At 37.2% G+C, this 144179-nt stretch overlaps 2 long non-coding RNA genes across 8 annotated transcripts; both read left to right on the forward strand.

Annotated features, from left to right (window-relative positions):
• The first annotated feature begins 40769 nt into the window (after window positions 1–40769).
• Window positions 40770–70354, forward strand: LOC131394997 (uncharacterized). Of its 6 annotated transcripts, XR_009216261.1 has the most exons (5): window positions 40770–40891; window positions 43144–43248; window positions 43419–43565; window positions 68082–68358; window positions 68629–70354. It is a non-coding gene; the product is annotated as an uncharacterized LOC131394997 (long non-coding RNA). The 6 variants fall into 6 exon arrangements; XR_009216267.1 differs by having other exon boundaries at window positions 68082–70354; XR_009216263.1 differs by lacking the exon at window positions 68082–68358.
• Window positions 70355–78968: 8614 nt separating this feature from the next.
• Window positions 78969–102633, forward strand: LOC131395171 (uncharacterized). Of its 2 annotated transcripts, XR_009216283.1 has the most exons (6): window positions 78969–79065; window positions 93553–93605; window positions 94732–94895; window positions 96084–96309; window positions 100948–101030; window positions 101645–102633. It is a non-coding gene; the product is annotated as an uncharacterized LOC131395171 (long non-coding RNA). The 2 variants fall into 2 exon arrangements; XR_009216286.1 differs by lacking the exon at window positions 96084–96309.
• Window positions 102634–144179: the final 41546 nt, after the last annotated feature.

Here is a 144179-nt window from a genome sequence, read left to right on the forward strand (position 1 = left end):
TTAAGATTGAATATTGCTACATGAGACTTATGTGTCTTAAAAAGTGGTCCTTATTCACTATAAATTCACAGTGAATTTAGTGTTTCATTTGAAACTTGGAGTTCATATTGCCAATGTTGTTCTCCTCCAAAGGATACAGGAATTGGACTGAAATCATAATTTCTGGAGAGAGACAGGATGGTTTATAGAACTAAAAGACCATGCTCAAGTTAGCATAGGTTTATTTCCAGATGTCTGTCCTCTGACAAATTGCTTAATATTCCCGGAAAAGGGTGATCATAATGATGACCCACAGATGTGTGGAGATTGCAGTGGGTGTGGTAATGGCTACAGGGTGTATGGCCAAATTTCAGCTGAATTAGTTTTAGTTAACTATGTACCACTAGTCCTCACATTCTGAGAAGTGGTTGAAAATACAGTGGTCATTCTTACAGATTTGGTAGATTTTTACCCCCAGGCTTATCATCCTATGAGTATGGTTTAGAGCATTTTCCCCCAAGAATGTTTTCTGGCATGTCAGGATTCAAGTGTCTCTGTTTCTTTTCTGCCCACTTGTGTGGACAAGTAAGAACTTATTTCAATGACTATTCCACCATCTTTCCATTTCCTTGCCTGGAAATTGATGACTTCTCTGAAATTTTGAAAGTTGTATTCCAAACTTAACTCTTTCAGATTACTTATGGATATAAGAAAGTTAGGAAATTCTTATGGCCTATTCTTGATGACATGGCTATTTGCTCCCGTGTCTGTCCAGATATGTGTATAACATTGGAGCAGGTCTTGACAAATTTATACAGTAGCCACTACTCTAACATTTCATTTTTAAACATGCATCACAAAGAAGGAAGAAGAACATCTTCATTTGTTTGGATTATTCTTCTGCCCCAAACCCATCCATGGTGTCTTATCTCGGAGTAAAAGCCAAAGTAGATATATCTGTAAGGCACTCTGTAGTGCTTGCTCCACTCTCTCTCTCTCTGACTTCAGCTTCCATGGCTCGCATTCTTCCTAGCTTGACTCTAGCTTGACTTCCTATCTTGCTATTTCTTGTATATGCCACGACTTTGTACTTGCCATTCCCATCTCTCTGCAATACTTTCCCAAGATCTCTACATGGCTTACTCCCTCAATTCCTTTAAGTTTCTGGTCAAATGTTAACTGACTAGTGAGATCTTCCCTGCCCATCCTACCTAAAATCGTACCTACTCCCACCAATACTTCCCAGTGTCTGCCTCTCATTCTCACGCTCTCCTTTTCAGAAAGGAAATTTCTTTACAGGACTTATAACCATCTCTTTATTTTCTGTTTTCATCAGCTAGAATGTAAACTCCATTAGAATGAGGATTTGTGTGAGTTTTGCTTACTGCTGTCTATCCAGCATCTAGAACTGTATCTTCACATAGCATGTGCTCAACAAATATTTACAGCATAGATTAATCAGATAAAGTTAGGGAAGCTATTGCAAAGAGAATTTAATTGGAAAAAATAAGAACTGGATCTATTTACAGTAAAATTGAATTGTAACATCTCAAAGTACATAGGATATTTCTCTCAGTAAGAATAATTCATCAGGAGGAAGAAACATAGGTGGCATTGGAAGCCAATAGAAAATACCTCCTTGTGACAAAGCTAGCACAGGAAGCACCAAATCAGACATGGGGAGCCGAAGTTGTTGTCAGCAAAATCTGGTCTCAGAATTTCATTATTCAAGGCTCCAGAGAGCAGAGGCAGGTGGTATTTTCCTTTCCAGTTAAAAGACTATGGACTGGTAACAATAAACACCACTATTCTGCTACCAAGTTGGGGCACATAAGCATAAATAGGATGTATTTGACCTGGTCTGGTAAAAATCTGCAGTCTTTTTGAAGCAAATCAAGGAAAAGCATAAGATTGTAGAAATGAATGCCACCTGAGACTAAGGAATTCTAATCATTGTCTAATAATTCACTGGGGTGGCCACCACCTTCATAGAAGCACTGCAAAGCTCAGGGTGGTGGGTATCTCCAAAGATGAGACTTAAGACTCCATAAAATGGAAATGTCACCCTCTTGCTATGATTGTGAGAAGAATGGGCACTTAGCAAGCACTAAGCACACCAAGAAGCCAACTTTGAAAATGTGAAAGCTAAGGCCTATCTAGGAAGTTTCTGGTAACAAATGAAATGGTAGGAAAGGGAGGGAGAGAATTTCCAGAGGAATGGAACTTTCTAGATCCTGTGAGCACATAGGCTTAGTTTTCTACAGGAGTCTCTCCCTTTTATGTACGGCTTGGGAAAGAGGAAGATCCCCAGGAGGAAGAACTTCATGCCAAGCACAGGCAGAATATGACCCTAAAAGGAAGTTGGTAGAGGGTTCAACTTACTATTCTCTGGATTCCACAGTGGGGGGCAGAAAAAGGAAAAGGAGATTATTTTAATAACAGGAGTCCAACACTTTCAAAGAGACAAAAATGGGAATGGGCACTGACTTTCAAGGCTACAAATCAGAAGCTGAAGCCTCAGGATAGAGAAACAACTTGACATTCTAGTCACATTCATTCCCTCACGCTCGAGAGAAGCTACTCGTTCTCATACCCCAATTGCACAAAAGTCTTAAGAGATTTCTTCAGGTTTCGGAGAGGTCTGCCTATGATAGTTTCTCATGTAAAGGCTGCAAGTCATAGAGATTGAGTAGCCTGTGAAGTTTCCATAGGACATTAGACAATATGTTTTTATCTTTTCCAGAACATTACCTATAGAAAGAGTTCATGGGCAACCTTTCTTTCCAGATACTGCAAAGATTTTGCTGAAGAAAAGGTGTGACCAAAAGAAAACATTAATTTTTAAAACAAAATATTATTTTTAACTGCCTAAGTCTTCCTAGGTGTAGGCATTTACCAAAGTAAAGGGTTCTTTGGTCCTAGGAAAACATTTTGATAGGCCACATCAGACATTTTTTATTATACATGATAGGGCTCCCAGGATAATTTAGATGGGCAAGACTTAGAATCTCTCTCTGTGAAATAAAGTAACAAGGATTTTGTAGTTATCTACTAATGCTTGGTAAATGGGAGTGAAAACCTTAGAAAAAGAAATGAAATCAAGTTTCTAGACCTGCACTGTGCAACATGGTAGCCACTAGCCACATATGACTATTTAAAATTAAATGTAATAAAATTAAAAATTCAGTTCCTCAGTCACACTAGTCACATTTCAAGTGCTCACCAGACACAGGTGGCTAGTGGCTACTGGATTGAACAGTGCAAAAAGTTTTGTTGGTCTAGACAGATAGTATTCTTGGGCAAATGGTTTGGGGGAGGGCATTCAATAGTAGAATTGTTTCCTGACTGTGTGGGATTTTGTCTTTTTTCCTCAAGTCTTCAGTAGAAATCTGTTTTATGTAGACTCCCAGTTGGTTCGTGTTAGTAGTTCTTTGGGAAATGGATGAAGAGATGCAAAGTTCCAAAGTTGTAGATGGGAACCAGCCACAAAGTAATGGAAGCCTGAGGTTGGGCAATGAGCCGTGATTAGGAGTCCTGAAGCTGACAGCAGAGAAGGAACCTTGAAACAACCCTCATTTTCTCCAAATATTTTAGAGGAAGTTGGTCCCTGAAAGGAGGGGGAAGTGGATAGAAGCTAGGAGGTATTATTTTATAGAAAGGGATTTGAGCCATTTTATTTAAATGTTAGAATGAAAGATGGCCCCGGGAAGCTGGAGGCCTTGGTGAATTCCAGGAAGCAGACATTTGCTTACTCCAATCTAAATGACGAAATACTTTGTGAAGTAAGATCTTAGAGTGTTGACTTCCTGGGTGTATCCCCAGAGACTTAAGTGCTTTACTTAGGGGAAATAAACCAAGGGCAATATTTAGCAACATCAGTTAGTCATAGATGAGAAGCATTTTTTTCAAGAGTAATCTAACATTTAATCTTTTCCAAGATAGTTTCACGGTAACGATATGAACAGCCCCTCTCAGGCTTATCAAGCCTCCTTCTCTGTAAAAGATGGAAGGTGACAGTTGTAAGACTTTTCCCTGAATGTATTTTTCCAAATAAAAAAAAAATCCCTGTATTGCCTCTCTGTTTAGAGAAAAAAGAAAATAGAAGGGGATTTAATTATCTCCAACAAGAATGACTTGAATTTGTGTTTTCTAGAACTTTACTATTTGAGAAACAATATCATAATTACAGTATATATCCCTTATTTCATTCACTAGATACCAAGTTTCTTGAGGAGAGACAATTGATATCCCTCACAATGCCTAGAAAAGTGCATTTATTTGGTAAATGATGACTAATATGTCCTACTCATATCCCCAGTTACTGTGAAATTCTATTGCTGCACTCTGGCTGTTGAGCACTCGAAATATGGCTAATCTAAATCTACATGTGTTTTAAGTATAAAGTACACACCAAATTTTGAGGATCTGGTATAAAAAAAATCTCAATTTTCATGTTGGTTACATGCTGAAATAATTATTTTCTTTTTCCTGAGGAAGATTAGCTCTGAGCTAACATCTGCTGCCAGTCTTCCTCTACTTTGTATGTGGGTTGCTGCCACAGCATGGCTGATAACTGGTGTAGGTCTGTCCCTGGATCTGAACCCGTGAACACCGGCCACCAAAGTAGAATGCGCCAAACTTAACCACTACGCCATGGGACCAGCCCCTAAAATGATTTTTATATTAATTTAAATAAAATATATTTTTAAAATTCAGTTCACCTATTTTTACATTTTCTAGTAAGGGTACTAGAACATTTATTAACTACATATGTGGCTTGCATTATATATCTATCGGCCAACACTGATTTAGAAAAACCATATAAGTGGAAGAATCTTGAAAGCAAAAGAGATGTTGAACAATAAGAACACAGCCATAGAACAGAAATGCAACACAAATAGAGATCAACCACTTTGAAGCATTTATGGAAAGAGAGGTCGTATGGAAAAGAGGGAAGATGCCCCAGCGGGCAGCCAGCACCAAGACTCCAAACACGTGAGTGAAGCATGTTGGGTCCTCCAGCCCCAGCCTACACCTTGTGGAACTGTCCTCACAGGAACGGTAAAATGATTGGGTTTTTTTGTTTGTTTGTTTGTTTGTTTTGTGAGGAAAATCAGCCCTGTGCTAACATCTGCCAATCCTCCTACTTTTTTGCTGACGAAGACTGGCCCTGGGCTCACATACGTGCCCATCTTACTCCACTTTATATGGGACACGGCCCCAGCATGGCTTGCCAAGCAGTGCGTCGTGCGCACCCGGGATCCGAACTGGTGAACCCCGGGCTGATGCAGTGGAGCGCGCGCACACTTTAACCGCTTGCGTCACCGGGCCAGCCTCGATTGTTGTTTTAAACCACAAAGTTTTGGAATAGTTTGTTACAAAGCCATAGATAATTGATACCATCTTCCTAGTTTGGCAAATATACCTACATGATTTGCTGAAAGGCTAGATTCAATTTTAGATTTTTCTAAGTCCTCTGAGTTCTGCACTGGAATTATCCAGCACTGGGCAAGCTGGCTCATACTCTCTCCCCCTCCCTTCCCACCTCCAGTTTTGTCTGTCAAGGAGTGTCATACACATGTGAGATTCCTGGCCTGCTCACCCAAGCTGCTTTCATACTCCTGAAGACCGCATAGTTCACCCTCCAAAGGACCCACCTGAGGCACTGGAAGCAGGCCCAGGGCTGTTCAGACAGGGAATTCCGAAGTCCTGGGTAGCCAGGTTTAGATGGAGGGCGTGATTCTGGTTGGGCAAATAGTCTTGGCCCTCTGAATATTTCAGAGACTGCTTTACATCTCTCAGTATCTGCTCTCCCCTTCTCTGGTTTTTATACAACGACAGAATTTTTAGTGAATACATGGTCACCCAGCTAAAGGCTACATTTCCTAGACTCTTTTGCAGCTAGGTATGACAATGTGACTAAGTATACTAAGGTGATGTGTGCAAATTATGGATTATGCCGTTAAGGTGAAGGAGCATATACTTCCCTTTCTCCTTCCCCTTTTGCTACTGGCTGGAATGTGAATGTAATGGCGGAATGGGAGCAGTCATCTTGTACCACTAGTTGGACCACTAGAGCCAACAAGTCAGAAGGAGGTGCTATCCCTAATAATTGTTGAGCCACTCTACCAGCCTTAAAACACCTAACTAGATTTTTCTGTTGGAGAGAGAGGAAACTGCTTTCTTTTTTAGTCCAATGTTATTTTAGCTTAAATCTGTAACCCACTGTGGAATCATCTTTGTAATTATATAATTTAATTAAATTCTGCATTAATTGAGAAATATGAGTGTGAAAAGAAAGTCATTGTTATATGCAAATTAAGTTAAATGCTTTGGAAAGGCTCCTTAAAGTCTAGGATGAAAAAAAAGAAAAAAGCCATTGAATTAGGTGAGAGTGAAACCACTATAAAAAATGATGGGAGATGAGGGAATCATAAAAATAGAATGATTCTGCACTCAGCTTCACAAGACTCTGTAAATTTTTTCTAATTATTAGGGATACTGAGACACTGAAACCGGAAATTTTCAAAAGGTGCATATGGTTTACTCAAGAAAGATGAGACAGAACTCTAAATAGTGGACATACACTCGCAGAAAAAGGCTTCATTCTACATCTAAAGGTTGGCTAATGAATGCACTTTTATATGTTTTAAGTTAAACAAATGTTTAAGGTCCTCCTGGCTTTAAATAACTTTTGATTAGCCAACTGTCTACAGGGCCCAAACACATGAGAGAGCTTTTATTGTATACAATTGCACTTATGGAAATTGCATAATAGATAATACACACATTCTTATTTCAGACTGTGGATTTGGTCACTCTAAACTGTTTTAGGATCTTCATACAATCTCAACAAATACCCCTAATTATAGATTAACGTTTGGGGGAGGCAGACTACACTTTCCATCAACTTGGTCAAGATGTGGGTGCTCAGGCCCCTTTTGTAAAAGGCTTTCTTAATAAGGTTGATTTCTGTTTGTTAAATGCCCAAGTGATAAGTCCTCATATTTTATTCACATTTTTTATCAAATAGCTCGAGTCTGATGTATTTATTGCCACTTAATATAACTTGAACTTCCTCTCTGTTTAAAAATGTGGAAGAGGAGGGCCGGCCCGATGACTTACCAGTTAAGTGCACGGGCTCTGCTGCTGGCAGCCCGGGTTCGGATCCCAGGCGCCCACGGACGCACCGCTTCTCCAGCCATGCTGAGGCCGCGTCCCACATACAGCAACTAGAAGGATGTGCAACTATGACATATAACTATCTACTGGGGCTTTGGGGAAAATAAAAAAAAGGAGGAAGATCGGCAATAGCTGTTAGCTCAGAGCTGGACTTCCTCAGCAAAAAGAGGAGGATTGGCATGGATGTTAGCTCAGGGTGGATCTTCCTTACAAAAAAAAAAAAAAATTTGGAAGAGGAAATCTCTCATTTTCCACAATTAGGAACAAAGCTAATGTCATCCCTCCACTATTTCCTTTTTCCCTCTGAACATATATTTTTCTCATTTTATCTTTAAATGTTCCCATCCAATTCTATAACCCTTCCTGAATTTGATATACATGTAAATAATCTCTAACTGTTGTCTTTAGAATTTTAGGATGTAGACCCTAAATTCCTTTTTGGTTCTCCTAATTTCTAGGTGGCATTTACCCAATAACATTTTGCAGACACTATTCTCCGTAATATATCAGGGCACTAAAACTTTTAAAATCATGTTTCTTCCTCAAGACATACAGATACACTCAAGGATGTGACACAGGAATTCCTGAGCACATACCAGAAACATGAATATTCTAAGGCGGCGTTTTCTAGAGAGAAAAACATTTTGAGTTGGAAAATAATTCCTTTCAAAAACAAAAGCTGTGTTTTCCTTAAGGCCAATGAGGTCTTTCAAAAACGTGTTTTGAAATACTTTTCAGATTTTTTTGACAGGCAATTTTTGCTATTTTTAAAGAAAATCTCTTCCTATATTCATACCTAACACCCACAGTTGTCGCTAGTTTCTTTTGTGAATTTGACTAACCATGTGGTAGATTTATTTAGCTTGATGAACTTAAACATGTTTTGATCCCTGTTATGAAGATTTACCCACAAATATTCCCTGCTTCTGTCCCTGATCCCTAGTCTCACGCAGAGTTAAGTCTGGTTCACTCCCTTTCTGGGGTGTTCCGAAACCCAGGAACAAGAATATTCCTTCTAAAAACTCTGAAATGCTAAGTTACATCCCCAAAGCTATTTTTTTTTTAATTTTATTTTTTTTGAGGAATCTTTTTTTTTTTTTGAGGAAGATTGCCCTGTACTAACATCTGTTGCCAATCTTCCTTTTTCTTTTTTCTCCAATACGTAGTTGTGTATCATAGTTGTAGAGTTGTAGCTCTTCTATGTGCGACGCCGCCTCAGCATGGCTTGATGAGCAGTGAGTAGGTCCGAGCCCAGGATCAGAACCGGTGAACCTCAGGCCACCAAAATGGAGTGCGAAAACTTAACCACTACACCACTGGCCCAGCCCCACCAAAGCTATTTCTTATTTTGTGGTGGAGAGGAAGGAGAACCACAGAAAGTAACCAAGTAAAAGAATTAAGAATTTATTGATTTAAGTCCGGAATATAACCTTCATTAACTGCATTTCTTCAACCATTCACATTATCCAATTCTTACTTCTTTTAAATACATTTTTAGTTATGAGAAGCAGTTTAGCATATTTTTATTTTTATTTTTTTGTGTGTGTGAGGGAGATCAGCCCTGAGCTAACATCCGTGCTAATCCTCCTCTTTTTTGCTGAGGAAGACTGGCTCTGAGCTAACATCTATTGCCAATCCTCCTCCTTTTCTTTTCCCCCCAAAGCCCCAGTAGATAGTTGTATGTCATAGTTGCACATCCTTCTAGTTGCTGTATGTGGGACGTAGCCTCAGCATGGCCGGAGAAGCGGTGCATTGGTGCACGCCCAGGATCCGAACCCAGGCCGCCAGTAGCGGAGTGCACGCACTTAACCGCTAAGCCACCGGGCTGGCCCCGGTTTAGCATATTGATTAAGGGCATAAGTTCTAAGGTCAGACCAACTGGTTATAAATCCTTGATCCATCACTTGTTACCTGTGTGATATTGAGTGCATTACTTAATTGTTCCAATCCTCAGTAAATGACATAATAATAACCACTTCTCACCTATTTTGTACAAATAAGAAAATATGTGTAATAAGGTTAGCTTGGCACATAAAATGCAGTAAGTGCTCAGTGAATGCCAGCTTTTTTATATTATGAAAAAAAAGATAATTCAGAAACTCTTAATTAATTCTAAATGCTATTCAGAAAAAAATGATTGTAACAAAATGGCTTATAAAGGACAATTATAATAATGCCAATTCAGAGGCATATATGAATGTCTGGATAGATGGAGAAAAAATAATAGTTACTATGGTGAGGCTATGAGTAAATTTATTTTTTCAAGGATAATGTTTTAAAGTTAGTTTTATCATACCAAACAAGTGTTTGGAATCCAATTCTGCCCTGTATGACTCAATAACATGTTTACTTATTAAATTATCTGGCTCATTTTTCCTGGTACAACGCCACAAATATGTGAAAGAAGAGCTAAGCGGGAAAACATAATAAAAAATCTCATTCCAAGGGTTTATCTAGATCCTACCATTGGTCTATAATTGGTGTCCATTTACAGAAAATACCATATTATTCAGAAAAATATGACATTAGGCAATAGATGAGTGTACAGAAAGAAGAAAACGCAGATAAAGACGTGGTGACAAAGAACAGAGTAGAGGAAAGGAAAGAGAGCTCTTCGTCATGATGTGTTGAACATTCCTCCCAGCGGATGGCACTGATTCATCCTCAGAAGCATTGATCTAAGCATTTCAGATGCAGGGCTGTCAAACTCGCTTTCCGTCTCCCTCCCCATCTCACAGAAATCTGTTTGGACGTTCCTTAGGGGAATCAGGCTTCTAGGAGAAGACTGAGGAATCTCTCCCTTCATTTGAGGAGTAGTAAGGCTGTATTTTTAAAGACAACATGTTAACTTTTCTTCTATAAGCAGTCAAAAAGAGGTGGAATAGTATGTAAATGATCCCCTGTAAAGAAATAGATTAATAAGAAGAGTAGACTAGGAAAGCCTTATATACTAAGAATACCAAACTTCAGGAGCTAATAATTTCAACAGAACTAAGTTGAAATTTACCATGACTGGGCTAATGAGTAGGTTTTCCAAGATACATTATTTTAAAGTTTTAAAGTTGGTTTCACATTTTTAAACAAATCCACTTGATAAATTAATAGTTTAAGTAGAATTACAGAACATTTACAGTATTTAAAGAAATACACGCTTTCAAGCACCTCCTGTATTTCAAAAAGCACTATTATAAATGTGAAATAATGAATAGCATCCTTGTAAATCACATTTATTTATAAGTGAAAGTCTCTGTAAGACTTAAGATTTTAATTACAATTATAGTGAACCTATAATTTTGAGAAAAGACAAGCAACGCCTAACAAAATAAGCTCATACTTTAGGATTGTGAATAAATAGAAATGAATGGAATACATCTAGATATTAGTATATATTTAGTCTAAATATCCACATCTAACATAAAGTGCTTACTAAAAATGGGTTAAATGCATTTTACTTTTAATGAGGGTAGGAACATTGGAAAGAAGATTGCAGTTAAATAGGAAAATGTAATCAGAATGCCTAAATTGCCAGTCTTCTTCTAATGGTTCAATTTGTCTAATGGTATACGATTACCATAGAAATCAATGGAATTCATTTCTGTATTTTCCCCTTTTAATTTGGAAGTATCTGAAAACATTTAAGCTGTTTACAGAGAGATGAGCTTCTCATAGTTGATGAAAACTGAAATGCTGCTTTAAGGGAAATAAAGCCCAAAACTTTTGAGGATTTACTAGCTAACGGAACCTAAAACAACATCAGAGAAACAAATAATTAGCTGTAGAGCTAAGAAGTAATTATTGAATCATTATTGGGTTAATATTAATATTATTGTTAATGTTATTGAAGCAATGATTTAAAACATGTAAAGCAATGAAAGAAAGGGCTAGTAAATAAAACAGCAAGAGTGAGTTCAGGGACTTTGCTTTTGTTTTTGAAAGTCATCCATTTGATTCCTCAGGTTCAGTTTACACCAAATTGTTATTATTCCATTCGCTGTAGTTACTGGTCAAGGAACAAAGTTTAGCAAACAATTCCTGAACAAGCATTTAAAATGCAGGGGTTTTCTCCTGCTTCCTTCAATAGAAACATGATTTATGACACATCCTTCTTTCTTTGAATATCTTCAATTAAATTTAAAGTGCTTGCCCCTTCCTCTGTTCATCAAAACTTTTTGACAAATATTCTGTCTTTGTCACACAATTAATTCAGTCACTATTCCTAGAAAAGTAGATTACTAAGCAACCTAATCTCACAAAACAAAAACTCAATTACATACTTTTCTCCAACACATTAATAAGGTCACTCTTCTAAAAAATTTATTTCCTTGTTTTCTACTTCATGATATCCACGTAGGCATGTCTTTGATTATAGAGTTGCTTTTGTATTTGAGCATTGAAAATATAAAGAAAAGGTGCTAAGAAAAAAACAATTCTCCATTCAAAACTCTAAAATAGCCTTGACAGAACTCGTCATTAAAATGAAACTTTAATTGATGATTTAAATATTAAAATGATTTGCTGCACATCATTAAAAGTGAAACTTTAATATTTTACAGAAGTTGTAGATATCCTAAAGAATAGACTAAAAGCATAGACATTTCGTGTCTGGAATATAAATTGGCAAAAGGAAGAATGATGTCTACTTGAGCGATTTGTAGCCCAACTACATAAATGCTAGTTGTGGCTTAGATTTAACTGTTTAGTATCTCTGTTGATAAATTGAAATTAATACTACTTAGCTTAAATTCAAGGGAAGGGTGAATTACCGTAAAATGAAATCGCTGTGGGTGTACTTCACCTTAAATATCTATAGATGGTGCCAATATGACATTTAAAATCTCCTAGAAGTAACCTAAAAGTCTAATGAACATACTTAAATTTCTTTATCTTCACTGGTCTGAAAAACTCAGGCCATAATCAACTAAATATGATTTTAGTTCTTTATCACTGAGTCACACTTAATTATTCTGCTAGATTTCATGGTCTTCAGTCACCTTCCGTACTAAGGACATTGAAATGTATTCTTAGAAGGCTTGGCAAAAGAATTCCAAAAACTAGCAACCCCCACAAAATTAATTAATCACAACTTTACTAATTTATTATGTCCTTCCCCACACATAGACCAAAGTAAAAAAAAAAAATCTTACATCCTATTTATATACAGCCCAATAAAAATAGACTCTTTAAAGAGTTAAACTTTGAAGATTAACTGTTTTTCTTGATAAGGACACTGAATGCCAAGGTAGTTATAATGTTCCCATCATCTCTCAGCTGGTTTACAGTGGAAACAGAGTTAGAACTCACATTCCTTAGTCTCAACCCACTGTCCATGCAGCGCCCTAAGTAGTCTTAAGTCTCTTTCTTTCTCTCTCTGTTGTTTTTTTCTTTTACAAAGACTCTTAGAAATCTTCCTTAACTCTTCCTTCTTTAAAAACATCAAAGTTGTAACTTCCTGACTTGGACAATGTTAACCAATATCTCAAGTGTTCCTCAAGTTGGTTTATTAAAAAGTAGAAAGCTAATCTGTTCCCAAATGGCTTATATAATTATTTTCTTAAAAGAAGAAATATTTCTTAATCTCATGGTGCTAGTGTAGAAAGCCTACTCTGTTCTTTGTTAACCTAGATAAAACTAATATAATGAGGGAAAGAAAGTGACCACACAGCAGCAAAATGTATATTAGAGTCTTTCTTTAAGTGTGTTAATGTTTCCAACAAGCATACAGAATGATTCCAACGTTATTAAATTGTCTGTATTAAATACTCTGTCAGCTGACACCTCAGTCTCCGTAATTAAAGCACATGATAAAAAAAGAAAAAAGCATCACGTATTCTGCACGCAAATTTCCAACATTTCATCTGCTGTGACAGTCTCACAAAGGGCAAAGACCTGAGTATTGATTCTTGTAGCAATATAACCTCATACTGTTATTTCTTGGTCTCTGCTGAATGTAACATAGACTTAGTTTCCCCTTCACAAATTCGATGATTTTTAGCAATGGCCTGCTTCTTTGAAGACTTTATACTACATTATTTCATTCATGAATTTTTTCATCCACTTATCCCCAAAAACCGTATAAACAATTCCTTCACACGTGGAGAGAGAGATAGTGGAAGAGAGAGCTAGAGCAAGAGAGAGAACCTCCTTCCATTAGAGGGATGAAATAAAATAGATTGTCATCTATTATTAATAGTATATTAAAGGAAGATTATGGTTATGGTTTTCAAAATATTTCCTAAAAGATAGAGAGTTCTGTTCCAAATTGATCAATATGACTGATTCTTAGATATTTTCAGAGATATGTACTTGTGATCCAAACACCCCTTATACAACCATTATTTGTTGTCACTTACCTAAGTGAAGATTATTATGATAAAAACAAAATATACGGTTATCTTTGGACAGTGTACCTTATAAATCTTGTCAAAAAATGTGTTTATAAGCTTGAAACTTGAATTGCTTTGAAGGTGTTTTACAGATTTAATAACAAGCATTAGATCAAAGTCATTAAAACAATTTTCAGCATAAATAGTTTTTATCCAGGAAACTGGACAGTTTCACTTGAAAAAAAATATTTGTCCCCGTAACTAGTAGACTTCATTTTCACTCATCTTCTCATTAGAGGAGATGGTTACAGCAGCTTTCTTTTTAAGCCTCCATCAGCTTTCTTTTTACTATGTAAGCAGACAGAAAAAAGAAAACTTCAATAGTAAAAATAATGGCTTGCCATAAACCCTAGAAATCAGGAAATAGAGCAAAGCTTGCCATCTATGTTGCAAGCCCCCTTGAAGTAATATAGCCCCTTATTAGCTGTAATGTTTGGGTCCAACAGAATGAAACTAAAATTCTATCCCGCTTTCTTGAGAAGTGATTACTGGACGTTTTATTAATATGTGCTATACATAGACCGTTGTGGAAACATTTACCAGATACTTCAAGGAGTCCTTTAATAAAATATAGATTCTTTACCTCTATGGAAGTTAAACTACTTGATTCTACTTTGACTACGAATAACTAGCAAGTATTTTTAATGAAAATATCATTGATAAGAGGGCAGGGATAAAAGCCTTCTTTTTTTGCTTCTATCATCTATTATGAATTGTTGGTTCACAAAAAAAGTTGAAGAAAGTGAATTGCTGTTCAGACAGCAATAGAGAATAATTTGCCTTTACTGCCTACAGAACAGCAATGGATACGTGCTGCAGCCTTTTCTCTGTTTTAAAACCTTGTTACATTTTCTAGTAAGCAATACAAATGCCTTTTTTGTCTTCCTGAAAAGAGCTGGTCAAAAGTACATTGTGTGAATTATAAGCCGCTAAGGGACTACTAGGTAACTATTTTATTTAAATCTCCAATAGTCTCAGTTGTACACTTGCTAAATTTTAGCAACTCTATATAAGCTTAGAAAAATTAGATGCTGGAAAGTTGGGAGAAAGTATTTTGGAACAGTAGCATGGCACTACTATGAGCTATAATGATTTATTTTTCCTCTTCAGAAAGTAAGAAATGTATAGATATTAGAACAATGTTTCTCAAATATAAATTCTTATATTAATGAATATAAGAATCATCTGGGATGCTTGTTAAAAAAAATTTATACTCAGATACAATGAATCAGTCTTTGGGGCCAGGAAATAATTCTGGTGCAGATGGCCCAATACGACTTTTTAAATTCTAATCCCTAACCTTTCTGCTGCCAAGACAGCTACAGAGATATGCTAAGGCTATCTTTAGCAGCCTGGTCCAGTGGTTCTATGACCCTGGTCCCCATTAGATGTACCAGGGACACTTAGAGCCTGCAATCCAGACCGACTGAATCAAACTGTCGAGAGATGAATCTGATGCACACACAGGTCTAAGTATCCCTGGTTTAGAACAGACTGCTGAGGACCGAGAAGAGTAACCAAGTTTTGATGCCGTGTTCTCCTGAAATACTGACTGTGAAATCCCAGAAATATCTACCAGTAACTTAGGGTAAGAAATGATCTATAGTGTGGGGATAAGACTAAAGATAGGCAAAAGATAACTGATATCACCTAAAAAGTTAAAGTGGTACTGAAATATGCCTATGGGTTTCTTTCTTCAAAAGATGAAAGATGTCATTTCTTATTTGTCTTGACATAAACACACACAGACGAGTGGACCTCAGCATATCACTCAGAGTATTGGCCTCAAGTGTGCTAATTGGTATAACCAACTTGCAGACCAAAAAAATAGACAATCAATAATGACCCTCATCATTCTCCCTTTATCCTGACTTTTAAAAAAATAATTTTTCTGGCTTTCATACTTCACATAAATGGAATCATACAACATGCACTCTTTTACAAACCTCTTTCCCTCAACATTATGTTTGTGAAATTCATCTGTATTATTGCAAAAGATGTAGATCACTCATTCACATTTCTATTTAGTTATCACTCGAGTGTCTATTCACTTATTCTGCTATTGATTAACATTTTGATAATACACAGTTTTTCATCATTATGAATGATGCACTATGAACATTCTAGTATATGCATTTTGAAAAATATAATACGTACAATTTTTATTAAATAAACTTAGGAGTTGAGCTACCTGTTGCTAAAGTATTCGTATGTTCCAAAGTTGTATCAATTCATGGTTCCACCAGGAGTGTGTGAGAGTTCCAGTTTCTCCAGGCCTTTCCCAATATTTCTTTTTTATTTTAGTCGTGCTGGTAGCTGTGAAGTAATATCACATCATATCCTGGATTAATTTACGTTTATCTTATAACCAATGAATTTAAATATCTACTTACAAGTTTACCAGCCTTTGGGATCTCCTCATTCACAAAGTCTCTTTAAGTCTTGCCCATCTTTTATTGGATCATTTGTCTTTTCCTTGTAGATTCATAGGAGTTCTTTATATATTCCTGACAGAAGACTTTTGTCAGCTGTATGAAGCGTGACTATTTTCTCCCAGTCCACAGCTTGCCTCTTCACCTCATTTATGGCGTCTTTCGATGAGCAGAAATTCTTGTATTTAATATAATACAGTTTTTCAATTTTTTTCTTTCATGCTTAATACTTTTTATGTCCTATTTAAGATTTCTTCACCTACTGTAAGGTCATAAGAATGCACTTTTATGTTTTGCTCTAAAATTCTTCTTGTTTTACTTTACATTTATTTTATTTATTTATTTGCATTTTATTTCATTTCAGTAATGCACTTAAAATTGTATTTGACTTTTGTACATGGGATGAGGTAGGATCCAAGGTACTTTCTTCTCTGTATAGCTAGCTATTAAACCCAGCACCGTTTATTTAAAAGATAAAGCATTATTTCCCATACATGCAGTGTTTTTTTTCCCCATAAACCAGGTAAACCTACATATAATGTTTTGTTTCTGAACTCTTTATTCTGTTCCATTTGTAATTTATCTATCCCAGAACCAATCACACTGTCATAGTTATGTATTATTGTATAAGCATACTCTTAAGCATTTTTTTCATAGTTATAATGCTAGTGTATTTAAATAAGAAATTCTACGATGGATGTGAGTGTGTGGAGTGCGTGTGTTTGTGCACATGTGTGTGTGTTTGTTTCACAGATGTACATGGCTTTTTTCTTTAATCATGGACTACTAATTTAATTATGGACTGATCAAGGTGCCAGATCACATAGTTTTAAATTATTTTTAAAGTGTATTTAAGAAGGAGAAAGTAACTTTTTTTTTTGGTGAGGAAGATTGGCCCTGAGCTAACATCTGTTGCCAACCTCCCCCTTTTTGCTTGAGGAAGACTGGCCTTGAGCTAACACCTGTGGCAGTCTTCCTCTATTTTGTATGTGGGTCACCGCCACAGCATGGCTTGATGAGTGGTGTAGGTGCATGTCCAGATCTGAACACACACACCCAGGGCCGCCAAGGCAGAGAGCGCAAACTTAACCACTATGCCATCGAGCCAGCCCTGAAAGGAACTTTTGAGTACTGGACGTCCACATGCAAACACATGATGTAATAGATAAATAATAGTTAGGCTGGCTATGGTAAGTTTTCCCCAACACAATTCAAATATTCCCTGCAAGGCAGACTGCTTCTTAGTCACTTAATTGATGAGGGGTCAGTAATTTGTCCCTTACAACAAATACAGCCATAACTCTACCAAACAAAAACAAGTGGTCACATAATTGATTATACAGCAAATGCTGATGGAAAAGATTTTAACTTGCAACAACATATAAAATATTGCAATTCATTAATGATTCCGTGTTCCACCAAGTGGTCTGTCAATTCTCTAAATAAAATAAGGTAAAATTTACGAGATTATTAGGTAAAAAGACATCCAGTCTGAAAAAGCATTCTTTTGTAGGTTAGAATTTAGAAAATTGAATCAATTTTTTGAATAAATCAAGAAAGGAATCTTGCTTAGGCAAAAAACGTGGGGGGAGTAGAGAAGCTGAATTAACTGTTTTGATTGCTTACTATAATTACCTTTAGTAAATAAATTATCAATTGCTCACTTTTGTTTTTTGGGTAGACCTAGTTATAACATACCTTGGCGTTTAAATGTTTGACCTGGTCAGGTTCTGTAGAGAACAGACTCTGAACAAGAGTACAAGGGCTTTTTGGGGAGTGCCCTTCGGAGCAATACCTCCAGTGCAGTGTGGGAAGCAGGTTTAGGCAAAGGGAGCACTTAGCCTTGATTTGAGGTCTCGGTCACTCTCAAAGGGAGCTCTGAAGCTGAGACAGCACTTCAGAGATGTCCTCAATTAATAGAAGGGCCTGGGCCTTTGTACCTGAGAATGGACCGGTGATTGGATATGCCCCTAGAAAGGGGATGTGACCATGGCCAAGGCAGTTCCTTTGATTGACGGCAATTTCAGGGGAGGGATTCAGCTCAGCTATCAGCAGGCAATGCTCCCAGAAGTAGGGGGATGAATGCCTCATCCCAGCTGGACTCTGGGGGTGAACTACAGCACGCACTACAGTTCAGCATGCACCTTCAGATCCATTTGCTTTGTAGAATAAGTGCACTCCAGATATAGCTCCTCCAGGATTCTGATTGGTCTCGTTTCCTGGATAAACTTATAAGAAAAAGGATAGTGGGACAAACTACAGTCCCCATGGCTGCAACTGGTTTCAGGGCTGACTAATAATATTTTCCCTGCTGTACTATCAACTCCAGGTTAATCACACCTTCAAGCAAGTACCTCTGCTGGTCTAGCTGGCTTATCTGGTAGGATGATTGAGACTTGCAGCCCTGAGGGGTCAGAATTCCTAAGAAACAGGTCCTTTTCAGGTCATGGCTGCTGACATGTCCACTTACTGTCAAAATTTGACAGAGGACTACCAAGAGGCACCCCAGTGGATCACCTGGGTCCAAATCATGTTCTTCCCTAACTCCAATGTGTAACAACAGCCATAGGTCTTCCTGACTATCAAGTCAGCTTCCCCTACCAAGCTAGTTAAAAAGATGCCTAAAGTGATTGGCTAACAGCCATAGCTAATAGTTTAATGAGACTCTTCCTGTGTTCCCTGTGAAAGCATTCCCACTTTGGGAACCAAAATCTCTAGAACCACATAATCTAGGGTTGCAGTGACAGAAAGCAGAAATTTCCCAAGTGGATCACCAAGATGATGGTAAGAGGGCCCACTCCTACTTCCACCAATTGGTTCCAAGATCCATGTATTCTACCCATTGGGGACATGTGGCCATTAATTTAGAATATATCCTGCATCTAAGAGGATGGCACTTTATCTTTGCAAGGTATCATCTCTAGGCTGATGCAACAGCTGTGCCTTCAAAAGGAATTTCTAGGGGTGGGAATGGACATTGACTGTAAGTGGGCATGAGATTTCTTTTTGGGGTGATAAGAATATTCTAAATTAGATTGTGGTCATGGTTGTGCAATCTGTAAATATGCTAAAATTCATTGAATTGTATGCTTTGAGTGAATTTAGTGGTATGTAAATTATATCTCAATACAACTTTTTTTAAGGCAGTTTTATTACTTTATCAGACCATAAGCTTCTCTATGGCATGGTGTTAGAGTTGTTGAATTCCATGTTCATATTCCCACTGCCACACTTCCTTAGCTGTATAGTGCATCCCTTGGATATTATGCTAGATCCTGTGTTTTGAATCAAACACTGTCCATTCTCAGATAGTGATCCTGGCTGAAGCTCTGTATACAGGAAAGACAAACCAGGATATGTATCTAATTCTATCAAGATGATTCTCTCCCTTTCTGGGATAAACAGGGTCCAATGTATTTTGTTGCCACCAAGTAGCTAGTAGGTCTTCTAGAAAGATTGTGCCATAACAGGGACTCACTATTGGTCTCTGTTTATGGCAGGTTGTACATTCAACAATAGCAGGGGCTAGATTAGTCTTGGTAAGTGGGAGGCCGTGCTGTTGAGCTCATGCACAGCCTCCATTCCTGCTGCCATGGTTATGCTATTAACGCATTACATTGTGCTGGCGCTTGGTTGGTGGATGACAGAAGCTGACTGATTCATCTACTTGATTGTTTAGTGCTTCTTCCACAGTGGACAATGGGTGTCAACATTTGATACAAAGATCTTCACAATTAATGCTTATAGACTTGTTAGGTCCTTTAGGTCCATCCACATACTTCCAGCTCAAATCTCACCCAATCTTTCTTCTTCGATGCTCCTAACCAACCAGCCAAGGCATTTCCATTGTCCATGAATCCATACATATTTTTATCTGAGGCCTATGGCTTTCATTGGATTTCCCACTCCCCCACTGTTTCTCAAGGTCACCCTAAGTGAGTTTGTAGTGTAATGGTAATACATTACTGGCTCGCATAACATGAGTCAATCCGTCCACAAACCAAGCTTCACCTTTTTCCTCCTCTGTCAGTAGTCATAAACCCTTTACCCTCCACAGCAGCTATAGGAGTTAATTGAGGAGAGGCACTCATGGGACAGCAGTGGATTTCGTGGAAGATTGGACCCCTGTTCATGAGCTTACTTGTGTTCTCTTGCCCTGCTCGTGACTGATCCCAGATGTACCATCTCCATCTTATGATGAACTGATCTGATTTAGTGGGTCTGACAGAAGCCAGCTCATGATGAGAAGTTCTGGCCACAGGGCCACTTAGTCTCCCATTGTCAGAAGCTCTGTCTCTACTAGGGTCCAGTAACACAACAGGATCTATTTCTTGAATGCTCAGATAGCACGGCATTGCTCCATAAAACCTGGGGGTCTACAGTGCAGTTATAATACTGTGGCTAGCCATCAACCTCACACAGCATCTTTCCTACCACAGATGCCTCTAATATCACACGATCTGGGAGGTCATATGGCCCAGGTATCAAGGCTACTTGTACCTCTACCTGGACCCGCTACCAAATCCTTCTGTATTCTAAGCCCCGCTCAAACCTGAAAGTGTTTATGTCACTCAGTAAAGCCATCAAACAGTATTCCCAAGTGTGAAATATGCTGCCTCTATATAAACACATAACCTTTTTTAAAGTTCCATTGTTGTATAGTTATACGTACCTAGAGTATATTGACCTGAAAGGGCACCTCCCTTCCATCATTTCCCATCCAGATTCTAAGCCATCCACAACAGGCAGGCTGAGTTGCAGAAGAGAGATGTGTGTGAACACACATCCCAGCCTGTGTGTGTGTGTGTGTGAGTGTATGACCTATCAAGAATCGTCAATGAGTTTGGATTTAGCCAGGATCTTCAGGGCTAATCTGGTCAAACACCTCATTTTGAAGATGATGAATTAAACCCAAAAAACTTCAGATATCTACTCTAAGTCACCCACCTAGCTTGTGGCTGAGCTGAACAGAATTTAGGTTCTTAGATGCCAGGTAACTATCAGAGTTTTTGCAGATTTTATTCCACTAGGTAGTGGAGCTCCCCAAATAACGTGATGGAAAACATTTTCCTGATTTTCTTGAATTGATATTTGGCTTTAGGACTATATTTTTCTTTGTTTCTTGCTTTAACGTACCCCCCAAATCCCCAACCTATCTGTTAAACCCTGTATTAGTGCCTCATTTGTCCCTTTTCTAGGGGAACCCTGTTCAACAACTACCTGTTGAGTTGCCTCCACCAGCTCTCTAACCCCGTCTGCAACATCACTGTCTGCCAACTCTCCCTTTTGTGTTCATACAAGCCCTATCCTGACCTCTGATGCAGGCACTTTGTATTCGCATTGGACTACACTGCCAGAGCAGTGAGATCTAGGAGGTGTTCATTGATGTCTGCTTTTCTCTACCATCTGTTTTTCTGGTGGCCGCCACCAATTTGGATGGCTAGACGAGAGAACACCTATTGTTTGAGAATTGTCAATGAGTAAACCAGAAAACAAAATATCCAAAATCTTGGTTTTGAATATCAACACCTGAGTTCTCAAAGAGATTCTGGAAAGATGACGACCTGACCAAGGCTCTTTTTATTTCTAGCACTAGCTCCAAATTATCTGCCTCTGCCCAATCGTAAAACTGGTTGGGTTCCTGGGAATCTGGGAGGAAATGAAGCTGTAGGTTCTGAGGAACGTCCTAGGGAGAAAATTGGAGTAGTGGTCCCCTCTGCCCCAACTGCTGATGACTCAGTGAATGCCTGAAGAAGAGTTTTGAAACTTCAGGGTGAGGATCACAAAGAAACAGAGCCTTGAACTAGTTTACCTCACAGAGATCTACGGGTGGGTTCATGCAGGGGTGGGTGGGCTGAGTCTTTCCTTCTTCTAAGGCTAAGAGGGTTTCAGGAGATCGGGGAACAGAGGAGACTCCTCAGCAGATTCCGTTCCACTGGTTGATCGCAGGTCATTTCCCCTGTCGCCACCTGTAGAACCCTCACCACTTATAGTCTGACAACCAAAGAGCCAACAAATTAAAAATAACGGTCCAGCAAATGAGCTAGCAGCCAGAGTGTGCTGGAGAGTCAGAATAAACAGAACATGTGGCCAGCCCACAGAACTGCCAAAGGAGACAGGTGGCAACTTTAACAGAAAAATTATAGGAGCACTTAAGGAGTTCAAGTACAGCAGCCCTAGAGAGGCCATCAGTCACTAGCTGGGGCTGCCAGAACACGGCCCAGGGCTTCACTGAAAGGATAGGACGCTCAACAATGGTTTTGCCGTGTTTTGAGGTCTTGGACAATTTTTTCTAAAAACAGAAAAAAAAATAAGAAAAATGATAGAAAGAAATCTAAATTCTGATGGAAGGAAAAAATAAAGTATATCAGTCATTATACTAAATGTTAATAGATTGACTCAGTCATTAAAATCAGGCTATTAGAATATCAAAAACCTAATGCCAGGTATAAGTTGTACACTAAAAAAAGGCACTTAATAGAAATTCTTTTAAACATGGTTGAAAAAAAAATTGAGCAAATAATTACCAGGCAAATGAAAAGAAACAAAAAGCCGGTGTGGTTATATGGATACCAGATATGGTATCATTTAAACTGTTAAAAATCTTTTCAGAAAATTTAGATAGGAGTGAGAGTCAGTTTTATTTCAAGCTTGCTACAAGGAAGGAGACGTAAAACAGGCCAATTAAAACATTTCTTACTTGGTACAGACATTTACTTTAAAAGGCGGGGAGGGGCAGTTAGATAAAATACAAAAGAAACAGTGTGAAAAGAAATAATATCTGAGGATTATTAGACTCCTGACGGACAGTCAGCTGTGTCAATGAGTAATTAGTTTCCAAGAAGGACTCTTAATCCTATTAAAAATATGTCAGAAAATTGTGCAAAGCATTTTGTTAGGAATGCAAATTTCTTTCCAGAAAGATATTTTGAATTATCTTACACGAACCACATTTGGTACAATTTTCCTTTTACAAAGATTAAAAGCAGTAATCAGGAAAAAGAGAAACATGAGGTAATAATAATAAACAACATTTGTCTTAAATTTGTAGAGACCATAAAACAGAGAATCTAAATATATTGTTTTAAATAAGAAAATAAATGTATAGTGATCAACTTCAATACACCCTTTTCAGAACTGAACAAATCTAGTAGAAAATAAAAACAAGTAATGTCATGTGGAATGTAGTAATTCAATCAATAAACTTGCTTTAATATAGAGAACTTTTCATTCTTTGAACAAAGAATATACACTTTCCATATATCCGTGGAATATTTATAAAACAATCATGTACATCCATAAAGATGAAAGGCTTTAATAGAAGTGTAATACAGAAAGATTGAAAAGGATATTTATCAGACAGAACTATTTTATTCTGCCTTCCACAACAATCCCCACTCTAACAGATTGAGATCCCAAGCACTGGAGAGAAGGAAGAACTTTAGAGAAAAAATAAAGACTTAAGAATTTTATTTGTTTCTGTACTCTGCAAACTGTCACCAGCTAAAGTGGAGGTGAGACCGGGAGGGGGTGCCGACCAGTAAAGGATGCGGCGTGTCCCAGAGAGGAGCTGACCTGTGCCTCACCCGTTCATCTGGAAACTCGGAGTTGACGGCCTCGCAGTGTCATTAGTTCTGGGAAAGTCAGAGAACTGAGACAGGTGCAAGGGGTGTCAGTAAGAGAAGGAATGGCCCCTAAAGCTTGGACCTGCCTCCCTGTAATCCGAGATATTTGCAGGAGAGGGCCGTGTAACTATGGGAAAGAATTTGAAGATTGGCTGAGAAAGAAAAAACTCAGACATGTCTGCAGCGATCTCTCTGATGGGAGACAAAGGTTTGCATCCTTCTGAGGCAAACGATGAGGAGTGGACTACCTAGATAGGAATTATTTGATTTCATGGCATGGAGGAGAACACTACTGAGGAAGAGTGAAATGAGTTACTTCTCAAAAGATGCCGGCACAGCATCAAGACAGATCAAGGCTGATAAATGGCTATCTCCTCCTAGCTAATGCCTCACCAATTTTTGTGTGCGACTGCCTCTCAGCACAAACACCTCCAACAGAGGTATTATCAACCCTAGGGAGAGGATTGATAAAACAGAAACAGTCCTGGGGCTGGCCCAGTGGCAAAGTGGTTAAGTTCAGTGTGCTCTGTGGTGGCCCAGCTTCACAGGCTCGGATCCCAGACGCAGACCTACACACCACTCATCAGCCATGCTGTGGAGGTGTCCCATATACAAAGTAGAGGAAGATTGTCAACATATGTTAGCTCTGGGCCAGTCTTCCTCACCAAAAAAAAAAAAAAAGACAAACAGTCCTAAATTTTACCTTTTCAACACGATGTAGTGAAGAAATGGACTGAATTTTACTGAATTTACAAATATGTATTTAGCTTAATTTTTCCACATCAGGTAGAATGGGGTTTCAGAACCAGAAATAAAACAGAACAAAATTTTATTAAGTTATGTTTTACATGCTTGTACTTATGACTTGTGAAATTCCACCTGTTACACTATATTTTTGTATTTTCCACGCTGTACCCAGATGTTCATGGGATTTATTATGGCCTAAAATTTTGCCTGTATTCTAAAGAGAGATATATTTAAATTCAGTTGTATTCAAATGGGAAGTTTCAAAAAAGAAGAAATGTTCTTTAGTGTGAAAAAATTTCAAAAATCAAATAAGTACTGAAAATCCACTAGATTTAGAAATTAGGAAGTCATTTGTGACTTTGTTAAAAATAGCATTTATTGAGCACTTACTACAGACAAGAAAGTGTTAAGCCGTTTACATGGATTATAGCATTTGTCTGATCCAACAATTCTATGGGAATGGTTGTTATTAACCCCATTTTGCAGTTGAGGAAACTGAGATACAGAGAATTAAGTAAGCTCTCTGGGTCCCACAGAGAATGACTGAGCCAGATGTCCAGCCCAGCAACCTGACCCAAGAACCCACACACTTCACCAGCACATCAACTTCAAGAGATGACCATCAGGTAGGAACCATTTTATGCTGCTAAAAATAGAAACAGAAAGCAGAAACTTGAACTACGAATTTGGGTTTGTTTGTTTGTTTGTTTCCTGTCAAATGTAAAGGATGTCTGGAGCCAGGCAGGCTAAGGATGTATGCTGACCTCATTTGTCATCAGAGATTGTACTCCTTTTAAATTTCTGCTCCAGCACTCTTAAGGAAGGACCCTCATCCTCATGCTCTCAAGAGGGCTGCCGCAGCTCCAAGCATCAGCCTGGCATTTCATGCAGGCTAAAAGGGAAGAACAAAGGGTGGAAAGAGCCATGTGTCGTGGAAGTCAAGCTCTTTTAATGACCTCAGTGGATTCCTCTTACATCTCATTGGCCAAAATTCTTTCACGTGACCACCTCTAATTGCAAGAGACATTGGGAATTGTAGAGGGTACATTGCTACCACAGATAAAATTAAAATTCTGTTAGTAAGAACAGAAACAGTGCATACTGGATGGGCAACCAGCAGTCTCTACTATAAGCGGCTCAGTGGGATAGAACTTAAAAGTGCACTGGACCAAGAGGTGATTTTAAATACGGTAAATGGTGTATTTAGATTTTCTTTCACTTTTATTCAATAGCTGCTAAAATTTTAACTTTAACTAAAACATGAAAATGTACATTCTTTTGCCAATCTTTTGGTCTAGGGCCATGCCTTTCCTTAGAGTATGTGCACACTGGTTGTAATTCTACAACATCTGTCTTGTATTTTTTCACACCCGTAAAACATCTCTCTTTTCCCATTTCTTTAAAATGGAAAAAAAAACAAAAAAAAAACACTTATAAGTGAAGTGTTAAATTCTAGATTTTCAGATTTTTCCCATATTCTACAATTGTCTTTCCCATACTTAAATCAATAGCAATTTTTCAGCCAATTTTTACTGCTTGTTTTCCAAAGTGTTCAAATTATTTTCATGGAAACAATAGCTTTGTGTGTGTGCATGTTTCTTATTCATAAATTAACTAAATTACATAATTATAATAGTAAACGCAACAAGCATATGATTTGGCACACGACTCCACTGGGGCTAGCAGAAGATGTGGACATCCGAAGGAGTAGCCTGCTACCTACTCTCATTTTCTTGCCTTAAGCATTAACATGTTTTATAGGGGAGATTGTGTTAGTTAATCCATAGAGTTTGTTAATTGGCAATTAGGAAAGAGAACTTTTATGTAGCTGCATTAGTCACTTCTGTGCTAGGTTTTGTCTTTGTGGGTTTTTTAATTTTTTCAAGTGATATATAACGCATACAGAAAAGCTGTACATGTTTAATGTACACGTCTTGATGAGTTTGAAATTAAGTATACACCATGAAACTGTCACCATAAGCAATATCACAAAGTTAACTATAACCTCTAAAGGTTTCCTCCCTCCATCTTTTTTTGTGTGTGATAAGAACATTTAACATAGCTAACCTCTTAACAAATTTTTAAGTATACACTATAGTATTAACTATATGCACCATGCTATACAGTAGATCTCTAGGACTTATTCATCTTGCATAACTGAAACTTCGTACCCTTTGATCAACATCTCCCTGATTCACCCCACCCCCTAGTCCCTGATAACCACCATTCTACTCTCTGCTTCTATGAGTTTGACTGTTTTAGATTCCTGATATAAGTGGGATCATGTAGTAGTTGTTCTTCTGTATCTGGCTTATTTCGCTTAACAGAATATCCTCCAATGACAGGATTCATGTTCATCCATGAATGTTCATCCATGTTATCCCAAATGACAGGATTTCCTTCTTTTTTAAGGCTGTATATATCTATGTTACATTTTCTTTATCCATTCATCTGTCTATGGATATTTATGTTGTTTCTGTATCTTGGCTGTTGTAAATGTTGCAGTGAACATGGGAGTACAGATATCTCTTTTGAGATCTTGATTTCAATTCTTTTGGATATACACTCGGAACTGGGATTGCTGGATTATATTGTAGTTCTATTTTTAATTTTTTTATGGAACCTCCATACTGTTTTCCTAGTGGCTGCACCAATTTACATTCCCACCAACAGTGTACAAAGTTTCCCTTTTCTCCACGTCCTCGCCAATTTATCGTTTTTTTTAATAATAGCCATCCTAATAGGTGTGAGGTGATAGCTCATTGTGACTTTGATTTGCTTTTCCCTGAAGATCAATGATGTTGAGCACCTTTTCATATATCTATTAGCCATTTGTATGTCTTCTTTGGAGAAATGTCTATTCAGGTCTTTGCCCATTTTTTAATCAAGTTATTTATTTTTTTGCTGTTGAGTTATATGAGTTTCTTATGTATTAACCTTTTATTCTTTTCCTGTAAATAAATGTCAGTTACTCTCTGAAAAGTGTTAAATACCCAAAGGTATGAATTATTAGCTTCTAGAAAAAAAAATTAGAAAGGGTGAAATAAATCATCTAAAGTGTTTACTTCTGGTGAAAAATAATAAGTATCTAGAAAAAAATGTTACTCAAAGATTTTACTAACATTCAAATGCTTGCTTTTCATGTTTCATGTTTACTTTTTACAAGTTTAGAAATTCACTATATTGTAATCATTTAAGAAAATGATGTGAACAGTCAGTAATATGTTCTGATTACAGTCACAAAAACCTGTCTACCACCCTGAGCTCCTAAAGGGCTTGACTTCTCAGTCGCTTTGTCAATTAATTATAAGAATAGGAACTCAATTATATTTCAACCCCATAATGGGTATAGTAAAAATTCATATGCATAATTATTGAATTTAGAGTCTGATGGATTTAAAGCAGAAAAGGAGACATTAATGTAGGTGTGGGAATATAAAGCTTTTGGGAAGAGTCATGGTTTGCTTATTACTCTTTAAATGTGAACCAAAACATCAGAAATTCCCATGATTCCTATCAGAGTTAACACATATTTATTGTGATCACCGTGAACCAGACACAGTGTGGTGTGGTACTTTCAGATTTCCACTCTATTTTCCTTTCTTACTTTGAAGTGAACATTAACCAGTTTCTCAAACTAGTATTTATTATAAACTGTTTTGCTACATATTAACCTAATAACAATACTATCAGTTTAATTTGTGTTATACTTACCTCACTTTCCCCGCTCCTATTAAACACAAACCCAAATATACTTCACGTGTGATCCCATTTAAAAATGCTGATCTTAATTTAATTTTCCAATTTCTAATTATGACACAGATGTTCATGGATAATTTAATTAATAGAATCTGTTGTGTAGGTTACTAGTTATAAAGTTTCTTTTGGTTCTGCATTAGATCATAAAGCAAAAGTATTCTAACCCATTCAGAATGGAAAGAGTAATTTGGATAGTCTATATATATATATTTATTATTTATTTCATGACCATTCTCTAAACTGGCTAAAAAGAAAAAATTATATTCAGCTTCCTAGTGATTTATATTTACTGGACTATAATTTTCCAACTTTCATCCCGTTCCTATATGATTTAGTGACTCACATCAACCATGGACTAAGTTATTATGCTTGCTATCTGGATGCCTTAATGCATATCCATAGGAGCCCACCTGGACGTGGTTCGAGTATTGGCACAGACCTAACCCATCCAGTGTATCCAAAACACATGCTATCTAAGTGGGGCATCTAAACTTTGTCTGAGATCGTTATTTATAAACCAGACTTGTAATGTGTGGATTTAAATTCACAACCTCCAATTCATAGAGAGCTTACTGTTAAGCAACAAGTATAACTTTTGTACAATACAAAAAAGACATCCTCACACTTCGCACGAGGAGTTAGCTGAGCAAGATGAGAAAAAACAGAAATGAGAAACTATAGAACCAAAGCTTTCATTTATGCCAATAATTCTGAAAATGCAACATTGCTGCCTTTAACATACGTCAGTTCCAACAATATTCAGCCAGCATTAATGAACTGATTCCAAAGTTCATGAGCTCAATATGTTACTACATGAAGAGGGGACTACCTGGTCAGAAAAACTGGATGTAGCTACTATCTATTTGCAAAGAAGGAAGAAAGTGTGTTTCCTATGGGGGGAAAAAGTGGTACTGAGAGAATTCCAAAATAGTCTGCACTCCAAGTTTTATGTATGCTTCTCCATGTGTGACTAACAGCCTGGTGTAGAGCATGGAGAACACACACCAAACTGATATGAATAGTCAAAGCTGTTATGGATCAGAAAAGGCCACCTTAGTGACCTAGAGTGTTAGCCACAGTGCTTATGTTTTGCATGAAAGAAGAAGTAGTCTACAAGACTGTACTGATTAAAAGAGATGAGTGATTTAGTTAAGGAAATAATAACTTCCAGTTTTCCAAAGTTCTTTTGAATGGTAGACACTTAATATTTGGGGGTATTGTCATAGTCTGCCAAAATACAAATAAATACCATCCATTTGGTATTAAGAACATTGTTTAAAACGACAAAGGAAGTGACCACAGAATAGGCTTTCAGTATCTACCAAGAACTTGGCAATTGGACATCATATAATAGATATTCAGTTCACAAAGATTCTCGATTATTTTTGAAGATTATTTTTTCTCCTTTGAAAGAAAGAGGCAAGAAAGAACAAGTCAAAGCCTACCACACTCCCCGGGCACAATACAAGGACAAAGGCCAGCTTCATGGACATATGACCTGTGCTTGGCGTAATGCTCTGATGTTGCCATCTTGAAATTCTTAAAAATTTTTTAACAAGAGACCCCACATTTTTATTTTGCACAAATTTTGTAACTGGTCTTGACAAGGACATTCATTGTGGATAAGGGCACAGACTCTGTGCTGTAGTTCGTCACCAGGATATAGATGAGCATAAGCCCTTATTCTCCATTGTTCTCTTACTGCACATTCTCCATTAATGTTCTTACTGTAATTTCAACCCCATCCTGCTTCCTGGTCCTCTTCCTATTGAAAAAGTCATCAAATAGTCACAGATTTAGCAACTCTAAATGGTAAGCAAATTGATATAAAATTACCTTAATATTTCTATAAAATTAACATTAATTAATGTGGATTAATTAATATTAATGCCCATGTAAATTGCTTTAACAACACATTTTGTAGGAAAGCCACATTAATGTCAATGGAGAATAGTTTCACTTTCCATAACCTAGAAAAGATGCAAATAAGAATAATACAATAGAGCATCAGTTTTTCCCATAAACCAAAAATTCACATTTTATCACTAATATTTATACCAGAGGAGTTGTAGCATTATGCTTAAACATCAGAACCACATATGAATATATGCTTATGAGTAGCAAACTTTGTGACCACTTATTAAAAAACAAATATTTTGAGCAGTAATATGTGATTAATTTCTTCATATTGGAAAATGCTTTGGTATAATAAAGTTGCAAACACTTTAAGAGCACCTGCTTCTGTGATTTGAGGGAAATTTTTTGCTCAAAATTCGTTGCCTTTTAAACTCCTGCAAATCCAGAAAAAGCAGATGATAATTAACCCAACCCAGGTCAGGGTTGCAGGACGCCTTATTCTCAGATAGAGCAGGTAACTTCTTAGTAGCATAATGTCATGGATGCTAGGACCACACGAGGTCCTCACCTTCCTCTCCTGCACACCGATGCCTAAACTCCTGCCCCTAATGCAGCTGGCTGCTGAGTAGCGCTTGCCACGTGCCAGGCGCTCCGCTAAAAGCTTCCGCCCATATACTTCATTCAACCCTCTCATCAGGTAGACGCTATCTCACACATGAGGAAACTGAAGCACAAAGAGGTTACGTAATTTGCCTAAAATCACACCGCTAGCTGTGGCAGAGTTGGATTTTCATTCCAGAAAGTTGGAGTCTGTGCTCTTCAGCAGGCTGTCTCACTGCCTTACACGAGACTTTTATTCCTTTTGTTTTGGGAACTCCTACCCATTAAGATGTCAATAGTTTTGAAGGAGGCTGCCTGGGCCCGGTCATTTATAACTAAGGAGAAGACTGTGAGCGCCAGTTTGAGGTGGTGGAAGACAGCAGGAGGTCGACAGAGTCCTAAGTGAGGAGGAAGGAGACCTGGACTGGAAGGGAGAGCAGGCTGAAGTGTGTGCCTTCTTGCTGCCTCCCACCCTCAGGCCGGAGACTGGAGAACTGCCGTTTGTTGTCTCCACTCATTGGCAAAAAGCTTCCATGTGTCCAACCCAATCAGATGGGGTTCATTATTGAGTGAATTTTTATCAATCAAAGAAAAAAAATAGTACAAGCAAGCAGCAAACAGGAAGCTACCTAAACAGACAGCAACCAAAACAGAATAAGTGATTGAAGGCAAATGATCAAAGTTAAGTCAATCAATACATTTCCATTAGTTAACTCCAAGTATCATTCAGCATTTCTCATTGGCATCATTGCAACGATACCCAGCTCAGGGTGTCAAAATCCTCAAGTTCCAGCCAGAGGGCACGATTCAGGCCATATGAATATTAATGTTCAAGATTCACTGGCTCTTCATCCCTACCCATGACCTTGCATTGTTCTTTATTTCTTAGTGGGAAAATATATCTTCCAAATAATTGTTTTCTCCTTGTCAAGTACCTTGATGAAGGATATGGTCAATATGTCTCTACTTTATGTATAATGGTCATTGAATTACAATTCCAGCTATCTTCTCTACATGATTTTAAAATTTTATAATAAACTTTCATTTTCTGTTTGTTGAAGACCCAGAAATTGTAATTATAAGTGTTGAAATGAATTATTTTTCAATTCTTCCAGATCTTATTTCAATGTCATGCCATCTTTCACTATATTCCTTAACAAAAAAGCCTTTTGATTTGGTTACTTTGCTAGAAGTTCAAAGATATATTTGTTCAGTTCATTCACAAATTTATTGAGCACCTGCATCACATCAGACACCCAGTAGGTGTTTGGATACATCAGTGAACCCAATAGATGAAGATCCTGACCTGGTGGAGTTGACATTCTAGCCACCAAGAAACTGGGATTTAACTCCTTGACACAGGGATCATTTCATGTTATTTGCAGAAAGTCCCTTTCTATAGAGTTAATATGTATCTAGCTCCCCGTAACTGTTTTTATGGATGATTTCAATGTGTAAATGATATAAATGTAGAAAAGCACTATTTGTATCATCTTATGTATCCCAAGACCATAAAATCCAGCAGCAACTTAGTCAAGTCTTTGTGTCAGAGAGATGAATAGGCTATCCTACACAAAGCAAGATGGAAAATGAAGAAACTTTCTCCAAATATATGTATATTTTAAGGTCTCATTGACATTATTTAAACAGGATAGAAAATATTCAGTGATGAATTTTGGCAAGGAAAGGGGGTATGACTAAGGAAAACAGGAGGGAGCTGCTATATGAGCATTCCTCAACTTTGTCCTTCAGTTCTCAGTGACCTGTGGCTATAAGTCCACTATATTCATGCTTAAATGCTTTGGCTTCTCATTTTAAAACACTCCACCATTATTCAACCAACTACTGCTATGTGTATTGAAAATATACACTGGTGAAAATTCTAACCTCTAGGTAGTATTTATTGTTCACTTTATTCTGGAGCTTTTCATCTGTAAACAAATGCACCAAGTATGAATCAGCAAACCAAATTCAACAATATTTTCTGTTTTCTCAATACTTATAAAAGGCACTGTGTACATAAAACAATTCATGGAATTAAAAGCATTTACCTTTTCCACCCTTAAGAATCCAATATTCATTTCTAACAGTTGAAACAGATGACCAATCTGACAGACACAAAAGGGACAGCAGTTTATGAAGGACGCTAATGCCTGTGAGGACGCCGTACTTTTAACAATTTTTTAGTAAACAGTGCCACCATGTGGTGTTTCATGAATTTTAGGATTCATTAACCAATTGAACATTGCATTTAATAAAATACAATAACAAAAATATTTTTCTTACTATGTTACATTGCAAAAGCCTCTTGGGCAATATTTACTAGAATGCATAAATATTTACTAAATGAGTTTTATATAAATAAAAATTTTCTTTTTGTTCACTAAATTTTTATATACATATTTTTATGTGTGTACATATAAACAATTTTTATGTATATAAAAATTTTACAATAGCTTTACTTATTTTCATGTAAAAGAATCCCCCTTTAAACCTAAACATATGTCACTGAAAACAAAACTAGAAAAACTGAAAACATAATGGTCAGAAACATAGCATTTTTGTGTTGGTTTCAATTTGGTGCATAAAGACTAGAAAAATGCTTTTAAATTGTGCTTTAAAATATTACATTTTTTACTCAACTATTTTATTGTGCTTTAGAAACATATTTAATGTTAATTTATTTTTCCCTTCTTTATATTTCCAGGTTCACTACTGATTTTAAATTATAATGAAATTAACAGGTAAACTAGAGGGAAACCTAGAAGGATATTTAATGTTTATTCTCCTGTTCAGAAAAGAAAACAATTTTTAAAACCTTTAGGAAAGGTAAAGCACAACTTACCGTATTTATTTTGAAAATCCTTATTGATAGACATTATTTTTTTTTTTAAAGATTTTTTATTTATTTATTTTTCCCCCAAAGCCCCAGTAGATAGTTGTCTGTCATAGCTGCACATCCTTCTAGTTGCTGTATGTGGGACGCGGGCTCAGCATGGTCGGACAAGCAGTACATCAGTGCGCACCCGGGATCCCAACCCGGGCCGCCAGCAGCGGAGCGGGTGCACTTAACCGCTAAGCCACCGGGCCAGCCCTGATAGACATTCTCATACTCTCCCTGACTCTGTCATTTGACCATTTAAAGAAGTTTTTTCTGAGTTTGTCCTCGTTGGAAATTGAAAAGTGATTCCCTAACTTGTATGAGTTCTTCCTCGCCTCATCCCTCCTCACTCAGTGAAGATTACTGTGTCACACCTAAACACAGCAAAACGAATAATATCTGTCCATGGGTACGACACAGCTTTTTGAAGAATGTGAAAAAAATATGGTAAGAAGTTTGAATAACAAAACTAACATTTTATTTTAATTTAAATAAATACATTTATTTTACATATTATGTAAAAATGTAAAATCATATTTTTTCAATTTAAAACACCAATTTTATCTTGCTAAAATGTGATGATCAAACCTTTTAACTCTTCAAAGAAAGGTTTCTTCAAGGGTAGCATGCTTAATTAAATATGTAGTCTTAACTGACACCCATCTGGCATGTAGGAGAAAAAAGATATAAAAGGCTTAAACTAATTAAAGTCTTTTTTAATTTAATTTAATTAATTTATTTTTTGAATAATCTTTTTTTTCTTTTTTTTATTGCAGTAACATTGGTTTATAACATTGTACAAATTTCAGGTGTACGTCGTTATATTTCTGTTTCTGCATGGATTACATCATGTTCACCACCCAATTACTAATTACAATCCATCACCACACGTGCCTAATCATCCCTTTCGCCCTCCCACCTCCTCCTTCCCCTCTGGTAACCACCAATCCAATCTCTGTCTCTATGTGTTTGTTTGTGGTTGTTTTTTTATTTTTTTTATTTTTTGTGAGGAAGATCAGCCCTGAGCTAACAACCATGCTAATCCTCCTCTTTTTGCTGAAGAAGACCGGCCCTGAGCTAACATCTATTGCCAATCCTCCTCCTTTTTTTTTTCCCCCAAAGCCCCAGTAGATAGTTGTATGTCATAGTTGCACATCCTTCTAGTTGCTGTACGAACGTGGGACGCCGCCCCAGTATGGTTGGAGAAGCAGTGTGTTGGTGCGCGCCAGGGGTCCAAACCCGGGCCGCCAGCAGCGGAGCACGCGCACTTAACCGCTAAGCCACAGGGCCGGCCCTGTAGTTGTTTTTATCTTCTACTTATGAGTGAGGTCATATGGTATTTAACCTTCTCGCTCTAACTTATTTCGCTTAGCATAATACCCTCAATGTCCATCCATGTTGTCACAAGTGGCTGGATTTCATCGTTTCTTATGGCTGAGTAGTATTCCATTGTGTGTATATACCACATCTTCTTAATCCATTCATCCCTTGATGGGCACTTAGGTTGCTTCCAAGTCTTGGCTATTGTGAATAATGCTGCAATGAACACAGGGGTGCACGTTTCTTGACGCATTCGTGTTTTCATGTTCTTTGGATAAACACCCAGCAGTGGAATAGCTGGATCATATGGTAGTTCTATCCTTAATTTTTTGAGGCATCTCCATACTGTTTTCCATAGTGGCTGCACCAGTTTGCACTCCCACCAGCAGTGTATGAGAGTTCCCTTCTCTCCACATCCTCTCCAGCACTTGTTGTTTCCTGTCTTGTTAATTATAGCCATTCTGACGGGTGTGAGGTGATATCTCATTGTAGTTTTGGTTTGCATTTCCCTATTAGTTCATGATGTTGAGCGTCTTTTCATGTGTCTGTTGGTCATCTGTACATCATTTTTGGAGAAACGTCTGTTCAGGTCTTTTGCCCATTTTTTAATTGGGTTGTTAGTATTTGTTGTTGAGATGTATGAGTTCTTTATATATTTTGGAGATTAGCCCCTTGTCAGATGTATGGTTTGCAAATATCTTCTCCCAGGTAATAGGTTGTCTTTTCATTTTGTTGATGGTTTCCTTTGCTGTGCAGAAGCTTTTTAGCTTGATGTAGTCCCATTTGTTTATTTTTTCTATTGTTTCCCTTGCCCATTCAGACATGGTACTTGAAAATATGCTGCTAAGACCAATGTTGAAGAGCATATTGCTTATGTTTTCTTCTTGAAGTTTCATGGTTTCAGGTCTTACATTCAAGTCTTTAATCCATTTTGAGTTAATTTTTGTGTATGGTGTAAGATAATGGTCTACTTTTTTTTTTGCATGTGGCTGTCCAGTTTTCCCAATACCATTTATTGAAGAGACTTTCCTTTCTCCATTGTATATTCTTGGCTCCCTTGCCAAAAATTAGCTGTCCATAGATGTGTAGACTTATTTCTGGGCTCTTGATTCTGTTCCTTTGATTCGTGCGTCTGTTTTTGTGCCAGTACGATGCTGTTTTGGTTACTATAGTTTTGCAGTTTATTTTGAAATCAGGGAGTGTGATGCCTCCAGCTTTGTTCTTTTTTTTCAGGATTCCTTTGGCTATTCGGGGTCTTTTGTTGTTCCATATGAATTTTAGGATTCTTTGTTCTATTTCTGTGAAAAACGTTGTTGGTACTTTGACAGGGATTGCATTGAATCTATAGATTACTTTAGGAAGTGTGGACATCTTAACTATGTTAATTCTTCCAATCCAGGAGCATGAAATATCTTTCCATTTCTTTGTGTCTTCTTCAATTTCTTTCAGCAATGTTTTATAGTTTTTAGTGTACAGATCTTTCACCTCTTTGGTTAAGTTTATTCCTAGGTATTTTATTCTTTTTGTTTCAATTGTAAATGGGATTGTAATCTTAATTTCTCTTTCTGCTGCTTCATTGTTAGTGTATAGAAACACAACTGATTTTTGTATGTTGATTTTGTATCCTGCCACTTTACCATATTCATTTATTATTTCTAAAAGTTTTTTGGTGGATTCTTTAGGGTTTTCTATATATAAAATCATGTCACCTGCAAATAGTGACAGTTTCAGTTCTTCCTTTCCAATTTGGATCCCTTTTATTTCTTTTTCTTGCCTGATTGCTCTGACTAGGACTTCCAGTACTATGTTAAATAGGAGTAGTGACAGTGGGCATCCTTGTCTGTTTCCTGTTCTTAGAGGGATAGGTTTCAGTTTTTCACCATTGAGGACGATATTAGCTTGAGTTTGTCATATATGGCCTTTATTATGTTGAGGTACTTTCCTTCTATACCCATTTTATTCAGAGTTTTTATCATAAATGGATGCTGTATCTTGTCAAATGCTTTCTCTGCATCTATTGAGATGATCGTGTGATTTTTATTCTTCATTTTATTAATGTGGTGTATCACATTTGACTGATTTGTGGACATTGAACCATCCCTGCGTCCCTGGAATAAATCCCACTTGATCATGGTGTATGATATTTTTAATGTATTGTTGTATGCACTTTGCTGGTATTTTGTTGAAGATTTTTGCATCGATGTTCATCAGTGATATTGGCCTGTAATTTTCTTTTTTTTGTATTTTCTTTCTGGTTTTGATATCAGGGTAATGTTGGCTTCGTAGAATGAGTTAGGAAGCTTCCCTTCCTCGTCAATTTTTTGGAACAGTTTGAGAAGGATTGGTATTAAGTCTACTTTAATTGTTTGGTAGAATTCATCAGGGAAGCCATCTGGCCCTGGACTTTTATTTTTGGGGAGGTTTTTGATTACTCTTTTGATCTCCTTACTGGTGATTGGTCTTTTCAAATTCTCTATTTGTTCTTAATTCAGTTTTGGAAGGTTGTATGATTCTAAGAAATAGAAAACTATTTCTTCTCGATTATCCAATTTGTTGGCATATAGCTTTTCATACTATTCTCTTATAATCTTTTGTATTTCTGAGGTGTCCGTTATAATTTCTCCTCTTTCATTTCTGATTTTACTTATTTGAGCCTTCTTTCTTTTTTTCTTGTTGAGTCTAGCTAAAGGTTTGTCAATTTGTTTTATCTTTTCAAAGAACCAGCTCTTGGTTTCATTAATTTTTTCTATTGTTTTTTTAGTCTCTATATCATTGATTTCTGCTCTGATTTTTATTATTTCCCTCCTTCTACTGATTTGGGGCTTTGTTTGTTCTTCTTTTTCCAATTCCTTTAGGTGCACTGTTAGATTGTTTATTTGAGATTTTTCTTGTTTGTTGAGATAGGCCTGTATTCTATAAACTTCTCTCTTAGAACCACTTTTTCTGTATCCCGTAAATTCTGGCATGTGGTATTTTCATTTTCATTTATCTCCAGGTATTTTTTTATTTCTCCTTTGATTCTTCATTGACCCAATCGTTGTTCGGTCATTTTGTTTAATCTCCACATATTTATGGCTTTTCTGATTTTCTTCCTATAGTTGATTTCTAGTTTCATACTGTTATGGTCAGAAAAGATGCTTGGTATAATTTCAACCTTCTTAAATTTATGGACACTTGTTTTGTGGCCTGATATGTGATCAATCCTGGAGAGAGTTCCATGTGCATTTGAAAGAATGTGTATTCTTCTGTTTTTGGATGGAATGTGCTGTATATATCTCCTAAGTCCATCTGTTCTAGTGTGTCGTTTAAGGCTAATGTTTCCTTATTGATCTTCTGTTAGGATGATCTATCCATTGGTGTAAGTGGAGTGTTAAAATCCCCTACTGTTATTGTGTTACTGTCTATTTCTCCTTTTATGTCTGTTAATAATTGCTTTATATATTTAGGTGTCCCTACATTGGATGCATAGATATTTATGAGTGTTATATCATCTTGTTGGATTGTTCCCTTGATCATTATGTAGTGCCTTCTTTGTCTCTTGTTACAGTTTTTGTTTTAAAGTCTATTTTGTCTGATATGAGTATTGCTACCCTAACTTTCTTTTCCTTGCCATTTGCATGGAGTATCTTTTTCCATCCCTTCACTTTCAGTTTGTGAGTGTCTTTAGGTCTAAAGTGTGTCTCTTGTGTGCAGCATATATATGGATCTTGTTTTTTTATCCAATCAGCCACCCTATGCCTTTTGATTGGAGCATTTAGTCCACTGACATTTAAAGTAGCTATTAATAAGTATGTACTTACTGCCATTTTTTTACTTTTTTTCTCAGTGTTTTAGCAGTTCTTCTCTGTTCCTTTCTTCTTCTCTTGCTCTCTTCCCTTGTGGTTTGATGGCTTTCCTTAGTATTATGTTTAGGTTCCTTTCTCTTAGTTTTTTGAGTATTTATTATAGATTTCTGATTTGTGATTACCATGAGGTTCATATATAGTAACCTACGTATATAGCAATCTGTATTAAGTTGATGGTCTCTTTAGTTTGACCTCTATGTGAAAGCTCTACTCTTTTACTCCCCTCCTCCCACATTTTATGTTTTTGATATCATATCTAACCTCATTTTTGTGCATTTATATCCATTACCCTTTTATCATGGAAATAGATAATTTTTCCTACTTGTGGTTTTCTCTTTCCCCCTTAAATAAGTCCCTTTAGCATTTCTTGTAGGACTGGTTTCTTGGTGATAAATTTCTTTAATTTTTGCTTATCTGGGAAACTCTTTATCTCTCCTTCCATTCTGAATGATAACCTTGCTGGGTAGAGTATTCTTGGCTGTAGGTTTTTTCCTTTTAGCACTTTAAATGTATTGTGCCACTGTCTTCCAGCCTGTAAGGTTTCTGCTGAGAAGTCAGCTGATAGCCTTATGGGGTTTCCTTTGTATGTAACTTGTTGTCTTTCTCTTGCAGCTTTTAGGATTCTCTCTTTATCTTTAATTCTGGACATTTTATTTATGATGTGTCTTGGTGTGGGCCTCTTTGGGTTTATCTCGTTTGGGGCTCTCTGTGCTTCCTGTACCTGGATGTCTGTTTCCTTCCTTAGGTTAAAGAAGTTTTCAGCTATTATTTCTTCAAATAGATTCTCTGCCCCTTTGTCTCACTCTTCTCCTTCTGGGACATCTATAATACGGATGTTAGTGTGCTTGATGTTGTCCCAGAGGTCCCTTAGACTGTCCTTGTTCTTTTTAATTCTCTTTTCTTTTATCTGTTCAGCTTGGGTGATTTCCTCTAGTCTTTCATCCCACTCGCTGATCCACTCTTCTGTATCCTCTACTCTGCTTTTAAGTCCCTCTACTGAATTTTTCATTTCCAGTATTGTGTTCTTCATTTACGATTGGTTCTTTTTTATATCTTCCATTTATTTGTTGATGTTCTCACTGAGTTCATCCATTCTTCTCCCAAGATCAGTGAGCAGCCTCATGACCCTTTGTTTGAACTCTCTGTCAGCTATATTGCTCATTTCTGTTTCATTTAGTTCCCTTTCTGGGGTGTTTTCCTGTTCCCTTAATTGGAATGTATTCCTTTGCCTCCTCATTTTGCCTCTTTCCCTGTGCTTGTGTCTATGTATTAGGTAAGACAGGTACATCTCCTGATCTTGGAGAGGTGACCTTATATAAGTGATGCCTTTTGAGGCCCAGCAGTGTGCTTCCCTCTTGTCACCAGTTCCAAATGTTCCAGGAGTGACCTCTGTGTGGGCTACGTGTGTCCTTCTGTTGTGGCGGGGTTGCTCTTCCCATAGGGGCCCAGGGAGGCTGAGCTGTCCCCCTTCCTGGCTGGTTGTAATGCTCAGCTGCATGTAGTTATTGTGGGCCCTTTAGTCTCTTTATCAGGTGTGGGTGGCCCCAGCACAGTGTGCTGCAAGGTCTAATAGCACATTCCTGTTGCAGATTTTCTACTAAGTGAGTGGGCCCCCAGCATGGCTGGTTGTTAGGCTCAGGGGCTTACAATTGCTATAAGCCTCCAGCTTACATGGCTTTTGTAAGCTCTCTGAGGATTGCAGCTGGGTGAGGCTGGCCTCAGGCACAGGAGTACCCAATTGTTTCAGGCTTTGGAAGGTAGGGCCGATCCCCTATGTGGCTGTTTGGGAAGCCACAAGTCTTCTGCAGCTGACAAGCCCTGCCACCCACAGGGCTACACCCACAGTCAGCATAGTCTTGCCCTGTGTGCTTGCCCTGACCCCCTGAAGTGGACCCTGTCACTCCAAGGCAGGAGCCCCACTCACTCCACCAATGCCCCACACTCTCTACCTGCTCCTTGTGCACACCCTGCCCCACAGAAGTGGACCCACTCGCCAGGCTGCAGAGAATCCAGGCAGCTCATGTAGCAGGCCCACAAGTTGCCTGAGGGCTAGGGTTTGTTGTTGGGTGGGACCAGTACCTAGGGCAGACTGCCTGCCCTTGCTGAGCTGGATTAAATCAGTGCTCTAGTGGGTGGGGCAGACCCTGGGCTAGCAGCCCTCTGGGAGAACTCAATGGTGTCTGCCAGCATCTGTGTCAGCACATCCACACCAGATCACAACAATGGCTGCAGTCCCTGGAGAGATCTCACCTCTCACCGAGATGTACCCAAAGCCTATCAGGTGAGTCTCTTTTCACCAAAGGACTGTGCACCTTTCTTTCTGGTGATTTTAGGTTGCTTTCCAAAATGGGTGAATTTGTGTATGGGCCCTTTAAGAGCCAACTTTAATTTCTTTGTGACTCAGCTTTTCTGGGAGTATTCCCCATTGTTGTTAGTGGCCAGCAAAGCCAGATATTATGACACTCATCTTGGTTGTGCTGGGTCCAAAAAATGCCTATGGAAGGCACGCTCCCCAGCTCAGGTCCCCCACTCCTCCATGGAAGGCTGCATAACTTTGGGCTATTCCCAGGTGGCCGTGAAGCATTGTGGCTTGTGAAGGCGGCATTTTTTCTCTCCAGTAGGGAATTTCTGCCTCTTCCACCTCAATTAGGACTGTCATTTCTTGCAGGCATTCCTTTTATCCAGTTTTCAGCTCTCTCTCAAGGGTAATTTCTCCAAGAGTAGTTGTAAATAGGCTGTGTCTGTGGGAGGAGGTGAGTTCAGAGTCTGCCTACACCACCATCTTGACTTCTTCCCTAATGAAAGTCTTTAAAAAAAAAAAGGAAAATCAATCTCATCAAAAATAAATTAAAACTGATTTCAAAAAGTTTTTTTAACCTACTCTAAAGAGAATTTTTCCTGTAAGAAAACTACCCAAAGAAAGTGAAAAAACATATTGAAGTCCTATTAATTACTGTGTGTATTTTCTCTCTGCAAGTTTTGTTGTTGTTGACCTTATCTTCAGACATCTCATGTAATATCAGCCATCTCTTCTGTCTCAGTTTAGTTCTTATATAATAAATTAACTCAGTAGTTACTGAAATCCTATGGGAAGGGGGAAAGATGTCTTATTGACAGCTATGAGTCTCAAGCAGTAGAAATAGTATTGTGACTAAACAGCATTATTTTCTCCTGCCTATTCAATAACCTTTAATATCCAGTCTTATCCCTTGACTAATTATAAGCACAGTATTATACATGGCAACATATCAGTGACTATTCTAAAATGAGCTAAAATACTTTTGTTCATGCACTAAAATAGTTGTATTTCAGACTAAAGAAGTCATTAGAGATGTGAGTACAAAAGCTTTATTTTCTTTTCTTGAAACTTATGACACCAAAATCTCTATGTCGATGGATGCAGATAAATCCATGAAAAAAGTTCAACAGGAAAATGTCCTTGTAAAGTGTATGTGGAACAAAGTGGGTATCTCTCCCGGACAGCGATTGAACGAAGGATCCAAAAAAATTAGAGAAGTCAGTAAGACTGTGCTGAGTAGAGCAGAGGAAGAAATCCCACCCCTCCTCCCAGCTTTCGTCACAAAAATAGAACAGAAAGGGGAAGATTATTCCAAGGATTAAAATAGATTTGTAATAAGCTACTAAATGTGAAGTTGTTTTCTCAAGTTTATACGGTAACTGAAAGTTGAACTATGTAATAGAGGAAATTTCTCAAAATTTCTGGTCAAGCATACATATCATAGAACACAATATTGGTCAGTATTACATGGAGGATTTGTTTAAGAAATGTTACAAACATAAATGTGGGGACAAGTATAAAGCTATTTTTTGGGCAAAGCTGAGTTTCCTAAAACTTTTCATCCATTTTTGAAAAACATCTCACATTTTTACCAAAGATATTTATTAGGCATCATTAAGCATATGGTAGTATACTAGGTTTTGAAATCTAGTTTCTCGGAAAAAAGGAAAAGTGAAATAAATATCACAACTATAATGAGCTGCTATTATATTAAAAATTAAAAGTCACTTATAAGAGTAATCTATTCTCTATGAGTAGTGAGGGCTTTAGTAATCTGTGACTTTTTAATGTTATTTATTAATTCTGTTTCATTCACTTCTTTTTCTTACACTTTGGATAACTGATATGAAAACCTGAATTTTAGGACATTTAACCCTACTGACATCAGAATCCCCCAAGGATAAAAACTGACTTTTTCCTACTATTTCAAAAGGAGTTCAACTTCCTAAATTCAAAGTGTCACCAATGAGTCAGACACAAATCAGTATAGTCAGTATTTTTAAAGCAGAAGTTAAAGTTTTTGTTTTGTTAAAGGATTGTCTGTTATGTGTGAGTATATTCCATTTTGCTTCATTACCATAAAAATAGTATCAAAAAGCTTGAAGAATACCAAAGTTTTTGATTTGAAATCTTGCAAATAATGTCTGCCTTTTTTTAAAAGTTGCTCAAACAGTTTCTTTTGTTTGGGCTCTGTTGTTCTTATTAAAATTCTGCTTTGGTTTGTGTCCTCATAGATTTTCAGAGTAATATAAATGAAGAGGAAGTAGAAAATATGAGAAGTTTTACACATGAGATACAAATTCAGTCAGTGGAAAACAATTATTGATCATAAATAAAAGGTAAGTATCAAGAGAATAAAATGTAAACTAAATAATTTTTAAATTTTTTTTGCCAAATGCTGTTTTCTGCCAAAGGTGCTGATCCTGATTCTGCTTTTTCATTGTAAAAAGAGAGAGAGAGGTTAGTAAATACTAGGGAGACATTAAAGAGGTGATAGCACCAAATTCAGACTTTCTCCTTGACCGGATTGTCTGGGGATTAGAAGAGAATTGCACGAAGGAATGACTTCTTTGGGTTGAAGTTCATTCATGTCACGACTAAAATCCTCTGGGAACAACCCGGAGACAGGACCCACACTCTGGGAAACAGTGATCTGGTGAGCATCCTTCTTCTGAACTTCTACGACTGTATTGTCTTCTGTCTATCCTATGTAATGTGCACGCAAAATGTACCTTTGGCTTTATTCTTTTTCAGTCCGGTCTTTGTAACTAAGCTTGGAGACTGCTTGAGAGCAAAGACCATAAAAGTTTTAGAATTCCAAAGTGCTGATCAGAGCATGTTACACATAAAATATTCCTCATTAGTATTTGTTCATCAAGTGGTTGTACACCTACCTTGCCAGCAAGCACAGATGGCATGTCAAGATATTGTTAGTTATGCTTGAAGCTGCCCCATAGTATCATATCATATCATAAGTAGATTTATTTTTCAAGAGAGTATAAGTTCCAAAGCCCCTAAAATATATATGTTTGCTCAAATAAAGCTGACAAAAGATTTGGGAAATTTAAGACATGAGTGTGTATATCTATGTGTGTGTATGTACTCCACAGGAGTACAACATACACCCAGTCCAAATCCTTAATTTTATTTGGAGTTGGATGTGATTTATCCTATATCCTGCATCTATTGACTGTCTTTCGTGGCATTTTACTTCTTTGTGTTCTTTGCAACATTTTTCTGTGAGCACACCTTCTGTGGTAATTATATTTTTAAAATCTTCATAATCAGCACTATTGAGATATAATTTACACACAATAAAGAGTACCACGTATTTAATATATAGAACATTCCTAGTACCCAAAAAAGATCCCTCCTGACCCCTTGCAGTCAATTATCCCACTTCCAACCCCATGAAACCACTGATATGCTTTCTATTGTTATAGACTAGCTTTGTCTTTTTCTAGAATGTCAGATGAGTAGAACGATACAGTATGTACTTTTTGTTTCTGGCTTCTTTTACATAGCATAATGCTTTTGAGATTTATCCATGTTTTATGTATATCAATAGTTCATTACTTCTATTACTGAGTAATATTCCATTGTATGGATGTAACACATTTTGTTTATCCATTCACCAGTTGATGGATATTTGGGTTTTTTTTTTTTTTTTTCACTTTTTATCTTCTATGAACATCCATGTCCATCTTTATGTATGTTTGTGGGCATTTATTTTTATTCCTCTTGAATAAATACCTAGGAGTGAAATTCCTGGGTAATGTAAAAAGACATCTGTTTAACTTTGTAAGACATTGCTAAACTCTTTTCCATAGTGGTTGTGCTATTTCACATTTCCACCAGCAATGTATGAGGGTTTCATTTGCGCCCCTTCACCACCTCTCAGCCCAGACTTAACGTTGTTGGCCTTTTTAATTTTAGCATTCTGATGGGTATGTAGTGGTATCTCATTGTGGTTTTAATCTGCATTTCTCTGATGACCAATAACATGGACCACCTATTTATGTGCTTATTGGTCATTTTTATATCATCTTTTGGAAAGCCTCCTCAAAATTTCTGCCTATCTTTTAATTGCATTGTTTCTCTTCTTACTGTTGGGTTGTAAACTTTGTTTGGACACAAGTCTTTTGACAGGTGTATGTTTTGTAAATATTTTTTTCCATTTTCTTTCTTCTTTTTTTTTTTGTGAGGAAGATCAGCCCTGAGCTAACAATCATGCTAATCCTCCTCTTTTTGCTGAGGAACACCGGCTCTGAGCTAACATCTATTGCCAATCCTCCTCCTTTTTTTTCCCCAAAGCCCCAGTAGATAGTTGTATGTCATAGTTGCACATCCTTCTAGTTGCTGTATGTGGGACGCGGCCTCAGCATGGCTGGAGAAGAAGTGCATCGGCGTGCACCCAGGATCCGAACCCAGGCCGCCAGTAGCGGAGCGCGCCCACTTAACCGCTAAGCCACGGGGCGGCCCTTCTCCCATTTTCTTAAAGGTGTCTTTGACAGAGCAAAAGGTTTCAAATTTGATGAAGTCCAATTTATTGATTCTTTTCTCTTACAGGTCATGCTTTTTGTATCCTATCTAAGAATCTTTGCCTGACACAAGGTCACAATGATTTTCTCCTATGTTTTCCTCTAAAAGGTGTATCGCTTTAGCTTTTCCACTTATGCCTATAATCCATTTGACTTAACTTTTGTGTGTGGTATAAGATAAGGGTTAAGATTTACTTTTTTCATATTGATATCCAGTAGAGCCAGCACCATTTGGTGAAAAGACTACCTTTTCCCCAAGGAATTGCTTTGCTGCCTTTGTCAAAAATCAAATAAACAGGACCTACAACTAGGATATGCAACTATGTACTGGGGCTTTGGGGAGAGAAAATAAAAAAGAGGAAGACTGGCAACAGATGTTAGCTCAGGGCCAATCTTCCTCAAAAAAATGTCAAATAAACATACATGTGTAGTTTATATTTGGACTATCAATTCTATTCCTTTTCCTACATAACTATACTTTCGTCAATACTACATTATTTTAATTACTGTAGTTTTACTGTAAGACTCAAAATCAAGTAGTATAAGTCTTCTAAATTGGTCCACCTTTTTCAAAACTCCTTTGCATTTCTATACAAATCTTTTAATGGGCATGTCAATTTCTACCAAACAGCCTAATGAGATTTTGATTGGGATTATTTTGAATTTATTGATCAATTTGGGAAGAATTATAATCTTAACAATATTGAGTATTCCAATCCATGAATATGATACATATGTCTCCAATTATTCAGGGTCTTAATTTCTCTCGTCAATATTTTATAGTTTTCAGTGTACATGTCTTAAACGTATTTTATACCATTTATCACTATGTATTTAATGATTTTGGGTGCTGTAGTAAATGCTACGGTAAATCCTATTTTTTTAATTGTTCATTGCTATTATATATAAATACAATTGGTTTTTTATATTAACTTTGTATCCTACAACCCTGCTAAACTTACCTATTAGGTTTAAAAGATTCTTGTAGATTCTTTAGGATTTTCAACATACAGCACCATGCTGTCTGTGAACAAAGATCATTTATTTTTTCCTTTCCAATCTCTGTGCCTCTTAATTCTTTTTCTTGCTTTATCACACATGCTTGGACCTGCAGTACAATGTTGAATAGAAATAGTGAGAGTGGATAGCCTTGCTTTGTTCCTGATGTAATAGGGAAAGCATTTTGTCTTTTATTATTATGTTAGTTGTAGGATGGATGAATGGATGGATGGAGGGATGGGTGGGTGGGTGGGTGGGTGGATGGATGGATGGATGGATGGATAGACAGATAGATAGATAGATAGATAGATAGATAGATAGATAGATAGATAGATAGATGTCTTTTTATCATACTGTAGAAATTTCCTTCTATTCCTAGTTTTTTAAAAATCGTGAAAAGGTATTGAATTTTCACCAACGTGTTTTCTGCATCTATTGAGATAACATACAGTTTTTCTCCTTTGTTCTGTTCCATTGGTTTTTGAATGTTAAATCAGCTCTGCATTCCTGAGATAAATTTCACTTTGCAATGATGTATTTTCCATTTTATATATTGCTGGATTCAATTTGAAAATATTTGTTACGGATTTTGAATATATGTTCATGACAGAGATCCATCTGTAGTTTTCTTTTCCTGTGATGTCCTTGGTTTTGCTTTCAAGGTAATATTAAAGTTGTAAAATGAGTTTTGAAGTATCCCTCCTCCTTTATTTTCAGAAAGAGTTTGTGTTTCTTGAGTTTCTTCCTTAAATCTTTGATAGACTTCAACAGTGATATTATGTTGGCCTGGAGTTGTCTTCCTGGGAAGGATTTTAACTAAAAATTAAGTTTATTTAATTGAAGAAAGCCACTTAGGTGTTCTATTTCTTCTTGAATCAGTTTTGGTCATTTATGTTTTTCAAGGAAATTGTTCATGTCATCCACACTGTCAAATTTATTCACATATAATTGTTTATACTATTACCTTTTTATCCTTTCAAAATCTGTGAAATCTATAGTGGTGTTCCTACTTTTATTTTTGATATTGACAATTTAGTTCCTTTTAGTTTTTTCTTGATCAATATAGGCAGAGATTTATCAATTTCATTGATTATTTTTGAAAGAACTAGATTTGGGGTTCATTAATATTTCTCTATTGTTTTTCTGTGTTAATTTCTGATATTTTTTTTTTTATTTTCTTTCCTTTTACCTTGGATTTAACTTGCTCTTCCTTTTGTGGTTTCTAAATGCAAATTTAAATCAACAATTTTTAGACATTTCTTCTTTTTAATACAATCCTTTAAAACTATACGTTTTCCTCAAATCATTGTTTTAGCTATGTCTAAGTAATTTTTATATGTTGTAATTTCATTTACATTCAGTTCAAAACTTTTAAAAATTTCCCTTGTCCTGTGTTCTTTGTCTCATGGAGTGTTTACGCCATTTATATTTAATGTTATCATCAATATGATTTAAATCTACTATCTTTCTCTTTATTTTCCATTTGTCCCATCTGTTCTTATGCCTTTTTTCCTATTTTTCTTTTGGATTGATTATTTTATTAGTATTCCATTTTATTTTCACAATTGGCTTATTGTCAGGTCTACTTCTATAATTTTTTTAGTGTTTTATCTAATGTTACCAATATACATCTTTAATTTGTCACAGTGTATCTTCAGAGAATATTATACCACTTCACATACAAGGTACTTACAATAATATACTCCCTTTTCCCCTTGTTCTTTGTACTATTATCTTTTTGCTATTTACTTCCACATACATTTTACTTCAACAAATGTTACAAAACCCACACATTGTCACTATTATGCTTTAGGCAGCTGAATGTCTTTTAAAGCATTTAAAAATAAGATAATATATATTTTATATTCATTCATTTTTCGTTCCTGGTGCTCTTCATTCTTTGATTCTTCATTCTTTTCTTGAATCAATCCAAGATTCTACCTCATATAATTTCCCTTCTGCCTGAAGAACTTACTAGAACATTTCTTATAATAAAGTTCTGCTGGCAATGAATTTTCTAAACTTTGCTTTTGTCTAAAAAGTCTTTACTTTGTCTTTGCTTATGAAAAATATTTTCACTGGATGTCTTAGTCTGTTTGGGCTGCTATAACAAAATATCACAGACTGCATGGCTTATAAACAACAGAAATTTATTTCTCACAGTTTTGAAGTCTGGCAGTCCAAGATTGGAGTGTCAGCATGATAAGTTTCTGGTGAAAGCCTTCTTCCAGGTTGCAGACTGCCAAATTCTTGCTATGTCTACACAAGGTGGAAGAAGTAAAGGCTCTGTCTGGGGCCTCCTTTATACAGGCACTAATCCAATTCATGAGACCTCTGCCCTCGTGATCTGATCACTCCTAAAGGTTCCACCTCCTAATACTACCACTTTGGTCATTAGTATTCAATGTGAAATCAGAATTTAGAATTAGAAATTAGAATTCAATATGAATTTTGGGGGACACAAACATTCAATTTATAGCACTAGATATAGAATTCTATACCATCCCTTTTAGCACTTGTATGTCATTTCAATGTATCTTGGCTTGATTAGTTTCTGATGAGAATCAAGCAGTTTTTTTTTCCATAATTCCTCTGTGCATAGTCTTTATTTTTTCTTATGATTGTCTTTAATATTTTCTTTTTATCACTAGTTTACAACAGTTTATAGTGTGCCTTGCTGTAATTTTATTTGTGTTTATCCTGCTTGGGTTTGTTTGAGCTTCTTAGATATCTGGATGTCTAGTTTTCACCAATTTTGAAAATATTTTGGCCACTATTTGTTTACATATTTTTCTGTTCTCCTATCCTTCTGGGACTCCAATAATGTGTGTGTGCGTGTGTGCGCGTGCGTGTGTGTGTGTGCATGCGTGTGTGTGTGAGGCTGCTTTAGGTCACTATACATAAAATAAACTGTTTATTTTTATTTTCAGTCTTTTCTCTGTTTCATTTAGAATATTTATATTGCTATATTTCAAATCATTAATTTTTTCTTCTGCGATGTCTAATTTGTAGGCTATTCCATTCTATAAAAGTTTTATTTTTAGAGATTTTGACCATAACAGTGAACAGAGAATGTGGGCTGTGTGGTGTCTTCTAACCTGGATCAAGGAAGACCCAACTGCTCTGTGATGAAGGGAGGAACCCACAGTCCCAGGTGGGTGGAGCTGCTAGCAGCCCCCTAGCCTTGAAGACAGAGTGCAGCTCCCCCTAAACTTCCAGCACAGGACCAAGACCTGAGCAGAGCATCAGCAGTTGAGTGCATCACTGGCCACAGAAACTATAGAGTGACTTGGAATTGTGCTTTGTTTCTGACCATGAGGACTCCACAGTTGACCTTCACTTCAAGGGGGCATTAAATACAGGGGGAGGTGACAGGAAGACTAGACATTGGTTGTGACTCTTCTTGGAAATTTCTGCTACCTTCCATGAGGGAGAGTGAGGACTGAGGAGACATCAGCTTCTCTCTTTTCCTAGCTCATGGAGAACTAGAACTTTTTAAAGAGAACTTCCTTAGATAGAAACCCTCCCTGCACAATGTCCTTCACAACCTACCTGGCCCACTTCCAATTAGGAGCCAGCTGGCCAGTTGACCTGGATTATCTGAGAGAACCAGTGACCCTAGTTAAGCAGCTTCCCACCACAAGGAACAAGAGGAAACTGCTGGAAGAGGAAACCCCCATGTGAGAAGCACAATCAGGTTCCGACCTTGTTCTGTGAGGAGGACCTGGAGCTGTTGTGTCCCCAATGCAAGGTCTCCTCCGACCACCTTGATCACACCCTGACACCCATTGAGAAAGCTGCAGCTAGTCACAGGAGGAAGCTCAAAAGCTACATTGAGCCCCTGAGAAAGCAGGTTGAAGAGGCTGAAAGGGGTTAGAAATGCAAATCTCACCATCTTTTAGAGGGAGAAGAAAGGTGGGAAAGTGGAGGAGGTAATTACACTCTAAATTTGAAGGACTTAAGCATTTCTTCCCAAAGGAGCAGGATGCAATTCATGCCAGGCTACTTATGGAAGAGAAGGTTGATGAAAAAGACCTCGCTGATAACAAAAGACAAACTCCAGATCCTATTTTCACATTAAAAAAATCTGCTTTGTGAACTAACAGAGAAGTGTTTCCAGGCAGATATGGGGTTACTGATGGGCTTGAAAGGATCTACAAGTATGAGAACCTGAAAACCCCAACAGTCTTTTCATATGAATTTAGGACAGAGAGTTGCGGTGTCTCTCTACAATATTTAAGCCAGCAAAAAATGTTCAGCACATTTCAGGCATTTTGACACTATATTTGAAAACTTCCCACCACAAACTTATTAACTCAGAAAATAGAAAAAGTATGATGTTTGATATGAGGAAACCAAACTGTCCTCCCGGTTTCAGTCCATTGACTTTTTACACAGTCCTGGGTTCTGAGGGATTTGATGCTGGCAGGCGTTTTTGGCAGGTAGAAGTAAGAGGCACAGGTGTGTGGTCCTTTGGCATATGTAAAGAATCTTTGCCTGGAAATGCTAATACAGCACCATTCGCCAGGAATGCATGTTGGCAATTCCATCATCAGACTAATGCAGGCAGTATATGGGATCTAGCATCTGGCAGCAGATGGATGGACCTTCATCTGGACTATGAATCAGGAGAGATTTTACTTTATAATTTGAATGATAGATCATATTTGTTTATACTGATACGTTGATAGGAAAACTTATGCCTTATTTCTGTATTAGACCTCCTTGAAAGTCTCTTGCAATCCATGTAGCCAGAGATGAGTCCTATGTTCTTGGAAGCTACTTCTAGAAAGAATGCAAATCCAAAAAAAAAAAAAGTTTTATTTTTAGAAGTTCCATTTGGTTCATTTTTTATCTTTCTTTCTCTCATTATGTTCTTGTTTTCCTTTAAATCTTTAAATACATTTGGTGTGTATGTGTGTGTATAAAAGTGTTTTAAAGTCTTGTATGCTAGCTCCATTATCATTGCTATTTCTGTGTCTGTTTTTTTTTTTTAATTTTATTTATTTTCCCCCCAAAGCCCCAGTAGATAGTTGTATGTCATAGCTGCACATCCTTCTAGTTGTCATATGTGGGACACAGCCTCAGCATGGCCGGAGAAGCGGTGCGGCGGTACACAGCCAGGATCCGAACCCGGGCCGCCAGTAGCAGAGAGCGCGCACTTAACCGCTAAGCCATGGGGCCAGCCCTCTGTGTCTGTTTTTATTGACAGAAGTTTGTCCAAATTAAAGACCATATTTTCCTGCTTTTTTTTTTTTTTTTTTGGTGAGGAAGATCAGCCCTGAGCTATCATTCAATGCCAATCCTCCTCTTTTTTGCTGAGGAAGACTGGCCCTGGGCTAACATCCATGCCCATCTTCCTCTACTTTATATGGGATGCCGCCACAGCATGGCCTAACAAGCGGTGCATTGGTGTGCGCCCGGGATCCGAACCGGCTAACCCCGGGCCGCCGCAGCAGAGCACGCACACTTAACTGCTTGTGCCACTAGGCCGGCCCCTTTCCTGCTTTCTTTGAATGTCTAGTAATTCTTCTTTGGATGCCAAACATTATGAATTTTATATTGTTGAGTGCTGAATTTCACTGTATACCTTTAAAGAATGGACATTGTTCTGGAAGGGATTTAAATTACTTGCAGATCAGCATGATATTTTTACACTTGTTTTTAAACTTTTTTAGAGTGGATCTAGAATCACCTTTACTCTGGGGCTAGCTTAGTCCACACTAATGCATAACCCTTCTGAGATTTCTCTTTTTTTTTTTCTTTTGTGAAGAAGATCAGTCCTGAGCCAACATCTGATGCCAATCCTCCTCTTTTTTTGTTTCTCTGAGGAAAACTGGCCCTGAGCTAACATCTGTGCCCATCTTCCTCCACTTTATATGGGACGCCACCACAGCATGGCTTGACAAGCGGTGCGTTGGTGCGTGCCCAGGATCTGAACCTGCGAACTCCGGGCCACGGAAGCGGAGCGCATGCACTTAACCACTTGCACCACTGGGCCAGCCCCATGAGATTTCTCTTGAACGCTCCATGCACTCAGTGAGATCTCTCTACTCTGGCTGGTAGAAATTCAAATAATTCCTCGCCCTCCGTAAGTTCTGAGAGTTGTTCGTCTTACAGTTCTCCACTAATTTTTCTTTCTCTGACAGTTTTTCTTTACCTGGCCTAACAAAGTTCCAACTCTACATGCACAGATTTGTGTTCATTCAAAGACTCAAGGGGACCCATACACAGATTTCTACAGTGCTTTGTATGCATAGCAACCTCATCTCTGCCCAGCAAATTCTAGCCATCTTGGCTTCCTGATCTCTGGTATTGGTCTTTTCAACCCATTAAGAACTCATTAGGATCTTCCCCTTACTGCAATCTACAAATTGCCTCCAGGCAGAAAGCTGAGGGCAACCATAGGACTCACCTCATTTGCTTCCCTCCTGTCAGGAATCACGGTCGTGTGCTGCCTGTTAACCAATGTGTGAAGACAGTTTTTTTATATAATTTTCCTATTTTCTAGTTGTGTTTTTCAAGAGGGCAAGTCCTATAGTAGCTTTGCGTTCACGAGTGGAAGAGCAGGTCCCTGTGGGAATCTAATTGTCTTTTGTAGAGATACTGTATGTACTTTTTATTAAGGAGACCTTTTCTTGGAGACAATTGTGTTGTTGCCTCTATTGAGGGATACAGTATTCACTGATTTCAGAATGCATTTCCATTAATTTCTTGGCTCAGAGTTTCCACAAGGATCATAAAAGTCTAGGGCTTCTTGGGGCTGGCTCAGTGGCATAGCAGTTAAGTTTGCACAATCCACATCAGTGGCCCGGGGTTCGCTGTTCGGATCCTGGGCGCGGACCTACTCACTGCTCATCAAGCCATGCTGAGGAGGGGTCCCACATAGAAAAACCAGAATGACCTACAACTAGGATAGACAACTATGTACTGGGGCTGTGGGGAGAAAAAAAGAAAACAAATGGGGGAAGATTGGCAATAGATGTTAGCTCAGGGCCAATCTTCCTCAAAAAAAAAAAAAAAAGTTTAAGGCTTCTTGACAGTATTTCCATACATGGTCCAGGATAAGTGACTATAATCTACACTTGATGCTGAGATAAGAAGAGTATTTCCAGTGGGGTTACATATTTGCACCTCCTGGTTTTTCTGGAAAAAGCTGAGGACTAGCCTCTCCTGTACATGGCCTGCGATCTTGAACCTTGCTGTTATGTTGCCATTAAAGCTTCAGTCCCAAAAGTATTTACCGTGTGGGCCACACAGCTCCAACTCCTACCTACTATTGCTTGTTCCTGCTTGGTTTGCAACAGCTGGAGATTTAATCAACTTCTTTTAAAATTCAGCTATGTAATTTTACAATAGCTATGAAATGTTAATAGTTTTTCTGTAATTCTATGCATATGTAATGAAGGAGTGTGCTTTCCAACATCAGCCCAACCTGCCATTTTGACTATAAGTGTTCCAAAATTGTTGCACGATAAAGCTGCAGGTCAAAGAGATTGCATGATTTAAACAGGATAGGAATTGATTCCTAGGAGAGTAGAAAAGTGATACTTTATAAACCAAGAAATATTTTGTCGAGCTTCATTTAATCTTGAATTGAAATTCTTCATTCATGGCCTCCCAGCAAAATGTAAGTCTAGCTTGAGTGCTGCAAGCATATAGCATATAGTATTTAGCAAGTGATCAATGTTCATAAATGTTTTTGGATGATTATAAACAGCAGAAGTACATTGAAAGATCACGTTTTCAAATAAATATTGGAATCAAGTAGCAGAAGTTTAAAATATAATTGAGAAATTCAGTACTATTGCTTTCAAGTGTGTAGAGGGTTAAGTTTGAGGCTTATAGAAACCCACCTGTGGTCTTTTAATTACTAGATTTTTAAAACTTCATAATTGGTATATTGAGTTTTCTTATATTGAAAGTGATTGGCTAATGTATTTGCTCTCCAAAGCTATACATCCTCTCCCTCCTCCCTGTCAAGTTTGAGAGACTGTTTTGTTAAAAAATTTCTAAGCAAAACTTTAGTTCATATCCAAATTTTGCTTGCTATAATTTTACCCACTGGTGAAATTGTCATGTTTTATAATGCTTCTTTCTTCATTTTTCAAGAGAACATTCATTTTTAAATGATGTTTACAATAATAAAATTGAATGTCCTTGACAAAAATATGGGATTTAAACAGTATTTCCTTTTTTATTTTTGTTAAATAGATTCCTGGTTATTTTCAAAGTGGGCACTATGTCAATCAATGTCAATTGCATTTTCTCCTTCAGGTTAGTCAAACACTGCTCCAATATAATCCAACTTTTTAGAACATTTGGGATCATTTCTGCTATATCTGTTTCCACATTCTAGGCCAAATACAGAAATAAATGGATGTTAGAAGTTTAGCCAATTTGCACATATAAATGTCTAGTCCATCTGTAGCAGTCCAAATATGTCTCCCTTAATTTAATTTAAGCCTAAGTGTCTTGAATGGACATAATTAGAAAAGGGAAGAGATAAAACAGCATTATTTACAAGTACTGAAACAGGCTATGAAAGATCGGACCAACAGTTTAAATTTAGTTAAAATGACCAAAGGAAAACAAAGAGTAGCTATAAGATCCTCAATCATAGAGAAGCCATGACACTTAGGAAGAGAAGCACAGCTAATTCATACAAATAATAAAAAGTTACTAATAGAATGAAGTCTGCTGAATTATAAATTGCTACTGGGTAGTTTTGTAGTAAGTATACATGTAGCATCTGCCACATTCATCCAACTTGAATACATGTCATATAGTGAAATAAAATATGAAGACCTACTTAAAATTTTCGCAGGCTAAATGCTACTGAACTACTTAGTGCTTTACATTTTCATTCCTGAAAATCCAATTTCCCTTCAGGTTTTTCTTTCTCCTCTACTAGCAGCATTCACATAACTTCTATATCTAGAAAATTAGTGGAATAAATCATTAAAAATAAAAAAACGAATTTTAAATAGATTCAATCACCAAACATTAAGCCATCCTCAACATGACTTTTTTAGGAACCAAATCCTGGAAATGTTTTCTAACATTCTTTGGTAAATAATGGTTGATAAGAAATAAGCATCTTGAGTTTATGATTTCAGAAGGTCTTCTGATAAAATTTAAACAAACATGCTCATCAACAAAGTGGAAATAGGAATAAGTATCAGAAGAGCAGTCTTACAGGAAAAATCATCTTTTTAAAAGCTCTTTGTCATAAATTTTTCTTGAGACAGGGTCTTATCCTTTCATGACAGCCAGTTTTAATACTACATATGCTTGTATGTATATCTTAAAACTTAAAAGCATTGGCCTCAAAACGCCCTGCTGTGCACTGGTTGTAGTGACAATAATTTAGAGACAGCCAGATTATCATCAGAAGGAGACTTGTGTATCCATAATATGGAATATCATGCAGCTATTAAAAAAGTAAGTTCCATCTGCTTTATGGTCCTTGTGAAATGTCTAATACACTGATTTTTGTAAAAAAAACAAAAATATTATATATATACATACATACATATACACACATAATTGATTATAGAAAATAATAAATACATGTTCTTAAGACCATAGAAAAATATTTGGCATGATGCACATCAAACTGATACAATTAGCTATCTCAGAAAGGGTAGAGAATTACTACTTGTTTCTTTATTCACTTTGTTTTTTGTTTTTTTGACCTGTACTAACAACCATACATTATATTTGCAATTTATAAAAACTAATAAATCAAACCATATTAGGAGGAGGGAGGGCCTGTAAGTGACTACAAGGGGGCCTGAGTCAAAATTAAAAATGGACTAAATATAAGTCTGACGGAATAAACTGAGAGATTCTAATATTTTCCAGCAGTGTAGAATCATAATCTTCAGGCCATATCTACTTCTACACCGTCACCCCCTCCCCCGCAAACCAGTGTATCAATCAGACCAGTTCATGAATGGGCTTTATGCCATTTCATATGTTCTTTTAATATTTCTCCATTTTTTATGGGATTGGCTAAAAAAGTAATACATAAACAAGTGTGTCCAAAAACTAGTTAGTGTTCAGTCACTTTGCTGGGCTTGGGGGCAGTACCTGTGGCTGAGGGAAGGCAGCGGCAGTGTGGACAGCTGGTCAAGTGGCGTGCCAAGGAAACATAGTCAGCTGCCACTTCAGATTCTGCGGAAGAGAAGGGCAAGCTCATCCAGTGTCTCCTCACAAATTCTCTTCTGAACAGACTTCCAAAAAGATTACACTCATAAGGCAACCATTTTTGGTTATGCCACCTGTGCCAATTATCGATTTATTGCTTCTTTGGTCCAAATTCACCCTTCACTGCCTGCTCTGTGAAAACAGATATGGGCCTTTTAAATGCTTTTCCTTTGCCCACTGACATGATGTTATGCTTTTACAGTAGAGGATATTAGAAAGGCATTGAAGAAGGAAAGGGTTTTTCTTCCTGGTTCTGGTTGCTTCCTGGCCAAGTTCCTGCAATGCATGCAGCTTCCTCAGGGCCCAGCTTCTGCAGTGCTGGTGGCTTACCCAGCACAGGGCTTCTGAAGCACATCCCACTTCTCCAGCATTTGGCTCCTGCAGTGCTCAGCAGCCAGCAGTTTTCCTTGGCACCCTCCAGGGGTGATCTTGTAGCAGAGTGCTTCTGGGGAGACACGTCCCCATGCACACCTGTCCCAAGCACCCTAGAGGGCAGATTTCAGTAAATCCCCAAAGACTAATTTCCATCAAGGTCTCATTGGCATGGCACCACATGACTTCTCCACCATTCAGTGAGCCACAGCTGAGCCCTCTCCAACAAAGTCTGAATCTCAGCCCTGCAGGCCTCTTCGTTGAACACTCTGGTGCCCTATCTCAGCCCTGTGGATACTGGTTGCTCCTTACACCTGCCATTCCTATATTTCTTAGAAGTATCTTTACTTCTTCTTAACCAACCTCTCATTGCTCCAATCCACTGTTATAGTTAATCACTCTTTGTATTAGCTTTCCCTGTTCAAATTATTATGTGGTTTCTCTTTCCTGATTGGACCCAGATTGATGCAACACTAAACCCCTAAGATTAAAATTCACTCTTCTCTGCCTTTAGAGGCACTTCAGAGGAAAAGACTGAAAAGTATTTAAAGAAGAGTTTTCTCTCAAATATTTTTAGTCACAATTCAAATAGGCAGCTATTCTTTTAATGCACTTGATTTTTTAGAGCAGTTTTAGATTCACAGCAAAATTGAGTGGAAAGTGCAGAGAGTTCCCATATACCACATGCCGCACACATGTATATATATATAACTATTCTAAATAGGCTTCTAAGAATAATGGTCACTTGTCTACTTGTCTATCCAATAAAATTTGTTGACAAATTTTATATTAAAAAATGAGAAGCAACTCCCAATGTATTTAAATCTTATAAAGTTTTATTCTCAAACCAAAATAATGATTTTCTTCAGATGTTCATAAAAAATATGAACAATAATGCATTCAACCTTAAAATTGTTTGTTAAAAGAAATATGAACCCTACTTTTTATTTGGCAACTAAAATGATCATGGATAAGAATGCTGACTTAGCCTGATGTGGGTTTGAATCCTAGACTCACCAATGTCCCTATATCTTTAGGCAAATCACTTAACTTCTCTGTATTTCAATTTTTCTCAAATGTAAAATGGAGATAATGACATTACTTGTTTTATAGTTTAGTGATGTTTAAATGAGACGATCGATGTAAAGTTCTAAGTTAGCACAGTTTGGCAGATATAAGTTCTCAAAGACACTGTCTGTTATCATTGCTAGAACTGATAAAGATCATTTAAAACTTTAGTAAAAATTTGAAGTTTAGAATAATAAAAATTAAAGCAAAATAATTTAGAAGCAAATCATTAGGGCAAGAAAATCTAGCAAAACTATTATCATGCATGACTCTGAGTGATGGCATGTTTGGAGACTCAGTATTCTAACCAAAAATTGTATTTTAAATATAAGATATGGTCAATGTATCAGAATGAACTCCACTTGGCTTTTGCTAATTGCTTATGTGATCATTAGGGCTGAAGTATGATCTGTTATGAAATTGAAATCACGTCAGTTCTGTTTTGTAAAAGTAAATTTAAGCATGTTACCCTTTAGGCATATTCTGATTATCATGTGGTTGATTTTTTTCTAAAGAACATTCATTCAAATGTGAGAAAAACTACTATTCATATGCTGAAACTTTTCAAATTTGGAATGACATTTTAATGGCTAATCTTCCTTTAAAACGGCTGATACAGATTGTAAGGAGACACCATTATGACCAGTGATGGTGACCCCTTAGACTATTTGGAGAAACATGCATACAGATGAACGTCGTAAAGTTGGATGATTATGGAAACCCCATTCAGAACAGTAGTTAGCAACCTAGGCAGCAAATGTGGGAGGCAAAATGATCAGGCCCGACTTTTAGGATGTTTTCAGTACATTTCAACTGTAAATGAACTAAATGGACCATAAAACTGCTAACAAAACATCTAGGTTGTCATCTTCAGCTCAGGTAACATAGATCATAATTTTAAAAATTGGTAGGCAAAGACCAAGCATCTCCAAATAAGTAACAGGCTTGTATGTTCTGGTCTCTTTCCCACCTCTCCACAACTTTCAACCGCTGCTTCATGCTGAACGCCGCTGCCTACATTTTCAAAATGAGTACAGATTTTATGCATGTTTCTTTTCTTATTTGGTGGAATCACTTCCTATTTTGACAATTCAGAGTAAATGATAATGTAGCCCATTTCCCTGAAATCAAGGCCTTCATTTTGCATAACACAATGAAGTTTTTAAACAGGAAAAGGAAAAGGAAGAATTTAATTAGTGGGGAAGTTTGAAAATATACCTTAAAGAATATCCAGGAAAGGAATAAGGGCATTTGACATCCTCTAGAGATCTTTTCTATATACCCAAAGCATATGAGAAAAGCAGATGTTACCAATGGAAAGTGCAAAGCTGAGACGCCCCACAATTACCCACCAAAACCACAGAGAATGGTTCATAGCACTCAGGATATCTTCTGTCGGGAGACGTCTCTGGACATCTAAATAAATGTAGATAATCCTTCAGTACAAAGATTATGACATCAGGTCTAGGAATACATTTAGGGAACTGGTTTCTCCAAAGGAGAGGCCAAGGATGATGTTAGGCCCCTGGAATAAGCCCAAGTCAATATTAGAGTGAACCCAGATTTATTTTCAATAATTGAATCTCTCCAATTTACATTAGATTCCGTAGTCTTGAAATGACCAGGACCCGAGTGATCCAAGATTTTTTAAGAACACTTCAAACCTGACAGTCTGATACTGTCTCTTGTAAAACAAAAGAATATTGATGTAATAATTATTTCCTTGTCATATCTCAATTATCAACAGGGAGAGAAAAGGACATACGTGACTACAGCACAATAATACCTTATAGACATTATTTCCACATAAGTTGTTTCCAAAGCAAAGGATGAAAGGCAGAAAACAATGTCCAACATGTCAGAACTGAGTATCTGAGAAGTATGGAGAAGTCAACTCCTAACACATATGAAAAAGAGTTGTCAAGTTTAATGATGAGGTTTTATAAGTTATGGAAAGCACTAAAGAAATAAAAGGAATCTGTTAAGCTTACTTGTATTTCTTTTTTTCTCACCTAAATAAGTGGAAAATAAAGAATCATTAGAACTATTTTCTTTACATAAAAATTTTAAAACATGCAAGTTTAAATGCAATTTAATGCTATTAACAGCTTCCTTCCCCAATGTCAAAAGCAGTCTTCTTGCTCACACCCAGAACTGCCTTTTTAAAGTGTTAACCAATTATAAACATTTACTAAAACTATTTAAATATGAATAATTATCAACAATCATCATTCTACGGAATTGTTTATTAGTCAACATTCCATAATGCTTTCAAAATAGTCGTGGAAATAGCCAGATGGATGAGACTAGTCCTTACTAGAACAGGAGCAAATAAGCTAATGTTTATATTAATCGTGCCTGTTTGCATGGCTGTAATGGTGACTATTGAATGTCTACCTCTATCAGACATTGTTGTAGGTACTTATAAGTTTTATCTTGTTTGCTATTCAAAACCAGGACATTGAATAACTTGTCAAAAATTACACAACCAGTGTGTCGCAGAGCCCAAATTCAAACCCAGACCCATCAGACTCTAAAGCCCATACCCATTCGCCTAAATTGCACTTCCTTCTGAGGTGACTTCTTTAACAAATGCTGAAAGAACAAGTCCTTTTTTGCATACATGTTTATCATATCTTATAAATAATGAGAATTTCTAGCATTTTGTATGTAATAGTCAAAAAATATTTCCTGGATGAATGAATGAATGGTTAACTAACTCATAGGCAGAATCAGGCAGACCATCTCTCAGCTTGCCTAGATAGATAACATATTTTTAAACATCTTCAGAGAAGGATAATCCACAGTTTCACTTAGTAACCAACTTAGGCTAATTTTTAACAACAATTATTTTCAAGATCTTCAAAAAATGAATAACAAAGTATTTCACAGAGTAAAATTCCAAAACAAGTGAAGCCTGTCAGTTCAGTATGGAAGAAAATAGTGACACCATTTTTTTTTGGAATCTTAAAAATAAAATATAACACAAAAAGTTGTATAGGTGAAAATATTTCTTAGAAATACGAAATTTAACATTTAATTCTTTTCTAATTAAAACCATTTGTATTTTCTTTTTCATTAAATGCAATTATCTACCCAAAGATTGTGAAACAAACAATTTTCTGAATATGTTCAGCCCTTCTGCTGATTTAGCACTCTGGTAATCTACAGTGAGTAGAAGGAGAAATTTTGAGTTCACTTATCTCACAGAATGATCCACTAATAAAGTCAAGACATTGCAATGCAAACTATAAGTGTTTCAGTCATGCTGAGCCACCTAATGTCAACACTTTTTTGAATCCCACAAAATTTCTCACCTTCTTTTAAAAAAAATTCATTACCCAGAATAGATTATCGTAAATAGAATCAGCTGAATTGTTGCTAAACCTAAAAAAGAAAAATATTTTCCAATGATTCACTTTTAAGTCAATAATTTGAAAAACACTTCATACATTTCAGCCGTTGCCTGCTACAGTATGCGGCAACTCAGATGTGGTCAATGTCCATTACACAACTCTCTCATCCAAACGTGACATTTTGCCATTGAAGAGAAATACTCTTGATTTGCCCCCAGGGCTTTCTTCAAAGGTGGGCTGCGTCATGATACGAAGCACTCTGCACATGCTCATCCTTGAAAGTATGCTCAAATGTTCCCTCTGTGGGGACTCTGCCTGACTGCCCCTCACCCACCCTTCCAAGCAGAGCAGTCTCGATAAGGCTGGGGAGGGAAATAGGAAAAGGAGGCTGATGGAAAGCAGGCTTTGCAGACTATACATATTTATGTGTTCATTTATTTTAATTTTTGAAAGAGATTTTGTTACCTATTGAATGGATTATATTTTAAAAATCCATTTGTTTAAAAATAACTAAAATTAATAATATTACTTTAGTTTCAAAAATAGAAATCAAATGATAAAGATGATACCTTGGCCTATCTTTTTACCTGTCTCAGAATTTGAAAAGTCACACTTTTAGAGATGTGGTGGGGAAGTGTTTCCCCTGAATAAAGTTTTAGTATGCTGCTGTTTTTATGTGTCAAAACAAATGAAGTTTCCTGAGATATTTCAGGGCAGGAATTATAAATTTAAAAGTGTTTTTTCCTAAGGGAGGCTATAAACGGATGAAATAATTTATGATGAACTGAAGCAGTGAACACATTCCATGCAGTGCAAAAATGTCAACTTCAAAATTAATCTGAATATCACATATAAAGAAAAAAACAAGTTTACCATTAAATGATCAACTGACAACTTGAAGCAGAACATACTGAAATGTATAACATTTTATTATCATATCTATTTCTTGCAATTCAGAAAAACCATAAATAATATCATCTAAATCTGTAATTTAATGCATAACGCTGCAACACATTTCTAAAGTAAGTTTTAAAATGAGTCAGCCTTGTGAGTCTGAGTGACATTTTGTCACCGATTTAAGGGAAAACGCTATTTCTGTTAAGATCTTATAATATATATAATAAAGGAAAACACAGTATAAGTTTAGACAAATTTGAGAATTTTATCACCTTAACATCAGGGTGTCAATGCATATGTAACCACAAATACTCCTTTCATTATGTCAGATGACAAGAAAGGTGCCTGAAAATCGTCTTATTTGTTCTGGTAAATTAAGTAACATCAGATCTAGTTTGATGTTCTTATCGTTATAGGATCTAGATGTTCAGAGTATCATGGGCTAAAACCACATTTGTAATGGCGTGAAAATGAAATATTTCAACACTGATGTTTTCCCTGAAGAGATTTATCTTCATGGTTACTCTTTTTCTGTTGGCCTAGCTGGCTCATGGGTCTTATCCACAGAAAAAGAACCTGAAAAACAAGTGTCACTTTAATTAAGCAGAGCAAAACTAAAGAAACGAAGGGAGCATTAAAAAACAGACAAATGTATGAGGATGGAAGTTACTTGGGAACTGTCTTCTGGTAGTTAACTCACCTGCAATTTTAAGGGCTAAATCTTGATTGTTCTCACAGAACAGCACAAACAGTGCACACGAATGAACGACCACAGGATGGGGCCAAAGGCGAGGACAGTTGAAACTCACTGAGCAGCAAGAGCGTGAAATAAAGGAAAAAAGAAAACATTCTCAAGACATTTCATTATAGATCTTATGGAACTAATTTGATTTAGTCTTCATTGACTTTTCTTTAATCTTTGGCATTTTTACATATTATTTAAAAAGCGCTTGATTTTAAGAGGGGAGAGGAGAGCAGGAATGCCCAGCCCGGGGTGTCCCCATCAGCACAAGTCCTGCCCCAGAAAGGTTCTTGGCCTTCAAGGTTCTGTGGCTCCATTCAGGGCTCCAAGGATGGATGTCAACTTGAACAGAACGAGAGAAGCAGGCCCAGGAATGGGAAGGGTTATAGCCAATAACGCTGCTACCTTACAGCCACATTATTTTTTTATTTGTCAAGAAAAACTAAAAATCTATACCATTCTTTTGATACTAAAATGTTGAAAAAAGTTGTCAACAGCCTGGAGGAAACTAGTTTGCAACCTGCGTGCTTTGATAATGACAGCTCGCCCTTACACAAAAACTCCCTACGTGCCAGGGATGTGTTCTAAGTACTTATAACCTCATTTTATCCTCCTAACGAGCACTTGGAATTAAGTCCTATTTTATCCCCATTTTTAAGATGAGTAAACTGAAGCACAGACATGTCTGTAACTTGCCCGAGGTCACCCAACTGGTAAATGGCAGAGGCAGGCCTTGAACCTGGGAAGTTTGTTCCAGAGTTCACACCCTCACACACTAAGGTATTCCTACAACAAAATTTCTCCTTCAAAGAGCTGGTTATAAATATTTTATTAATTGTAGAACTGAGTTAACTGTTCCTGGCTTTATACTGATATATTTCCATGTAACCATTTTTCTAAAGTCATTTTTTACAATTTGGAGAAATTCATGAGCTACAACTATTTCTAAAGGTCCCAATTTAGAAGAGGAGGTATTTTGGAACTTAAGGTTATTACTTATTTTTCTAAGGGTAAAACATCATTTTGGAAAAAAATATATTTTTGTGTTTCAGCTACCACATTCCATTTTGCTTTTTATTAACTTTTTTATTGTGAAGTACTGAATTATATTATTATGGCCTACTGAATTATTATCTTATTCTATATTCATATCAGGATTTATCACTATAAGTTAATTAAAATATGAAAAGGCAAAGGGGTTAGAGAATGCTCATTCCTTGTGTAGAAAATGTAGAAATTTTTGGTATGCACCATGCATACCTCAGGACGTATGGAAGGACTTTCAGCTTATTTCACTTTCACCCACCACTTTGAGAAATGGAATTCCCAGATCATTCTTTGGGGAGGGTATAATGTCAAATGGTCTTAAAATCTGCATTCAACTTAGCACCCCAACCCACCTAGTCAGTCTCCAAAAATTCTAAGAATATATATCAATATCTCCATTTCTGAACATCTTCCTCTCATTCCCAGTTTGTTAAAATATAGAGTATCATCTCAGCAGTGTTTATTATGGGTTTTTGATAATGTAGTAAAATACTACATAATAATGATGTATATATGTATATTTATAAACATTTATACATGGTTTTATGTGATTTATATATACCTAAAATACTACATAATTGGGGGGGGCGGTGTATGTGGTGACAAAGCAAAAACAAGCAGTGCTATTTGATAGTGACCTCAATAAACATACCCAGACTCGCTTCAGCTTTTTCTTTCTAGCTTTGTTGAGATGTAATTGACATACTACATTGTGTAAGTTTAAGGTATACAATGTGATGATTTGATACACGTACATATTGTGTAATGTTTGCCACAATACGGTTAGTTAATACTTCCTTTACCTTACGTAATTACCATTTTGTTGTTGTTGTTGTTATGGTGAGAACATTAAAACTCTACTCTCATAGCAACTTTGAAATATACAATACAGTATCGTTAACTATCATCACCACACCGTATGTTAGATCCCCAGCACGTATTCATCTTATAACTGAAACTTTGTACTCTTTGACTAACATCACCCCATTTTCCTCACCCCTCAGCCCCTAGCAACCACCATTCTACTCTCTGTTTCTATGAATTCACTGTTTTTAGATTCTACCTATAAATGAGATCACACAGTATTTGTCTTTCTCTGACTTATTTCACTTAGCATATCCCACATTTTCTCTTATCCTTTCAACTGTCCACAGACACTTAAGTTGTTTCTATGTCTTGGCTGTTGTGAATAATGCTGCAATTAACGTAGGAATGCAGTTATCTCTACAAGATGGTGATTTTCATCTTCTTCAGATATATACCCAGAAGTGAGATTGCTGGATCATATGGTAGTTACACTTATTTTTTTGAGGAACCTCCATACTGTTTTCCATAGTGGCTGTACCAATTTACACGTAAATTGATACGGACTCTCTTAAGCTTTCATTCCAAGTTCTACAGTAAACCTCAGAGAATTCATAGACATGGGTTACTCACAAGTGGTTTTTGCTTGCCCTGGGGTTGTGTGCACTGTTTTCAGAGGGTTGACTATTCACTCCCCAATGGTTTAAGCCTGTTCCATCATATCTACAGGCCTCACCCATGTCTCCTGAATTTGGATCCACACATTTCAGAGATGTGATTGTAAGGAAGACACCTGAAAAGTCCCTCCTGGTAGAATGATCCTCCACCAAGTCCAACTCTTTCTAAAGAAACCCCTCTTGCAGAGTCCACACTTGGTTGGGAAAGAAATATCTATATTCAGTGTACACGGGAAGTAGGTCCTCCATAGCTTCTCTAGAAAGGCTATTCATTTTTCACTATTAAAGCTCCATCTATTTCTAATATTCACTGTGGGCTTACTGCTATCCTTTCTAAATATGGATTTCTGGCTCACTCAGGATCCAAAATCCTCCTACTTCTCCTTAGAATAAGTGGGAGTGATTCCTTAAAGTGCAACCACGAAGGGATGTCAAACTCTTAATGTTCCTCACTAACATAAGGTACTGGGGAATATTATTAAACCCAGACACGTGCACACAAAAGAAAATAATGCTCTGCCCTAGAATTTCCACTCCCTCCCCTACCCCATGCAGTTTCAGCTAGCAGAAAGCTGGGCATTTTTATTGTGCTAAAATCTAAATATTTGAGTCACCCCTACTACCTTCTCCTCTGACCTGACTGTTGTCAGCACTAAAGGGTAAGTGAGAAGAAGTTTGAGGAAGTCATTAAAAACTCATAGACTTTCAGACCCTCGGTTGATTTTCTTCCAGCTGAGCCGGGACCATGGAGACGCAGTGAACAGCATTGGACAGGAAGCTAGGCTTAGCTAGGTAGCACAGAGGTCTTAGGTAAAGCAAACAAACCAGGGCTTTGTGAGGTGACAAAAAGGAAATGAGCAAAGTCACACCCGAAGCCCATCAACCAGGCAATCTAGTGAGCAGGAAACAGCCATGAGACAAATGGCTCCCATTGGTGAGAACAGACTGCACAGGTGATCAGGAGGGAGCTAAAGTTAGATTCTGTCCTCTTGGCACTTGCATGTATACTGATTGCCTCCAGCTGTGCTCTAAGAAAAAAGGGAATGGACTTCTTACTTTTGAACTTACAGTGACCATAGCATACGACTTGTGGAAGCTCTTTTTTAAAATAATATGAATCTGACCTTACAAAGTATTTTCTGATATGAACAGAAAAATTTTAAGTTGCTGCTAACAGTACTATTTATTTTATAAACAGAAAAAATGAAAGACAACTTAAAGACTCAGCATTCTGCTCAGAATCTCTTTGTCACTTAGCAAGGCTAAACCCAAGCCTTTGGAAGTTGACCACTTTTTCCTATTCTCAAAATGCAGAAGGCCTTTGTTGATAATGAGGACTATGATGGAATTTTGAACCAGAATGCTTCTTGAACACTTAATAATCTCTAAACAATAAGGAAATTACATCTAATCTAAACATTAAGGACATTACAATCTAAATGTGGAGTAAAGCAAAGAAACAGAATAATTTACAAACAAATAAAACTTACATTACAGAATATATATTTTTGCCATGGGCATTTGGGAAAGATAATTGTATGTTTGTTTGTTTTTTTTATAGGATTAAAAATCTAGCTAATGTTTCATGAAGGATATAGAAATATATAATTGGAGTTTAAGCAAAGGATAGTAGCCTAGACATCCTCAATCCCCAGAAACAACTTAATCAAAGAAGAGAGTTGGAGTGAGTATAGTGTATTTGGAGAGATAATAAATGAAATCAGTCTGGGCAAAGTCCACTGCATATATCAAGAAGTAATGAAAAATAAATCTATATAGATTAGATAGTCCCAGACCTGTGTATGTGGCTGAAGAACCTGAAATTGATAGGTCAAGAGGACATTACAGTTTCTGTAACTGGGGGGGACACAATGGAAGGGATGTCTTAGGAAGCTGCGCAGGTTGGAATTGGGGAAAGATGAGTTAATTCATGCATATTAGCCACAAGGCAAGGTCTATGATTCAGGCCCGTTGTCATAAGGATCTGCCCAATAGTGGGATACTTGAAAAGGAAAAGAAAGGGTGATTGAGAAACAGTGAAAAAGGAGAAAGCCCAAGTCCCTGACAGAAGGGATATAAAAGAATAACACAAACATATCAAATATAACTCCAACAATCCTTTATAAATAGGGAGGCCTATAGAATACTACTAGAAAACCATGGAAAGAAATGGAGAGGTTGAGAAAGGTGGAGAGGTTGAGAAAGGGGGAGAGGTTGGGGCCTTGAGCGGGGGCAGTGCACTTTGATGTATTTTTTGTATTTGCTATAACTCAAAGCAATAACTACTGGCACTCAACACTGTCTTTAGTTGGCATTAAAGGAAGAAACATTCTAGTTCTGAGGAGCTTTTAATGAAGTTGGGCAAAAATGCAAGGTAGAATGTCGTATGAAACCAACACAAATAAAACTAAATGAAAAGTTGTGATAATGAGTAAATGATATTTTTATCACTGATAGCATTGAAAATAAAGGAATACCACAGGAAGTGGGGGCAGGGGGTCAAAACGTCACAAGTGGAAAGCAGGATGCTGAATCTTGAGTTATGCGTTGAGAGATTAGAGAGAGGAGGAGCTGAGGAGGAGCCAGCCGTGGCGGGAATGTGCTGAGCTGTCGGAATGGCCTGTGGCTGGGACGCTACACAAGTAAAAGTGATACTAAGTGACAAGAACAAGCAGTTGGAAAAAGCCTGCCTTAAAAGGAGGTTTGCAACACACGAGCTTACGATTACCAAATGGTGAGTAAAACAGGCAGCCTGACGTTACCGTTTCTCCTGCTCTCTAACGTAAACATCACCGTGTACTCGTAACGCGTTTGCTCTGGTCCTATTCTCTGTAGGCACGGAGACTGTGTCAGCACTCTCTATTCTACTTAAAAAAAAAAAAAAAAAAAACAACTAATAATTGTAATAAACACTTCTTGAAAAATACCGCTGGTTTGAGTTTACATTTGGAAACTTTTTAAATGAACTACAAGCAGGTAAAATTCTGCTTTTTAATCTAGACAGTTCTCTGGGGGAAAGTAAGAAAAACAGAAATTAAGCTACTGTACAGACCAGCACAGAAATGAGATTGTGTTAAAAAGAAAAGGGAACGAGCCTGTGCTTCCTCAGCGGCCGCGAGGAGCCCTGCCAGCATGGACTGCAGCTTCAGCGCCAGCATCTCCGAGTCGACAACAGCTGCTAACCATGCGCTCTCTACCAGAGCATATCAACCCACTTTGTAAGTATTGTAGAGTGTATCACAATGTGTAGCTTAGAAAGGGCCTGGGCTCAAATCCTGGCTTCGCCACTTATGACTTCACAGACAAGAAAGGTATTTAATTGCCCTATGTTCGAATTGCCTCATCTGTGAAGTGGAGGTAACGTTATTCTCTACCTCATCCAGTTGTTAGGATTGGTTAAGATACTATGTGTAAGTCACTTAGCATATTGTCTGGCCCATAGCAAGAGCTTGTTAAGTGTTATATAATTACTAATAGGAGAATTTCTTCCTACTGCTTAGAAAAAGACTGTTGTCAAATACCCTTCTTCCCAATTAACAATAGTTCTGAAAGGGAGAGGAGATGTGTGGTAATGAGCCCTTAGTTCTCTTTGGATGACCTTTGAGAAAGGATTGTCAGTCACTGACATTTTTAGGTTCTTTCCAATTTCCCCTTTTATTCTCTTGAGTAACATTTTTAGGCCTAATAGATATTTAATATTTCCTTATAGATCCTTACTATTTCCCTCACGCTCTGAGTTGTTCAGCTGTAGTATATTCCACAACACCAACTGAGCCCCTGCCATGTTCCAGGGACTGAGGCAGTGATGTGGTTTCATATATGATTTCTCTGCATAGTATCAAAACTACCGATTCCTTGGGAAGAAACAAAAAGTGAATCCAAAATTCAAAATTAGTGGTTTCAAGAACACAATTAAAAACTATGAAACTAACTTTGTGTTAGATTAACTCATATCTCTTTCATTGTCAAAGTACCAGGTAATTTATCTAGATTTTTTATAACATGTATGGAATTTCAAGTTATTATATCATAGTACCAACAAATAGATTATTCCAATCATGTATCCTAAACAAGCACTAATATTGTATTGTGTCAACGAATTTTGCATATGTGGAAATACAAGCCATATAGAGTCATAATTTAAGAAAGATCAAGACGTTTAGCCGTGCCCACTTGCACCACTGTAACCCTGTGCTATTGTTTATACATAAAATTACCATTCACTAACACTTGAGAAAGCCCTTTGAGTTATTTCCAATAAAGTATTCAGTCGGAGAAGAAATGCAAAGGATTTTCAGTATATATTGAATAGTAAGTTGTAGGAACAAGAAAGTGTGGAAATGCATGCACTGTTATATTTCCTTATTAATTCCTGTCACTCAGATTACCCAAGAATTCTCTCAAACTTAATCACAAAACATATCCTGACCTTTAACAGCTAGCAGAGCTGAAATGTTAACCTTCAACGTTTTGCTAAATTCTTCTTTAAACACTTCCTCTGGAAAACACACAGCTCAAAGTGCTAAAATTGTCTCCTATAATAACCACAGCAGGATCGGAGCAAACCCGCTTTTAAAAACCAAATAAAGCCTTCCGTGGGGGTGGTTCACCACTTCCCCTTTTTTAACATGCAGAAACTAATTTAGCTGAGAAGATAAAAGCAAGAGCTGCCTACAGATGTACAAGGAAACTAAATCCTAGAACATGAAACGCCTCAGTGGCAGGGGGGTCTGGACATTTTCTGTAAGAAGAGCCTTCTCTGACTTAGAATGTCACAAATGGAAAGCAAAGAGTCTGAGATCTGTATATATTTGTATTGAAGTAGACAGAAGAGGAAGAAAAGGCACACCAAATTAGTTTCAATGATAACTGTTTATGTATTTTCCAATTAAGTAATTATCACCCATTTTCAATTTAATGCCAATATAAAGCTATCAAGAATTCAAAACTAAAATGAGAGATTTAAACTTATTGTGATAATCATTTCAAAACATACATATAGCAGATCATTATGTTGTATACCTTAAACTTATACGTAGTTATATGTCAATCGTATCTCAATAAAACTGGAAAAATAATTTATGCTAAAAAAAAAGTAAAATGAAAGGCTGCTTTCAAACTACCAACCATATCAGGAGAGTAACAAGCTTAGATGTTCTGTCAGATGACCAAACTCGCCCCTTTCTTTCACAGAAAGAACTTGTGAAATACCATCTCTTCTATAAACCCTTCCCTCTTTCAGAAAGATGGTCATTTGATCCCATCCCGGGTGGTCTAAACATGCACATAGGATGTGACTTTCTCACTGAAAACCCCATAAAATGCATTTAGTTCGTTATTCATTTGTAACTTCCCAACTTCATGTGTTCAATCTTCTGGTTATCTAGTTGTTTATACATCTGTGGGATATATTGTGTGGACTCTGTAGATTAGAAACTGCAAGAATATTAGCCACAAACCTCCTTAGCTCAAAATATTTATTTTCTAACTGTGTCCTCACGTAATAAATGTTCTGTAGTTTTTAATATAATGACAAGAGTGGAGGGAAATACAAATACATATAGTGCAGATTCTGGCCATCCTTCCATGGCTTTTACTGAGAAGTTTTATTGGACTATTTGTCAATAAGAGTGTGTTGCATCAATTTTTCTAAGGATTTTTCCTTTTTTAAAAAAAAATATGTGAGAGACAAATGCAGCAAATTCTATGCTCTAAATAAAAGAAAAAACATGGTAAAAAATGTTTCATTTCATCAGTGAAGCTTGCATATTTGGATGCAATTTGGCAACGTTTTTTACTCTATTATCATCACAAATTATTTTTGAAAGGTGAGACTTGAATACCAAATTAGAAGAAAATGTGCATGCAGGATTTGATCACACAAGAGCACACAGGTGTTAGGCAGAATATAAAGTAAATGATGTACATTTTCAGCACCATCCCTTTCTGAAAACTCTATATGTATCTAGCACCCCCATGCTACTTCCTGACTTCCTAGAACAGCCCAATGTTACCGATTATTATATTTTTCTTTTCTTTTCTTTTCTTTTTTTGTGAGGAAGATCAGCCCTGAGTTAACATCCATGCCAATCCTCCTCTTTTTTTGCTGAGGAAGACCTGCTCTGAGCTAACTTCTATTGCCAATCATCCTCCTTTTTTTTTTCCCCCAAAGCCCCAGTAGATAGTTGCATGTCATAGTTACACATCCTTCTAGTTGCTGTATGTGGGACGTCGCCTCAGCTTGGCTGGAGAAGCAGTGAGTCGGTGCACGCCCAGGATCCGAACCCAGGCTGCCAGTAGCAGAGCTCGAGCACTTAACCGCTAAGCCACGGGGCCGGCCCCAGATCATTATATTTTTCTACCACCTTCAAAAAATTTTTTCTCTACTGGATTCCGTTGTATCAAAGGTTTGTCTCCTATGTAAGTATTTTATTTCTCCAGTTCTCATTCTCTAGAAACACATTTGCCTTTTAATAGGTACTTTAGGAGATAACTTCTTAAGCCAAGGGGTTTTGAAATCTTTCAAATTGTATCAACTTTCTACATTACTGATGCATCTATTTGGCTAAAGATCTATGGCTTGTCTAGATATTTTTAAACAAGTTAAAAATTGGGCAACAGCAACAACAACAATCAAGTGGTTGTTTTACATAGCTAAACAGTAACTTCAACTCTTCTGTACGCTACCCCCATAGTTTACAGCGTGACAAAAGTCAGACTATTCTATTTGGTCTTACATTTTTACTGTCTCTGGCATTGGCTATATCAATACAAATGATGGTGGGAAAAATTAGGTAACTCTTCTCTTTGCCCCAACCTCTTCCCTTCCTCATGGTTAGAGGGAGACTTGTGGGGAAGTAAAGAACTGTCAGTGTGGACTCCTCCTTAGGCTAGAGGGGCCAGCCATTGTAGTGTAATGTTCCTTTCTTATTCTCGTAGGCTCAAAGCAGGAAAAACCAGTTTCTCTGTGCACAAAAATAGGTCTTACGGATTTTTTAAATGGCCACAAATTCCTTTCCTCCCCACATCCACAGCTTTGCCACATAACTTGATCCTCCCATCACTAGGTAGAATGTATTTCTCTACCCCTTGAATCTGAATTGGTCATGTGACTTGCATTGCTCAATGGTATTTTAGCAAATGTGACACAAGCAGAGGGTTGAAAGTGCTTTGCACTTTGGGACTTGCCTTCTTGTTGCTCTGGGAACCCTTCAGCTGCCACATGAATAAACCCCACTAAATAAGCCAGTTGAATGATGTGAGCAGGTGTGTGGATGATGTGAGCAGGTGTGTGGATGATGTGAGCAGGTGTGCTGCATGATGTGAGCAGATGTGCTGAATGATGTGAGCAGGTGTGCTGCATGATGTGAGCAGGTATGTGGATGACATGAGCAGATGTCCTAGATGATGAGAGACACATAGCCCAGGCAGTCCTGTCACCCCAGCTAACAATGGGACAACCACCTGACATGTGAATGAGGCCATCATGAACTGTGCCCAGTTGAGTTACCAGCTGACAGCAGATACAAGAGTGAGACGTAATCAGCTACAATCAGGAGCAAAATGGTCATATAACTCCAGTCCAAATCACCAACACAGAACCGTAAGCTTAATAAACAGTTGCTGTTTTAAGCCACTAAGTTTTGGTGTGGTTTGTAACTCAGTAAAAGCTTACTGATAAGCTAACTCCATGGGAAGGAAAATAGGACTCATTTATTAAGGAAACATTTCATTTCTCAGTATGGCTTTGGACTTTGCTGTTCCTGAAAATTAATATTTGTCTTTGGGAGAGGTGCATATGTTTGCCCTTAGTATGTTATAGTGTAATAAATATATCTGCAGTTCACATTGGTTCAATCGTCCAAAGGGTAAGAAAACCAGGGACAACAGTAAGGGCTTAGGTTTCAACTATGTCTCTGACCACCCTAAGAACCCTAGAAGCTCTTTTCCAGATGAAGACCTCAGCCTGGACGAATGTAGGGAGAAATGAGTTGGTCACAGAGAATGGGATCATTCCTGCAAAAGGGGTGGTAAATAATGAGAGAGGTGATTGGAGATTATCACAGAGAACTGAATAAGATGCTAGAAAGAGGGCAGGTATGTCAGGGAAGTAAAATCAACTAGGAGTATGGAAGTGGAATCAACTAGGACTAGGGAAACTCACGTGGGATCATCTTAGGAAGGGCCTAAATTACTTAGGTAATGTCTCTCTGGTCCTCTTGGGAAAGTCCTATTATTGAATTTTTTAAATATTTCTTATCCTACCTTATAATTCCCTTTTGAAATGGTTCCATATGTACAATAAAACAAATTTTGTCAATTTTCCCAGCCTGGTGTGGTAACTTCGAGAAGACTACCAGGAGCATCTGGGGAAAAAATGCATGACCCTAAAGAGGACTGAAGAGAGACGGCTGGACTGAATGTCATCTCCACCCGTCCTCCACCTAACAGTAGAGGAAGCTGACTTCTGAAAGAAGGCAGGAAGATACCCGGGTTTCAATACCTAGAAATAGATAAATGTGCCTGAGGTCCAGAATTATTCAGAAAGTGCTAGATAAACAAAATCTCTTTTAAGTGGGTTCCAATTGTACATCTTTTTCTCCTGAAATAATCAATTTGAAATGATTCCTGGTTACAAGATGGAAAGATTAATGGGAATGAAATACTAAACCAGTATGTAGCTAATTTCATCTTCTTTTGAACTACCTTAAGTAATTGTCCCCTCTTCTCCTGAAATACTATTTTCTTTCTTGTAGTGTAGTTATTTCTGAACACATATTATACCTTCTGGTGCACTGCAAGCTATTCAAAAGGAAGAGTCACGAGCTAGCCGTTAACAAATACCCCAAGCACACAGAACTACACGTTATTTGAGTTCAATATTCTTTCGATTTATTTTAATGAATAGATCAGTGAATAAATTTCTGAATATTTACACAATCCACAAATACCTAAATAAATGAATTACATTAATGAGTAAAATGATTTTACTTCAAGAGTGAAGAGAGCTATTGAGGGGTTCTGGGTATAGTGAGTAAAACCTAGAAAAAATGACATAACAAGTGGCTTGTTAAAATAGGTCTCAAACAAATAGGTCTTAGTCGGGTGCCATTAGTTCAGAAAAAAAATCACACAGACATCTGGCTTAATCGCTTCTGGCTTATGAACATTATTTACTTTAGTAAGGAAAAAATATCCACCTTTAAAAACAGTAATTTTTAAATATCTCTCCAATGTTAATTTAAAGGCATTCGTGTTTATTTAATTTTCTACACTAAATATAACATTTCCAGGACAAGAAGGAACCAGGAGGCACTATGTTGTAAAACAGAGACAAGGCTAGGCTGTTTTGAAAGGATAATGAGGAATAGTTTCCACATAGGTGTCAATTTAATTTACTTGATGGAAATGTGCTACTTTAATTCTCACCTTTCCTCCTCTTTGGACATTCTTGCTCCATCCTTCTTCATGCTTCGGGAAAAATCCAAGCACATCACGAGATTATTAGGAAGGGTTCTGAAAATTCACACCTCTGAACAAGACGGTAGAGAATCTTTCACAGTCTAAATATATGAGAATCTGAATTAAGTCATTTAAAAATACATACATGGCAGTCATTTCAAGTTCTCTAGAATGATAGCATAATCTAAATTATCTCTTTCAAACAATCTGTAAACAAAATACAGGAATTGGTTGGTGCTTATGCATTTCCCTGTCTCTCTGAAATTACAACCTCCAAACCTGCTGATTTTGTCCCAGTAAGATAAATTCAACGACCTCATCTCTTGCCTTTGGCATTAATTTGAGAAATGACTCAGACACCTTCTCAAACATATAGACCTTTCTAAAATGGCACAAGGCAGATTTAAATGGGTACAATTTCAAAGCTGAGCAAAAAAGATTAAATGTTCGTCCTACAGATTGAACATCTAAAGAGATTTTAGGGTAAGTCCCCTTTGAAATTCCGCCCTTGAGAGAGAATTCACTTTTCATCACACATTTAGATTTTCATTTCATTTTTGCTACTTTCACAGAGCATTCTGAAACTATTTCTCTTCTTGTGGTTGCACTTTAACACTAGATCTAATAGCAGAAACCACTTTTTTCCCCCTTATCTTAAATATGAGCACAATCTGAATAAGTTAATTTTATTTCCCTCCTGTTATGGAAGTTCAGCCCTAGCATCTATAAACAGATTTCCAAGTTATCTCTCCCATATTTAGATTTGAACAGTTCATCTTTCACAAATACAGATTTGAAAATCATTCTCACAAATCCTTTAGAGAAGCCTATTACATTTCATTTTGAATGACTGCAGCTTGTTGGAACAGCAAGCAGTAAGACTCCACACATTTGCATATACACTGAAAAATTATATAATCTGAAAATTCTATTTTACTGGCAATTTAGTTACACATTATACCACATTGCTTCTGCTGGAACTACAGAATGTAGCCTTTCTAAAATGCTGAACTTTTCTGAAATAATGTTTTTAGGTAATAGCTGTAACATTTTCAATAATACTAGCCATAGTCTAGCACCTAGCCCTTTGCTATCTAAGAAAGACCACAATTTCTCCCAAAGAGTCTTTAATGAAATTAGCTATAATTGCCACAGAAGAGAGAAAAGGAAAAAAAAAATAATAATAAGAAAGGAAAGAAGATAAGAAAATGAAAGAACAGAACAGTAAAAGAGAGAAATAAAGAATTCTCTCCTGGCTTAATGATGTAAGAACAGTACTGAATTCCCAGCTGAGGCTTCCCTGAAAGTGAACACAGAACAAAGAAACAAAAAACTTTTCTATACAAACATCTCTTAAATATGTCTCTGAAGTGGAAAGTAAAGACCACAAAAGTAGAAACTATAACTATAACCAATCACAAAATCACAGGCTGCCTCGTCTATATTAAAAGCATTGACTGAGCACACTGTAGACTTGGAATTGTCTTAACAGACATCTATGAAAGGGAGTATTATTTCAGGATGGTTTATGATCAAAAATTCTGGTTAGCTGATGAGTTATTTCACACAGGAAAATCATATCGAAAACCTGTAGACATTAAAAGTCAATAGTATCATCGATAACAAAGATGATCTGCAGAGTCAGATCTTAAAATAAGATTTATACCCCTGTGGTTAATGAGGTGGGGAAAAAAAAGATTTAAATTAAAAAAAAATTTTTTTATAACAAAATTTGCAACAGCTTGAATCTCAACTGAAAGATCTGGAATTTATGTAGAGTTCCCCAAAGAGTATTTAGTTGATCCGTTGCTTTTGATACATGGCCTTCAAACTCGTTTTTAGCCACAGAACCACTTGTTCTAAGGAAAAAGATTCGCTCTGATCCCTAGAGCTGCCCTAGTAGCTGATAATCTTCCAGTTTCTGTCTGCATGCATCCTTAAAATAAAATCCCTAGTCAAAGTCACACCAGAACAGAGGGAGAAAAGGAAAGCATGAGGGGAAAAAGAAAGAGGTGTTGGTAATCTTGACTGTCATTATCTCAGGTGACTTGATACATTTCAGGGGAAAATCTAACCCAAACTCTAATCCTTGCCCCATGCCTCCCCTCCAGTTCAGCTCCTCACACTTGTGCAGCCACACCCAAGTCTTGGAAATCTCTGTTCTTCTTCTCTCTAGCCACAGCAGCCTTTCCTGACAGCTCTGTCACTCCCCTCACTCTTGTGTTTCTCCCTTAGGGAAACAACTATTTCCTCTAAGTCAAAGCTTCCTGGAGGCATCACTGCCATCCCTAACCTGCATAGAGCTCATAAATTGCCTAAACCAGTGCTTCCCAGCCATTTGCATAACATAATAGAGAAAGATAACATTATTATTTTAATTAAAGTTAGCATTTTATTTTAATATTTTAAATGCTCCAGGCTACTTATGCCACTGGAGATAACAAGCCTGAGAGGTCTGGCAGTTCTGGCCATGCTCAGCCCTCGGAGGACTAGGGAGAGCTCTGTCTCAGCACACCAGTTAGCTGTAGCTACATAAGACAGTGTGAGTTTTTGAGGAGGAAATATCTAGGAGGTCTTGACTTAAACCATGTTTTGCTAATACCCTCAAATCTCTTACCCTTTTTTTCTCCCAACCAACCTGCCTTCAGCCCTAGAACAATGTATTTAACTATGGCCCCCTTCAGCGCATGAACCTAAAAAGTCTTAGGTACTCTGGAGAAAAATCACACAGTAATGGGAACTGGTGCCAAGAACAATATCATGGTCTCAACTTCAGATAGGATCTCAAGACCTTCTGGCAATCCTTTGATGGGCTTCTAAGCAACTGTCTCTTCAAGTCCTCAAGATAGCATTTTAAGCCTTCACCATTCTCTTGAAAATCTTAAACCTAAGTCCTCAAAGACTCTTAGGCTCCCTTCATAGAGGAATATAGGCCATGCGGTTGGTATACTCTCAACTCTCCTAGACACTCAAATCCTGGAACTCCGTGTTCTCTCAGGTTTCAGTGGGAGAGAAACCTGACTGCGGGCTAATTCCTCCCACCCTCTCTCTAGATCCCACATTCTTTGAATTCCTTGAGGATGTTTTTCCATAAATTATCTACATCCTTTCCTACATTTAAGCACATCCTGTCTATTGGCTCTTTCTTAACCCAATGTTTATTTAAAGAACTTTCTTAATTCTATATTCCTCTATTTCTCTCCTTCCCAGCATAGCCAAGCTTCATGAAAAGAGCAGGAGACATTTATTCTCTCTTCTTCACCTCCCATTTACTCTTCAAACTGAAATGTTTCTGCCTCCCATCAATTGCCTGAATCTCCTCCTGTCAAGATCACTAATAACCTCCTAATTCCTCCATCCAATGGATACCTCCAGTCCTGAGTTTCCTGGCCCTTATCTTAGCCTTCGAGACTCTTGGCTCCCTTTATGAAACTCTCACCTCTCTTGATTTCTCTGATACCACTCTTTTCTGATTTTCTTTTTACCTCTCCAGAGGCTCCTTTTCAATTTCTGTTTTGAGTCCTTCTTCTCCAACCACCATTGCCTTTAAAAGTTAGTATGCTTCAGATTTCATGATGAGTCATCTCTTCTCACTTGACATACTTTCTCTGCAGTTTGGAAGTAATCTAACTTCCTAGTTTTAAATGGCACTCATGCACTTTAAAAGCTTTACTTCTCTGTCTCCTTGATTATAATGCAAATATGTTGAGGGGAGGGACTTGTTTCTTATTCATCATTGTATTTCCAACATCTAGCATATGTGGTCAATAAATATTTGTGGAATTAATAAGGGAATTCATATCTGTATTTTTATCTCAGACCTTACTTTTAAGCTTCGAGATTATTTATCATACTGCCTACTCTCCCTTTCCATTCAGACGTTCCCCAGATGTCCCCCAGATGTCTCAAGCACATATTTCACCTAAACTCATCACTTCTACATGATCCTTCTGGTGTTCAGACAGCAGCCACTCAGCTGGTGAGCGAGTCAAGGTGATTACCAACACTCATATCTTGGTATAGCTTTGTGGTTTTCTGCTCTAGGAGTTACCAGTTTTGAAAAGGAAATTATATTGCAAGAATAATATTTCAGAATTTAGTGACTCATACAAGTATACAAATGTAACCCTTGAAAATATATCCAGGGCTTACTGATCTTGTAGTATACCATAAACCCACACCTTCCTGTATTTGAACATCTGCTTTTTAATCTGCTTAGAACTACTGTCATGCTCCCTTAACTCCTTCTCATCTTTTAAAACAATAGATGAAAAAAAATAAATAAAAATAAAACAATAGATGAGCTGTCAGTTATTTCATGGAGGTCTTCTTGGTTTTTGTCCTCACCTGCCCAGACTGGAGTGCGTCCAGATACTACCTGTCCAGAGCTCCTAAGGCTTGCCTTGCTCATAGACTGTATCACCTACCATAAGAATGACCTGTTGATTTGTTTCCTCCACCAAGTAATGAGCTTCTAGAGGGCAAAAACGTTGTCCTGCTCTCTTATATTCTCTTATATTCTATAGCCCCAGAGACAAGTACAGTGCCTGACACAGAGTAAGTACTTAATAAATTTCGGTAAATAATTCTAGCAAGTTAGGAGTTTTGTTGATGAGATTGAGTGGAAAGAATAAAATTATGTACAATTAAATAGACCAATAGGTTAAACCATAAGTTTTCATCTGGAACACAATTTATATGCTTATATTTACTGATCTTCCAAAGGGGTCAATGAGTTCATCATCCTTAAATCTAATAAGGAGAAGTACAATGATGCATAGTTATTTAATTAAGTGTCATGGTCACTCAGATTTAGCAGTGGTTCCACACACTGGACATGTCCACACAGTGACATGATAAATCTTCATCCACAATTTCCCATGGCATTTTCCTTCTTTCTGCCTTTCTACGTTTTTTCCTGCTTCCCACCTGGAATGTGATCCTGATGACTAGAATTCTGGCAGCCATCTTGGATCCTTAAGAAAAAGACTAGAGAATCACAGAGACCTCTGTCCTGACATTTTTGAGCCACTGAACCAGTAACTACTTACCTCCAGACTTCTCATTACAAGAGAGAAATGAGCCCTAATGTGTTTAAGCCACTATGACTAATAGTCATATTAATTATATCAGTCTTATTCCTAACTGGTAGAATAGCCAGCTACCTGATAGTATTCAAAGCGTTTTGAGACATCTCTATTGTATACATCCCTGCCTCCCCACAAGCCCACTGCATCCCTAACACACACATGATACTGCACTGCACATATACACATACCTCGTTCATCAGTTGGCCTAAACTTGAAATTCCACAATTTGAGACTCATTTCCTTAATTTATGCTCCTAGAACTAGTAACACTTAAACCTTAGACATTCATCCTTTCAATTAATATTTATAGCTTGTTCATCATGTGGCCTGACACTTTGCTAGGGATCCAAAAGTAAATAAGACACAATCACTGCTTCAAGGAACTTACACTCCAATGATAAAGTCATTCCTGAAAACTAACATTAAAAATAGAGATGGTGCATTTTTCATTTTTGCATATTCTATAAGAAGACAGAGTCTTAAAATAAAATTTCTCATGGTATTTTCAAAATCTTTCAACTCACTGGGAGTAAGAACTCTTTCTGATGGAGATATGAGAAGTTTATAAATAGTACGGCCAGTTGGATGGCATGAAATCCCATAACAGGGACTTAGATATGCCTGTGTGGGGTTAAATTTAAGTGATCAATTTCAAAAGGTTCCTCTGAAAAATAACAAGTATGCTGGCACTGATGCTATTTCATCATGTTCTCACTTTTCTCCTTTCCCTCATCAAGTCTGAATTTCCAGTCATTAGTCACTGTGGAATGTGGGATTCTCTCAAATGAGGTTTCAACCTGACACCATCACAATTTCACCTTTCCATAGCTGAAAAAATTTGAGGCATCCATATAATAACCAACACTAGAGATGTGTAAATAATCTGCCACAGGCCCTCAGTGATTAGGATTGTTTGTCTAAAAATGTCCTTAGGTCAGCTAGCAGGATGCTGTTCTTCTAACCTCTTCCCATTCTGGGTTTGTTTTGTTTTGTTTTTTCCATTTGCTGACTTCTCACAGGATGTGAATTTGACTGTAATGTCACAGAACCATGTAGAACTTTTTAGAATTAGTCAAGACCATAAAGCATAGTCCATATGTCCTTCATCCTTAATTCTCAAATAAGGTCTGTTGATGATGTTTATAAAAGATGTCTGCATGGCTATTAAGGACCCCCTGTTCCTCAAAAGATGACTTCTCAGTCATAGAAACGTGTCTTGGTTTTGTTCTTCATCTTTCCTCAAAGTAGCACTACTCATAAGAAAAGAACAGCTAGTTTATCCCAAGAAGAATGGAGAGAATCCTTGACTGTCTAAATTTGCTAATCTCCTGAAATATCAAATATCTGACACTGCTTCAGATGATCCCCATCCATCACAGTCATGCAGACAAAAATCACTGACATTGAAAATTAAAATCCTACACTATTTTATAATGCATATTTTGTTCACCAGACTGATAATGAGTTCTTTTTAAAGGTATCACTGATTCAGCCACCAGTCGCTGCCTGTCGGAAAATGGCAGATTGCTCTTCTGATAATGTGACATGGCATGGAATACATTGTTGAACATAGGCTGCTATTTAAATTACAAAGCTCACACCCTAAGGAAGCAATACCATTAATTGGAAAATGTCTTAAGAAAGATCACAATGTGTCACAACAATGGAGTATCCAGTTATGTTTTTTGGACAAAAAGAATAAAAGAAAATAATGCTAATTTTCTATTCAGTCCATACAAACCATTAGGTACATTTTTAATGTGGAGAAATATTTTTTTTAGTTTTTATTGAATTATAATGACATACTACACTATATTAATTTCAGGTATACAACATAATGATTTGATATTTGTATATATTGTGAAATGATCACCACAATAAGTCTAGTTAACATCCATCACCATAAATAGTTATAAAATTTTTTTTCTTGTGATGAGAACTTTTAAGATTTGTTCTCTTAGTAACTGTCAAATATGCAATACAGTATTATTAACTATAGTCTCCAAGCTGTATATGACGTCCCCATGACTTATTTATTTTATAACGAGAAGTTTGTACCTTTTGACTCCATTCACCTATGAGCTTGGTTTTATTTTTTCTGGTTTATTTTTAGATTTCATGGGAAATTGTTTTTGTGTCTAGCTGTAGCAGAAATGCTGCCACTCTGAAACTTTTTCTCTCCATTTTAGTAAGATTCTTCTTTTATAAAGTTCTCTACTTCAGTTCTAACATTATCATATTCTTATATTGAATTATTTAAAGATAATAATTACCACTCTTCCAAAAATGCCTTGAGGCCTGCACTGCGTGGAAGGAGAATGAGGGTTTGATTTCCTTTTGGCAGGAGAGGGCTAGGCTTCTCTCCAGTTGGACTCACCAACCTGCGTGTCCTGTATGCCACACAGCCTCCTGTTGTAAAGGTCTAGATTCAGACTCTTTTTCCAGATTCCTTGTTTGGGTTTTTCATCAGTCCCAGAAGAGGAACACTTGGTGTTTTATCCTGAGAGTCCAATTTAAGTTGCAGCAAACACAAATGAGGAGGATAAGAACTCCTACCACCCCAGCCAGGTCAATCGAATCCACCCTGCAAATGAATGAAAAGTTAATGTTGTAGCCAAACCACCTCCCATCTTCCTGTTCAATCACCCCCAAACGCAATGCATTAGGACTTACCAGCTCTAATATGAAATCAGCCTTATTCTCTTACCAAAGAAAGCTGGACATGTAGATGTATCTAACTGGAAAATCAATTTTGATAAGAATGGCTAAATAGCACATAGTTTATATATTTATCACGGTGACAATATTACTAAAAACCCACATAGACAGATTGAAATAAAGACATTCCACCTAAAAGAAAAAAAATACTGGTACTAAATGTGTTCTAGTTACAAAAGTCTCTGTGTTTTAACATTTTAAATCAGTCTTCCCTAATTTGATGATAGAATCCCCTAGTCCTTTATAAAGACAAAGATTACCCATGCAATGCCCTCCCAAAGTTTTCCTAAGGGATTGAAAACTAATATGGGGAGAATTGGAGTTCATTGAGCTTCATGGTGTGGTGAAGACCTGGCCAGCAGCATGGCTTCTCCCCTCACCCCGTTCCAGTGCCCCCTGATCCATTAAGGACTCAGTCCAAAGTTCCCAGTTCAAGACAAAAGAGAACTTAAAACATTTGTTCAGAACCGAGATGAATTGACCAAGTTAGGTTTTTGCTAAGTGGGCAGCTACCTTTCAGTGGGTGCAACATTTATTGAACCAGCCAACAGGCAGGGTCCTGTGTCAGATCCTGTAGAGGAGATGAAGAGGAAAATGCGTATAGGGACTTGGACCTAGCAGGAGAATCCCCAAGTATGCGAGTAACTGTCATAAAAAGATCCCTAACCTTCAGCTCTCAGCTTAAATGCTCCTTCAGACAGGCTCTTCCCCTTCTCCCTCCCTAAATCGAAATAGGTCTCCCTTGTTAGCCTTTCTCCTGGTACGTTTTTGTTTTCTTTCCTAACACTTGTTGTAATATACAATTATATATTGAATTCATATTAATTTCTTTTGTATTTGTCTCTGCCATTTAGTTGAAAGAAGGCAGGAATGGCTTGTTCTGTTTGTTTTTTTCCTTTTTCTCACTGTTACTCAGAACTTGGCATGACTGTTTAGCACTGTGAGGTGGACGGGGGGGAATGCTTGTAAAACTTGATTCAAAAACCAAAAGTGAGGTATAAATAAAGTGCAATTAATTGATCTGGGGAGACTTGGGAAGATTCCATAGAGGAAGGAAAATTTAGATAATTAGGATTTCAGCATTCAAACAGGGAGGGAAAGAATGCATCCCTACTGGCTGAGGGAAAAACGTGAGTAAATGCAGAAAGAGAGGAAAGTGCAAGGCGTATTTCTGAGTAGTGGGTTAAATTAGGGTATAGCACTTATGAGGGAGGAAGTAAAAGATAAATCTGAAGAGAGGTGGGGAACTACTTGCGGAGGTTCTGGGTGATATAGTAAAAATTTGGGCACATGATTTTACAATACTTAGTCATAAAGTTTTTTGATCCTCTATATAGCTCTGTTTCCTCATCTCAAAAATAGAAATAGCAATGCTGAATAAACCAACTTTAACAAATTGACTTGGGGAATAGTGTACATGAAGATTTTTTTTTTCCATTTAAAATACAAAGTTCTTGATATTGCTCATGTTGACTACAAAATGAACCTAATATTTAAATATAAAATGATGAGTGATAGAACACAGCGCTTGATTTGTGCTGTTTCTTCTTGGCCATTGTTTTCTTCATCTGACATTTTATGAACAGTTGGACTTTAATGCAGCGTCTAGTACACCAAAGGTTGAACGTCTGCCACCAGCTTCCATGGGTGAGTGCCGATGTATGTGTACACCAATTAGCCCTTGGGAAATATGTGTTTCTGTCGATGAGATTTGCAGTAGCATTCTTTGCCATTGGGTCAGGATCTGCTTTCATTTCACTTTAAAGAGCATCACTCTCCACAATGGGTCAAGCGCTGGGACAGGCTCCTGTGCCAGGAGGAAGCAAATGAAAAATTTCTGCATCAAATCGAGCCTTTCCCATTGCGAGTAATAAGAATGTGTTACCCCATCCACCTGGCTCTGCGGCCTTCTGTACCCCTGGATTCTTGATCTTAAGCTTGCATTTGTCCTTTATAATTTGTGACTTTTGGTTTCCATTCTGGTACTTTACTTCTGGCCTGTCCTGACCTTCAAATTCCATGGGCATTAAACTGCTTTCTTAATTACTTCTTTGACTTAATAAAAATCATATTTACAGTAAAGGCTAACCTTACAGGGTACTTGCTGTCTGCCAATTGCTATACACTCATTATTGCATTCTTGAAATAATCCTTCAACGTGTGTATCTTTATTCTGTTTTATAGATAATGAAATGGAATCTCTAAAGTGATAAACAGCTTGTCTAGGTCACACAACTGGTAGATGGCAGAGGCAGAGATTATACCAGGTCTGTCTGATGCAACATCCATTTTCTTTCCTACACTAACACTCAAACTCCTACTGTTTAACTCCTGCACATCTAAGCTCTTCATTTCCTACCAATTTGCTGACTCACAGCCTGGGCTACACCTATATTCTGCCTTTCTCCAACTATCACTGATTCATGGAACCAGGGAAATAAAATCAGGTTCCATCTTTCACCTAGTTTGTTGGAAAACACTGACTATGGAGTCACATCATTGATTAGAATCCAAATTCTTGCATTTCATATACACTGCACACCTTTTGGGATGGTATTTATCCATTCGGAACCCGGATGCCTCACCTATCAAGTCAGAGGACTTCTCTAGATGATACATAACAAAACTCCCAGGCTTTCTCTCCGGGGCATGCCCTCAGCCCATCTGTGCTGGCACAAGGACAGGCTCTGTCTATCCTCTCCTGATGTGCCACCATATTTGGAATGATACCTCACATTTCCCTTGTGCTTTCTTGACCAGGCAATGTTTGCCACTCATCTTTATAAGGATAAACAGTGTCCCCTTTATGAGAAGCCACTAAAAAATCCTTTCAGATTTCAGTACCTGAAAAGGCTTAGATTTTCCTGAGTAATTTTTCATGTGTTAGCCCTATAGACACTATGCACTTGGAAATCATCAGATTCTTTCTGTCTTTTGATTGCTAGAAAACTCAGAACCAAATGTTTGCCTATCTCTAGAAACTGGAATGCTTTTTGTATACTAAATTTATATCCAATTTCCCTTACTGTTCATTATTTACATCTGTTCTAATTGTCACAACTATTCATTCATTCTCTTTTCCTATATATGATCCTGTATATGATTGAAAAATGGGGCAGAAAGTTTACTAATGAATGTATACTAATGAATGAATAGATAGGTGGATATATAGATTCATAACTAAACCAATAAATAAATATGGAATGCTTTTCTACAGCTACTGACCAAACGGTAAATTTTAGTTTTAATATATTTAGGTCTTGATTATTCCACAACAGCTTATACAAGTGGCCAAAAGCAGCATTGTCTTTAGCAAACTGAAAATGTCTTCAATAGTAGAATCATTAAAAATGATGCCACCAGCAGAATAAAATTTGTCTGCTATGCATTAGGACATCGTTTAGGGTAAAAAGTGATACGTCAATTTTGTCTGCAATGTAAGAAGTTCCCTGTGGTTTTTTTTTGATGCCAGCCAAACTGCAGGGAATTATAGCACTGTTAAATCAATCAAACAATTGGCCCTTATTAGGATTATGTTTCAAAAGTACATACATACCCATATATAAAAGACCACTTTGTTAAGAATGAGGACACCACAGCCTTATAGGAATAATCCATGTGGATTTATAAAAGTCTTGATCCAGCTTAGAACTCTGAATCTCATAGATTCAAACTTCTTAGATGTTTTTTCTCACCCTCCTCTAAAACAAATTAAAACACTCCTATTTCCATTTGAATTAGAAAAAAAATAATGGCCTTTTTCTTAGGTTTGGTGTTTAAAGAACTAATCAGCATGAAAACACTGTGTGTGCCACTAGTGGTGTACTGTATTTGAAACCTGCGGAAATTCATCCAGACTTTTGTTTTACTCGGAAAATGTTTATTGAGCAACTACCATGTGCCAGGCACTGTGCTAGATCCTGAGAATACAACGATAAATAAGACAAAGGGTCTGTCCTCTTGGATCTTACATTCTCCTAAGATAAGACAGTAACAGTACAGCGCAGTACAGCCCAGTACGGATAGGAACAAAAACAATTGCAGATACTGATAAGGATTTAAAAAAAAATAAAACACAGTAATAAGATTACATTAGTCAGTATACAATCAAGGAAATCTCTAAAATAAAGCTAATGAATTAGTCAAAGAATGGAAGAGTCAAATAGGACAGTGAGACTTTCCAGAGATTAGCAAGAGCAGAAATGTCATTACCACTCCTACGTCGGAGGGACAAAGGAATAAGGTTGTGTTAACCAGATTCGAAGGACTGGGGTCATCATGGGAGAAGCTGGAACCACTGTGCACCTGAAGGAGTGAGCTGGAGCCACAGAGACAAAAAGAGGCACTGCTGGAGACATCACTCCAGGCAGAGAAAGGGGGAGGAAATACCTTCCATCTCTGCGTCAGTGCCACCCATTGGTCAAATGCGACAGGAATCCAGCTGACATGCCAGCCTGGAAAATACAGCGTGAAGTAGTCAGCCCCCACTGTCCAAGAGTCCAGTAGGAGATGGGCAAGCATGGGATCTGAGGTCAAACAAGCCCAGGTTTGCACAAGAATAAAAAGTGACCAGGGAGCAGAGGAGCTATTTTAAATAGTAGGCAGGGATGGTCATTCTAGGAGGTGACATTTGACAGAGACCTGAGGACGAGAAGGAGAAAGCCCGGGGGGATCTGAGGAGAGCATTCCAGGAGGAGAAACAGCAAGTATAAAGGCCCTGAGGGCGGAAAAGACCTTGTCAAGCTTGAGCAATGGCAGAAGACTACATGTAAAGGAGAGATGGGAGATGTGATCAGACAGTCGACTGGAAACAGCTCATTGTAGGCTCTTGAGGGTCATGATAAGGAGTTTAGATTTTATTATTGTATTAAATGAAGAAATCTTGATGTGTCTTCTCTATTTGCAAAATAGGTACTGTGGAAATTGAGCATGATATGGCTTAAAATTTGCCTGCCAATCTTAGGGAAAGATGGCTCAACTCTGACCTTGTGAGGACAGTAATGTAGAGCTGGAGGAGAGTTCTCTGGCTATGTCCCTTGGCTACGTCTCTTCATCCTTGCCTGTGTCTCCCCATTCTCAACAGTGCACATGTATTCAAATCAACTTGGAAGAGAATTTGTGAGCAAGCACCCAAACAAACAGAACTCACGCTTCGCTGTCACCCTTCCTCCCATGTAAATGTGGAGAAAGTTCCACTAACTTCAAGTCACCAACCTAGCTACTGATTCAAGCCCTGGCAACTCATTTTCTCCTGATTCTTTCTAAGCACCACAGATAAGAATCTCTGTCCTTGGTTCTATTACTTTATTGTTCTTTATAAGAAAATGGCAAGAAAAAAAAGAAATGGCAAGAAAAAAAACAGTAAGCTATTAATGAGAATTCTGACCTGTCTGGAGATGGTCTTTTATGACTTATAATATTGCCATTAGGTTGCTAGTGATTTTAGGAACTATAAATTTTATACAACGTAGACTCATTATCCTCATCATCTTCTACTTATTAACCAAAATTTATTTAAATCAATTAACAATATGGAAAACATTTTTTCTTTAAAAATTTATGGAGAAAACAATATAAATGACAAGGAACAACAAGAAAAAATTTTTTAAGAAAAAATTTTAGGGAGTATTAAGTGATAAATTAGATTAAGGTATATGAGGTATTTATCTGTTCAGGAAGTAGTTCGTTAAGTCCCTACCACACACCAAGCATCATGGCAAATACTGAGGTCACAACTAGAATGTGGTCCCAGACGTGGTCCTGGACCTCCTAGAGATTTATGATTAATGACCACGTCTTGTATTTCTTGTGGCAGCTACAACAATGCCTTTGCTCATAGCAGGTGTTAAATAATTATAGGTCAAATGAATTAACATGTGATTTCCATTTTATGTATTAATTTCATCAAAAGGAACCAATTTTTGTAACAGTTAACTTACAGCCAGAAAAATCCATGTTAGAATACCAAGCAAGCAGGTTTAAACGGAAAACCGACTTTATTCAGTTAAAATAAAATTGTTAAAGTCAAGAGCCGAAATGGCATGCGAAAAATGGTATATCACTGACAAAAGGATACAGAAACATTTAAAAAGTGAACTTTTGAGTAAAGTTTTCAAAGAGCAAAAAAAAAAAAGAAAAGAAAAGCCTAAACTGACTTTCCCAGTAAGATGCAAGGTTTAGCAATGACTGGGAGGCAATAGTACAACTGATAATCCAAGAATCCAGTACCTGCTAAAACCCCATATAAAACACCACCTTTTCAAGTTGTGTAATTTAATGTGGAAGCAAATTAGCATAGCACATAGAACAGAAAAGATAATGTCAGTTATTTCCAACATTTATCTGGAAAGTTATACCCAAGATTCACTTAATGGGAACACATAAGATGTGTGACTGTGTGAAAGATCAAGTGTTTGCTATATAATAATGCTATTTTTCCTCATTTACCCCATTCTTATAGCCTCTCATACCTGTAAAAATTCTCTAGCATCATATATGGTCAGAGATAGAGTGAAAATCTCTTATTATTATCTACTGTATGATCAGTAAGCTAATTAACCTAACAGTAATGCTTACTATAATAATCTCTGAATGTTTTGAAACCTGAAATTTTCTAAATGTTTGCTGATATAGATGTTAAAACATTACATTTTTAAAGAATCAAGCCAGGATCAATGAAAGAACAGCCAAATGAATGAGACTATATGTCAACCTTGTGTTAGACACTAGAGAATATTATACAGAAATAATACTAAAGAAAAAGTGATGAAGAATTCAATTTCCATCATTTCACGTAATTAAATGATAGGCTGAAATAATTTTAACTTGCAGGAGATAAATACTCCACCAAATCTGGCCAAAGATCTGCTTTTCTAAGGAAATAAAAGAAGTTCATTGTATCCAGATTTAGGATAAATCTGTTCCTGTAAGCAGAGGCATCTGTTGTTACTAGCATTTTTTGGGTGTGTGAATATGAATTGAATATGAATTTTACTTTCATAAGCTTCTTTTTTCATGTATTTTCCAAATTCAAAAGTTCTAGAGAGATTTAAAGGAAAGGAGTCCACCCAAAGTCTAAAGAACATGGGATATATCTTAACTAGAAGGAAGAATCAGTGTGAATGTTGAGAAACAATGTGCTTCTATGCTTGTTTAGCCTGGTAACTCAGGGTTTTAACAAAGTAATGTATTAGTCTTGTATTTGTGAAAAACCGAAGACCACTACAGATCTTTGAAGGCAGGACTGTACCAAGTAAATCTGAAGCATCTGCAGGCCTAGCAGGATGGAATGCGGCCAGGAATCAGACAAACAGGGAATATATTTCTTCCCCTAAAGTTAAATGAATATATATCCAAGGAAAATGGCTGTTGTGATGGTTGATTATCACAGTGAAGTTCAAGCTTCGAACCTGGTTTTAGCTTCCCTTGTGTCAGTATGAGGATTTGCACACACACCACCAGGTTCCATCTTTACAGCTAAAGCTTTGGCAGAGTAGTTAGGAATGCTTATTCTGGAAGCAATGAGAACTGGGCTCCAGGCCCAGCTCCACCCCTTCCCAGCTGTGTGACCCTGGGTAATCGGTTTACCTTTGCAAACCTCATCAACTTCACGGGATGGTGAGGGCTGTGGGAGATAAAGCTTATCTCCCCACCACTGAGAGTTTTTTCCAGGTCCAGAGACCTGCACTGGCCTCTCTCCATGTTCTATTTGCTCTGCTCTGCCTCTGGGGAAAGACTTCTCTGATTAGTAAATTTGGAAGGAATAATTGTTCACACTCAGCTTCAAAGAGCAAGCATGGCCACCAAAACCATAGAGAACAAAGATATGTTCCACTTTTCCATGCCTTACATCTTACCTGGGAGGCCTGTCCCAGTTCAGCATCGTCATGATTGCTCAGTAAGACTTAGTGCCACGTCTCGCAACATGGCCTCTATTAATAATCAAGGTGAGATTTACCCTTCTATTTCTCTCTTTTATCTTCTCAATGAGTTTAGAAGCCTGATGGGGAAGACGCGTGCTATTTACTAGGTGTCCCCTTGGAGATCCCAATATTTACTGTTATTATTACTACTAGCTATCACGGGTCATTCACTGATTTGGGAAAGGGGAAAGGGTTGAAAATATTAAGTACTCTGCATTACCATTCCTCAGAAATTCATTAACATCTATTGGATAAATTATAAAATAGTGGAACTATAGGGAACCTTAAAGACCATCTAAACTAATGCCATCTTGATACAAATAGGAACCTTAGCGCTTAAATTGATCCCAGTCCTATAGATAGCCAGGAGCAGAATCAAGACACAACCCAAGTTTTCAGACTCCTAATTCTCCAGACTCCTGATCTAATGTGCTTCTTACCACTCCCTCCTGTACCCTTGCAGCTGCTCTAAATCAGCAATTCATTCTCAGTTTTTCTTTCGCACTTTTTTTTAACTAGTCAATTTCTCTTTTATTCTCAATTCAGAGTTGGGGTTTTGGAGAGCACCTCAGAAATAAGGAGGGGAGCCGGGAGAACTAAGTAGTAGTTTAGATCACTCGATTTGACTCAGGACAGGAAGTGCTATATTCATATCAAATAGTTTATTATAGTTTTTCAAGACAAGCCAAAGATTTGCCAGCCCAGTGGTTCACAAGTGTGGTCCCCAGTCCAGCAGCATCTGGAAACTTGTTAGAAAGGCAACTTCATTAGCCCACCCCAAAACTACTGTCTCAGTCTGCTAGAGCTGCCGTAACAAAATACCATAGACTGGGCGGCTTGAACAACAGAAATCTGTTTTCTCACAGTTCTGGAGGCTATGAAGTCTAAGATCAAGGTGTCTACAGATTTGATTTCTTCTGAGGTCTCTCTCTCTCTCTGGCTTGCAAATGGCTGCCTTCCTGCTGTGTCTCCACATGGCCTTTCCTCTGTGTGTGAGCATCCTTGGAGTCTCTTCCTCTTCTTATAAGGAAAATCAATCCTGTTGGATTAGGGCCCCGCTCTTATGACCTCTTTTAACCTTAATTTCCTCTTTGAAGGCCCTATCTTCAAATGTAACCACATTCTAAGGTACTGGGGTTGCAGTTTCAATATATACACTTTGGGAAGACATAATTCAGTCCATAACATCCACTGAGTAGGAAACTCAGAGGTTGGGGCCCAGCAATCTGTGTTTTCATAAATTCTCCAGGTGATTTTAATGCAAGTTAAAGTTTGAGAGCTACTGTGCCAGCCAGTGAGGACACCAACTCTCCATAAGGAAAGGGTAGTCTGGGCTGAAGCAATGAGCTTATCATGAGGATCTATGGATTTCTGAGAAAGGACTGATTCTGGTTCATAGGCCCACACAGAAAGACTAATCTAGAAGACCTCAGGACCAGTGGTGTTGTGGGAAAAATGTGAGTGTGAAATAAAGAGAGCTCTAAGCAAAGAGTCTAACAGTGGAGATTGCGCCCAGGCAAGGGTCTAGACAGCAAGGGCATGACTGCAGCCTCCGTCAGATACCGTCTGTGCTGGAAGCACATGCAGGAGTGGATAGATTAGACTCCAGTCCGTTCTCCAGCTGGCCCTGGGAAGCGGAATGAACCTTGTGGACTGAGTAAACCACCCCACTTGGATTCTTAGATAATTCTGGAAGTGGTGGGATCTCAAACAAGAACTGATGCTCTATTTTAACACATTGAAGCCTACCTCAAAATGCAAATGTAAGATACAAGAGGCAATACATTAATAACGTCACTATTGAGATTAATTAATCTCAAAGGAAAGATTGCTCTGTTTCCTGAATGAGGCAGGAAGGAGTAAAAGAGATAGAGACATTTTAGGATTTCAAATCCTGGCTGGCTGTCAGAATCACCTGAGGATATTGTCAAAAAATGGATTTCACAGAGGCCAGCCCCATGGCCTAGTGGTTAAGTTCTACACGCTCCACTTTGGCGGCCAGGGTTCAGTTCCTGGGCGTGGATCTACACCATTCATCAGGGGCCATGCTGTGGCAGCAACTCACATACAAAATAGAGGAGACTGGCACAGATGTTAGCTCAGGGTGAATCTTTCTTAGCAAAAAAAAAAAAAAAATGGATTTCACAGACCTGCCCCTGTCTGACTGAATGACTCTCCAAAGATAGGGCTCAAGCCTCATTGCTGCCTTGTCTTGTGGGTAAGTGGAAAGTTGGAATGACATACACAACTAACTGAAATAGTGGTTCATCATTATTAAGCAACAGAGATATAAAAACAGTACTCATACTTTTTTTGGGTTTTTTTTAGTGAGGAAGGTTAGCCCTGAGCTAACATCCGTCGTCAATCCTCCTCCTTTTGCTGAGGAAGATTGGCCCTGGGCTAACATCCGTGCCCATCTTCCTCCACCTTATATGTGGGATGCCTACCACAGCATGGCTGGACAAGCAGTGCATAGGTCCATGCCCGGCATCCAAACCCGTGAACCCAGGGCAATCGAAGCAGAGCATGCAAGCTCAATCATTACGCCACCAGGCCGGCCCCAGTACTCATACTTTTTATCACATATTTTACAAGAACTGGAAAAAGAAAAGAAGTGAAAGAAGCGTATTACAAAATAACTCCAGGTTTAGAATTTAGATATTATGAAATGATAACACTGACATGGGAAATGGAATAAAAATTTCTTCCCCCCCTCTCTCTTTTCTCTTACCCTAGTGCGGCTATCTGCGTGAAGCTGTCTGGCACCTTGACCCATTCGCCACACACAGGTATGCTACTTGCTGACACTGCGTTAGGATGCCACCATTTCAGCACTGGGAGTATGACCCCACACCCATTTTTAAAATATACTTACTCTCCTTTGCCATTTAATGTTAATATAACTTTAGATATATAGATATATATCTATATAGATATCACTTTTGTCAAAATTCAGATTAAACTTGAAAAATGTATTTTTTCATAGGGTAATGATCTAAACAATCAGCTATGTTAGTTATAAAAGAGATTCTAAAAATTAACACAAGCCCTCAGCCTCCAAAAATCTGAAACAAATTTGGCAAATTTCAAAACAAATTCAGTAAAATCATTTCCTTTTGAAATCTTGAGATGATTATGCTGTCTTCTTGTCAGGCATCTGTGTTTCTAAAAATTCGCTCTCCTTTCAGACCAAATTTAGTTTACTTTTATATAAGTGCCTTACTTCTGTTAATCATTTTGGAGAAGCTGCCTCCTTGTTTTTTAAAAATTAGCCTCTGGATGTATGCAAAATGGGTTCATGTGTTTCATCTTCCTAACATCAACAGAGATGACTAGAAACTCTGTTACATGGCTACTAATTCTACCTGTAACACAGACCTGAAAAATCCGTTGTTCACAAAACCAAGACAGGTTTATACGATATATGTAATAAGTTGACAAGATTTTTGCGGGGGGTTTTGATTAAATCACAGAACTAACAATTACATTGCTTTATTTATTTCAAACAGCCTCTTCTATATTATCAAAGTTTTTTGTTTGTTTTTACTTTTTTCTTTTTGCAACATTTTCTGCTATTTCCCACCATATTTGGCTATTTGAACTACAATTCATAAAAGGTCACCAGTAATAACTCATTGGTATAATTTTCACATTCATCTGTGGATTCAACTGTGTGGCAGTTGGCAATCTCAACCCACTTGATATAGTTCCCATAATATCACAAAAAGATGGCCTTTAAATAACTCTCTTCCATCTGCCTTAGATACCAATGGGGGAGAGGCTTCAAATTAACTTTGATAGTTTTAGTTAAGAATGTTAATGAACTTGTTTACATCATATTTGTCTCCAAAACATGAATGTGAAAACAACATAGTGTATAATTACTTTTTAGAATCTACCCCTGTGTCTCCACAGAAATTTTGCACCTGTCCCAGATCTTTCTTTGGAGCTTTATGATCTGTTAGCAACATTAAACAGCTACCTCTGTTGGAATTAGAGACCAATGGGACCATTCCATGTGATTCCTGTGGTTCGTCTGAACACAGCTCCTCTCTTCTTGAAAGCACTAAGACAAACAGGTATATAAGATAAAATGTAGCATTTGCACACAATTCCCATTCTCATTGGTTTATGGGACAAGCACTTATTGAGTTCTTCTGCAGACTAAAGAATGTAATAAGCACTGGGGAATATGAAGGAGATATTCTCTCGGGCCTCAAGGAGCTTACAGTACAAAGTGAAAAGTATAGTGTCACTACACAATTTGTTCCCTTGAGTACCGATTTTAAGCAAGATGTTATACAAGAAATAGGTGAAACGAACATGGAACCTGTCTTCTAGGAATTCACAAATAGGAGAGAGAAAGTAAAAAGGTGAAGAAGGCTGAAAATGACAAGTAGCATCAGTGAAGCGTGGATAAAGTGCACTAGGTATTGAGAGAAGGATGGCAATATGACCAGGAATGCTCAGAGCGAGATCTCTGCTATTTTGTTAAGCTATGATTATAAAAGGTTATCAGCCAAATTTCTTTTCATGAGAAGGATTCATGTAGAAAAAAATCGTAAAATAGATATTAAAGTTATTTTCCAACATGTATCAAAATAACAGGATACAGTGTACTTGATAGCGTATGCCCAATAGAAACACATTTGCATAGCATCTGATCTGCGGTTTTTCACAGTGCTTTTGTTGGAAGTTGACAGAAGCCTTCCAGGTGTCAGTGTTTTCCCCGGAAAGACATTTTCCATTCCCACATCTCCACACAGAGTGAGTGTGACATTATATGCTAAAACGACATTGTCAGATTTTGGTCTAAAAAGGATCCTTATGAATTTGCCAAATATTTTTTGACTCCAGATATAACTTCCATCAGTAAATGTAACATGAAAAATAAATATGCAACTGGCTTTTAGGGCCCATGTGTTGAGCGTTTGGAAAAATTAATCTTCTAGAGAGTGCCATATTAGTGCTCTTCTGTGGCCAAACCATAGACATTGTACATTCAGTGTGGTACATTTCTGAAGGACAGAGTTTAGTTAATAAGTAAAAAACAATATTAGAAAGGGAGAAGTATTACATGGTAAAACCAAATGCTGTAATGCAATCCATGTTTCATACCTTGCATTTTTTTGTCTTATACATTTATAGATTTTATTTTCTCAGTGTTTTACCTTATCCAACAAGACTCCAAATCCTTAAAGGTTAGTATTGGCTTTGACTTCTCTCCTGAAAGAAGGTCTTCTTCCCTGCCCTTTTCACCCATCCAGCTCCTACTTAGGACTCAACACAAATGAAACCCAAAGGAATACAGGATCAATACTAAGTATTTTACAAGCAAAAGATGGATGCAGACTATGATCCGAAATCCGAAGAACAGGCTTGTATATTAAAAGCTGCTAATCATTCTCAGGACTCTGAAAGCCTGTCAACAAAGACGTTCAAAAGCTGTCATCCTGGGAGGTATCCAAAATTGGAAGCAGGCAGTGCACACAGGTATCCGGAGACAAGAACCAGGGTTCAGACCCAGGGCAGCTCAACGCGATCTGCCCCACACTTGCACCTCACCCAGCGCTGTTTGCCGTGCGTCACCACAATGTTCAGCTGCTTTCACTCCGCAGCATCGCAAAATGGTCATATCACCTTGGACATAACCTCATCCCCTAAGGCCTTGCTCAGAGCCTCCACCCTGATTCTTTACCTCAAATTCCCAGCAATTTTTCTCTTCCAACTTCCTGTACCATTTTCGAATCTATTCTGCGCAATTAATAGAGCGTCTGACCACTTGTATTGTTAGATAAACTTGAAACACAAGAGTTTATAAAAAGAAGATGAAAACCAGGCTGAGAAAACCTGAGGCAAGGCTGGGGCAGAAAATGAAGTTTAGGCACATGTGTGGGTCAGTCAGCCCTGGTGGAAATTCAGATGCAGGCGATCACAAGGTGGAGTCTGTAACTAATGAAGCATTCTACAAAGGAAACATTTTCTAAATACCTGTGCCAAAAGCTAAGGTCAAAGTGGTAGTTCAGAACCACATTAGGCAAGCCAGGAGGGCAGGAAAGTACTGAATATTAGAGCAGGCAACAGACCTTGGAATCCAGAGAGATTCTAAGCCAATTTTCAGGTGTGTTGTGAAGGATAAAAGACACGGTGTATCTAAAGAAGATCCCCATTCTTTCCCCAGCAGCTGCACTCTTTCCAATCTCTCCCAAGAATCTTGGCCATATGACCTCACATGGAATCTTTCTTATTTGAGTTCTATTTAAAGCAAGCCATATCTGATTCGAGGACGCAGAGGGTCCCACGACCTTGCCATACCCATCATGGGGCAGAAAGCCTCTAAGATCAGGGATCATAGCAGAGGACTTTGACTTTTTTGCTCTTTATTCCCAAACCCAATCCAGAAAAAATAAATAAATATGGAAAAACATAGGATTTTGCACATATTCAAAGTCAGGTTATTTTTAATATCCTATTAAGGTGTTATTTGACACCCTGTTTATAAAAGAATGACTAGCCCCAGTTTTATCACCTCTGGGTTCTTGTGTCCTTCCTACGCTATGTCTATTGCCTTTATTGTGCTTGATGGATGCTTGCCCTACCATGACCCCTGCAGAGTTATCACACAACTATTTTTGAAGAATTAAATAAATTATAAAAGTATGTTTCCCATATTCCACACTTATCCTCCACCTGCAGCCACTAGCTGGCATTTCTTTCTGCTTTGAAATAGCAATTTCTGATCCCCAGAGGCTTATCAGAGTGAAACACACTTTCCTTGCTGGTGTATCCAGAGGGCTAACTCAGAAATGACTGGGCTTTTTTTTTTCAGAAAGTTGTTGACACCCCTGCAATACCCAATAAAACTATTAATGGTCATATAAAAGTAAAATGACATTTAATTTGAATTTTTTATTGCTTTTTAGGGAATTAGAAATACAAAATGCTCAACCACAAAAACAATAGATAACATACATAACAAATAAAATTGAGTGAATCAAAATTGTAAACAAATAAATGAATAAAACTCCAAACTCAGTCAATACTAGGGGGAGAGGAGAACCCAAACCATGTTAATCTTTCAGGAGGTGGTGCCCCAGCTAGATACCCCCTGACTACAAGTTCTCCTAATAGGCCCTGAAACCACAAGGTAATTGCTCCTCCTTCATTCTTTTAGTGATAGAATACCAAAAGTGATTTAGCTGGGGGTGTGTTCACAAAGCTAGAGAGTACATTAGCCAACCTCCCTTGCAGCTACAGAGGCTCAAATAACCGAGTTTTGGCCAATGGGATATGGCTGTAAGTAGTGTGTGACAAATGCAGCTTTTGGCCTTAAACCTTTGGTGCCCTTTCTCCATTCCTACAGGCTGGAACATGACCCTGGTACTGGTCACCATGTAAACAAGGACAACTGACACGACTGACCTTAAGCGGAACTCACCTGTTGCTATGACTGTCAAAAAAAGAGATAAACTTGAATCTTATTTAAGCTATTGCACTTGAAAGGTCCCTTTGTTTCAACAACTTAGCCTTTGCCCTAAACATCACATCCATCAATTCATATCCAGGCCTCATTTAAAACTGTGTCCTTCTGCTTTACCTTAGCGCCAATGAAGAATGCCCAAACACTCCTCCTTACTGAAAATGGAAAACTAGTTCCAACTACATTAACTGGGGTGAAGAAACAGATATAGTTCTCCTTGTATCTATGACTAAGAGCTTCATTTCCTGGGACAAGAGACCATCAGTTTTCAACAACATATCAGATATTGTTCTAATCAGAACTCTTTTCATTGCCCAAAACAGTGACTCGCTGATAGGATATAAAGCAAGGGAGCTTCAAATAATGCTATAGATTCACAGAATCCATAGCAAAGTACCAACAGGATTCATGAGAATTGAAGTCAAGGAAATGAGACAACTCACTTCATCTCTCAAGATTTACATGGCTCCTAGTTTCTACTTCTCTCTGCACAATTTCTCTGTCCTCTTCCTTCTCTTTGCAGACCAGCTTTCTGGTAAGGAGGTCAGGCCCTGAGCTAGTACAAGTACCATTCTCCCAAAATACCTCAGCCCTTCTCCAGAATTCTTCCCCTCTATCTTTTCATCCTGCTGTGATCTCCCTTGTTTTTCATCCAGCTAATGTTTTGGTTACTGATTTCATCTGCACCTGACGCCACTGCGCACACACAGGACGCATCATGGGGAGCCAAAGAGTCACTCATCCTGGGTCTCACTCAACGAGGCCTCAAAATAAGTATCTAATAATCTCTCTGAATTATTTTATACATGTAGTCTCTGGTATACATTTAAGATCCTATTCATAAAAAAACTTTGATAACCCATTACTAGATACCCAGAGAGTATCACAAATTACTTTTAAAATAAAACCCCAGGGACCGGGCCAGTGGCGTAGTGGTTAAGTTTGCACGCTCCGCTTCAGCAACCTGGGGTTCATGGGTTCGGATCCCAGGCGCAGAGCCACACACTGCTCATCAAGCCATGCTGTGGCAGTGTCCCACGTGAAAAATAGAGGAAGATTGTCGCAGATGTTAGCTCAGCGACAATCTTCCTCAAGCAAAAAGAGGAAGATTGGCAACAGATGTTAGCTCAGGGCCAATCTTCCTCACAATAAATAAATAAATAAATAAATAAATAAAATAAAATAAAACCACAAATAATTTTTATAAACAGCATAATTATTACGTTGTAATTCATGTATTAAAACTATTATTTCTTATGTGATAATATTAAAAACTAGTTTTAACTTTTTAAAAATACATGTTAATGAAAAGAAGGAAGAGAGGGAGGCAAGGGCCCTGCTCGACCTCTGAAAGGCCCTGACCTGGTTTCAGCTCTCCACTGCTCACTCGGCTCTAGTTGCCCACACATCCACACACGTCCTAATGAAGGCTGTGGATGCAGAGAAGTGAGGAATAAATAACAAGTAAGTGGAGAATGCTGGGAAGACTGGCCAGAAAGCTATAGAGGAAGGAGATTTCTTTCAACTGGGAAGGTCAGAAGTGGACATGGCATTTAAGTTGGTTGGAAGAGAAGAAGAAAGTCATTTTACAGTCTAGGTTCAATAAACAAAACATGGTGCTTTGTAAACAGACACAATGGCTTCTCCACAGCCCTCTGTTGTCATATCCGCAAATTACAGTTGACTTCTAGAGATTCATTTTGGGGAACTAACCAAAGCCCTCAATAGGGTAATATATTAGGTCTGTGCCAGTTATGAGACACTCTTTATCAATTGCCTTGTGTGCCTGAGAAGGGAGGGAATAAGACACAGAATAAGCAGGTGAGGGGCAATGGGCCAGGGTGGGGAGCAGGGCAGAGAAGGCCCATAGTGGAGACTCTACCCAGAGGACAGCCTTGGTGGTGCATGGATGGAGCTTGCGGTGAGCCACACAGACTCTGGCCATGACACACACGAAGGGAAGAATACGATAAAATACCCATTTTTTGCCTATATTATTATTTTGCCCAGAGCCATCCCGGAAAGAAAGAAAATGATTAGAAAGGAAATTGAGGTTATGGAGTGCCCGAACATAAGATCCATGAAGGCACGAACTTTGTCTAATTTATGTCTGCTTTATTCCAGAGCCTAGAACAGTGACTGGCACTCAAATATTTTTGAGGTGTATGAACAAATGCCTAAGCCCTGACAAGCCCTGTGCTCGGTACTTTACCTACATGAGCTCATTTAAGTCTCACATATAAACACAGATGAGGAAATTGAGGTACAGAGACAATAAAAGTCTTGCCCAAGGTCATCCAGCCAATGAATGGCAGTGCCAGAATTCAAATCCTGGTCTAATTGACTAAAGCCAGTGCTATAAACCACCATGAAACACTTCTTCACCAGACAGGAAACCAGACTATGACTACAGCACACAGTAATCTCGGTTTGGCACACTCACTCTGATGATAGCATCATTTGGATGGAAACTGGAGGAACCAGTTTTAAGGAAGAGTAAGGGGGTGCAGCATATTAAGCGAGGCTGAGCCATCAGGCTGACTATATTTTACGGTCTCAAATTTGGTTCGCCTGAAGTTTAATTAGGACCAGAACCCGTTTAAAGCACAAATGGAAAGTTATTTTTATCTCTGATTCTCTCTTTGGTTTAGAATTCCGTAGAAGACAGACAGAAACTGTTCCTTCATTAAGCAGTGGCATCAAAATCTATCACCTCAGTATTGAAAAGCACCAGGTAATTTCTTGTTTTCAGAAACCTCAATTTGTTGCTAATGAAATTCCAAGAAGTCTGCAATGACCAAATACTCAGAAATATTTTGGTGAATCTTTGGCAGACTTAAACTGAATTATTTCTATATCTAACCATTTCTATTAATCATCACAACCTCAAAGACATTTATTTGATTCTAATACTCTACAAAATAATAAATGATAGAATAATGAAAAGATAGGATGAATAAGTGGGAGGAAATGTATATTAAATAGTGCCATTCAACTTGTCTTCATTACTAATGGACTTTGGCAGGTGACATTGTGCATTCAGGCTGTCTGCTTCTGAATGTTTCTACTGAATACCAGAGAAGTGTGATGCAACAAAAACCAAAGTGACCGCCAGCCTTGTGCTAGCTCGTAAAGAACGGAAATGAGTCATCCATTTTTCACCCACACTCTTGAAACTAAACCTGAAAGGGAAAAAGTTTAATGCAAAATACAACTCCATCTTGTTTATTGCCCTGTCCACATCTGCTAGAACAGCGCCTGGTATGAATGTTTCTGGCATAGATGTTTAATAAATATTTGTTGAATGAATGAATAAGTGAATTTTTTTCTGTTGTTCCCTCAATCTAGAAATATGCAGGACAGTGAGAACAAGAGAACAATGCTGATTACCCACAGAGCGCTTGAGTTTGCCGGGACTGCAGATAGACTCGTAGTCAAGATCCACTTAGACACTTAACAGGCATCTTAAATTTAACATGTCTAAAATAGAACTTACCATTTCCTCCCTTATAAATTGGTCTCCCCCAATCTTCTCTCAGTAAATGTGCTTCTATCCAGCCAGCTGCTCAGGGAAAAATCCCAGAAGTGATATTTGATGCCTCTCTTCCCCTCATTCCCTACATCCAAACCCTCAGCAAGTAGACTCTGCTCCCAAAATGTATCCTGTATCTAGTCACTTTACCCTCTCCATTACTACCACCCTAATCCCATCACCACTGTCAAACATCTGCACTGCCACAATAACCTCTGACTGGTCCCCCCGCTTCCAAGTTTACCTTTCTGCAACTTAATCTTTATCCAGTTCTGCACTAGGTAATTTCCTAGTTTCAGAAACAGTGATCATTTTAATCATAAATATTATTTAATCCTCTGCTTATAACTCTCCAATGGCTTCCTGTTGTACTTAGAACAAAGTCTAATCTGCCATTACTTCCAGGCCATGTGTAGTCAGGTCTCCTCACTGTCTCTCTGACCTCATCTTCCACTACACTGCCCCTTTTGCCCTCGTCATGCTGGCTTGCTTTCTTCGGTTTGAACATTCCCATTGCAAGGACTTTGCAACTGCTGTTTCTTTGCATGGAATGCCCTTCCTCCAAATCTTAATGTGGCCCGTTCCTTCTCATCATTCAGGCTTTAGCACAAATGTCTCCTTATCTAGGATGCCTTCCCTGAGTAATGTTGACCCTCTCCACTATACCTGCACACCAGGTACATTCTATCACATCATCCTGTTTTACATTCTCTGTAGAACTTAATACTATCTGAAATTACATTATGAATGTATATGCTTACTTGATTATTGTATGTCTCTCAACTAGGATATAATTTTAATAAAACTAGGGATCTTATTAGTCTTGTTCTTCATCATTTCTCCTGGACCTCAAAAAATGTTTATTGAACGAATGAATGTTTTTTGGAAGTCTTTGAGCGGTATTTGTGCTTGTTTTTGGTACTTTTATTGAGTGTTAATTGGTCATTATTTTATGGGGTCTCTGCAAGCAGGACTGAAACTATGATTGAGACTGAGTCCTTTTATATTGGCTTTAGAGCAGAATCTGACAGCCCTCTCTTCAGGAAACACTTTTAAATTGCCAGTGTATCACAGAACCAATTCTGACACATCTGTATCAAAATGAATTTCCTCAATTCTGTGTGTACAGCATTCAAATTTTTTTCTACATATTACCCACATCCGGCATGGCCATTATAGCTAAATGACTCTTTTAACCACACATTTCCCATTGCTTCTCTGCCCCCCCATTTTTATTTATATTGATAATTTCCTAAATGTAAGTTTCCTAAATGTTTTAAATGCTGGCAGAAAAAAGCAATTACTCTTTGCAATGGCAGAGAGATCTGTTGTTACTCAGCCAAGTGCTTCTTCAGTAGCTAAGTTCTCATTAGAAAACTAACTTTCCAGAGTCGTTCAGAGGTGTCATTTAGAATGATTTCACTTTACTGAGCCAGGGTGTCACATCACGACACCTGAGGCTGCTTGCCCTGGAGCATCACAAAATGATGCTCCGTCCCAATCACCGCTAAATAATATGAACCCCCAAGTCTGGTCTTCAAAGTCTAATACAGCCTGCATCTAGACAAGGAGAGATCTGACTTTCTTTAAAGTCATTTTAAGTGGTTTTTAGCTTATTGCAATAACCAAACCTTCAATATTTAATTAGTCGCATTAGTTGTCATTACAAACAAAGCTGCATTTACATTTTTAGGTTCGTTTCACAGTACCCATCATTTTGCCCATCTGTCCATCTCTTTGTACTCAAATTACAACACAATTCTGGTAGGACATATTTTTTTTAATTTTTATGTTGAAGAGAAAGATAGTAACACAACGTGAAAAGGCAAATAAATAAATCCTAAAGAAGAAAAAATTAATTTATATTTCTAAGAGGTCTAGATAACCAAAAATTAATAAATAAAAGTAAAAAGAACCCAAGCTATTCAAATAACCGTCTTTTTTTTAACAGAAATTTTTTATGACTTTTTATTGAAAACCACACTAAACGCTAAATTTCCACATTTACGTTAAAAAATGTAAAACAGAAATGTAAAAAAAATGTAAAACACTCTAAAACAGAACACTAAAACCAAACACATTTCTGATAGTCATTACTTAAGTTTGTTTGTTTGTTTGTTTGAGTCACAAAAACAGGAATATACCTACACAAAAGTTCAAAATAGGCCATCTTTTTAAACAAAAAGGCAATGATTCACAAAAGACTGTGAATACCTACGTAACTAGTTGATACAAATCTAAAAGATTTGTTAAAATTAGTCACATCTTTAACACATCTGAAGTGTTCGTGTATAAAATATTACGTGAAGAAAAGAAGACTTTATCAATGTCTAAAAGAGTGGGTTTGCTCATAGACAATCTAAGTTACCATGAAAAGTGTTTCCTGTGACATAAGGAAATACAACATTATTCTTCTTGACCCTTTCAATTCAAGAGTTTCCACCCAATAAAGTAGCTGAGGATCTGAAACCAAGAAAATATATTTGAGTATACAAAACTTATAAAATGCAATACTTTTTTTTTCTCTTTCTTTTTGCATCATTCAGGGGTATTACTGAACTTACAACCAACCTGCCCACTCAGTGCACAGTTCAGATGTGAGAGACACTTCTCTCTACAGGAGCCTGGGGCCGGCCCCATGGCTTAGCGGTTAAGAGCGTGCGCTCTGCTGCTGGCGGCCCGGGGTTCGGATCCTGGGTTCGCACCGATGCACCGCTTCTCCGGCCATGCTGTGGCGGCATCCCACATACAGCAAATAGAAGAATGTGCAACTATGACATACAACTATCTACTAGGGCTCTGGGGGAAAAAAATAAATAAATAAAAAATTATAAAATAAATAAATAAATACAGGAGCCTGTACTGTCTTCAGGGCTATGCTTGCAGTTGTCTAACACAGGCAAACAGGTTTTTTTGTAGTAATTTAATCTTCCTATTAGCAAAAGAGGTAACCAGCCCCCATATACCACAGGAGAGGATTTCCTCTTTATAGTTTTTATTTTCATGTTTGGAATGCCTGATGCAACATTCTAGAGCAAGGTGCTCAGGACCTGCTGTGCCCAAGAGATCGAAAGAGGAGAAAGATCTCTTTATTCTTTGTGGTTTGATGCACAGCTACAGTCTTCAAAAACAAAGTTAATAAAGTAACACTAAAAAAGCAACATTGCATGTAGTACCACGTAAAACATGACTATTTGTATTACTTATTCATTTTCCAATTCTGTTCAAATGGAGGGTTTGTAATAACTTACTAATATGAGGAGTAAGTGGACATTTAAACAACACTGAGATTATCCACTTACTTTGATAATTAAGTATCAAAGTCAAATATTTCAAGTTACCTGTTAGAGGAGTTTTAAATGGGACTTGCCCCAGTACATACCTTATTACTTAGTGTTAGGAATACCAAAGTATGGAGGACATTATAGAAGCGTTCAAGGACTTTTAAGTCTATTTTGGAAAAATAAAATAACTATAAAGTCACCTAGGCTAAATGAAAAATGAGTGGTATAGACACTAAGTTTTGAGAAAATGAACATAATAAACTTTAAATTACTTTTCTAATTTAAAATATTATTTGATAAAAACTCTATATGAAGGGAATTTGGTTGATAGCTGTCAAAATTAATTAATATTTATAAAAAAAACAGCAACACTGCATTTAGGAATTTATTCTTTTGAAATACATCTATCTGGATACAAAGACATATGTAAAAATATATTGATTGCTGCAAATATTCATTGCTGTAAAGCATGGAAACAACTTAAATATCTGATAATAGGGTACTGAATAGACAAAATAAATTATATCCACAGAATGTAATACTATATAGTTACTTTAAAAAGTGAGTTAGAATTGTAATTTATTGTTATGAAATAATGACTAAGCAATATTAAGTGAATGTCACCAACTGTGTGTATAATAAGCTAATCCAAGGATATATAAAGATAAATGGTTATTTATACATAACCGATCATGAAGTTTTGCTTATATTATTGTGACTGTATAGATATGTCTGGAAGACACATATGAAATTAATATCAGTTGCCTCTGGGGAGGAAGCTCTGAAACAAGGAGTCAGGGTAGAAAGTTAATTTCATTGTATATATTTTTTTAATAATTTAAATTTTTGATAAGGCACACGCATTTGGTTATCAAAAAATACTTGTGTAATATAAAGAATGGAAAAATTTTTAAATGTTCCCTATATTTTCCTCATTCAATTAGAACTCCAATTTCAAAATGATCCAAACTGGGTAATGTGACAACTTTGCTTTAAAGAATGGAAATTTATTTAATGGCTCCTTAAAATTTACTGCGCTTTAAAAAAGGTAATTATCATAAAACGTCTTCCTAACCAATGTCTCTATATGAGCATGCTCAGTTCGTTTTATTGAATTTTGTATATACAGATGTGATGATCTCATGGGATTTTTTTTTTTTAAACAGTTAAGTCTTTTTTTTTTTGTTTTTTTTTGCAGGGAAAGGTTCACCTTGAGCTAAAATCTGTTGCCAATCTTCCTCCTTTTTTTTTATTCCTCCCTAAAGCCCGAAGACATGGTTGTATATCCTAGTTGTAAGTCGTTCTAGTTCTTCTATGTGAGCCGCTGCCATAGCACGGCAACTGACAGACAAGTGGTATGGTTCCACCACCAGGAAGTGAACCTCGGGCCGCCAAAGTGGTAAGTGTTGAACTTGAACCACTAGACCACCAGGGCTGGCTCTCATGGGATTTCTTTTACTTTGAAAAAAACAAATACTGAGACAAGGTAATGGTTGACAATGTCTTAGCATTAATTTATTTTTTTTCTTACAGTTTCTAACCACATCCTCTGCCCAAATATTTTTCTGTACTTTCTATATCTTGTAAGTTTCTTTGTAAGTAGCAATGATTTTCAAACACTCAAAAGTTATTTTTAATGATCTAATACTTGTAAGTTAAGGAAGTACAAAATAACCTGGAGAAGTATTAGTAAGTATTATTATACATTGAATAATATTCATGTTACTATGGCTGAGTTCTGATCTTTTCTAAGGCAGCCACAACTGGCCACAGCTGCTTTTAGCAGATGCTCTGTATAAACACACTCCATAAATGATATCTGTTATTAGTGAGTGTACTATCTCTCTTTGACACTGATACCACTAAGTTTTATGTGCTAATAACAAATAGTCATTATAATAAAACTATAAAAAGATTGAAAACAGTAATTTTTCACCAATTTAAGATTCAAGTCAAGAAATTATGACCATTTAATTTTTTAAAAATATGAAAAATTTAAATATAAAATATTTAATGAAATTAAATTAAATGGAAAAATATTTAAACTTAAATATTTAAATGAAAAGTATCTACAGAAAAATGTAGTCATTACATATTAGATTCAGAATTCAGTGAATGAAGTGGTTAAAGGAAAAATAATTGAAAAATATTCTATTTTAATGATAATTTGACAAATAGTAAATACAATATTTATTTCCAAGCATCAAAATAAAAGAAAAGCTAAAGAGAAAAAAATATAAAATTTGAACCACCCTAGGTAACTAATTTCTAGAAGAATATGTAAGAATATTTTTAATAACTTTTCCTAAGGCTATATCTAATTAAAATAAATTCAAAAACTTAACCACATGATTCAAGTACTTTTAAAATCCCATTTTTTTGAATAGCCAGAGAATAAAAGGTTAGATGTTTGAGCTTGATAACAGGATATATTCCATATTTTACACGACCAAGCGGAGACAAAGAAAAATCAGGCAGCAATAAAATGCTCAGTTCTAATCTGTTAATTCTTTAAAGTTTAAACTGCCTAATAACCCAAACCGGCACTTTCTGTAAGGGCACAGTCCTGTTTAAATATAACTACTCTTGAATTTTTGTGGAAAAGAGTGAGTGTGGACAGTAAAAATTCACAATGTAGTAAATGAAATATACTTGACAACTAATCCCTCTGGTTGAGTATATTGGGCCAAACTCTAACTTCTGTGCCTGCCTTGGGATCCTAATAAGGTCAGACAAGTATCAAATTGGGTTGAATGTTCGAAATGCTAGAAACTTTTCTAAAGTACTATAATTACAGAAGGAGCAAACATAAATTTTCTATAAATTGGAAGATTCTATTTTGATTCACTATCACTTGAATTCTTAAAACAAGTCCTACAGGAAGATGAGGGAAACTATTTAACACTTTATATCTATTGTGGAAGGAAGGGAGAGAGGAGGGAGAGAAGGAAGGAAGGAAGGAAGGAAGGAAGGAAGGAAGGAAGGAAGGAAGGAAGGAAGGAAGGAAGGAAGGAAGGAGGGAGGGAGGGGAGGAAAGAAGGGAGGGAGGGAGGAGAGAAAGAAAGGAAGGTGGAATGGAGGGAGGGAAGAAGGAAGTTTACATGTTTCACAGTTTCTCCAGGATACAGTTATATTTATCTTACTGGTACCTGCTCAAGACAAGATTGACATGAGGGAAGCCATGTTGTAGAAAAGAAAAACTCTGTTGTAACTTTGAACGAGCTCTGACAAACTAACCCAGCTGGATATGCACTCTCCAGGAGATCTAACTTCTCTGTAGATTTTATGCACCCTGGTTGTGCATGTACCTCCCAGCTGCGATAAGATGAAAACATCGTTTTTTGAGTTCTTAGGAATGTGATGATCTCTGAACAGAGAATCTATGCTGATAGCCATCATCAGTGAAGACTGAAAGATCTGGTGTGGCACTCCTGTCTGTAACACCAGAAGGTCAACATTCCTAACCCCCTCCCCAACAACCCAATGGCCTATATAACTGCTGTAAGATTTCGTGCCCCCTTAAGATGGTTCTTTTGGACATGAGTCAGCCATCTTCCCTCTTGCTAGCAAGCTGTAATAAAAAGTCCTTTTTCTCCTACCACCTTGCCTCTTGTTGGCATGTCTTGCAGCGAGCAGAAAGCCCCACGTTGGGGGGTAACATTACCACATAAAATAATTATTATCAGAATCTTCATAAAAAGGCAACATTACTGTCACAAATTTATCTTCAGGGACTCTTTACCATATGTTCTATATATATTTCATCAATGACTTTTCCCCTATCAGTGTCTTTTCCTGTGAAATATGTTTCCTACTAGAAGTTAACTAACATGATAAATAATATGATCATTAATATGGCTTGATGGTTACATAGGCATTGGCATTTCACTGTTGATCATTTGAAGACTGAAATGACCTACAGATCCAAGGGAAGGAAGCTGTAATTCATTCATTCACTCACTCACTCCCTGTAGCAGACACCATCAGTGCCCTGCTCATAGTTCTCAGTAATCGCCATTCTTACACAGTCTACAGTTCCTTACTACAAACATCTTGGAGTCTCTGCCCGAGGGCTTTCTCTGCCAAAAGAGCATGCTCAGGAGGAAGGTAATAGAGAGTTGATGTCCTGGGCAGCAGCCCTCAGCTAATGAAGAATGGGAGTTCTACATTGTCTGTCAGAGGTCCTCAGTAGAAATGAGCCCCAGTGGCCCACAGTGGCAACCTGCTCATTAAACATACCCTTTTTTGGATTCCTTTCCCCTTTTTTGTCCTACTGCTGCCACTCTTCTAAAGGGGCTCCCAGGGATTACCTTCCAAATAAACTACTTTAACTTGAATCCTTATTCTATTGTCTGCTTGGGGGGTGTGGGAAGGGGAACCAACATAGGACATTCATTCATTCTTTACTCAAGAAAATTTATTTAGTATATTCAAGGGGCTAAGAAATGTGACAGGCAATGGGAATCAAATATGAATCCTGAGGACAAGTAAGTGAATATTTTCAAGCAGGGAGCTGTGTTATGCACTCCCTCAAATCCACATCATAAAAGAGATCACATCCTCCATCTCTTTCCATAATTAGCTCTGCTTCATGTTGTTTATCCTTTTCTTTAGTCAAGATCAGATAGTGATTACCTGGTGTTTCAGCAAATTTTCTTCTTTATCAAGTCATGCTTGGTTTTCTTATCTCTTGCAACACTTTTAACACACCAACCCACTCATTCGTTTTGACAATCTTAATTCTTATTTTCTCTCCTACCTCTGCAAAATTCTCTTGGCTGTTTTTCATGACAAAACCGTATATCACGTCTCAGTAGCCCATATGACTGTGTCCCTGTTCTCATTTCCAAAACCTCCTTAATTGTTCCTTTGAGTACTTTCGCCAATGAGGTGAAAGCAATTTCCCAATATTCAGCCATCTTTAAATGCCTTATTATAGTTCCAGTGTAACATTCCCATGAGAAACTACTTATAAATATAATATTACATTTAATCCACAAATAGTCCCAAGATAGGGATCATTATTTCTATTTCATAGATTAGAAAACTGTGGCTTTCTGCCTCTATTTCCACGTATTCTACTGCACTCTCCCACAATTGTATACAAAAAAATGTAAATGCATTTTTCTCATGTTCTTCTTACTCATTTACGAAAACCTGTAAAATGGTCAACATCCAGATAATTCTCCTGGTATTTCAAGAATCATATGTTTATATTTGATTCTCACCGACCAGTTGTTAAGAATATCTTCAAATGATATCATTAATGATGAGCTACATCCCTTGTGAGTCAGACTCATTGGAGATGTGTCTTCCCTAAATTAATGAACTATTTCCTGCAAACAAGCTCTTCTCTAAATAAAATACTTCCAATGTCTCTATGCCAGTTAACATCTCTGTTTCTGCCACTAGAATTTCTTTTAAAATGTTTGCAGTCTTGGCATCCTGGCAAAATCACCTCCTCCATCAGTCAGTTCGCGTGTCACACTGGTACCTGGGGAAGTGTTTATGCAGCACTTTTTCTGGGAGGAAAACACTAGGCTTTTAGATTGTACTTTTGTAGTTTATTTTTGGAGAGCCCAAAAATAGGACATATTTTAATCTTTCTACTTGTATGGGTGTTGCCCCCGGCAGGCCAGTGACACCATAAGAAAAAGACATAATGGGAATGTGCTGAGCCTGTCAGGTGAGGGACACCCAACACATTCCAGGGAGGGCATGTTAATTGGCATCGTTTCAGTTCCAAATCTTCTCTCTCCAAGTGGTAGACATGATGCCAAAACGATGATTTGAAAATATTCCAATTGAAATCACCAGTAACAAAGCCAGCAGTGCTACAGTGTCTACACTGAAGTACATGTTTGGTTTCAGCAGTATGAAGACATTGCAACAGGTTTAAAAAGGCAAATGACCAAAGTTAAAACTTAGAAGGAGATTGGAAGGAACCAGCATTAAAGTATTTCTCTTCATAGTTTTTTTTTATAAATCCAAAAGTCCTCAGATAATAAAGAGTTTGATTAATTTGCTCCCTAGGTTTGGTGCTCAAAATGACTGGAAACAGGGAAGCATCTGACGTGAGTTAGTGGTTCCAGAGTAAAGGAAGATGCTTCCTTTAGAAACGATCATTCGTGGGGCTGGCCCGGTGGCGCAAGCGGTTAAGTGCGCGCGCTCCACTGCGGCGGCCTGGGGTTCGCTGGTTCGGATCCCGGGCGCGCACCGACGCACTGCTTGGCAAGCCATGCTGTGGCGGCGTCCCATATAAAGTGGAGGAAGATGGGCACAGATGTTAGCCGAGGGCCATCTTCCTCAGCAAAAAAAAAAAAGAGGAGGATTGGCGGATGTTAGCACAGGGCTGATCTCCTCACAAAAAAAAAAAAAAAAAAAGAAACGGTCATTCAAAATGATTCAGAGAAGAATGGGACATTTTTAGTAAGCCATTTACTCAAAATACTTCAGTGGGGCTGCTGGAAGAACAAATATCAATTTATTCTCAGAGGATATAGTTAAATGTCCTGGATTGAATGAAGGACTATACCATTTGAAACTAAATATGAAAAGAAGAGCAAGGAGTTAGAATAAGAGTACATGTTTGCGCCTTACAAATAAAAATCACCCAGAGGAAGACCAGGAATGACCAGCAGAGTAAATATAAGAAATAGAAAAGGACAGACAGCTGGTATATACTGTTCCTGACCTACCCAAGGAAGACTCACTATGATTGCTGTCTAGAGTAGAAACACGACCTTCAAATTTTTATTACCAGACTCAGAAGACAGCCTAGTGTAGGAAATATACACTATAGTCTATCTCCAATTTTCCTATCTTCAAGTACCATTCTAGCAAGTTGCTAAGATGTTTTGAAGGTGCACTTTAAAGAGTTTCTCAATGGCATAGTTAGGACAATGGCCGGTGTTTTCATGAAGTGGGGTACCCTCCCCAACCCAAGAGCTATCAACACCAGTAAATACTATTATAACTTGGAATAAACTGAGGAAATGAGAAGATAGTGAGACCTTACTTCTGAAAAGCATTTTGAGTGGGAGAAACATATCTATCAGCAACAATAACTACTTATTATGCCTCTAGAACTCTGAGAAACTGCTAAGACCAATGGAATAACTTTGAATGTTAATAAATTTGCAATTATAAAAATAGTGTATATAAAATGGAAAAGGTAAAAGTTCTTGAAAGTTCACAATTCAGCAATGGTCACCATTTATATTTTGAAGAATTTTCTCCCAGTATTCTTCAACATTATTTTTTTAATTGAGATATAATTGACATGTAACATTTTATTAGTTTCAGGTGAACAACATAATGATTTGATATTTGTATATATTGCAAAATGATCACCACATTAAGTCTAGTTAACATCCATCACCACACATAGTTACAAAGAATTCTTTTCTTGTGATGAGATCTTTGAAGATCTACTACCTTAGCAACTTTTAAATGCAGTGTTAACTATAGTCATGATGCTGTATGTTACATCCCCAGGACTTATTGACTGACTTATTTTATAACTAAAAGTTTGTATCTTTTGACCACCTTCACCCATTTGGCCACCGCCCCCCCCCGACCCCTCCCTCTGGGAACCACAAATCTGTTCTCTGTATCTGTGAGTTTGGTTTTGATTTTTTGTTTTTTAGATTCCTTATATAAGTAAGATCATATTTGTCTTTCTCTGTCTGACTTATTTCACTTAGCATAATGCCCTCAGGGTTCATCCATGTTGCCATAAATGGCAAATTTTCCTTCTTTTTATGGCTGAATAATATTCCATTATATATATTTTATTTTCTTTATCCACATTTTCTTTATCCATTCACCCATTGATGAGCACTTAGGTTGCTTCCATGTCTTGGCTATTGCAAATTATGCTGCAGTGAACATGCAGGTACATATATCATTTCATTTTCTTTGGATAAATACCCAGAAGTGGACTAGCTGGATCATATGGTGGTTCTATTTTTAATTTTTTGAGGAACCTTCATACTGTTTTCTAAAGTGGCTGCAACAATTTACGTTCCCACCAACAGTGCACAAGGGTTCCCTTTTTTCCAACATCCTCACCAACACTCATTATCTCTTGTCTTTTCGATAATAGCCATTCTAACAGATGTGAGGTGATATCTCATTGTGGTTTTGATTTGCATTTCCCTGATGATGAATGATGTTGAGCACCTTTTCATGTACCTTTTGGCCATCTGTATGTCTTTTTTTGAAAAATGTCTGTTCAAATCCTCTGCCCATTTTTTTAATGGATTGTTTGTTTTATTTTGCTGTTGAGTTATATGAGTTCTTTGTATATTTTGGGTATTAACCCCTTGTCAGATATATGATTTGCAAATATTTTCTCCCATTCCATGCATTTCCTTCCATTTTATTGATGGTTTCTTTTCCTGCACAGGAGCTTTTTAGTTTAATGTAGTCCTATTTGTTTATTTTTGCTTTTGTTTTTGTTATTTTTGTTATTTTGCTTTTGGTGTCAAATTCAAAAAATCATCACCAAGATCAATGTCAAGGAGCTTATCGCCTATGTTTCCTTCTAGGAATTTTATGGTTTCAGGTCTTACATTCAAGTCTTTAATCTATTTTTCAGTTAATTTTTGTGTATAGTATAAGAGAGTAGTCCAGTTTCATTCTTTTGCATGTGGCTGTCCAGTTTTCCCAACACCATTTATTAAAGAGACTGCCCTTTCCCCATTGTATATTCTTGGTTCCTTTGTCACAAATTAATTGACTATATATGCTTGGGTTTATTTCTGGGATCTCTATTCTCTTTCATTGATCTAAGTGTCTGTTTTTATGCTGATACTATACTATTTTGATTACTTATAACTTTGTATAATTTGAAATCAGGAAGCATGATTCCTCCAGCTTTGTTCTTCTTTCTCAAGATTGCTTTGGCTGTTTGGGGTCTCTTGTGGTTCCATTCAAATTTTAGGATTGTTTGTTCTATTTCTGTGAAAAATGCCATTGGAATTTTGATAGAGATTGCATTGAATCTGTAGATTGCTTTGGGTAGTATGGACATTTTAACAATATTAATTCTTTCAATCCATGACAGTGGAATATCTTTCCATTTATTTGTGTCTTCTTCAATTTCTTTTATCAGAGTCTTACAGTTTTCAATGTACAGGTCTTTCACCTGAATTTATTCCTAGGTCTTTTATTCTTTTTGATGCAATTATAAATAGGAATGTTTTCTTAATTTCTCTTTCTGATAGTTTGTTAGTAGTGTATAGAAACACAAAAGATTTTTGTATATTGATTTCGTATTCTGTAACTTTGCTGAATTTGTTTAATTAGTTCTAACAGTTTTTTGACAGTGTCTTTAGTGTTTTCTATATATAATATGATGCCATCTGCAAATAGTGACAGTTTTACTCCTTTCTTTCCAATTTGGATGCCTTTTATTTCTTTTTCTTGCCTAATTGCTCTGGCTAGGACTTCCAATACTATGTTGAATAAAAGTGGTAAGAATGGGCATTTTTGTTTAGAGGAAAAACGTTCAGATTTTCACCATCGAGTATGATGTTAGCTGTGGGCTTGTCATATAAATGGCCTTTATTATATTGAGGTACAGTCCCTCTATACCCACTTTCTTGAGACTTTTTATCATAAATAGACGTCAAATTTTGTCAAAGGCTTTTTCTTCATCTATTGAGATGACTATATGATTCTTATCCTTCATTTTGTTAATGTAGTGTATCACATTGATTGATTTGTGAATGTTGAGCCATCCTTACATCCATGGAATAAATCCCACTTGATCATGGTGTATGATCCTTTTAATGTATTGTTGATTTCAGCTTGCTAATATTTTGTTGAGGATTTTTGCATTTATATTCATGAGGGATATTGGCCTGTAATTTTCTTTTCTTGTGGTATCCTTGTCTGGTTTTGATATCAGGGTAATGCTCATCTTGTAAAATGAGTTTAGAAGTGGTCCCTCCTCCTTTTCTATTTTTTGGAAGAGTTTGAGAAGGATTAGTATTCATTCTTCTTTAAGTGTTTGGTAGAATTCACTGATGAAGCCATCTGGTCCTGGACTTTCCTTTGTTGGGAAGCTTTTGATTACTGATTCAATTTTCTTACAAGTAATCAGTCTGTTCAGATTTTCTATTCATGATTCAATCTTGGTAGGTTGAACTTATCCATTTCTTCTAAATTGTCCAATTTGTTGGTGTATAATTGTTCATAGTAGTCTCTTATGATTCTTTGTATCTCTGTGATATCAGTTGTAACATCTTCTCTTTCAATTCTAATTTTCTTTATTTGAGTCTTCTGTCTTTTTTTCTTGGTGAATCTAGCTAAAGGTTTAGCAATTTTATCTTTGCAAAAAACCAGCTCTTAGTTTTATTGATCCTTTCTATTATCTTGTTAGTCTCTATTTCACTTTTTTATGCTCCAATCTTCATTTCCTTCTTTCTTCTAACTTCAGGCTTTATTTGTTCTTCAGCATAATTTAATACCATTGTTGTGATCTTGTTGTAAATAAAGTTTTGTATCCTGCTTTTCACTGTTATAACACTAATGTTTCACCATGTTATTGTAAATTTTTCACTGCAAAAAATATTCCAATGAACAGATATACCATGTTTTCTTAACCAATCCTTTATTTATTTTTTATATTTTTGAATTTCAGATAGTGCTGTGATAAATGTATTTGTTCATGAATATTTTTAAATGTCTGATTTGTTTCTTAAGATCAGCTTCCAGAATTGCAAATAGTAGGTCAAATACCATGAACAATTTGAAGAATATAAATACATACATCTAAACCGCTTTCAAATATGTTTTCTAATTTACATCTCCATCAGCTGTGCTTGTGAATTCAGATGCTTTTCAAAGAGATATAGGCCCACTCCACACTAATTCCAAAATAAATTATTTTAAAGAAATAAAAATGACATTTAACATTAAATGTTTTGTTAATGGTTGATATTGCTTTCAAATTTATTTCAAGTATATAATTGTAGAATTTTTATTTTAATGATACTGCTACTATATGTGTTTTCAAAGAAGTCTTAAATCCATTTTAGAAGATTCAGCTAAGTTAATTCATGTCAAATTTATTATTCAATAGTTATATTTACTTTATTTACATTAAATTACAAATATATCTTTAACATGTATATCCATCTTATAAAACTTAGCACTTAATGTTTATTAATTATATCAGTTTCTAATCATCATATCTTTGCTTTGTCCATGGGGTCAAAACTGTGATTTACCTGGTGCTATGTCCTTCTTCTGTAATACAACCCCCAATTACATTATTCCTGTGGAGGAAATTGACCCTGTTGGAATGATCCTCCTTTATGGTCATTTTCATAAAAACTTTGTGGTGAATGTAAGGCCTTCTTGAATAGTTTTGAGCAATTTTATGATGCCATAACCCACTTCATTCTTGTATTCACTTAGTAAATAGTCATTGAGTCCCTTCACCACGAAGGCATGATACTAGGGACTAAGTAGACAAATATAGAAATACATTGATCTAGTGTGGAGATAGACAAGGAGCTATGAACAGTATGTCATGGAAACACAGAAGGCACATTTGAACACTGAGATATAAGATATTATTTGAGCTAAGACTTGAAGGATGAGAAGTTGGTCAGAGAATATTGGGAAAACATTACAGGCAGTAAGAACAACATATACGCAAAGACATATAGGCATAAAAAAAAAAAGAAAAGCCCAATACAGTCTAAGAGCTATAGGTAATAAGTATTAGTGAGTAAAACAAGGGTTGAGGTTGGGGAGAGACACAAAGCAGAACAAGTATGCAGAAGCTCCATCATGAAGCATATGCTACTGTATTGCGAAAGGAGTTTAGATTTTATTCTATAGATAATGGGAAACTATTGAAGAAATTTGCAATGAAAAAAATTTCACGTCATAATTTTAACTAGTATCTATGTAATGAATTTTGGAGGTAGAGCAAGTCTAGGTGTGAGGACATTTGGAAAATTATTGTATGAGCCCAGAAGAGAGGTTGGTGTATTCATTAGGATAGTGAAAGTTGGAAGGGAAAATAAGGTAGTAAAATGCTGTATTTTATGAGAAACACAGTAAAACCTATGAGACTTAAGAACTGATTGAATGTGGAAGATGTTGTCTTAGTTTTGTAAAAATTATGTCTGCAAAGGATTACTCAGTAAGATCTCATTAATTCCTTACAATTGAGGGAAAAGGTCGATTTGATTTGTCCCACATCTGAATTATGGAATATTTTTCTGTCAAAGAAATTTTAGTATACTTATGCACATAAAGTTTGCCAGTAACAATTTGGTGATATTAAAAAAAGAATTAAAGATAATTTTGGTAGAAGGAAAGACTCACATGGGAAATTCTTACTCTATCAGACAATATTATTACCAAATTTAAGATATTGTATTAGTTTGCCAGGGCTAGCATAACAAAGTATCACAGACTGGGTGATTTAAACAACAGAAATTTATTCTTCTCACAATTTTGGAGGCTAGAAGTCTAAGACCAAGGTGTCCACAGAGTTGATTTCCTCTGAGGCCTCTCTCTGTCTTGTAGATGAAAGTCTTCCCTGTGTCTTCATGTCGTCTTTCTTCTGTGTGTGTTTCTGTCCTAATCTTCTGTTCTTCTAAGGACACCAGTTATATTGGATTAGGGCCCGCTCCGATGGCCTCATTTTACCTTAACTATATCTTATAGACCCAGGCTCCAAATACAGTCACCTTCTGAGGTACTGGGGTTAGAATTTCAACATATGAATTTGGGGGACACAATTGAGCGCATAACAGATATAAACTGGAGTAATGGTCTCAAAAAGTATTTTCATTTTTATACCATTAAACATTTACAAATGAGTGTCATATAAAGAAGGTTACATAAATTAATTTTAGCGAAAAATTTTTCTAAAATGAAAGCACCTAAGTTCAATTTACCATTCCCAGTTAACAAATGAGAGAGTATCTTCTCAACACTGACTAATGCAGTTTATTTATTTACAAGAAAGACCTAGTAATAACAGAAGAGAAAGAAAGCGTAAAGATATTTCGTTACACTTCAACAATGTTTATCAAAACGCTGGTCAAGTTCATTGTATACTTTGTATTTACTTGTCAGAGTAATTGGAGTATTATCTGTCCAGCAATGGAAGCCAATTGAAGAAGTTTTTGTTCAGATGGGTTTACATCCAAAATTTTAAAGAAACTGAGACTTTAAAATCAAGATTTGTAAAGACTGAAAACGATCACTAGTTCAGAGACACTGAATGTGTCGCTATTGTGCTAAAGCAGCTGATACTCACTGACTATAATGAAACTTCACTTTGGAATTTAAGACTGAGAAAGGCTAGTGTCAGGTGTTATGCGTGAATAGATTTGGGAGCCTGTTTATTCAACTGTTTTTTTTTTTTTTAATTTCTACCATGGAGCACAACATACTGTGCAGAAAATTCTAGCAGTCTAAAATTTTGTCTGAGATTTTTTTCTTAAGAAAACAAAATGTCAAACCATCTCTCTGGATACTTACACAAAATAGGTGATAAGACATTCCAAGCAGAGAACATGATCTAATAATGCTTATCTTAACACTGTGAAAAGCAAGAATTTCAAGTCCTACTCCTACCTCCTTCATTTCCTCTCTGCAGTCTCAAATTTAACTAGTTTTTAGTTCTAGCTCTCCCTTTGTAAGAAAATTGTGCAAAAGAGTAGCTATTTGTTTCACATTTTGTTAGCATGGGCTGGTGGGGTGGGTAGAGGGTGCAGCAACCAATCAGAATTCTGAGATTCTTAGAAGTGTATAGTGAGATACACTTCTCACTATAAAATATTATTTCAGTCATGAGAATCAACAATTACCCAGTTGCCAGATTATAACAGCAGCAAACAATAACAACCAAAAGACCTAGGTGAGGGTGGGGCCAGAAAGTAATGTTTATTGTATTCTTACTCTGAGTTACATAGTGTGTTAGATTATTTGTATGCTCTGTTTAATTTAGTCTTTAAAAAGATTAGGAAACTAAGGCTCAGAGAGGTGAAATGATTTTGCCGGTTTACTACGGCCAGCCAACACTGGAATTAGTATTTTAAAGTAAGTCTGACTCCCAAATCATGCTCACGGCCCCACAGAAAGCCGGGGTGGTCAGCTCTGCTGCGCAAATGTGGTCAAAACAATCAAGAGAGTCAAGGAAGTCATATTCGTCTGGATTAAACAACTCAGTCTACAAACCGCTGAACTGTAATATACGGCTGGAAAATAGATTTCAAAAGAAAAGAAAAAGGAGAAGGGCAAGGACAAAAAACTGAGTTTCAGCCAAGAGAGCAAGTGAGTGATTAGAAATAAATCTTGCATGATTTGCTCCCATAGGCAAGAAAAATAATATTTTTCAATCCTGCTTAACCCAAAGTAATCTGAGTTATTTAAAGTATTATAATCACTGGTGACCAACCAGAGAGTTTATCCTACCCTTTCACAAGCAAGGACTTTTCAGAAGCAGGAAGTGCATGTGAAAAGGGACCATGTTATTGACGTGACAGTGAGCCACCTGTTATGTATGAAGAGAGTCCCGTATACGCACCTCACGGCTGTTGCGAGTGCCACCCTACACAAGCTAGACCTGGAAATCTCTTCTCCACTCAGCCTGAGAAACCAGGATATTTTCGGTCCTAGTAGGCATTCAAACAAGTGGAGTCATAAAACCAGAGAGAAATCTGTGTACCATCCAGGCCACTACTCTACTTTACAAAGGAGGGTCAGTGTCTTGAGACAGACCAGTAGTTAATAGCAGAATCCCAGATTAAAAAGCTCAAGATTTCAGAAATCCAACTCTTTCTGCAAAATAAATGCATGGTTTCATTTGCAAAGTAGGGCATCATTACGTAAAGATAACAGCATCTGCAGAAATACTTACTTAGCAACTAAATCACAAGGTCTTCCTCCGAGCTTCCTTTAGGCTAGAAATAGTCCCTGCTTAGCCAGCTGGCCTGAAAAACTAGCGACAAACATAAAAAACCAAAAGAATTGCAGAGCTCATCCTATCCCCTCATCTACTCAGAGGAGCATCTGTAGCACTGTTTTTGAGACTGAGGCTTATAAAGCTAATGGAAGGAAAAGTGTCTGGCTTTTCTTCCTTTGTGGCATGCTTTTATACCCGGAAATATCTACCTTTCTAGTTAATCAAATGTACAATTTTTTATTGAACTGTTTCTTAAATTTAAGGTTTGCACTATTTGCAAAGACCATGATAGCCATGACTTACTCAGTGGCCTCAGCTCTGCCATCAATGAGACCACAGACACTGGGATATGTCAGTACCACCCATAGCTACAGTGTTGGGGTCCATGAGAGCACTGAGTAATGCTGATTTCCTGGCAGCCTAAGAGTCTTAAACAACCTTCACTGTCCTGGTTCTAAAAATGCATTTTAGAGGCTCCCGTTGCTGCTCTCCTAATTTTTTCATGTTGTTTTCCAGTTTATTTTATTTGCTAAGAAAGCAAATATTTTCATATTAATGCTATACTGATTATAAATTTAAAAATAAGCATCACATTTATTTCTCTAATTTACAAGAAGCTGCGTTTTAAATTTGCACATAAGCACGTAAAGAGATAATAATTCCACAACAAATTATCTGTAAAAAATGTTCTTATTTACTTTGACTTAAACACAGAGGCAGAAAGACTGATCTAACAGCTTGCTTGAATCGCTCATAGCATTATATTTTCGTGGAGCACTAATTATATGAAAGATATCATTGTAGATGCTGAGGAAATAGGAAAATCTATTAAATAAAGACCCTGCTTGCATAGATTCTGGTCTGAGTAAAGCTAATAAACACACACTTAAAGTGCAGTGCAGGTCAGTGTATGAAACGTACCCTGCACACCAAGAGCATGGTTCAAGCGATTTACCTTAGGAATTACATGAGAGAGAATCTTCTGCCCAGAGCAGCAGAACTGCAGCCCACAGGCCAAATCCATCTGCCACCTTCTTTTATATGGCCCATGAGCTAAGACTGCTTTTTATATTTTTAAATGGTTGAACAAAATTCAAAAGAGTAATGTATTATGACATTTGAAAACTGTTCGAAAGTAAAATTTCAGCATCCACAAAGTTCTGTTGGAACACAGCTCCACTCATTCCTTTACATTTTGCCAACGTCTGCTTTCATGATACAACAGCAGAGCTGAATGGTTTCTACAGAGACTGTATGGCCCAGGAGCCTGAAAGATTCACTAGCTGGCCCTTCACAGAAAAAATGTGTCAACCCCTGGCCTAGAAGATCAAGGAAAGCTTTATGATCAAACTGTGTTTTGAATCGAATCTTGAAGGATAGGGTAGAATTTGTCTTGGCAGAATGGTGAGGGGGGTGATTTTCCAAGAAAAGGATGAGCAAAGCATAGTGCTAGGAAGACTCATGGCTTATTCAGAAGGCGGTGAACACGTCAGTGCTGCTGAGGAGGAAAGCTTACGAAGAAGGTTAAGAGGGTGAAATGACATGGCAGACGTGGCCTGAGGAGGGTGAGGAGCAAAGAAGTGCTTCTCCCCACCCCCACCCCCAAACCATTTCCATTTTCCTGTAGAAAATAAATACCAATTAAGGCTTTTTTAAACCGAAGAGTGATGTATTCAAAGAAAAGATTTTCAAACAACTAATTTGGTAACAATGTGTAGGATGGATAGGAAGTTGGTGTGAAGAGGACAAAAAAGATAAAGGAGACTGAAAATAAAGATTTAGGTAGGAGACCCTTAAATAGTTCTATCAGCAAAGAAGGAAGACAGAGAATCATGTGGCTGTCTCGTTGATGTCTGTATACCTACAGAGATCCACATAGAGGGTACCCTTATTATATACTGCTCAGATAAATGCACAGATGGATAAATAGAAGGACTCCAGGAGGGAGGGAGAGAGGAAGGAAGACAGGAAGGAAGGAAATGAAGGAAAAAACATTGATAGATTTTGTCAATTGACTAAGTGAAGAATAAACACGTGAACCAAGTTTAGAGTTTAGCTTTGGCCATGTAGAGTTCTAGGCAACAAAGAGGCATTCACAAGAAAATGGCTAACAGCAGTTGGAAATGTGAGATGCCAGCTCTGGAGCAAGATCAGAATGGAGATAGAGATAGAAGCATCCATCTACTCTTTCAGAGATCATCCCTATGAGTCTGATAGTCCCAACAAGCTTCTCATGAATAATTGGTAGGAGTTTATTATGCTTATATTATTTTAGGATGGGTATGCAACTTTCCAAACCTTCAAGAGAAAGTTGTAAAAACAGGGTCTGTCACTGTGTCTAGCAGTTTGCATGGTGTACTAAAGGTAAACTTATTAACATAACAAGCATTAGCCTCAGAGATTCCACACCCACGTCATTACTTCCATCAACAGAGAGAGAGGCATCAGGGCAACATTCGGTTATTTGCAAACAGATGCGTGCTTCTGGAAAATGATGATGCAGACTGGGTAAATGGTAGAAAATACTGGTTTCATTTTTTCCCTCACCCAGATATCTTTTAAGTAGAGTCTGGGAAACCGGTTTTAAAAAGTGTGCTTATAAATGTTCTGTATTTATTCGCAAAGCTACCCTGGAACACTTCCCTGATCATGACCATTTCTAGTAATTATCATTTTAAATTCTGTTTTAACAACTAAATGACTCCAGGAGCACAGAAAGGGGCATATAACAATTTCACGGCGTGACACACTTTCTATGAACTGCACTGAAGCCAGAGGGTTGCAATATATAAAGTGGCTTTTATCTCTAGCAAACTTACTCAAAGACATAAGCATGATCTCCAAAAACCCGTAGGCAGTTCCCCATTTCCTGATGAACACTGGCCTTTCTTGAAATATGTACTTAGCAGTGGAATCTAGAAAAGGATCTGTCTGTATTTTATAAGCATCATTATCAGAACAATGGCATTCAGGGAATGAAAAATATCTCCAGTAGGGATTTATGTTTGTTAAGAACTCAGAAAACACAGAATCTGCACCTGCTACAAGATAATGTTGGGCTTGCAAAGCAAAACAAAGATTTCAACACAAAGCTAAAGACATTTACACTAGTTGGGATATTTACTGAACTGAGTCATGAGAAAATTAAAACCTAAATGACTTGTTATAAAGACACCCAAAGCCCAGAATATTAAGACACTATGAGATACAAAGAATTGAGATTTGTGCCGGAAAACAATAGAAAAGATACTATAGATCAGATTACAAAGGAAGGAAGGGTGGAACAGGCCCTGCCAGTTCTTACTATTCATTCTGCCCACGCAGACATCTTACGCTAAGTTTCCTATTTTTACTTGAGGTAGAAAATGCCTCAGATTCTACACGCTGGTAGTCCTGTTATGAATAAGGTTGAGACCCTCAAGAATGGCAACAAGAACCTAAACTGGTTTTCTAAGTCTTTATCTACAGCATGTTACACATGACATTGTCCATGCTGTCTCCATATAATAACATAACCCTTTCCACCTCCATCGTGTAACTGATGGCTCTCCTGTCAGCTTTATGACTGTGACAATGAAATGTACAGGAATCCTCGAAGCTGCCTACTGAAGCTCATAGAAGGTCAGGGGAGGAACTGTGCAGTATGCATATTCCTGCTTCAGTGTTCTTATCATTTCCGATAATCATAACTTGAATTTAAATAGTAGCTTTCCTCCAAGGAGCACAGAATGCTTTCATATATATTACTTTATTCAGCCTTATTACTTTCCTATAAACAAAGGAAAGTAAAGACTTGACTCCATTTTAGATGGAAGAACTGAGAGTAAGTTAATAATTAACCAAAAATGATGCCAGAGTATGCATGATCATTTAACCTAGATTTCTAATTCAAAACTCCATCTTCTCTATGCTAAATTATAACTATGCGAAACATCTCTGGCAAGTGATGGCTTTTTCTTGGTTGTTTGGAAAAAGCCTAAAGAATTAAACGTAATTCCTGATAGCAAGTTTGAATGCAAATAATCTTTATTGAGATGTAACAAGTCAAATATTTCTAAACTTGTCATTCTCATGTCAAATTTTCTAGTGTCAGAAGTAATATTTGGCTGTATAGTGATTAAGTATTTAAGTCTAGTTGTATCTAGTGACTTTGTTTTCAGTTTTCTAATTTTCATGACTAAGGAGTCAACTTAAAAAGAGTGAGAGAAGATCTCAGATTTTCTTCAACCCTGAGCAAGTTCTTAGGAGGAAACATAAAATATAGAGTCATATTAATTTTTAATGTGCTATTTCACAGGTCAAAAAATACTGCTTAGACACAATTATTGACAAACCAGAACTGTCTAGATGCAGGCAAGAAAGTGTCAGAAAGGAAACAAAAAGGGGGACAGAGGAGCTGCCCAGAAAAGGGAACAGAGGCTCGTGGTTCCTTACAGCAACCATTAGAAGAGAGAGGAGGGCCAGAGGTTGATGATGTCACATATGAAATAAACAGGACATATTGCACAAGGGAATAGGCAAGAAAAAGTTTATTTACAAAGAAAATCTGGGACCAATGTGTTTCAGATCCAAAGAGATCCTTTATAGGAAATCTCTGACAAAGACTAATGGAGTCTATGATTACTATGTGACAGGCATTGTGCTAAGCACTTTCCACTCATTTCTTCATTTGATTCTTGCTCCTCTCGATGTGGGTGTTATTTTGCCCAGTTTACAGATGAGAAAGTATGTTAAGAGATGTTGCCTGACTTGCCACAGTTCCCACAGCTGTTAATTGAGAGTCAGAATAAGAGCCTAGAATGATCTCCCTCCAAAGTTTGCTCTTAACCACTCTGCCATGCTGACTAATTTTGAGCAAAAAAGATTAAACCTTTGAGAAAAACTAACAAGGACGTTTTCTCAAGGATTCTATGTCTCATACCAGTTTCTCTATGCTTCCCTTTTTCTCTTGCACTAAAATACTCCCCCATTTACTGAGGGAGGGGTGGGTCAGAGAAACGTTCACATATTATGCCTATTACTCATGTCTCACAGGAACCTGAAGGGCAACTCTGTCCGTGTAGTGAGAGCAGAGGCGTAGTTAAGAATTTGTGGTACCTGAATGAGCTCCAAGTTTCATACTCCACCCCAGCCCACTTTCCTCTATGCCTATTATAGAACCAAATATCATCATACACACACACATGCCAAACCCCAGTAAGTCAAGAACGTTCCTGGGTACCATCATGTGCAGACCTATGTAGTAGAAACTACATGGCCAGCTCGGCACCCTATTTAGCTTTGTCCCTGCTGGGTTCAACTGTCCCCATTCTAGCACTAGCATCATTTGGCCATCAGTGGAGAGAAAAAGCCTATTCACAACAGTCCCCCAACTGGCCAACAGAATAACTAGTTTTCATCAAAAACTAACTCTATCAGTAAAATCTTGTAACAATCTCTAAATAGTTAATTAAGTTCAGCATACAGATCCAATCACAGCCTTGCTTTCTTTCTTGCTTTATCTCCCACTCTATTCTTCCCACACCCCACCCATAAATACACCGTGCTATTTCATGATTCTAGGTCTTTGGAAATGCTGTTCCTTTTCCCTGGGTGCCTTTTTGTCTCTGAGCCAGTTGGCAAACTTATTATCATTCTTCGAGATCCAGCTCAGAAGTCCTCATCCCTAGAACTCCTCCTCTACTTTCTATATTACCTTCCCCTTCTGTGCTCTCTTGGAACCGTAGAATGCCTCTGTTCTAGCGCCCATGATATTACACATAGAATTTATTCACATGTCTGTCTCCCCAGCAAATCTGTGAATCCAGCTCCTAGAGCAGAGCCCAACATGCAGTAAATAATAGATAGAGACTGGATGGTCTGTGAATTGAATGAGGGAATGAGCCTAAGAACTATGCTTTTCCTCAAATGTCTTACAGTTTTAGTTCAGACTTATAAGTTTATGCAGGTACTTTGGTGTCACTGACATAATCGTTCTCCATGAGTTCAAATAAAAGCTGTACACATTGATATTTACCCAACAAAAAAAAATCTACTTGAGATGACTGGGACTGCAGAATTGGTGAGCTCACAGGACCCAAGCTCAGGAACCAGAAAGAGGCGGAGGAAGAGGAAGGAAGCGACTAAGAAGGGCAGCATGCTAGCTGGGCAGCTGTGTCATCACAGTCACCAACAATAGCTCTGATTTACATCGCGTTGGTTCAAAACTAGGAGGAGGTCTTGATTCCTTGGCTGATTTTCCTCTCAGGTGACAGTGCTTGGCTTTCTGGCCCTTGACAGCGGTAAGATCTTCTCCTGCTGAGTCATTTGTTGCCCTTCTCTCTGGCATCATTCCTCTAGTAAGAACGTATTTCCTCTTCCTATTCATCAACATTGTTTTTGATAAATTCTGTAGTTATTGTCATTACAATGTGTAAATACGTGTAAGAGTTCTTTGCTCTTAGAAATCACATAGTTGTGGTTAATGAACATTTTGCCAAAAATGTCTTCATGTTACATTCTCTAAGCTTTTCTCAAAAAAATGTCTTAAGAATAAGAAATAAGAATAAAGAACGGGGTAAAAGAAAAAAAGGAAATATACCTCTAAGAGCAAGGACATTTGAGATATAAGCTATTTGTGTTAATTGACTTTATACTCACAATAAAGACTTCAACATTTTAAGTGAATAGAATTTGCTGGGGGAAAAATAGAGTAATAGAAAAGTCTTACTAAAAGTATTTCAAAAGTCCATTCAACCAGCATGTGCCTGGCACTCTGTTATGTGGACGTAACGAAGTCAAATAACAGAAATTTCCTAACTTCTAGTTGTTCATAATCTACAGGAAATGCTCTAATTATAATGCAAAGTGATAAGAGTGAGAATAGAAACAACCTATGTAATGGGTATAAATCTCACTTTACAAATTTCTATGCACGAGAAATATATTTATTATTTTCTATAATGTTGCTTAACTATTTTTTATACCAAGTCCACATCTTCCAGGCCAGTAGAAAATTTGACCTTGATAATTCTTGGTTCCTTCTCCATCATCCTCTCATGTGGGTCATTGGAATGGGAGAGGAGAAAGGGGTGGAGGATTTGCCCTCTGATTATTGTTCATTGTTTGCCTTGTCTGCACGACTCCTCCGGCTCAGGGCCCTTTGACCACTTCCGTGTCCTGCGGGAGAAACAAGAAGCTCTCACATGGCAGCAGATGGCTTTCTCTACCTAAGTCCCCCGGGCAGGTGGTCTTGGAAGCCTCTCTGAAGAGAGGCAGAATCGCGAATGTTTAAGAAGGCTGACTAGGGCATCACTGGCATTCACGTCGTGGGCACGCCATATCTGTGTGACCTCAGGCAGATATTTTTCAATTTCCTAAGCTTCAGATTTTCATGTGTCAAGTAGAGATATGCATATTACCTACCTCCCAGAGTTGTTGTGAAGGCAAAATGAGGTAATGCAATATAAAGTGCTTAGCACAATACCTGGCACATAATCAGTGTTCAGTAACAGTCAGCTGTTCTCATTATCATTCTTATTGCTGTTGTTATTGTTATTATTGTTACTGACATCATCGTGCTCAGGGCACCACCAGGAGGAGTACAGAGGTCTTCTCTGCTCCTGGGACCTACAGATCTCTTTCTCTGTCTCCGTTCCCCAGGCCAGGAAATTTTTTTTCATCTGGGAGAGAGGTCCTATGTTCTTCACCACTTTCTCCTAGATTCTCCGCTTCCAATTGCACACCATTTTATCTTCATATTTTTCCTACAGTCAACTATCCAAATGTCCTCAATAGCTTTATGTGTTTTTTGGGGGAGCAAGGGGACTTCTTTTCCCAAAATTTCCCTAGGCAAAGTATAGGGAGGAGAGGAAAGAGAGAAATACAGAAAGGAAAAAAAGCATTAATTTGTATCTCAAAACATTATTTAGCTGCACTGATGCAAAGTGGTATGAGAACATTAAAAAGGAAAAAATTTAACTCCCTCTGGGGAAAACAGAGAAAGGCATAGGTGATCAAAACTACACCCAACAAGATGACTCATGTTCACTGTGGCAAAGAGGGGTGGGCAGGTGCATTCCTTCACCCTCCTGTAAGCTTTCTGAGGGAAGGAACAAATTCCAGTCTGTTCTCCAATGTACATCTAATCTTTCCGGGTGCCTGGCACATCATAGGCATTTAATAAATTTTTTTGGATAAATAAAATAAATTTCTGAAGAAGAAATAGCATGCACAAAACCACAAGCCTTAAAAGAGTTTAGATGTTCAGAGAAGTAACAGGTAGATGGAAGCAAGGCTTTAGAGGTGAGGGGCGAGAGAGAGACAGCAAATAATAGAAATAAAACATGTTATAAAACTAACCAGGATGAACCCATTGGCCTTACTAAAAAGTTTAAATTCTTCCTGTAATGGAAGTATTGATTTAAACAGAGGAGTGAGCAAATCAGGTACAAATGGTGAGGATGTGGAGCAAGGCTAGACACAAGAAAAAGTAGTTAGAGAATTAGGCAACGTTTGCAGTGGTCCAGGAAAGCAGATTGAATTACTGGACATAATTACCGCTCCTCTGTAATAGAATTGTACATCTACACTCTTGCCACAGCTTTGTGGATGGGAGGCCTAAGTGAACTTCCCTACCCCTTGACACTAGGCTAGGCCATATGTCTTCTTTTGACCGACAGGATGTTAGTGGGCATGGCTCAAGCATAGCTTGAAATATGCTTGTGCACTTGAGGTAGCCCTTTGACCTCTGGGGATCTGCCCAAGAAGAACATGCTCCAGTGGCCACTGAACTTCAGCCTAGGCCTCAGAAGGACACGTGCAGCAGGCCTGAACCCAGCATGTAGCCTGCAGCTAGCAACCCAGACTCTGGAGTCCAGCCTCACCCAACCGAGACTTGTGAGAATAAAAAATTATTGTTATAAGGTGGCCATTGAATTTTAGAGCAGTTTCTTATAGGGTACTCTGGATTCTAAAACTTGAGATTTTTTAAAACTTGGTGGTCCCTTCTTCACACTGCTCTCTCTGCTGTTGACAATCCCTACAAGACTTTCAAAGTTATGAGAAAGTCCTACATTCTAGCTAGAGTCCTTGAGGAAGCCTGTTACTTTGTTCCTAGGAAAAAAACAGAAGCGTACCTACTTGTTGTTTGGAAGAAAACCCTGAACTCAAAGAAAAAATTCCAAAGCAAATGCTTCAGAATGGAAAGTCAAAGTTTAATAATGTAAATTGAGAAAATTTTTAGAAGAGCCTTCATAGATGTGTTTTTAGAAAACATTTCTTTTCACAAACTGGATATGATCCATACTATAAGTATAATGACTGCATATTTGCAGAATTGTCTGTCTCATTCTATGAGTATTTGAAATATAAAGCAAGGGTAGAGAAGACGGTAAGAAGGTCTTACAGGTCCAATTCTTCCTCCACTTCATACTACTGCTAAAAAGAAGCTGGACTGGCTAAGGCCAGCACACGATCACCTGGATGACTGCATTCAAATGAGGCTTTATTTAAGGCAGAAAAACGCTGTTGGGTTATGGTGTTATAGGGTTATGGGTTTCAGTAGTTCCTAAAGCAAGATCACAGCTTCAAGGCTGGGTATGGAGTTCCTTGAAGAGAGTTTATCTTCTTGTCATCAATCATCTTGGATGAGCTCCCATATGAGGCTAGAAATGAGGAGCTAGGGCCTTAGATTGGGGTGAACAGCATCTTCACTTTGGGCCTAGGAATTTGGATGGAACTCTGAGTCATCGATACTCTGGGACACTCCTGGCAAGATGTCAGCCAACTTGAAGCTGGACCAATAAGAGATCTGAAGTCCTGTCTACTCAAAAAGTAGGCACTTTTATAGCAATAGTAAGTTACTGTCTTTGTTGTATTCCTTCTATGGTGCCCAAACCTCTAATAAAGTCTAGTTAATGTTTTAACCTGGTCTTAGTCGTGCTGTGGGGAATTAGGAATGGGTCTATCTCATTTTTCAGATGGAGGAAGCAAGGGTCAGGCTTACGTGAGATCAGAAAGGCAGTAGTGGTAGTGTCTTTCTTGGAGGACAAGAGAGCTGAGCCCATGTGTTTAGTGGTCTCATGAGCAGGGCCGACAGCAGAGGCAGCAATGTGGTGAGGAGGCCACCTGCCCCTGAACAGATGCGAGGCAGGACCTCAGAAAAAGCTCGGAAGTAAAGTCTTATTTCCAGGCATTAGGCTGGCAGAGGCACGAGCTATAATAATTGGTGAATTAAAAGAAAGCATGATCTTATTCTCTAGTCACTAACTGGTAAAATCTGGAACATTTGAATCACAGCAATTACTCAATTTATCACTAAATAATATTTTTCCAATTTATAAAAGACTTTTTCCTCAAAATGTAACATTAATGCAATCTTATAAGAAGAATTAAGAGCACAATCCAAATATAAATTCTCAAAGATAAATAGATTTTTCACCTTAAAAAAATTCATAGCTTTGTAAACAATAACTGAATTGTATGGCAAATAACCACTGACATGGACATATAGACAGAATATAGATGGCTGGGAATGGAGGCCATTAGTAAGAAGTTATCTAAAATAAGATGCTTTTTTCAATGCCAAGAACATATTAATGAGAAAGAGGAAATCATATTCTTGGCTTTTTAAAGATGCATTTGGCTCCTCTCTTTAAAGACTACTTTCCTGAAGTCAAAGCATTAATATTTGGAAAAAAATGTATACTTTCAAAAAATGCAGAACATTGTCTTTTGGTTAATTATTTATGACAGCTTAAAACAGTTTGATTTCCGTAGCCCAGTTAATTGAAGAACCAGATTGAGAAAAAAACAAGCGTGGTCTGCCTTTCCTAAAAAAGACGACATATCTGGTGGTTTTGCATGAAGTTTAGGTTTTAACTGATAATATTTGATATTATGTAAAATACTTAAATTTAAAAACAGCTTTTTAACAAATGCTTGACATTTTACTTATTCACTTCTAACATTTATAAAATAGAAAACCTGACTAGACTGAATTTTGCATGTGTGTGGTCCTTTTACTTTGCTTGAATTCTTCCATGAGTAAAGATCAGTTTCAGCATAATGTACAGCAAGGAAAGGGATGCCCCTCTACGAAGGCTTGAAGAGGAAAGGCGTCCATTCAGCACTCAAGCCATCACACCTTATTGTAGCTCCTTTGTGTACATATTGTACATTCAGGACCACCATAAATATTTTAAATAAGAAAATGATTTGGCAGTATATAAAATAAAACAAGAAAACAATTTCAGTAGGGAAATTAATCTGATTTTTTAATACACATCCTTGTTCTTCACAGAAAAGATAATACAGATTTCATAAAAAGCCATTGAATCTTTTAAATGTCCTCTTAAATCATTCTCTAAGTGATCCAAGCTCTCAACATGTCAAAAATAAGTCTGTCTTATGTGAAGGGGCAATGGAGACACTTCTGCTTCTCATAAAATGGAGAAACAAACCACTGTTCATTGAAATTTTAAATCTTTAAGATCTTAATACATTTTCTCCTCAGAATCAGTATTACTTTCTTGCTTTCATTTGCAATCACAGTCCAGGGCTGCTTCTTATTAATATTTGTTTACTTCTTTATTTTAGAACATATGAATGCATGCTTGATTAGCCCTGGACATTTGTAGGGCCTTGTTGTAGGGCCTTGTCAGAACGATAAGCAACAAGACACAGGGGACATAGCTCCCCGAGAATGCCAACAATCTTCTACCTAGAGAGGAAAATAAGCAACCTATGTGTACTACTTAAAAAATTTATTATTTAAAATCTATTATTTGGTCTTCAAAAACTGCATGAAAACTAAATATTCTTCCTAATATAGAAAGTATTAAAATGTTTCTTTATCACTTCCTAAAAATATATTATTCAAAGCACAATCATAAATAGAAACAGCTGGGGAGGAATATCGGCAAATACCAGCCAAAAAAACTTTAGTGCATAAAAATGAAGCGTGTTAAGACTAGAGACCTTTCTATTATTAATGAAATGGAGTGCCAGGAGGAAATGCAGGGAGACGAGTAATAGCAAAATCATGAATTAAATAGCGACTTAAAAGCAGGAGTTCTAGTTCCCTGGCACATGACACCTTCCTACTCAAGTTTATTCAGTGGGGAATGGTGCAGTAGTGCTGTGGCTTCAAAGAAATACATTCAATAGATAGAAAAATTACTTCAATATCAAGATGTCAGGAAGAGTGACATCAAGTACCTAATGCAACTATTTTAACAGCTTGTCCACCAAAAAAGTCTCATGCCTTCCTTGGCTCCACATACTTCAGGGTTTTCTATGATATATATCTTCCCCACACCAAAACAAAAATCAAACCTGCAGTTTATCTTGTCTGAACTTGCCACACTAGAGATGAGTTTTGCAACTATGATAACATTATAAAAATATTAATACTGAAGGAGAAGTCTCAGAATGTAGAGGAGTTAATTCATAAGTATGCCACCCCACCAAAAACACCAATGACCATGCACAGATTTGGATCCTGCCTCTGTGATGCCCTTGGAACTACTCCCATAACAGCCACTTTGAAAAGCTCACAATGAAGAGAAAGTTCTTCCAATATCTTTGTAACAGAAAGGGAAAAGGACTTTACTTTTAATGAAATTCATTTTCACGGCCCATCAACCTTCCCTTAAGTTCTTGAGAAAAATGATATGTGTCTTATTCATTTATGATTCCTCAGTGCCTATCATGACATTTATTATTTAATTACTTCTCATAGAAGCTTATTGAATAGGAGAATAAATGAAATCAGTACAAATGTCTAGGATATTTTTATCTACATGTTTTTTTATATATAAGGTAAGGGTAAACACAGTAGCAAGCACTCAGCGAATGATCCACCAGAATCGTGAGTCGGGCGACCAAAAGCAACAAGGCTTAATTTACTTTATTCCCTTGGAGTCTATGCTTTTGAATAAAGTGAACACAGCTCAATGCACCGTAAGAATCAAAGAAAATAAAGATCCGTGAATTATATCATTTTTGAGTCCTTTAATAATTACTTCTGAAAGTTTTAAAGTATATTCCTAACAAGTTTGACAGCATTTTTATAGCTCAACTAGTATGTGTAGAATAGAATTCTTCATTTGGGATGGACAACATCACCTTTAGACAATAGAGGCAAATAAGTTTTCTTGGCAACTTGTCAAGAAACAAAAAACTATCGAGAGTTCCAAGATAGGCATACTTAATGTTGGGGTAAAATAAAAAAATAAATAAATAACATGACTCAGTGTGACTCACACACTGGTCACCATGACTTCTGAGCACATTTATTTTCAGAGGTATTCAAGTGTTACCTCTCTTATTTTCACTGAGCTTTCTGCCCAAGTGTACTTCAGTCTTTGAAACTACTTTTCAGACTATTGGATACCTTCAGACATAAAACTGCTCTTCTACACATGCACAACCATCCCTCACCCCTACCTGTCTTCCACCCCTACCCCAACATGCACATGCTCTCCAGGAAAAGCATTAATAATAATAAAAATAATAAAAGACTGAAAGCAAATAAATAGATGGCACACTTAAAATAGTATAATGTGAAGAGGTTTTATTTACACAGAGATTATTCAAAAAGGAGTGGATGGAGCATAAACTAGAACCATGAAGGATTATCGAGAACCCAGGGCTATTAGCTGACAGTTGGCCACCACCATAGACTTGGAGGGATGAAGGAAAAGGAGAAGTTACTGGAAGCCAAAAGGAGAGGAGAGTGTACCACAGCAGGCTGCCTTGAGAGGACTAAAGACTTTCTGTGGAGGAACCTAGTCAGCCTGAGAAAACCTCACAGGAAGAAGACTGAGAAGCTGGAGACCACTGATGCTATGAAAACAGGTCAACCCTGCAGCGGAAGGCAGGATGGAGTAGGGTAGAGAGTGGATCTGTGGGAGAAAAAGAAAGTTATCTGGCTTGGCAACATTGGAAGAAGCCTGAGCAGGGGAGACAAAGCCACTCATTTGCAACAATGAATGCTTATCTTCTTTCCTCTTGGCAGATGAGTTTGGGTATGAATGACCCTGGAAATAATAGGATTCTGCTCCCAGAGAATTCAACAAATATTCATTGATCAGCAGTTACTATGTGTCAAGAATTATTCTAAACACTAGGGATTAGGATATGAATAAACCGTGGACACTGTCCTGCCGAAGGTCATACTCGGGGAAAGATTTAGGCCTGTAAACAGATAATTACAACATAATATAAAAAGCACAGTCAGTGAAAGTATGAACTCTTTAAGGGCATGGACTAAATCGTATTCTTTTTTGTATAACCAGTACCTAGCAAAATGCCTAGCAGGTAGTGGGGCTAAATAAACGTTGAATAAGTGAAAGGTATGACAGTGATTGTACACAGAGGTAAGCTTGGAAGAGCTAGCTCTGCTCTCTGATAAGTCTTCAGCAAACCTGTGAGATGGGAAAAATGTGCAGTCCATAGTTACTCCTTCATTTACACAATTTTTCATTGTTTATTCCATAAAAATATTTAGAGTTTCCTTTTGTTTCCTGTAAGTCAATGAAGCACTCCATCAACCCCATGTAGACGGCCTCTTTTCTCCTCTGTTACAGCTTATCTCATTTCCTAGCTCCCTGCTTTTGCTTTTTGTGTGTGTGTATATATATATATGTATATATATATATATATACACACACATATATATTTTTTAATGTATAATGGTTTTAAATTATTCAATATATAAAATATTTTAGGTGATAAAGAAGGCATACTGAATCTTTGGGAAAAAATAGTCTACTCAATTTCAGTGGAGCAGTTAGCTAGCAATTTGGGATGAAGGTAAATTTATAATCTAATTCATGCCTCCTATTACAATCATTTCAGATTAAGTTAAGGTTTTAAAATGGAAAAATGAAATGAGAAAAATATAAGAAGAAAATTAGTACTATTTATGTTCATCTTGAGACAGGAAAATTTTAGTACAGAAAAAAAGTACTATAAACAAAGGTGAAAAGTAAATGACAATGAGAAAAATATTTGCAGTGTGTATGACACAGGGTTTACATCCATTGTAAACAGAGAAGAGAGCTCTGTGACTAGGCTTGGAAAGCACCTGGGAAAACAGCATTTCCGCACAATATAAATAAATCCATTGGTGTATACTGTTTCCCTCCCATTCTCTAGCTTAGTAAATGAATAGAAAACATAAGGTAAAATTATAGAAATACTGTCCAGAGTGTGAACAATTTGAGGACATGCAAAGTTTTGTGAACTCCTACAAATCAATAAGAAAAAGCAAACATTTCAATAGTAACTAAGTAAAAGGCATGAATAAGCAATTCACAAAAGTATAAGTGGACAATAAACATATGAAAAAATGTTTGTTTTTTCAATCTAACAAATTGACAATGATTTAAAGATGATAAAATCCAATTTGGGATAACATGTAGGAAAATTGGTACTGGTATACTTTTTTATCAATACAAATTTCTTCAGCTTTCCTATGCAATAGACTCCTATACTGCATATAAAAGACAACCACGGTATTGTCAAAGAGAAGCCAGATTTTAAAAAAAAGAATAGATAAAAACATAATGTGGATCTTTGATAATATGAAGAAATTATTGGTAATTTGTTAATGATTGATATTGATATTGTGGTTTGTTTTGTGAAAGACTTCTTATATTTTAGAGGTAAATATTGAAGTGTTTATGAATGAAATGAGAGGTCATCCGGATTTGCTTTAAAATAATTCAAGACTGGAGGAATAGGAGAAGGCAGAGATAAAACAAGATGGCCGTGTCTTGATAATTGTTGATGGCATGGGGATTCATTATACAGTTTTTCTACTCTTTTGTATATTAAAAAAAAATTCCATAGTAAAAAGTTTTTAAGCTGTTTATATACTAACATTCAAATTTTGTAAGAAATAAGATAATATATGCATTATGGATAGGAAAAAAAAACAGATTAAAAGATGCCAAAAGTGAACGGTAGTTATCTAGGGTAGTTTATTTTTCTCCCCTTTCCTTCCCCATATATTCTGAAACTTTTACAATGAACATAAATTACTTTTATTGCCAGTAAAATAAGTTTTTTAAAATACATTCAGTGCAGTCACCTTAATCTTAGAAAACAGGAGCCATGAAAGACAAATTAATATATTTTTTTCTAGGAGACGTTTTTATCTTCAAGCATTTCAACATTTTTACATTCCTTTCCTTCACTCTACCTGCTTTCAATTCAGGAATATCAGGCATACTGTTCATTGGCTTAGACTCACTTTTCCTTCATAATTTATTTTCTATTCCATCTCTTTTCTTCTTCCTACTTGGTACATCTCAATATTAGGTCTTCATTTTAACTAACCATAATTATACATTATTAACTAAATACAACATTTGCTTCATCATACTTTCATCTGAAACCAGGGAGAACTCATTTATAATATAAGCTATAAGCAACATAGAGCAAGATAAAAAAAAATATGCCTTAAGATATTTCAATTATTCAGGCAGACATCGTTGTAATGGGACGTGCAAGCAGTAATGTTAGAGTCCACCAAAGTAGAACTGTGCTTTAAATGAATTTTTAAAATAGCAGTGAACTCTATTTGTCCCTTGCACTTGGGCAGGGCAGAGTATTTCAAGAGCAAAGAGAAAAGTGAGTTTCACAATAAAATGTTTAAGGGGACAAAGCTGGGTCCTGTGCCTCCTTCTCCCACCCCCACACCCATCAAGTTTGCAGAATACTTGTTTCGTAACAATAGTACAAATCTGATCATTATCTTTAGTAACATCACGACATTGTACTGAGCATATTCCGTTTACAGTCACCGATCCTCATAACCACCTCCACAGGTTTATATTAGTATCCCTCTGTTACAGTGAAAGAAACTGAACTCAAAGAAAGATTAAGTATATGGTTCAAAGTCGCACAGCCTGGATTCAAATACCATTTCTATCTTATGTCAAAGCCTGTGCTCTTTTGATTCCACCACACTGCATTTATGAACAGAACGCATTGCACGGCTTGATGGGGAATAAGATGGGAAAATAGTGAGGGCGGGAAAGCATGAGATGTAGCAACATTAAAGGGAGAATAAATACTCATTTCAGATGTGATGGTTATTATTATTCTATGCTGTCAGCAGTAAATGTGCACTAAAGGAATTTATAACAACATTTTAAATTTACAAAGGCATCTCTTTTGCCGTTTGCTGCACAACAATGTGTACTGGGACTATTCATGGATTCAGAGGATGTTAAAACTAGAAGGAACAATAGACGTCATCTAATAGAATCTTTCCCTTCTACAAAAAAAAATAGTTATAAGAGAATATTGTGAAGTGCATCTTTATCTATAAGTTCAATTGCTATTGCTACTTATGATACTAAAAAACAATTGGGTGTGAATTTGATTTTGTTTGAAAATTCCTCCAGTAGCATCCATATCTATACTCTAAGCGCAGTAACTATCACATATATTTGAGTAAATAGGTTACAGTAGAAGAAGGGGCAAGACACTGAACTGCAACTAGAAGCCTGGGGCTTTGGTTTTCCTTGGGTTTCTAACAAGTTGTGTCACCTTGATCACTTAAACTGTCAGATTACTCATGAGTAAATAGCAATTGGACTCGGGTCCCTTCTCTTGGGCTCTGTAAAGGGAAACAACTGTAGAGTTCTGGTATTGAGGATGCAGCTCCTTTGCTAACACGCAAGAGTGTGTTGTGATTAGACTTGTAGTCCCCTGGACAAATCATGTTTCATCAAGATATAAGTAAATCCACAAGTACGTATTCTATCTCTCCAATGTTTGGATTAGCAAATGAATAGAAAACACAAAGGAAAGTACAGTAACACAAGGCAGAGTGTGAACAGTGTAAGGTTATCCACAGTCTTTCTATATAAAGAGACGTTTGTAACTCAGTTAAGATAGCGTAACCTTAACGAAGTAGCAAAGAAATCAGAGTAAGCAAGAAACTGAAACTTTGGGATCTGAGGCAATTGACCCTCAAGAGAGCCACAAGAAGAATCAAAAAACATTGATTTGTTAAAGAAATTGGTTAAATTAAAAGAAAATATAGCTATACAATATTTTCTATATGTCTATATGTCTATATATATATAAACTCAGGTTTTTAAAAATTAACCTCATTTATTGTTTTATCTCCACATTTGGTTCTATTGATTTATAAATAAGTTATATAACTTTCATTATTAATATTCTTTATCTACTTTGTTTTAATCTAATTCAAATAAATCTGCAAATGGTTCAGTAAATAGCTATTCAAACACCTAACTCTTGTAGTATGTGGGGGATTATGGCATTAGTTACACTTTCAAAGTCTTGGAGAGAAATGGCCTCAACATAAAAATGTGATGCTATTTTTGTGGTGGCATCACCAATGGCAGGCGCTGCTAGAATTTGGAGACTGGAATCTGCAAATCTATGACCTTCGTATATTTTATTACTCCCACTCACCAATTTTGTTCATACATGCCTCATTCTTTAACTCAAATGACATGGATAGTAACACAGCACACAAGGAAAAAATTAACCATGGCTATGTCTGCTAAGTAGTGACACAGATTATTTTGAGGAAAAAAAGTAAGCACTATTTTGAGACCCATTTACTCTAGAACACTGAGTTTTTCCTTTATTTTACAATCCTATTTTACTTTAAATACTTCTTCACAGTGTTTTCATTTGTTTGTGTATTTACCAAAGCAAATTCCCTGGGATATTGTAGATAAACATAACTAGAAGCCACACGCACTGCTTTATCTACCTTGTCTGATTTATTAGTAATTACTCATTTGTCTTGCTAAGAAATATTGGAAGGGCTTATATTTCAGATTTTGAAATCAGTGTTCAGATTGATCCTCTAAAAGTAAAGCCAAGCTCTGAGAAATTTCTTTGAGGGCAAATAAATACAAGGAAGTTAAAACATGGATGTGGTTCCCTGTTTTACAGATAAAGCGCTTCCAGTAAGCTTTCAATGTGCCCACTGATTGGATAGCCTGGCAGTTCCATGGGCCATCTTGCTATACTCTGATAGACCCATTATACTAATTTACTAATACCCAGATATAATAATACACGCTAACAGAGAACCAGCCAACGTTGGAAATGTCACTGTGTACCACTGTAGACATAAGGTATACACAGCAAGGAATGAAAGAAGAGGAAGAAATAAGATAGAGGACAAAGAGACAGGTATAGTGGAGATTAAAAAAAAAAAAAAAAAAAAAAGAGGGGCAAGGCTAGCAAAAAGCACAGAAAAAGGGGCTGGCCCCGTGGCTTAGCGGTTAAGTGTCCGCACTCCGCTGCTGGCGGCCCTGGGTTCAGATCCCGGGCGCGCACCAACGCACCGCTTGTCAGGCCACGCTGTGGCGGCGTCCCACATAAAGTGGAGGAAGATGGGCACGGATGTTAGCTCAGGGCCAGTCTTCCTCAGCAAAAAGAGGAGGATTGGCATGGATGATAGCTCAGGGATGATCTTACTCACCAAAAAAAACAGTACAGAACAAGAATTTAAAATAAAACAGAGTGGTAGTAAGAAATATAATGTCTATTATCATTTAATATTTGACCATGTGACTTATTCTCTTATACTAAAATTGACCTGCAGTCTTTCATCATAAAAGCAGCTCATATGAATGATTTATGCGGCATATTTGGGAAAACAGTACTTTTGACAGGCTTTTTTTTTTTTTTTTTCCTGGTATCATCACCCCCACTGAAAGTAAAGAAATAGACACATGTAAGATTAAAATATTTCTGAGGGTCATTCAAGAATTTTTTATAAGCCTATCTACTGGCTCAACACAAGACTATCTCACATTGAGCAAATACTAGCATCCTTTAAAGGTAGTAATACATAAAATATCTGTAAATTGAGTTATATATTCAATATATAAGTGAAATTCTTCCTGTAAAAAATATTTTCTTAAAATAGAAACTCCTTTTGTAAAGTAATCCCTGGCTTATATATTTTTTGTATTTCTTATGCTCATTTATTGCTTTTGCTAAGAGTATGGCAAACCCGAGATTTTGATGAAAGACTACATTTTGCGTTTGTTTTCTTTATGGATACATTCAAAATCTTGTTGGTTTTTAAATTAGTTTATGGCATAGGTAGGCTTCACTTATATGTTCAATTTTCCTACATATCAATTAAAGTGTTTAGTCCTCTTAGTGTGTCTTTACTGCAGTGAATAGTGTTCAAGGTAATATGAAAAGAAACTCTTAATTAAATGTAAAAATATTCTAAAGAACCACTCAAAATAGTACTGAAAGATGTTCAATGGAATGTTCTGTTTTCCTAATAATTAAAAAGAAATTGATTAAAGAGAGAAAGGATGCTTCTTACCCGTTTTGTGCTTAACTGGTAGCATTTTAATTGCCCTGGGCTTTGCTCGTCTTCTTTCGTGGTTGATGTTTGCATAGGTGTTCACTCTATAATTGAAAACTGGGAATACAGATTCCCTCTCCTCCTAGAAACCCATTTATGTCACTAGCTTTTCAGACTATTTCTTGTTAAAATCTTGGATGAATAAAATACAAAATCTTTGAATTGTGTTGCTTACCAAAACATTGGTGGTACAACAGTATCTCTGCTAAAATTTCTGTATGTTCCTGAGATTCTAAAGCAAATATTCTTTTGATTTTTATGGCTTGTATGTTTTCGTCAATCACAGAAATTGCTTTGACTTATGAGAAATTTTTTGGATTGAAATTTGGATAAGATAAAGGGTTAATACCCAAAATATATAAAGAACTCATACACCTTAACAACAACAAAACAAACAACCCAACTAAAAAATGGGCAAAAGATCTGAACAGACATTTTTCCAAAGAAGATATACAAATGGCCAACAGGCAAATGAAAAGATGTGCAATATCACTAATTATTAGGGAAATGCAAATCAAAACTACAATGAGATATCACTTCACGCCCGTCAGAATGGGTATAATTAAAAAGACAAGAAATAACAAGTGGAGAGGGTGTGGAGAAAAGGAAACCTTCATACGCTCTTGGTGGGAATGCAAACTGGTGCAGCCACTATGGAAAACAGTATGGAGATTTCTCAAAAAATTAAGAATAGAACTACCATATGATCCAGATATTCTACTGCTGGGTATTTATCCAAAGAACGTGAAAACATGAATGCGTAAAGACATATGCACCCCTATGTACGTTGCATCATTATTCACAATAGCCAAGACTTGGAAACAAACTAAGTGCCCATCAAGGGACGAATAGATAAAGATGTGGCATGTATACACAATGGAATACTATTCAGCTATAAAAAAAGATGAAATCTTGCCATTTGCGACAACATGGATGGACCTTGAGGATATTATGCTAAATGAAATGTCACATAGAGAAAGTCAAATACTGTATGATCGCACTCATAAATAGAAGATAAAAACAACAACAATAACAACAAACAAACACACAGATACAGAGATTAGATTGGTTGTTACCAGAGGGGAAGAGTGGAGGCAGGAGGACGAAAGGGGTGACTGGGCACATGTGTATGGTGATGGATGGTAACTAGTATTTGGGTGGTGAACATGATGTAGTCTACACAGAAATTGAAATATAATGATGTACACCTGAAATTTATATAATATTATAAACCAATGTTATCTCAATAAAATACATAAATAAATAAAAATTTAAAAAAAAAGAAACTTGGATAAGATTATCTGTCCCCAAATCCCAGAATTGGTTATTTAAAAGAGGAAAATAGAATATCTACAGTTTCCAAAGAGTAGGCAACTGGAAGGAAACATACCTATCTACTTTTCTTCATTCCAAAGACATCCAATGTCTTTATGCTAGTGCACTGCTCCAGAGCTGTCACCGTATGTAGATCTGCCCTATTGATCGTCTTCACCGTTAGAAATTTAACTACATTGTACCCCTAAATGGATCTTAACAGTTTGGAGTTTTTAGCAGGGAAGCCCAGGTCCTCCCATTCCTAGAGAACCCTCTTCTATCTAGGAAGTTTGTCTTTCCTGCCTGGATATGCAGCTTGAAAAGGAAAGCATAGGAAGCAGTGAGACAGGAAGGGTATATTGGCCAAGTTATTTATCAGTTTGTAGACAGATCATTTGACATTTTTATTCTATGTTCAATTAGAGTCTCTCTTACTGTTAAAAATATAGAATTTGCAAGCATAAAAGCATGGAAAAGAGTAGAAATAATTTGGGGCAGAGAATCTTTAAGAATTTCTCGTATAACACCATGTAAACAGCAGCTGCTAGCCTTCCACCTCCCCACAGTCAATAACACACATCCAGATTAGCAAAAGGAAGAGAATAGAGTTGCCATTGTTGTTGTGGAGAGAAAGTTTCATGAGATTGATTTTCCTGTCACTATGAAATTCCACAAAGGCTGCATACACATTGAGACTTTGTGACCAAATTCATATCTGTAAGCTTGTGAGGTGGGTGTTAACTGCCACTTTTTGTAAATAGGCAGGTAAACTGGCATCTTTCAGGCTTGGGATGGATGAGTCCCAAGTGAATTTTCTTATCTTTGGCCAGAATAATTCTTTCTTTCCTTCAACAAATAGTGATTGACAAACTTGAATAAGACATGGTCCCTGACTTAGACTACTTAACAATTTCATGGGGAAGACAAACATATAAATCAAATCAGGCAGATAATCAATCTTGAACCTGAATCAAATAAGTGGAGGAAAAACAAATGCACTGTGGTATGATGAATGTGTACTTTGGGCTCTCTCAGATCATTCCTAGGACAATATAGTTGGCCTGCTGATGACTGTGTCTACATGAAGCCTGAATATACAGGCCTCATCACAGTTTCTGAATTGGCTCATGGCCCAGAAGGCTAGAATACTATTAATTTAGCTTCCTTCTGTGTAATGGTACCTCAGACGATGTCTCCAGATACCATTTCATTTTCACTCATAAGTACCAAACACACTGTTATGTTGACCCCAATCACAGACTTCTTCCTTTTTTAATTTATTAACACTTCAGATTTTTAGTACAATTTGAGGTTCACAGAAAAATTGAGGGGAAGGAACAGAGATTCTCCATATACCCCTGCCCCCACACATGCATAGTCTCCCCCATTATCAACATTCTTCACCAGCATGGTGCATTTATTACAATTGATGAACCTACACTGACACATCATCGTCACCCAAAGTCCATAGCTTATGTTATAGTTCACTCTTGGTGTTGTACATTCTGTGGGTTTGGACAAATATACAATGACACATATCCACCATTATAGTATAATATGGAATAGTTTCACTGCCCTAAAAATCTTTGCTCTACTTATTCATCCCTCCCCACCCTCCACTCCCCTGCAACCACTGATCTTTTTACTGTCTCCATAGTTTTGCCTTTTCCTGAATGTCATATAGTTGGAATAACATATTATGTAGCCCTTTCAGATTGGTTTCTTTCACTCGGTAATATGCATTTAAGGTTTCTCCATATCTTTTATGGCATGATAGCTTATTTCTTTTTAGCACTGAATGATGTTCCATTGTCTGGATGTACCACAGTTTACATATCCATTCACCTAGTGAAGGGCACAAGTTTGGGCAATTGTGAATAAGGCTGCTATAAACATCCGTGTGCAGGTTTTATGCGGACTTAAGTTTTCAACTCCTCTGGGTAAATACCAAGGAGCATGATTGCTGGATTGTATGGCAAGAGTATGTTTAGTTTTGTAAGAAACCGCCAAACTGTCTTCAAAAGTGGCTGTACGATTTTGCATTGCCACCAGCGACAAATGAGCATTCCTGTTGCTCCCCACCCTCACCAGCATTTGGTGTTGTCAGTGTTCCAGATTTTGGCCATTCTCACAGATGTGTAGTGGTATCTTGTTATTTGAATTTGCGTTTCCCTGATGACATGATGTAGAGCATCTTTTCATATGCTTATTTGCCATCTGTATTTCTTGTTTGGTGCGGTGTCTGTTAAGGTCTTTGGTCCATTTCTCAATCGGGTTGACTTTCTTATTGTTGAGTTTTAAGAGTTCTTTGTATATTTTAGATAACATCCCCTTATCAAATGTGTCTTTTGCAAATATTTCCTCCCAATCTCTGGCTTCTCTTATTCTCTTGACATTGTCTTTCACAGAGCAGAAGTTTTTAATCTTAGTGAAGT

This window comes from Diceros bicornis, chromosome 1 (assembly GCF_020826845.1).
Source record: "Diceros bicornis minor isolate mBicDic1 chromosome 1, mDicBic1.mat.cur, whole genome shotgun sequence".
In the NCBI taxonomy this organism is placed as follows: Eukaryota; Metazoa; Chordata; class Mammalia; order Perissodactyla; family Rhinocerotidae; genus Diceros; species Diceros bicornis.